Source organism: Dromiciops gliroides, chromosome 2 (genome assembly GCF_019393635.1).
Source record: "Dromiciops gliroides isolate mDroGli1 chromosome 2, mDroGli1.pri, whole genome shotgun sequence".
Lineage (NCBI taxonomy): Eukaryota > Metazoa > Chordata > Mammalia > Microbiotheria > Microbiotheriidae > Dromiciops > Dromiciops gliroides.
This window is the reverse complement of record NC_057862.1, coordinates 477,331,639-477,475,817: the sequence shown is the minus strand read 5'-3', so window position 1 is coordinate 477,475,817 and position 144,179 is coordinate 477,331,639. Positions and strand designations below refer to the sequence as shown.

The 144,179-nt window shown below is 39.0% G+C and overlaps 1 protein-coding gene and 2 long non-coding RNA genes across 3 annotated transcripts; all 3 read left to right on the top strand.

The window, feature by feature from the left end:
* The first annotated feature begins 10,395 nt into the window (after nt 1-10,395).
* Nucleotides 10,396-15,419, top strand: LOC122742491. The gene is made up of 2 exons (XR_006354922.1): nt 10,396-10,455; nt 15,227-15,419. It is a non-coding gene; the product is annotated as an uncharacterized LOC122742491 (long non-coding RNA).
* Nucleotides 15,420-59,239: 43,820 nt separating this feature from the next.
* SRD5A2 (steroid 5 alpha-reductase 2) lies at nt 59,240-132,694 on the top strand. The gene is made up of 5 exons (XM_043987822.1): nt 59,240-59,540; nt 116,040-116,203; nt 119,245-119,346; nt 127,179-127,329; nt 130,723-132,694. The coding sequence occupies exons 1-5, from the start codon at nt 59,257-59,259 to the stop codon at nt 130,787-130,789; spliced, it is 768 nt and encodes a 255-aa protein (XP_043843757.1). The 5' UTR covers nt 59,240-59,256; the 3' UTR covers nt 130,790-132,694.
* Nucleotides 64,203-107,800, top strand: LOC122743100. Its single transcript, XR_006354971.1, has 3 exons — nt 64,203-64,362; nt 100,912-100,959; nt 106,975-107,800. It is a non-coding gene; the product is annotated as an uncharacterized LOC122743100 (long non-coding RNA).
* Nucleotides 132,695-144,179: the final 11,485 nt, after the last annotated feature.

Below are 144,179 nucleotides of genomic sequence, written 5' to 3'. Positions count from 1 at the left end.
AAATGGTAAACAGGCTAGCCATCTGGACCAGGCTTGGGCTTCTTAACTGGCAAAATGGGAGTATTGCACAGGGAATAAGGGCATGGGACAATTATGCCTTGGTTTGTCAAAGCCTCAGTTAAAGAAGAAATTCCCTCAATGGCTTCTCTAGATAAAGGATATTGTGGAATGGATGGTGCTGGGCTATCTATGGTCTTAATGATAACAGGCACAGCAGATTTAAGGAGACTTACATCACTAGAGGAGGAAGCCCACAGGGACTCAGGAATATTAGAAGAGATTTCCAATGTATCCCCCGCTGTTTCTTGAGTGTCTGAGGTCAATGTTGGCAGTAAGTGAACAGTATCCTCTGGAAATTCCAGGGAAATGCCACCATCTGGAGAACAAGATATGGTTGCTCTAAGTTTACAAAGGAGGTCATAACCTAATAGATTTGCAGGAGAGTCGGGCCTAAGTAGAAATGAATGTTCTACTGTTAATGGTGGTTAATGCGAGGGGTTAATTTTGCAACTGTTTGAGTTTTCCCTGAAACTCCAGCTACATTTAGAGATCCAATAGATGTACATTCAGGGTCAGGTTTTCTCACTAGGACTGATCTTGAGGCTCCTGTATCTAATAAATAATTGTAATAAGTGTGAGAATTGGAATACCACCCTCTGCTGGAGAGACACTATATGGAAGCCCCACCATGACGAGAAGCCTGGTGAGAACAAGTCAGGTGGTCTTTGGTGTCCGGAATCTGGCCAGCTTGCATTTGTAGAGCCGCCTGTTAGTTCTGTCAATCAGGGCTGCCATCAAATTAGCTTGGGGCTGTGTGTGTGGATGGCCCTGTTTCATTTGGGAGAGGGGGCTTCTGGGAGAGAGAAGGGAGGAGAGGTCTCACTCTGGTGCACTGGAGAGAGGGACAGAGATGCTGGTGTGATGGTGAGTTTGTCTATCCCCTTTTTCATTATCCCTAGCTCTATTAACTTCACTTGTGTTGTCGATTTTGTTAATCTTCTTTCTTACCTCAATATTATGGCAAGCTGCCCAATTATCTCTCCCCATAATAAATTTGCCCCTTACCTAAGTATCTCCAACCCTGAGGGTTACATGGGGTTCATTACTTTGGGGAGGTGAATGGACTGGCACCAGAGGGCTAAAAACTCAGGGTCTGGAAAGGTAAAGTCTTCAGATTCCATTGTCCTTCCCCACCCTCCCTACACCATCAATCCTCTATATCTCTCTGATCTGTACCCCTTTGAGATGGCCTGTAACTGTTTTCATTCTGCTCACCTATATCTCTCTGAAAGGATCTGTTTTGCCTCTGTCTGTCTGTACCCCCCTGAAAAGATATATTTCTATTTTGATTCTTTCACTCTGCACTCCTCTGAGAGAAATTATATCTATTTTGATTCTGCCTCTCTGTACTCTTCTGAGAGAAACTATATCTGTTTTGGTTCTGTTCCCTTTGCATAGTCCTACAGCACTGCATTGTGTGCCCTAGTCTATTGTATTAGTAGCAAAATCTAGGGGGTTGATAGTGATATTGGGGTTGATAGTGATTCTCAGCTGCCCAGCCTCATTGCCTCATTGTTTCCTGTACTGGAGCTAAAATGCCCAGTCTGTTCCTTTCTTCTCTCTCATTTCCTTCATAAATATATGTTGGTATTTCTTTATGTCTGTTAGAACTCAAGGTATTCCAACCTGGACACTGCCTTTCAAAATATTTCCATATTTCTGGTAAGGACTGCTGTATAAAATGAGAACAGATAACATAGGCATCTCTAGCATCTAATGGGTCTAGTCTAGCATATTGCCTGACATTCTTACAGTCTGTCATAGAATCTCTTAGTTCTTTCATTAGGTTCCTGAACTGTATCTATAAATTTTTGCCAGTTATCAATTTTTTTAGCACAGGATTCCATTGCCTTCAATAATGTTTCTCTTGCTTCCTTCAACATATCAAAATGCTCAGGGGTATTTGGGTCCCATTCAGGGTCTTCTAAAGGCCATCCAATAGCAACTTTTCCTGATGTTTCTAAGGAGTTTGCTGTGGCTATTATATCAATTCTTTCCCCTGGGGATAATATAGTTTCCATGAGATCAGTGACATCATTCCAAGTGGGCTGATGTCCTCTGAAAATTGCCCCAAACTGGTTGATAACTGCTGTGTGATCCCCATCAAATTTAGGAATTTCTTGTTTTCATAAACTTAAATATTTGGGGCCAAAAGTTATATAGTATTTGAGCTTTACTACAGTTACCCTTTTTGTCTTGGGTGGGGATCTTTTGAAGGGGATGAATTTTTATCTTCTCTCTCTCCTCTACAGGTGAATTTTTTCTTTTTTTCTTTATTTTCTTGGTTGGCATTTCAGCCTGAGAGACAGGTTTGCCTTCAAGCTTGGGCTTGGATTCTCCTTCTTTTGTCCCCCTTTTGGTTAAATTCATTACTTGCTATATTCCAGAAGTTCCAATAAGTTAAATCTTTGGAGGAATTAAAATGCAGTATCATTTGTAGAGTTTTCAATGTTAAGTAGTCAAAAGATCCATTCTCTAACTATTGGTTCTCTAGTAAACTAATATTTTTTTATGCCTCATAAAACACAGTTTGATAAACCTTGCTTTTTCATGCCTGGCTGAATTGGTAGCTTATGAGAGTTCCATGCTGTGATTATTTTCTCTAGGGGAGACCCCTGTATTATATAGTATGTTCTGGTACTTATAGTCCTCTTGGTATTTTTAATTTCTATGGTACTATTTGTCCCCTTTTTGTAATTCAAAAATTTCCTCACAAAAAGTAAGAATAAAAATAAACAAGGAATCGAATATTTGAATTCATAAGGACCAAGCATTCTATGAATAGATGTAACTTCTGGATGCTAGTCACATGCTTTCTCCTCAGGGTGGTGCTGCCCTGGTTCTCACAAAGTCTTTCTCAGCAGGGGGTGGCACCCTGATTTTCACATTTCCTTTATCCTTCCAGTGATTCAGGTTCTCAAATTTGGAGTCATCCTTGACTCTTCACTAATCCCTGCCTCCATATGTAATAGGCTGAAAATCTCATCAATTCCACCTTCACAGCCTCTATTGTAATGTATCCAGGTCACCAGGTGATGTAGTGGATAGACCACTGAGCCTGGAGTCAGGAAGACCTGTGTTCAAATTCAGCCAAATTCTGTGGTCTGTTCTTATTTCTTGGTTATTGAATTACTATCTTGTTTAGTAGGGTTGGTGGGGACCTTAGTCATTTAGTCCAACCTGTACCTGAACAAGAACCATAAATGATCATTTTATTTTTTTCTTGAAGATCTCAGGTGTGAGAGAGCCTATTGCCTCCTGAGAAAGTTCATGCCATTTTTGTAAGCTTAGACTTGATATAATGAATTAATAATTTATACCAAGCTAAAAATTATCTTTGCTACTCTGCCACTTACTACCTGTGTGATACTGGGCAAGTCACTTAACCTTGTTTGCTTCAGTTTCCTCATCCATAAAGTAAGCTGGAAAGAAATGGCAAACTACTCTAGTATCTTTGCTGAGAAAACCAAGTGGAGTTGAACATCGCTGAAATGACTAAACAACAACACTCCAAGTTCCCAAAAGTCCATGGATATTTCTTGATCCTGAAGGAGCCTACATTTTTCAATTACCATTTATCCTTTTTATGAAATGTTGCATAGTAAGGAATAAAGTTCTAAGATCCTGATATTCTAAACTTCTTATCGATTAAACATCATCGATTAAAAGTAAACTGGAGGGGGCAGCTAGATGGTGCAGTGGATAAAGCACTGGCCCTGGATTCAGGAGGAACTAAGTTCAAATCTGGCCTCAGACACTTGATACTTAACTAGCTGTGTGACCCTGGGAAAGTCATTTAACCTTCATTGTCCCACGAAAAAGAGTAAACTGGAAAACTGCTTTTTGGAAAAGCATTTCCCAATGTCCATGGTTTTTTAATCTTTCTTCAACCAGCTAACTAGCAAGATAACTCTGGCAGAGGTAAGGGTGAACAAATAGGTTTTGTTGCTGTGAAAGAGACAGCCTCTGAATAACTTGGTTCATGCCAGAGGATCATAATTTCCTGGAAAAAATTACTTTGGGATTCCTCAGTGTCTGTATGCTACTTACTTATTTAAGACGCATCATAGCATAGAAGCTGGAGGGCTAGCTTCAGTGTCAGGGAGATTTGAGTTCAAATCTTGTCTCTGTCATAGATTAGTCATCTGACTGAGCAAGTTATTTAACCTCTGGACATTCCAGACAACTTTTCAAGAATATAAGTTGCAGGGTAGGTACCTACTCCCATTGGTAGAGCTTCTTAAAAACAATTAGGCATTTGATAAGATTATGGACCTTTGTTAGAAGGGTCCACAAATTCCTCTGATTGTTTCTGGGGGTTGGGCTATATCTGGTTGACTGGATGAAGTGATCTTGAGAAGATGGGCTCTTACAGAGAGCAGCTCCTCCTTTGGGGTCTTTAAGAACAAGGAGTCAAACAACTTGCTTTTTAAAAACTTTTTTGCATACTTTATCTCCCTTGGACTTCCAGATAGGAGTGGGGAAGGCAGAGGAGAGGAGAGGAACATAAAATGGCAGCTTGTTGAAGAAATACATAGTGAGAGGCCTCTACTTGCTCAAGTAAGGATGAGAGAGGAGTTCTTAGATTTCCTAGACCTACTTGTTTAATTCTGCCTTTCTTTTTCTTCTTTGTTTTTTTGGGCAGTGCATTGAAGGTTAAGTGACTTGCCTAGGGTCACACAGCTAGTAAGTGGCAAATGTCTGAGGCTGGACCTGAATTCAGGTCCTCCTGAATCCAGGGATGGTGCTCTATCTACCTCACCACCTACCTGCCCCCTGCCTTTCTTTTTCTTTATCTGAGCATGAGTCAGAGGTTAGTGGTTCTGAGAATATATGTTTCTAGTCTTGGGATCTTACCTCATGGGCAATCATGAGTTCAAAAATCAGGTGCTGGCTTCCCTACTCCCAGAGAGAGATTTACTTAGCACACTTATTGGAGGTTGAGTGGGTTGCCAATGGAAGGATCATGCAGCTGAAAGACTGAAGAAATTCCATGAAATGCCAGTAGATCTGGGCCTTGCCAACCCTACATGACACTGCTGTGAGTTGCTCAGATGGTACAGGTCACAGGTGACTGGGAAATATTTGTTCAGTAGGCTTACAAAGGGTCTCTACCTTTCAGGAGAGTATAATTATTTTATTTTATTTTTTTTTTAGTAAGGCAATTGGGGTTAAGTGACTTGCCCAGGGTCACACAGCTAGTAAGTGTTAAGTGTCTGAGGCCGGATTTGAACTCAAGTCCTCCTGACTCCAGGGCCAGTGCTCTATCCACTGTGCCATCTAGCTGCCCTGAGAGTATAATTATTGCAATGGCTATTTGTGCTTCCTATTCATGAGTATTTGTGAGTCCTTTGCATCTTGGGTATTCTGTTTGGTGGGTGAAATAAAGATTATCCCATACTTAATATTCAATAATTCAATAAGTGAATAATTGCCTATGTGGGAGTGAGGGAGCTTATTATCCACTTTGGGAGAAAACTTACTATTGACATGGTACATGGACCTTTTTTCATTGAGTTTTTCCAAGAGAAATCCAAGTTAGGGCATAAGTCAAGAGAGAAATTGGTTCCTCAGAGGTCAGGGCCCAAAGGTTGAACCCAGTCCACATAAATGTAGAGTCCTTGTGGGCTCATGGACCATAGGTAATGATTATGATGATAATAACAATACCAATAATAATTCCTATCCAAACAGTCTTTGAGTGAGTTGGATGCGTGACCTTTTGTATAGCAAATTGGAAAATAATCTTCTGATGATTTGGCTTTAATTGAATGAAGCAATCTTACAGATGTGGTACAGGAACATTTCTAAAACAGCATGATCTTAGGCTTTCTCAGCGTACCATCATCATGATGAATGAGAACAGGCTTTCAAGTTTGTGCTAGGAAACTTTGATGAGCTGGAACCAGGGCTGGGTGGGGCTGAGGTCTTTGAGGTTTGTTGGTTTCACATTTGTCCCTTGATCTGGGGGGTTTAGAACTCTTCCCCTTTGTGGCTGCCAGAATTTTCCTTTTTACTGAATATTTGTTTGAAATTTTACAAATGAAATACATTAACACTGAGTTTTATTTACTGAAGTCCAGAAGACAATAGGGAAACTTCAGAGGTGGGAGAAAGTGGTAAAAAAATAAAGTCAGAATTAGCCATGTGAAAATTGTGAGTTCCCAGCAAGAAGGAAGGCAAGTGAATCAGAATAGTGGTCATGTGATCTATTAAGGAAATAATTGAAATATTATGGTACTCACCAAAGGAAATAAGCACTGAATTCTGGTGGATTTCCAGAGAGACAGCTCAAGGCAGGCTTTGTGGTGGTAAAAACCTCTTTAATGCAGTGGCCAACTTCATTATGTGGGGAGCCTCAGAAATGTTTCAATGTCAGAGACACTTCATAAAGATGATGATGATGATAACTTTTACATAATGCTTACTATATGCCAGGAACTGTGCTAAGTGCTTTACAATTTTTATCTCATTTAATCCTCATAACAACTCTGGGAAGTAGCTTCTCTTATTATTTCCATTTTAGAGATGAGGAAACTGAGGCAAACAGAGGTTAAATGACTTGCCCAGGGTTATATAGCTAGCAAGTGTCCGGGGGAGGATTCCAACTTGAACATTCCTGACTCCAGGTCCTCTGTTACCTAGTTATCTGTGCTGTCTTTGGAGATGAGGGCATAGGGTTGGAGAGACCCTCTCTTGATGCAGAATTTACCATTTTATCTCATTTTATCAGCCTGGAAAGACTGAGTATGACTTGCCTTTGCCCTATGACTTCCCAGGGGGTTACTGGGTAGCTTAGCATGGAACCTTGGACCTTGGACCCTGAGTTCTCTACATATCACTAAGTTCATTTTTTTACCCAGGGAAGACAGGACCAGTGGACCATTGGATTATTGGATTTGGACATAGAAGGCAACCTCAGGGATTATCTTATTCTAGGATCTTGGGAAAGTTAGTTTACCTCTGGGTAATCTGACCAAATTTCCTCTTTTTGTCTCCTGGGTGGTTCTCTTTTATCTACTCCCATAAGGAACCCAATGTCCTTGTGTCATCTTTTCCTTCCTCCTATCAAGATATGCTTGGAGAAAATGTCCTGCATGGGGTTTAATCTTTAATACCAAGAAAGCAGAGGTTCTCTACAAGCCATAACTGCACCATCCATATATGGAACAATTGGTTACAACAAATGGAAAATGTTTTAAAAAAATAATATTTTATTTTTCTCGATTACATTTAAAGACAATTTTTAACATTCATTAAAATTTTTTTGAGTTCCAAATTTTCTCTCCCTTCTCCATCTCCCCCTGAGGTGATAAGCAATTTGATATAAATTATACATGTGTAATCATGCAAAACATATTTCCATGTTAGTAATATTGTGGAAGAAGACACAGATGAAAAGGAAAAAAAAAACCCATGAAAAAAGAGTTAAAAATAGTATGCTTTGATTTGCATTCAGCTACCTTCAGTTCTTTCTCTGGAAGTGGATAACATGTTTCATCATGAGTACTTTGGGATTGCCTTGGATCATTGTATTGCCAAGAATAGCTAAGCTGATAATTGTACAATATTGCTGACACTGCGTTCAATGTTCTTCTGGTTCTTGTATCACTTTGCGTCAGTTCATACAAGTCTTCCTAGGTTTTTCTGAAATCCCCCTGCTTGTCATTTCTTATAGCACAATAGTATTCCATTACAATAATATAACACAACTTGTCTGGTCATTCCCCAACTGATGGGAATTCCCTTAAATTCTAATTTTTTGCCACCACAAGAAACTGCTATAAATATTTTTGTACAAATTTATCCCCTTGTATTTTACCCTTCTTTGGGTTACAGACCTAGTAGTAGTATTGATGGATTAAAGGGTATGCACAGTTATATAGCACTTTGGGCATAGTTCCAAATTGTTCTCCAGAATGATGGGATCAGTTCACAACTCCACCAATAGTGCATTAGTGTCCCCATTTTCCCACATCCCCTCCAATGTTTATCATTTTCCATTTCTGTCATATTAGCTAATCTGACAGGTGTGAGGTGATATCTCAGATTTGTTTTAATTTGTATTTCTCTAATCAATAGTGATTTAGATAATTTTTTCATATGACTATAGATAGCTTTGATTTCTTCACTTGTTTGTTCATATCCTTTGACCATTTATTAATGGGGGAATGACTTAAAACTTGACTCACTTCTCTATATATTTGAGAAATAAGATCTTTATCAGTTACTATAAAAATTGTCTCCCAGCTTTCTGCTTTCCTTTTAGTCTTGATTGCATTGTTCTTGTTTGTTCAAACCATTTAAAATTTAATATATCAAGACTCTCTATCTCTTGTTTGGTCATAAATTCTTCACTTCTCTGACAGGTAAATTTTTTCTTGCTCTCAAATGGAGAAATTTTGGATTCTGTGGATGCTTGGCAGTGTTTTCCAGGGATGTTCACATAGATAAGGTTAACCCATGTATTGCCAGAGCTAGCTAAATGTTTGGGGGGCTTTGAAAGAGTTTATGGGAGAAAAGAGGTATTAGACTGCCTACCAAACTTAAGTTATATGGAGTCATTGTGTTGACCTCATTGTTGTATGCCTGTGAAATCTGGACCATATACCAGCACCATGCCAGGAAAGGGAATCACTTCCATTTGAATTGTCTTAGGAAGATTCTGAAGGTCACCTGGCAGAATAAGATACCTGACACAGAGGTTGTTCTCTTTTAAGCTAACTGACAATCACTCAAACTCTACTGCAGAGAGCAAAACTCCAATAGGCTGCCCACATTGTTAAAATGCCAAACATATGTTCGTGTAAAAGACTATTTTGTGGAGAACTTGACCAAGGCAAGTGCTCAAATGGAGGTCAGAAGAATCAATACAAGAACACTCTAAAGATCTCTCTGAAGAACTTTGGAGTAGATTGTGAGACGTGAGAGACCCTAGCACAGGACTGCTTGGCATATAGTGTCCACATCAAAGAAGGCACTGTGTTCCATGAGCAAAACAGAATTGCAGTGGCTCAAAAGAAACATGAGATGTGCAAATTTGGAGACATCTCTGTTCCAAAAGTTTATATGAACTATTTGTGCCTGACCTGTGTGCCTTTGAAGCTCATATTGGTGTGATCAACCACAGTCAGACACTATGTTTATCCCAATATGGTGATGTCATTTTGGTTCTCTTTGAGCATGAAGGACAACAACCAAACAATAGGGAAAGTAGAAGGGCCATACAATTTGCAGGGCGGGGGGGGGCAGAGAATGAGTTTGCTTTTGGACATGTTGAATTTAAGATATCTACTGGATATTCAGTTCAAGATGTTTGAAAGGCAGTTGGAGATGTGAGATTGTAGGTGAGTAGAGGGACTAAGGCAGAATAGGTAAAGCTGATAATCATTAGCACAGAGATGGTAATATAAGGTCACCAAATGAGTAGTACAGAAGGAGAAGAGAAAAGGGCCTAGAACTCTGTGGGACACTTATGGTTAGAGCACATTACCTAGATGAAGATACATGAAAGGAAACAGAGAAGAAGCAGTCAGATAGGGGGAGAACCAGGAGAGAATGGTGTCCTGAAAACCTAGAGAGAAGAGAGTTTCAAGGAAGAGAGAGTGACAAACAGTGCCAACCAACAGAGAGGTTAAGAAGAATGAGGACTGGGAAAAGGCAATTGGATTTGGCAACTGAGATCATTGGTAACTTTGGAGAGAGCAGTCTTGGTGGAAGCGTGAGGACAGCAACTGTATTGTAAGGGATTAAGAAGAGAGGAGAGGATGGAAGCACCTATTGTAGAAAGTCTTCCTTGAGGACTTTAGCCACAAAGGGCACATGAGACATAGGATTATAATTAGCAGGGATGGAAGGATCAAGTGAGAGTTTTTTGAGGAAGGGGGAGACATTGGCATGTTTATAGATAGTAGGGAAGGTGCCAATAGACAGGGAGATATTAAAGATAAATTATAAATTGGGGATGACAGCATAAAATTTGTTTGAGTAGACAGGATGGAATGGGAATACTTGAAGGAGAATAGCTACTTCATCATGTGAGACAGGGGTGAAGGAAGAGAGAGTGGTAGAATGTATCTGAGGAACATAATAATAGCTACCATTTTAATGTACCAGGTACTGTGATGAGTGCTTTACCAATATTACCTCAATTGATCCTCACGACAACCCTGGGATAAAGATATTATTATTATTATATTTGTTTTACAGATGAAGAAACAGAGAGAGACAGAGATTAAGTGATTTGCCCAAGGTCACACAGCTTATAAGTATCTGAGACTGGATTTGAACTCAGGTTTTCTTGACTCCAGACTTGGAACCCTATTCACCATGCCACTCAAGGAAGAAGAGAGAGCTCATAGTGAATGTCTTCATTTTTTTCCTGTAAAATATGAGGTAAGGTTCTCAGCTGAAAGGTTGGGTGAGGTGGAATAACGGGAGGTTTGAGGAGGGATGAAAAGGTTTAGAAGATCCACTGTGGAGAGTGGGAGAGTGCATTGATGAGGGATGTAGAGTAGGATTGCCCGGAAGCAGTCAGGGCCCAGTTGAGGCTGAGTAATGTAAATTTGTAGTGGATCCAATCAGAATGGTTGTGTGATTTTTTTCCCCCCCTACCTTCAACATGTGTAGGAGAGAAGGTGATAGATGGTGAGAGTGATCCAAGGCTAAACCTTGGCAGAGGGCAATTGGTAATATGGCTAGGGTGTCAGGGACCCAATAAAAGAGCACAGTATAGGCTTGAATTCATCTACCCAGAGGTCAGTGTGGGGAAAAGAGAGAGTATCTAGTGCAAGAGTGGTGGCCTAGGAGAGAATTGAAGGATTGAAGTAGTAGAAGTCATGGTGTGGATTAAGAATAGGGTGTGTTAAGGCAAGGCAGGTGGAAAGGTGGAAAATCAATAGATTATGGTCAGATAAGGAATTTCAGAATTCTTCAACATAGAAATGGCATATTTGTGTATAAGATTTGACACAGACTGATTTGTCTGCATTCCAAATCATTGGTATGTTAACTCATTTTTTGTCATTTTCTTTAATGAAATTATCTATTATTTCTATGATTTGTTCTTTTACAAACCAATTCTTTAGGATTAAACTATTTAGTCTCTTTAATTTTTAATCCTTTCCTCAAGTGTCTTTTATTAAATATAATTTTATTTCAATGTGGTTAACAAAGGATGTATTTAATACATCTAATTTTCTGCATTTGGTTGGGAGGTTTTATTTCCCTTAATACTTTCTCAGGCTATTACCCTATTCTGACTTAGCTTTCTTCCCTTTCCAACCTCAACCCAATAGTTAGCAATTTCAACTCTACACTGTTCTCAGCTTTTGAATCTCTTGTCCTCTTTCCCTATTGCCATTCTTTTCTTGCCAAATTTCAGCCTTAGATTACTCTTGATATCCTCCTTTTTCTCTCCTACTCACAAGCTATTGAACAAAGTTGAGCTTCTTGTAACCATGATAACTAGGTACATTAGTACATTACACACACACACACACACACACACACACACACACACACACACACACACACACACACACACACACTATCCAACCTAAACTGAATTCTCAGTTTATTCTTCTATACTTCCCTAATTGATTTCTCTTTTCATGTATAACAGAAAGTGTTCTAAACCTTCTTTTCACTCTTCAAGTCTCCCACACTGTTCTCTTACCCCTTTCTCAGAAAAGGAACTTGTTTCTTTTATGGAAAAAAAAAACAAAGCTATTTGATGTCATTTTCTCTTTTTTTCTCCATTTTCTTTATCTCAAAACTCTTTGACCTAATCACCCACTTTCTTCCACTTTCCTTCAGTCTTGAAAACAGAGGGGGCCTTTTTCTTGTCAACCATCTCCTCCTCCACCCCAGTGTGTTCTTGGTTATGTCCTCTCTCATCTTTGTCATCAGATTTCATCCTCGGTGATTTCTCTCTAGAATCTTCAATCTCTTTCTGATAACTGGGTACTACCCTGCTGCCTTCAAACATGTCCAAATATCCCGTATCCCTAAAAAACTCCAAACTTTCGCTTGACCCTTTCATCCCCTCAAACTATCTTCCTATCTCTTTCTCCCCTTCCTCAACCAAACTCCTTGAAAAAGTAGTTTACACTTAATACCTCTAGTTCCTTTTCTTTCACTTGTCAATCTTTTACCATCTTCTTCCAACCTTTCAACTGAAACACCTCTTTCCAAAGCTACCAATGACCTCTTAATTGTGAAATCTGATGCTCTTTTATCATTTCTAATCCTTCTTGACCTCTATTTGTATTTGACATTGTTGACTACACTTTCTTTCTGGACATTTTCTATACTCTGGGTTTTTATTACATTATATTCTCTTGGTTTACTTCTTACCTGTCTGACTGATCCTTACACTGACTGATCCTTTCCTTTGCTTGCTCATCTTCTACATCATGCCCCCTAACTCTGAGTGTTACCCAAGGTTCTATTTTGGGTTTTCTTCTCTTTCACCTCTATTCTTTCTCTGTTGGCAATCTTATCAATTTGCATGGGTCTAACTATGATCTTTGTGCAGGTGGTTCTGAGATCTATATATTCAGCTCTGGTCTTTTCCCTGAACTTCATTTCTGCATTTCTAGTTGCCTATTGGACATTTCAAACTGGATGCCCCAAAGAGAAATCAACATGTGCAATACTGAACTCATTATCTTTCTCCCATGTCCTCCTCTCCTTTGTAACGATTGGAATGACGCCACCTGCTGGAGACTTACTGTAGAAGAGTTCTGCCCATGAAGTGAAGGTCTTTGAGGGCAAGACCAGGAGTCTTTTCTTTGGTGTCAGGAAGTGACGCGGACTAGTGGGAGGAGGAAGGAAGAGACTGGCACTCGGTCTCGCTCTCTTTCCTGAGGACGCTGGTGGAGAGGGGAGCTAGAAATGTGCTCTCCCTTTAATAGATAGGAATCTAGGCCTTTTCTTCTCTCTTTACCAAACTCTTATTCTCCTTAATAAATGCTTAAAAGTCTAACTCTTGCTAAAGCTTATAATTTATTGGCGACCACTCATTAGATATTTTAGACAGTTTAGCTAGAATTTTAGCCCTTAACACCTTCAAACTCCCCTTTTTCTATTTAAGGCAACATCCTTCCAGCGTCTCAGGTTTTTAAGCTCAACAATTTCCCAAAATCTTTACTCTCTTCCCATATAGAATCAGTTACCAAATCTTGCCTTTTCTACCTTCACAACCTTTCTTGCATCTTATACCTTTCTCCCACTCACCAAATACCACTTTGGTTTGGGCCCTTATCACCTCTTGCCTAGATTACAGCTTCCCAAATAGCCTCAAGTCTTTCAGCACTGTATTTCATCATACACATTTTTGTCAGTTATTTTCCTTAAGTGCTTATCTGACCATGTGATTCCATATTACCTGTAGGATAAAATAGAAACTCATCTGTTTAGCTTTTAAAGCCATATACAGTCTGACCCCAACTATCTTTTCAGCCTTAGACATAATTACTCCCCATTCTGCATTCTGAATTCCAGCCAAATTAACATTCTCTCCATTTCTCACACACAACACACTAGCTCCCTTCTCCATCTCTTATGCCTAGAATTCACTCCCTCTTTACTTCTGCCTCCTTTAAGATGCATTTCAGGGAACCTCTTACACATGAAACTCTTCCTGATCTCCCCAGTTACTAGTACCCTCTCTTCCAAACAACCTTTAATATATTTGCATTTATTAACTTTATATCTCTGCCACATATACTTTTATATATACTTGTATATTAGAATATAAACTCATTGGAAAGAGAGTTTAATTTTGTTTGTGTTTGTATACCCAGCACCTACTACACTGCTTGGAACATACTATACCCTTAATAAATACTGAGTAATTGGTACTCTTAGGACTTTCAAGTACCTCCATGTAATTTAAACATTTGGGAACTGAAGTACTTTGTCAAGTGAGACTTTGTATTGTGTATGTCTATTACAGCTCTTGTTAATTTACATTTGCTTTCAACAGAACTGTGGGACAATTACCAAGGATGTTGGCATAATCACCCTTGTTATTTTAATGTTTCAGTGTTGATTTTGATGCTTGTGCTATATAGATTTGAATTATAACCTACCTGACTTGTGCAAGGGATTATAAAGTTTCTAGCCTTGGAGAGAAACATAACCCTGGTTTCCTGGGCACATGGCTGAATGGTACAGCTGTGGGGATGAGAGACTCAAGTAAATGCTATGCCAGAGTTTACCTGCTGGTTATATTTTTGGAGCTTGGATTTTTGGGACTGTGGTTTTTTTTTTTTTTTTTGAGAAATTGGAGGAGCAGATAGGTAACACAGTGGATAAAGCACTGGGCCTGAAGTCAGGAAGACTCATTTTCCTGAGTTCAAATCTGGTCTTAGACACTTATTAGCTGTGTCACCCTGGACAAGTCACTTAACCCTATTTGCCTTAGTTTCCTCATTTGTAAAATGAGCTGTAGAAGCAAATGGCAAGCCACTGCAGTATCTTTGCCAAGAAAACCCAGATGTAGTCACAAGGAGTTCAACAATACTGAAAAATGACTAAACATGACCCTGGGCAAGACACATAATCCTGTTTGCCTCAGATCCTCATCTCTAAAGTGATCAGGAGAAGGAAATGGCAAACCACTCCAGTATCTTTGCCAAGAAAAACCCAATTGGGTCACTAAGAGTTGGATATGACGCAGCAGCAGCAGCAGCAGCAGCAGCAGCAGCAGCAAGTAATTGGAATGAATAGCCATTCAGGTTCCTCATACCTCATGGAAGGAAGCACAACAAAGTTTGAGTGGGTACTGGTTTTTGTGACCCTTCCTCTGTGATCTGATAAGCTCCAGGTGCATATGATGGAAGTCAAAAACTTAGGAGCAACCTTTTTCTCTGCTAACCTTCCCTCCCTCCAGAACTTATGGTATTGCCACTGTAGAACAGCTGAAGTGGACTTTGCTTTCTCTCTCACTTGTCTGTAAAAGAAGAATTAGCTAAGTTCTTGCCTTGTTTAAGTTGGTGGATGATTTCTTCTCCCTTGGGAGGGTTAAGTTCAGAAGAAGGAGCTGCTCTGATTCCTTCTTAGCATCTCGGGCAGTTGTTTCCTTATTAATTATTTGATCTTCAATTGTATATCATTATTGTTCTTACTAATGAATATATTTCTCTTTGTTGACATAAAGGAAAATCCAAGGATCACTACCTCTTTGTGACTAATGATAGCAGCTAATAAAGAGTGAAGAAGAGGTTTTGGATATTTGAAGATTGCAATGATTCCTACCAACCCCTCACCCCTGCATTTGGTCATTGTTCTAGGTTTATAAATTTGTTTGTGTAGAAAGTTTCAGTTTAATAAAATCAAAGTTATGTATTTTATCTTTTGTAATTACCTCTATGCTTTGTTTGGTTAAGGATACATCTCTAATCTACAGTCTGCCTCTCATCTAGTTCTTAAAAATATTTTGATCTTTAATAGTAATTTCATATAACCATTTAAAACATAATGTGGAATCCAACATAAGATTTTGGTTAACATCTGATTTCTGCATTGTGCTTTACAGTTTTTCTAGCAGTTTTAATTAAACTGAGAGTTTTTTCTAAGTAATATATGTTTTCCAATTTATTGAACACCAGGTTATTAATTCCATTTTTTTCTGATTCTCCCTTGTCACCTCCATTCTTTTTTTTCACTCTTTAATTTTTTTTATTGAATAGAATTTTATTTTCCAAAATATATGTAAAAACAAATTTTAACATCAATTAAAAAAAATTGTGTTCCAACTTCTCTTCCTCCTCCCTTCTCACCCCCACCCACTAGAACTCAAGCATTTTAAAATAAGTTATACATGAGTAGTCATGGAAAACATTCCCACATTAGCTAGATTGTGAGAGAAAACAGTCAAAAAACTCCCAAAATTTCAGACTGAGGAATTGTCAAAGAGAAAAAATTTTTTTTTTAAAAAATGTGTTTCCAGGGGCAGCCAGGTGGTGCAGTGGACAGAGCACCAGCCCTGGAACCAGGAGCACCGGAGCCCAAATCCGGCCCCAGGCACCCAACACCCACCAGCCGTGTGACCCTGGGCAAGGCACCCAACCCTAATTGCCTCACCAAAAAAAAAAAAAAAAAAGAAAAGAAAAAAATGTGTTTCCATCTATTTTCAGATACTATCACTTCTTTCTCTGTAGATGGGTTGCCATTTTCATAAGTCCTTCAGGGTTATATTGGACCATTGCCTTGCTGAAAATAACCACATGCTTCCTAGCAGATCATCTTACACTATTGCTGTTATTTTTGTATACAGTACATTTCACTCTGCTTCAGTTCATGTAGGTATTTCCAGGTTTTTCTGATAATATCCTGTTCATCATAACCTAAATAAAGTACCTTAAACTTGACAAAGAATTTTCTTCATATTAGCCCAGCAAAGTAGGTACCATATGTTTTGCCATTACATTCAATCATCATAACTATTTCCCTCCATCCTATTCCCTTCCCATGATATTTACTCTATTTTCTATCTTCTTTTAAACTATTCCTCCTCAAAAGTGTTTTACTTCTGACTGTCCCCTCCCCTACTCTGCACTCCCCCTTTTTTTTCACCCTTCCTTCCTTATCCTCTTCCCCTCATACTTTCCTGTAGGGTTAAATAGATTACTCCTCCCAAGTGGGTGTGAATGTTATTCCCTCCATGAGCCAACTCTGATGAGTTTAAGGTCTTTGAGCTAATTCTATGTTCCAAATTTTCTTCCTCCCTCTCTCCTCAACCCTCTCTATTAAATCCAGAAATTCAATATGTCATACTTATCCACTGCACCACCTAGCTGCCCCCAGGAATCCAGATTATGACCCTGTAAACTTCAAAAGGTTGAAAGAACCATGTAGGCTATGTTTCAGCAACTAGTTGCTCTTCAGGGCTGGATGCTCACTGGTCTTTGCTACTGCAGCTAACAGCCCCAGTTATTGAAGGGGACTCTCTTCTAACCTTTCAAATATGGTTCACTATATTGCTAATCTCCATTCTAATCTTTTCCTAAGATCAGGAAAGAAGAAACATAACAGAGACAGAAGAAGCAATAGTGCCATGTATTTGTGGCTGCATGCATCATAGGTAGGCTCCTATCCAGAGGCTTAACTACTTCTTCCTTCTTACTAGAAAGCTACCAAGGAGACACTACTTTTGGTCTGTTTGTGCCTTGTATGTATATTACTTTCTGGCTTAGCAGATATTGAATTAAAAGTCTTTCTATCATTACAAGGTAAGTTATTAGGAAATAGTCAAAGGATAACTATATTTGCCCTAAATCAGGGCAGGGCTCCTTAATTATGAATTATCTGGACACAGGGTCACTGAGCATCCACTTAAATTGCCAGCAGGCAGAGCATACTATGTATAGTCCAAGGATTGGGACCTGTTGACCAATTCCCCTATATATATATTTTTTTTCATGGATTACCATTTCTCTCCCCTTCTTCCTGTTGCTTTTACCATGCTTCCCTCTCCTCACCTCTTCAAAGTTCATATGTAAAAGTTTCATCAGAATATTGACAATTCCCTTGAACTAATCAAGAGCAAGGGAGGAGAGTCCAATTCTGGATGATGGACCAGAATTCTGAAGTGCTATCTGCTGGTTTTTCTTTAGGGGACACATGACTACTTATTCAGGCAGAACTCTATTGTTGGGGCCAATCCTTATCATAATAAAGCTTAATCTATCCTAATGACCTGGTAGCCTTGATCAAAAATAAAATCACCAAATGTTAGAATTAGGAGGAACCTTAGATATCATTTATCTCAACCCTCTCATTCTACAGACGAGGAATCTTTTCCCCTTCTCCAGAGAATACAAGATCCTTGAGGAAAGAGAATGTTTTGTTTTTATCTTTGTATTACCAGCACCTAGCACAGTACCTGACACAATAGGTCCTTAATAAATTCTTATGGATAAGTTGATTGATTAACAGTGATTTATCTATGATGGCACAATGAATATCCATGCCTTTAGCTCTCCTCCAAAAGGGGGAGAGTAATAATAATAATAATAATAATACTTAACAATAATAACATATGTAAGGTTTATAAAGGGCTTTGTTTATTACACAATAGCCCCAGAAGGGGGTTGCCATAGACATTATCATCCCTATTTTGAAGACACAGAAAATATGCTCAGAAAATGAGACTCGTCCCTGGTCACATAACTTGTGAGTGCAGAGCTTTCAAAATCTTGTTCTCTTTTCATTCAACCATGCTGTTAAGATAGAAGATATGGCAAGCTTTCCCCTTTGTGTCACACTTGGGAAAAGTATCGGTTTCCTAGAATTTCAGTCCTTACAACTTCTGCATAGTGATTTACCCTTATTTCTTTACTTAAGAACTTTTAAGGTTTTTACTATGACATCATGGTAGATCCCTGAGACACTGAGATTCTGTCCTAGGGGATTTCTTAGACCTTTAGGATAGCAATAACCTACATTTCCATGGTGCTTTCAGGTTTACAACTTGCTTTCTTCACAACAGTGGTGTGAGACTGGTCATGCCAGTGTTGCTATTTCCATTTCACAGTTGAGAAAACTGAGGCTCCCAGAAAGGAAGTGATTTGTACATTGTTGCCTGACTAAGAAGTACTGGAGAAAAGCTATAAACCCAGTAAAAGGAAAAACAAAGAAAACCAGGGCATTATCCAGCTGTGAACTCTAAGTTTACCAATGTCTCCTTTATTCCGTTCTCTCCTTAAGGATATAAACGTGATCTCAGCTGTGTTTGGCTTGGGGGGGGTACGGTTGGTTGGGTTATGGGCCACTTGGTTTTGCAGTCAGTTGCCTGTGCCCAGGTAACTGTGTGCCCCTTTATTTGTTGGACTGGGACTGGCTGAGAAGCAATAGCCTGTGGATTTGTTTTGGGTGACTTTGAAATTACCTGCTAATAGTATTAAATACAATTTTTTCGATACTCTACATTTTCCTTTCTCTGTTTTTCCTTGCTTAACCATACCCTGGTTTCAGTGTTAGAGGAAAGAAAAAAAAGAAGTAATTTTGATGAGGAGGCAAAGGGGCAGTGGTATGTTGGAATCAAATCATACTTGTTTGGGAGAAACAGTTGGTAAATTTTCAGTGTGAGCATTTACACCTTGGAAACAGTCAAATGCTATAAATTGGGGCTTGACTTATTGTTTTGTTGATTATCCAGACTTAAAAAAATTATGGAGAATATATTAATAATGCAGATTAATCTTAAAAGTGTGTTGTGGTCTCCCTCCCTTATCGTGGCCAAATTGAAAGAGGTAGGGCACGTTCGAACTCCCCCCCTCCAATAATTTTGTGACATCCTTCCCTCCCCCCACTTTATCTTCTCCTCTCTGTGGCCTCATTTTTTGTTGAACCCTATGGGTGACCCTTTCTGTCCCTTCACTGAAGGAGACTTGCTTTTTTTTCTGAGGTGTCCTCATCGGAGACCTTACTGTTGGGTGAATTGCTTGTCTCAATGTCCCTGTTTCCAGGACACTTGTCTGTTAGAGACATCTACTCACTGTACCTCTGAGAGAAGAGTTTGAGAGAACTTTCACCTGGAGGGCTCTCCTAAGAATTGAGACTTCTCTGTAAGTCCTTGCCTTTCTCCCAGAGATTGTGTCTTAATAGCAACTCTACTATTTCCTGAGCTATGAGCTTCATTCCTTCCTAAGGATCACATGGTTTTCCTTAGTTAAGGAACCCAAGTTCCCTTGGGAACTAGTTAGCTCTAGAATAATACATTTTAGTTCATTCTCTCAATTTTAGCTTAGCTCTATACCATCTTTTTGTATTACATAGATTTCTCATGTTGGATTGTATTTAAAAAAAAATTCCATTACCCCTTTTCTTTATTTAGGGTGGGGAAAGAGTTGAATCCAGTTTTATAAGATATTATATTGTTTAAAATATAGAAAGGACTTGAATTACTGGATTAAATAGCTCTCTGGGAATAATGCTCTCCTTAATGCCATGTCAAATGCAGGCAGAAGTATATATATATATATATATATATATATATATATAATTGCATTGGACCAAGCTTAAAATCAGGCAGTTGAAATAGTTTCCAATGCATGGGTCATATTGGGGAAATTGAGTCAGGAGAATCCTGGACTTCTCTAATGGGTTGATGGTTTGGAGACCCTCTCTGAGATACCTATCCCCTCAAACAGGAGAAAGGCAAAAGCTTTTATAGAGGACAGATGGTGGAGGGACAAATCGGATGATCATCTGACTGTGGAAAGTTGGGGTAGGGGGAGCTGGAATGAGGGGAGGTGGTCCTGACTTCTGGAGTTATCTGTCCCCTTGGTGCCACTCAGGCAGAAGCCACATCTAATGAGCTTATCTCTTTTGTTTTTCAAGGTGCATTTGTCCTTCAGTTTAGCTGGCCAGTTTAAACTTTAATCCTAACCCCATAACACCTATCTGGTCATTTTCCTTATTTGCCTTTGAGAGACCTTTATCCCCTTCTCTAGGAACACTTTTTTATAGACCTACCAATAATAGGAGAGCCTTCACCCCAAAGTCATCTCTCTCGGACCCTTGACTGGAAAAATGCTTTCAATATGCAGCACCAGGGATAATTTAACATCCCTGAATTAGGGGGTTACACTAGAGGAAATCTAAGGTCATTTCTGATTTTAAATCCTGTGTCATTCAGCACTTAATCATTATTTCATAAATCTAGAGCCTAAAGGGACCTCAGATGCCATCTAGTTCAATTCCTTCATTTACAAATGAGAAAACTGAGATCCAGAGATGTTAAGTAATTTGCCTAAAGTCATATAAGTAGTAAGCATCAAAGGTAGAATTTGAACCCAGATTCTGAGAGCCAGTATCAGTATATCACTATAGTCATACTGGTCACATGACATGATTATAGAATTTTGCCATAAAACCAATGCATTATGCTGCCTTCGTTTTAACCAATACAACTTCAAAGTAATTCTTGTTTAAAGAACAAAAAGTGATTCTTTATTCAAGTTGGGGGAAAAAAAGGAAGCTCAAAGGGGGAGAGAATAATTGCTTGGAGTGGATAAGATGATGATACTGGAAGATGGAGAGAAGGTTTAATTTATTCAACTTTTTATTTTAATAATAAATGGACAGATTTTCTGGCATGGGGATGTCCAGACTTTCCCCATATATTTTCTGTAATTCCCAGAGAGAGAGCGCCTTAAATCTCAGATGTTGTTTCCATTGACTGGGGCCTGCTGCCTTCTAAAGAATGAAACTCAAATAGAATTTTCAGGGTCTCAGGAAAGCTTTCCCTTCAGTTAATAAACATAAAATAAAATAAAAATCTAATCATAGTAGGTTTTGACATAATTGTTATTAATGTTAAATTATTGCAAATAAAGTGTAATATACCTTTTAAAATCACATAAAAAATCTTTTCCTTAAACATACTCACAATTTTTTTACAAAATATTTTTAACATAAATACTTTTTGCCTAAAAGGGTATTGACTTCTTAAAACAGCTTAAACTTTATCCTGATGTTTAAAGGAATAACTAGTAAACTTTCATGAAGTAAATTAGTTGGAAACTAGAATTATTGATGTCTCTTAATTTAACCTCAAAGCAAAAATAAATCTGTAAAACTAGAATTTTTTTCCCCAGGGGCAATGAGGATTTAAGTGACTTGCCCAGGGTCACACAGCCAGTAAATGTCAAGTATCTGAGGCCCGATTTGAACTCAGGTCCTCCTGAATCCAGGGCCAGTGCTCTATCCACTGTGCCACCTAGCTGCCCCCAAACTCAAATTTGTCAAGATTAAGTTGGTGTAAATTATCTTTAACCTAAATAGATCCTAAAAGTATTATAACAAAATAAATTCTTAGTTACCATCCCCTTTTCATCAAAAGGTGTTTGCAATGGGGAGGAATTCGATTTCTTCCAAAGTAAGAGGAAAATACCCAATTAAACTATTACTTTAAAATTTTTTGCTGAGGCTACTGGTCCCCTGGGCCTACAATGAAAACCCCACTTTTGGGTGCCAAAATATAAACTGAGGCAAACCTTTTTTAAATGGGATTTAGATCTCTCATTCTCCAAAGGGGAAGACCAGAGAATGTAAAGCCTGGCTCTCCACAGAAGGCAAAGTCCAGTTCTTGAGATTTAAATCCCCTTCTTCCTAAAAGAGAAGGAAAACCAGGGAATGACAATGCCTGTAAAAATGAAAAGAAAGGATTTATTAAGCAGGGAAGAAAATTTACCTGGTCATAGGTGCTATTCAGCCTATTGCTAAATGGAACACCAATGTAGGTTTGAAAGGTTTTTATACTGTTTAAACACAGTCAGGCAAGAAATCTAGAGGAAAGGTCGGTTTAGAAAGACCTACTCCCAAAGGGAGGGGAAATGTATGAGAAATTCCAGGGGTGCAGGATGTGGTCTTTGACATATCATCAGAGGTGATAGGCAGTTCGATTCAAGGTTTGATGATACAGATTTCTTCAAAAAAGACAAGGGTTCTTCCAAAGTTAGAGAATAGCTGAAGATAGGGCCCATATCCATAGTCACATATCCTGCAGTCATATAAATCTTTGACGCATATCCTGAAGTCAGACAAATCTTTGATTGGTTTCAGGGTTACTGATTATAGTCCGGCTGGGTTTACTCTGGGTCACACAAAGGCAAAGGATTGTTAGTTCTGGTTACCTGGATAATTGGTGGGGGGGGTGGGGGCGGAGCTCAAGCAAATTGAGGTATCCATTTTCCCAGAATATTACTTGACTTTGCTAGTTCTTGGAAATGTCCTTTCCTTGTTCCCTTTTCTGTAGCCAACAATCAATTCCATCTGTTTTACAATATTTCTAGTCATATTGCTTTCTGAGCATTTTTCATTCATCTATGTTTGCTTTCTGCCAACTGTTCTGTTAATTTTGTTTTAGTGGGGGCAGCTAGGTGGCACATTCAGGAGGACCTGAGTTTAAATTTGGCCTCAGACACTTGACACTTATTAGCTGTGTGACCCTGGGCAAGTCACTTAATCCTCATTGCCCTGAAAAAGAAAATAAAAAAATTTGTTTTAGTTACATCACAGATTTTAAACTAGAAGACACTTTTGAGGCCATCATGTCCACTTCCTAACTTTACAGGTGGGGAAACAGGGGCACAGAAAGGTTAAATAACTTGCTTACACTCATAGTAAGCATCCAGGGCAGCATTTGAACACAGGGTTTTTTTTTTTGTGAGGCAATTTGGGGCTAAGTGACCTGCCCAGGGTCAAACAGCTAGTAAGTCAAGTGTCTGAGGCTGGATTTGAACTCAGGTTCTCCCGAATCCAGGGCTAGTGCTCTATCCACTGCACCACCTAGCTGCTCCAACACAAGTTTTCTTGACTCCAATTCTAGTGCCCTAGCCACTACATGATGCTGTATATCAATTCACTGATATGTTCAAATTCCTTTTGGGGGTAGATATAGGGTCTGGATTGTGATTTCATTAATATAGGGAACTCTGGATGAGAAATCCACTTCTACCAATGCAAGTCAGTACTTTCTCTGAAACATAGAGCCTTAAAAATTGCCCTCCCCCCAAAAAATTGCCCAGAGCATTGAGAGGTTAATTACCCAGTGTCACACAGCCAGCATGTGTAAAGAAAAGACCTGAACATGGATCTTCTTGGTTTCAAGACTAGGTCTCTACCCATTTACTATACTATATGTTTTTCCAATCTATTGAGTTTTATCATTATATTATCTTGAGATTTTAGAAGTTGCATTCATTTCTTTCTGGTATTTTTCCTGATAGAATATAAGCTCTTTGAAGGCAAGAACTCTCATTTTTTCCTTTGTATGTCTAGGGACTAGCAGAGTGTGTGGCACATAGTAGATGTTTAATCAATACTTGTTCTTGATTTATTTCATTTCTTTAATTCCTTGAGTGTTAAAGAAATGAAATAAATCAGCCAACAAGTAGTCTGATATTCTTTTGTTTCTTTTGTTTGTTTGTTTTTGGTGGGGGCAATGAGGGTTAAGTGACTTCCCCAGGGTCACACAGCTAGTAAGTGTTAAGTATCTGAGGCCGGATTTGAACTCAGGTACTCCTGAATCCAGGGCTGGTGTTTTATCCACTGCACCATCTAGCTGCCCCAGTCTTATATTCTTTTATTTTACCTCAGGGTTTCTTCTGATTTCTGGTACTATTTCTATATTGTCTTGGTATACCTTTCTTTTAGAGTTATTTCTACTTTTCCTCTTATTCCATAATACATACATATATATGTATATATGCATAGGTATACATACATCTGTGTATTGCAATGAATCAGAACCCTTCACTTTGCTAATGATTTAAAAATACTAATTCCTAATTTAATACCTCATCATAGCATGGAGGTAATCCTGGGATTTCCAAGGATGTGACTGAAGAGTATATGTTCTGACAGGTGATCTCCCAACATGGGAAGGATTTGAGTATGGGCCTGGTGCCCATTGATTGAAGATCAAACTAGCAAAGTTTGGAGAGACTCATCATCAGGCTGATCTCATTGTGATCCATTCTTTAGTCTCCACAAAGCGCAAAGACCATCTCCTAAATAAGAGAAGTGTTATGATCTGGGTTCATTGAGGGTATACTCACAACAATGACATTACAGATCCCTAAAGTTTGCATTTTGTCTCCTCAATTAGGCTGTAAGCTCCTTGAGGGCAGGGACTGTCTTTGCCCCCTGCCTTTTTTGTAACCCTAAGGCTTTTGCATAGTGACTTGCCCATAGTAGGGTCTTAATGAATGTTGATTGATTGATTGACCCCCATGAGGAGGTCTGACTTGACTTGGTTTTTTATGAAGCCATGCTGGCTTTTCATGATTACTGTTTCTGTAACTGCTCACAAACAACCCCTTTAATGTTGTATTCTAGAATTTTGCCAGGAATTGATATCAATATCACTGACTTGTAGTTTGCAGACTCTTCTCTCATTTTCTGAAAATTGGGACACGATTTGCTCTTCTGTAATCTTGATGTTTCAGTTTTGTTTATCTTTCTGTGTTTTCTTATTATCTTGAAAGTGACCATGAAGTCCACCATCATCCTAGAAGCATCCTGAGGAAGATCAGCTCTTAGGATAGATTGTAGACTGGTGACATGGAGACAAGTTAGGATGCTATTGCAGTAGTCCAGGTGAGAGGTGATTAAGGCTTGAACTATGATGGTGTCAGTGGCAATAGGAAGAGATGCATATGAGATGGATGAAATGGTAAAATTGAAGGAGTCAGACATATACAGACAAACTCATGAGGAAATTCAAAGGGAGTTATGGCATAGAGATAGGAGGTGAAGTGGACACCTAGAGAGAGGCCTGTGTATCCAAAGGGCCTACATAGAGAGCTAGATATACCAAGGAACTGGCAGCAGATAGAAATGCAAAAGAAGGGACAGAGTTTCCGTGAGAGAGGAAATGGATTTGGACCCTCTATAGGAGTAGGTGGGGGAGTAAATAGAGATGTCCAGTCTCACTGGAACCTAGAGAGAGGTCAGTAAGCCACATCCTATTCATGGAACCAGAGGAAAAATGGAATAAAGCCCATCAGGGATCCATATAGCTTGGGACTAATTCTTCTCTGAGTAGTTTGGACCATGCAGGTCCAAAAGAAGTCCCTATCAGACACAAATGTTGCTTGATGCCCTTTGGAATGGTGAATAGAACTTTCTTGACTTAGCAAGGGGCTTGGTAAAAAGTCATTTTGCATTTTGGGTATTGTCCATTTTTTTGATGATCTAAACACTGATTATCCTATAGTCAATATTTGTTAGCTTGGATGTTTGCCAAGTAGATGAGAGGCTTTAGATAAACAGAAGCATGATTGTGTTTCCTGGAGAAAGCTGCACCATTCAGATAATTATTGTCAGAGAGTCCCCCAAGTTAAATTTGCTCAGTTGTATAAATTCAAAGTTGTGTAAGAACCAAATGACATATGAGTTAAATGAGTAACGTGCTTTGTAAACCTAAGTGTCAGGTCTTCTTATTAGTAACAATTATTAACAATAATGTACTCCTAAGTGAGTCTTGCTCAATGCCATTAATAGAAGTCAGTGAACAACTGGGTATGTTACAAATTTATGTTATAGTATTTCAAGAGGACTCTCCCCATTGTGTGGTAATCTATTTCCTCTTTTCTGATGGATTACCCATTATACTTTGCTGAAGAAGTTTTGATGGCTCCCTATTTCCTCTACTATAAATCTTCTATTTGGCATTTAATGCTCTTCATACCCCAATCCTGCCTATTTAAGATGGTTGCTCATTACTTCTCCTCATTTGCTTTACATATCTGCTCAACTAACCCACTTGATATTCTTTATTTTGTATAACATTCTATCTCTCACTTCTATGATTTTGCACAGTCAGTATGCTATGCCTGGAAGGGTCTCCCTCCTCACCTCTGTCTCCTGGAACCCTTAGCTCCCTTCAAGAGTCAGATGAAGTACAATATTCTCCAAGAGACTTCTCCTGATTTCCCCAGTCCTTTGTATCCCCTTGACCAAAATTTACTTCTTATTCATTTTGTATACTTTTCTGGGTAGATGTGTCACCCTAGTAGAAGGTAAACTCCCTGAAGGCAGGAATAATTTCATTTTCATTTTTTTTCTTTCTAACACCATAGTGCTTGGCACATAGATACTGAACTAATCCTTGATGAAGTGAATTCAATTGAATTGGAAGTTACTAAAAAATTCTCTTTCCTCTCCCTGAAAACAACTCAGGGAATTAGGTAATGAAAATATTATTATCCCTGTTAGAATTATGAAAATTCTGAGCCTTTGAAAAATTAGGTGGTAGTGAGCATGATACAATGGAAAAAAAAGCAATGGCTTTTCAGTCAGAAGACCTGGGATCCAATTATATCTGTGAAGCTTGCTACTTGCATGACCTGGGGAATGCCATAAAATCTCCCTGGAACTCACTTTCTCATCTGTAAAATGAGGGGGTTGGACTATATGGCCTCAGAAATTCTTTAAAGCTCCAAATCTACGATTCTATGATCATATTCTGTGTAGTCACAGGACCAGTGAAGTGTTGGAGCCGGGACTAAACACAAGGTCTTTAACCTCTTTACATCACACCATATAGATCATTGTATTCATCCAAATGGACTTAGGCTGTACTAAGGCAGCCAAGAGCAAAACTGTTCTGCCTGTCCTAGTCTACCTCTATCACTAAGAACATTGGAAGTCCGAGATAGGGCATTCTTTCCTTTGATATCAGATCAAGTTGATTTCATCAGCATCCATTGGCTTAACCATAACCTCTATACAAATGACTTACATATCTATCTATCTATCTATCTGTCTGTCTGTCTATTTATCATCTCCTGAAAATGTTCATTAGGGGTGTCTCTGTGTGATCTGGGGACTTTCAAGTTTACTACCAGGGACCCATTTCCACAAACAATTTGGAAAACGTATTTATTATGAATGTTAACTATGCAAGACTATTGTGTAATTTAAAATTCTAAATGTGGGTTCTAATCTATCCCCCCAGTTTTGGGGGGAAACTGGCTAAAATGAGTTTAGGTTTTTAAGGGTTTATTAAAAGATATAAAATAGTAAAGAAAGAGAAAGATCAAGAATAGATTTCTTATAGCATGGAAATCCTAGCCTTCCTAAACCTCCCACTTCTGGAGTCCTCTGCCACCATGCTGATGTCTCACACCAAAAGAGAGAGAACTCTTCTGACAGTGTTCACTTCCTCCTTCATGTTCTCCTCCCAGAAATGGGAGGTTCTTCAAGCTGATTGGCTACTGTCGTTCAAATTCATTGGTTCACTGGACCTGAAGGTGGTCTCGATGTAAAGTAGAAAAGTTTTTAGCTTCTGAGAACAATACCCTCTTAAGTACCAGCCAGATGTGCTTACCAAGTCAGCAGTCAGTCACTCTCACCCAATTCAATCAGTTTAGATAAATCTCCAGGTGGGACCCTGAGTATCTGCTAAATCCCCTCATCTACCATATTCCATTATTATTTTTTTTTTTTGCAGGGCAATGAGGGTTAAGTGACTTGCCCAGGGTCACACAGCCAGTAAGTGTCAAGTGTCTGAGGTCAGATTTGAACTTAGATCCTCCTGAATCTAGGGCTGGTGCTTTCTCTACTGAGCCATCTAGCTGCCCCCTATATTCCATTATCTTGACACACTATACAGTAGGTACTGGAAATGAAAAGATGAAAAAATGATATAAACCCTGTCCTCAGGAAGTTAACTGTCTACTAGTGGGACTGTTCCTTTTTCTGCCTCTTATATGACTGAGCACTAGGTCAGACTCAGAGGTTACATATTCCTATTTCAGGAGTCATTCTTCTCTGTAGAACAGGAAGTTGCATGTCTGATTTTCAGATGGCGAATTCTGATACTCTGTCCAGGGATACCTCATTTTTGGATCTGTACTTCTTAGGACATGTCCTAGGTGCAAGCTGTTCTGAACTCAGAGCAACACTTAGAGGTAATATTTTACATTTCTATAGCACCTGGTACGCTTCAAAGCACTTGTACTTCCATACTTACTGATGTCCTCATATCATTTTCCCCCAACAATCCCAAGGGTTGGGTGAGGGGCAGATACAATTCTCATTTTATGGGAAAGCAAATAAATGTAGAACTTTGCCCAATGTTAATATCAAGTCTTAACCAGAGCTGAGGTCTCAGGAATCCTTTTTTTTTTTTTTTTTTTTTTGGTGGGGCAATGGGGGTTGTTACTTGCCCAGGGTCACACAGCTAGTAAGTGTCAAGTATCTGAGGCCGGATTTGAACTCAGGTACTCCTGAATCCAGGGCCAGTGCTTTATCCACTGCGCCACCTAGCTGCCCCCAGGAATCCTTTTTAAAAGCCCTTTCTAATTGTACCACATCTAATGTCCTTTCTCAGTCTCTGTCTCTGTCTGTCTGTCATATATCACATTGGGAAATTGGAACTAACATATTAAAGCCACAAAAGGAATTTTGTCTCTGAGCCTGTTGTGTAGTACTTCTTTAGCAGGTAGCTATTTAAAGGTGGCGCTGTCTTTTAAAAAATTAGTATTTTATTTTATTTTTTTCCAGTTTACATATAAAGATAGTTTTCAACATTGATTTTTGTAAATTTTTGAGTTCCAAATTTTTCTCCCTCCTTCCTTTCCCTGCCCCCTCCTCAAGACAACAAGCAATCAGATATAGGTTATACAGTAAAATCATGTTGAAAATATTTCCACATTAGTCGTGTTGTGAAAGAAAAATCAGAACAAAAGGGAAAAACCACAAGAAGAAGAAACAACCAAAAATCCCCAACACCAAAAAGGTGAAATTTGTATGCTTCAATCTGCATTCATACTCCATAGTTAATGTTTTTTGGCTGTGCAGAGCATTTTCCATCCTGAGTCTTTTGGAATTGTCTTGGATTATTGTATTGCTGAAAAGAGCTAAGTCTATCACAGTTGATTATCACACAATGTTACTGTTATGTACAATGATCTGGTTCTGCTCACTTCACTCAACATAAGTTAATGTAATTACAGGTTTTTCTGAAATCTGCCTGCTCATCATTTTTTACAGCACAATAGTATACCATTTCATTCATATACCACAACTTTTTTGGCCACTCCCCAATTGATGAGCATCCCCTCAGTTTCCAATTATTTGCCACAACAAAAAGAGCAGCTATAAATATTTTTGTATATGTGGGTCCTTTTCCATTTTTAATGATATCTTTGGGATATGGACCTAGTAGTGGTATTGCTGGGTCAAAAGGTATGTACAGTTTTATAACCCTTTGGGCAATATTCCAAATTGCTCTCCAGAAAGATTGGATCAATTCACAACTCCACCAACAATGCATGTGTTCTAACTTTCCCACATCTTCTCCAATATTTATCATTTTACTTTTTTGTTATATTAACCAATATTATAGGTGTGAGTAGTTTAGTTTGCATTTCTCTAATCAATAGTGAGGGAGAACATTTTTCTATGTGACTATAAATAGCTTTAATTTCTTCATCTGAAAACTGCCTATTCATATCCTTTGACCATTTTTCAGTTGGAGAATGACTTGAATTCTTATAAATTTGATTCGGTTATCTATATAACTGAGAAATGAGGCCTTTGTCAGAAACATTGTCTATAAAATTTTTTCCCATCTTTCTACTTTTTTTCTAATATTGGTGGCATTGATTTTGTTTGTGTAAACTCTTTTTAATCCATTTTCCATTTCATCTTTGGTCATATATTCTTCCCCTTGTGAGAATCAGGGTGCCATCCTCTGCAGAGAAAGACATTGTGAGAACCAGGGCAGCTCCGCCCTGAGGAGAAAGCATATGACTAGGCATCCAGAAATTATGTCTATAGAATTGCCTGTAGTCATGTCAATCACAGCTACCAGTCAATTAGCTTGGAGCTGTGTGTGTAGATGGCTCTGTTTCCTGTTTCACATAGGGCTTCTGGGAGAAGCCATTGAGGATCTGCCTCTTTTTGTCCAGGACTTTGGTTTGGTGGTGGACAGAGAAAAGGTGAGGTTTTCTCTCTGTCGATCCTGTATAGATCTAAGTTAGGGTTTTCCATTCTATAAGAGATCTATTCTCACCCTCTCTCTCTTCACTAATTTCTAATACACCTTAATAAATACTTAAAAGCCTAAACTCTTGCTGAATTTATCACTAATCTTAGCCAGTTTCCCCCCCAGAATGAGGGGTTGGGGTGGCGGGCAGGTAACAACACACATTAGATTTTAAACAGCACATTAGATTTCAAACATCACAGTTTGTTGACCACGAAGAGGAAAACTGAACCCTGATCTTATGATCTTCTGGTTGGATAATAAATTTCCCCCTAGACTATCCCTTTAAATTCCAAAGTACTGCTAAGTACCAGCTATTTTCCCTTTAGATTTTCAAATGGATTTTTTAAAACTTCCTAAGTACCCCTTTTCTAACTTTAGCTTGGCTAATCAGACAAGCAGGGGGAAAGATCATGTTGACCTTTGGTCAGTTTGAATTTAATGAATATTTTTTTATTCCTATTCTTAGTTTTGCCAGGCTTTGTTATGTGGTATGGAAAGTTTGGAAGGTCATGGAGGAGATTAGAATGAGTGATATTTCCCAGGAATCCCCATTAGGAAAGCTACTCATGGATTGGGATAAGGGAAAACTTATAGCATAAACAACCATGACCAGGGAAAAGCCTACAGAACTGTGCTTTATGTGGCATAAAGTATTCCAGGAAGAATGGAATGAACATGGGTCATTTAATACCCAAACATTGAAGCATTTGAGAAGAATCCTATGCCACTGGCCACCTGAACATTCACTTTATTGGAAAATCTGGTTAAGAGTTAGCAGGGATGGGGCAGCTAGGTGGCACAGTGGATAGAGCACTGGCCCTGGAGTCAGGAGTACCTGAGTTCAAATCCGGCCTCAGACATTTGACACTTACTAGCTGTGTGACCTTGGGCAAATCACTTCTCCTCTCTCAACTTACTTATTTTTGTCAATGGTATCATCATTCATCCAGCCTCTGGTGCTCAAAATCTGCTGGGAATAAGTGACAGAACCCACCTGCTCTACTTCAGATACAGTGTTCTCTCTCTTGTTCTAATCTCTACTCTCCTTTTCCTGACACCTTGGGTTCAAGCCTTCATTACCTCATGCCCAAATTATTATGACACTTTCATTTGTCTCGTTCAGTCCATCCCCTACACTGACACTTGAATGATCTTCCTTAAACCCTATTTTCATTAATTGGATATGTTGTACACAAACTATATTATTCAGAATAGCCTTCAAGGCTTTTTTAGATGGCACAGTAAATAGATTGATGAGTCTGGAGTCAAGAAGACCTGAATTCAAATCCAACCTCAGACACTTAATAGTTGTGCAGCCCTGGGCAAGTCACTCTGTGACTCAGTTTCCTCAACTGAAAACAGCACCTATCTCAGGATTGTTGAGAGAACCAAATAAGATACTTGTAAGGCACTTAGCACAGTGCCTGGCACATAGTAGTGTAAGGGGCCTAAAATTCTAGCTATGATGTCTAAAATCTAATGAGTGGTCACTTTAAATTAGAAGCTTTAGTAAGAGTTTAGACTTTTAAGTATTTATTAAAGTGCATCAGAAGTTAGTGAGGAGAGAGAGAGAGATAAAAGGCAAACTTCCTCTAACTATCTAATAGAACTCAGCATCCAACCTGCCAAGCCAAGGTCAGGAACCCAAAAGCCTGTCCTCAGGGGCTTCTCCCAGAATCCCCTTTGTGAAACTGGAAACAGGGCCGTACACACACACACACACACACACACACACACACACACACACACATCCGAGCTAATTGGTTGGTAGCTCTGATTGACAGGTCCCACAGGTGGTTGTATAGATGTAAGTTCCGGATTCCAGGTAACTTCCTAATGCTAAAGTCACATGATTTCCAAGTCACATGCTTTCTCCTCATGGCGGAGCTTCCCTGCAATATCTCTCCCAGGAGGGGGTGTCATTCCAATTCTCACAGTAGGCACCTAATAAATGCTTCCTTTCCTCCTTTCCCTTTCTCTCCCTCTCTTTCATTTGATATCTCATGACTTCTCTAATTGGGCAGCTAGTTGGTACAGTGTATAGAGTTCTGGGCCTATAGTCAGGAAGTTTCATCTTCTTGATTTCAAATCTGGCCTCAAACACTTACTAGCTCTGGGACCCTGGACAAGTCACTTAACTCTGTTTGCCTCACTTTTCTCATCTATAAAATGAACTGGAGAAGGAAATGGCATCTTTTCCAAGAAAACTCCGAATGGCATCACAAAGAATTGGACACAATGGAAAGATGACTGAACAGCAAATTTCTGAAAATTACTGATCTTCAAAATATACTTATAATTAATTTGTATACATGGGTGTTGGAAAGAAACAAGCATGGAAAAAAGCATTTATTAAGTACCTACTATGTGCCAGGCACTATGCTATAGAGTTTACAGATTTTATCTCATTTGATCTTCACAGCAATCATGGGAAGTAGGTGCTATTATTAACCTAATTTTAGAGTTGAGGGAAAGGGTGCCCAGGGCCACACAGCTAGTAAGTGTCTGAGGCTAGATCTGAACTCAGGTTTTCTTGACTCCAGACACAACACTCTATCCACTGTACCAATTAGTTGCCTTTTTAAATCTATTAAAAGCACAAAGACTTTTGGGATACCCTTTATTTCATATTTACTTCCTTGTGTTTAGGTGGCTACCTACCCCTTATCAGTACAATGTAAGCTTCTTAAGAACAGAGACTATTTATGTCTTTGTAACCCCAGTACCCAGCACAGAGCAGGGACTTAATAACTTCTTATGGAATTAAAAGATGACAGTAGGGAAAGTATTGAATTTAGAGACAAGGCATCATGGGTCATAAATTTGGAGCTGGAAAAGACCTTATCTAGTCTCAGTCCTTCATTTTACCAACAAGAGAGACTAAGTGATTTTTCCAAGGTCATGATCAATAAAGGCAGGAGTGGGATTTGAAACATGATCCTCTTTCCATTGTTCCACATTTCCTCTCCTGGTCCTGAATCTCCATTCTGTTAATTGCTAGTTCCATGGTTTAACCTCTCTTTGGGATTCAGTTTACTCATCTGTAAAATGAGGGATTAGAATAGATGACTGGGGGCAGCTAGATGGCGCAGTGGATAGAGCACCGGCCCTGGAGTCAGGAGTACCTGAGTTCAAATCTGGCCTCAGACACTTAACACACACTTCCTAGCTGTGTGACTCTGGGCAAGTCACTTAACCCCAGTTGCCTCACTAAAAAAAAAAAAAAAAAAAAAAAAGAATTAGAATAGATGACTGGTTCCTTCTAGCTATAAACCTATGATCCATGATCCCATAAATGAAAGAGGGAAGGTGCAATTACAAGTAGTAATCTCAGAAGTTAAGAGAAAAATATTGATGGAACTCCTCACTCTTCAGGTCAGGGTTAGGCCAGGGTAGGAGCCAAGCATAGAACTGAGTAAAGAATCAAATGTGGAGGAACAAAGTCAGGGGAGTTGATATGCTTCATACAGGTTAGATTTGCTAAGGGTAGAGGAAGGAGATAATTATTTGTACACAAGTAAGAGTCAAACACAACTGAAAAACAACAGCAACAAACTAGTTAACTTCTGATCTTGGTTAATGGATGTAAAGGTAGGAGTCAAGAATTTTTATATCTTCAACAATTTGAGGACTTCACACTGCACCTCTCCCAAGGGAAAAGTCACAGAATTGTCCTCCTTATGATGGTTGATTCATAATTGATTGAGTTGAGAGTTAAAAGGAAACAAGTTGGACTCATTTCTACTTCTACCTATACATATGAGGAAAAGTCAAGAACTGGGATATGATATATGACAGCCAAAAGTGGCCAGCTACATTCTTGCTCCCAGCATGACTATAATGACTCCCAAATCTATATCTCACTACTGTTCTATCACTTGAGCTCACCTGTACTTCTGTCTACTGGGAATTTCCACATTCACTTTCTTTCACCAGGTGTACCTTCTTGGTAAGGATTATATATGATTTTAAGATGATAGATTCAAAACTAGAAGTGGCCTTAGAAGCCACCTAATCTAAACCTCACATCTTATAGTAAGGAAACTGAAACCTCGGTTTCCTGAGGTTAAAATGACTTGTCCATAGCTGCACAGGTCACAGAGTAGCTAGCACTGTGGGATAGTTGATTCTTAATAAATGATTGTCAATTGAATTGAAAGAACTCCACAGTTAGCTGACATTAATTAAAATCTCATTTATTTAGAACCCCCAGGAAATGAGTTTTCAGTGGCAGCTGGGTAGTGAGGTCGATAGAGCACTGGACCTTGAATTAGGAAGAGTTCAACTCTGACCTCAGACACTCATTATCTGTGTGACCCTGAGCAAATTACTTTAACCTTTGTCTCCTTTAGTTTCCTCAACTGTATTATGGGAATAGTAATAGCACCTACCTTCAAGAGTTGTTGTAAGGATAAAATGAGGTAATATTTGTAAGTGTTTAGTATAGTGCTTGGTACATAGTAGGCACTTAGTAAATGCTTGTCATTCCTGCCCCTAAATAGATGAATGTTTAATGCCTTAAGCATCCGCACCTTTTGAAATTTTAACCATTTGGGATGGAAATTTAAAAATATATAATATAACTTCCTTGCTTTCATTGTTTTACCTTCTCTTGAATACTCAGAGTTAAAGCAGTGACTACAACATCACAAGGTGACTAGGGTTTTGTTCCAGATTGATGACATCTGGGGGGCAGTAACACTTTTTCCCCTTTGGCAGCACTGTCCTTGTGCCTTACCTTATGGTCTTCAAATAATTGTTAATATGTTGTCATCCTCAGAGACCTATCAGCTTCTTTTTAGTGCCCAAGCTTCTTCTCAATCCCTGATAGACATTGAGGTCCAGATTAAGAGGCTTCCCATTTCCTTGGCATGACTGCACTCATGGTCAGACTGTTCTCTAAGCTACCTCCTCTTCTCTTTGGTAATTGTTTAATAGTGATATTTCTGGGTCAAAGAGTATCTACATTTAGTAACTTATATAGTATTGTTATAGTTTTTCCCTAATTGTTGTACCAATTCACAGCTCTACCGACAGTGCTTTAGTGTGCCTATCTTCTCAGAGCCCCTCTACCATTTCCATCTTATGTCATCTTTGTCAATATGATGAGCATGATGTAATGCCTAAGAGTTGTTTCAATGTGCATTTCTTAAAAATGATTTATAGCAATTTTTATACAATTGTTGATCATTTATATTTCTTCCTTTGAGCATCTACTGTTAATATTCCTTGGTCATCTACTGGGAAATAGCATTTGTTCTTAGGAATTTGGTCAATTCCTTATATATTTGTAATATCCAGAATTTCATCAGAGAGATTTGCTACAAAAATATTCTTTTGAAATTCAACCTCTCTCATTGTGCTGTATTGATTTTGTTCAAGCCAAACACTTTTAAAAATTTTATGCAATCAAAACTTAGTTATCTTTTATAATTGTCTCTGGCATTTGATTGTTAAAAAGAATTTCCCCCATAGGTGTGTTTATACAAATCCTTTCATCCTCCAAATTTTTAAATTCTGTGATCTTTTTCTATTTGCATAGCATATACCATTCGGAGCTTATTGTGGTACACAGTGTGAGTCCAAAGGCAAATTTCTGTTGAACTTCATCCTAATTTTCCAGTATTTTGGTTATAGTGCCATTCAAAAAGTAAAGGATTACATGAAGGGACTATGATTTCATCAGAATGGGGAGCTGGTATGGAATTTCCTCTATCAACACAGTTCTGTGACTCAGTAGATAAAACTTAAGAGATGCCTGATATCCAGATAAGTTAATTGATTTGCCCAAGGTCACTCAACTAGTAAGAGAAGACCTGGGTTCAAATTCTTTCTCTGTCTCTTACTACTTTTGTGAGTTTTGGCAAAGGACTTGATCTTTCTGAAATTTACTTTCCTCATTTGTAAAATGAGGGTTGAACTACATTACCTCTCATCTCCCCTCTAGCTCTCAATCTCTGATCTTAAAGTATCAAAGGTAGAACGTGAATCTGTGTCTTCCTTAGTATAAGCTCAGGACTCTGTCTACTATGTCCTTCATACAGTGGATGCCTAATAAAAGTTTGCCAAATCATTGAATCAAAGTACTTTGTAATGTATATTTTGGCTATTCAAATACCTTCTTTGCTTAGGTTTTGGGTTGCTGCTGTGATCTGCATAGGTGAGCTTGCCAGATGGCTTAGTTTTGTCTAGGTTAACTCTTACTACACTGGGAAACAAGGAATTTTACTAGTTGGCACAAACATAGTTGCCATTTTATTTGTCTTTCATAGTGAACATCTCGCATCTCATGGCTTCATCAGGTTGGAAGAAAGCCTAGCTTCCTCTTTCTTATCCTAGGCTTTGTTTTTGAGTTGTTTCAGGCATGTCCAACTCTTTATGACCCCATTTAGGGTTTTCTTGGCAGAGATACTGGAGTGGTTTACCATTTTGTTCTCCGGCTCATTTTATAGATGAAGAAACTGAGGAAAACAAGGTTAAGTGACTTGCCTAGGGTCACACAGTTGGATTTGAACTCAGGTCCTCCTGACTTCAGGGTCAGAGCTCTATCCACTGTACCACCAAGCTGCCTCCAATTTTATACTTCTTATTTTCATTGGCATAAAACCAATGACATTACATAATTATAACTTTTTTTTTTGTAGGACAATGAAGATTAAGTGACTTGCCCAAAGTCATAACTACTAAGTGTCAAGTGTCTGAGGCCAGATTTGAACTCAGGTCCTCCTGAATCCAGGGCTGATGCTTTATCCACTGTGCCACTAGCTACTCCTTATAATTAGAACTTCTAATAGTGCTATTAGATACATGAGACCGCTTCATGGAAACCTAGCTGTACATTATATATAGTCATTGTCTATCAGATCAAGTATTTTGGCTGGTTTTAATTTTATTTGCTTTAGTTTTGGCTTTCCAACATAATTTGAAGCGCTTTAAGAGCAGAGACTATCTTTTACTTCATATAACTCCTAGCATCATGCTGAGCTCTTATAGAATGACTCACTAAAAATGTCTGGACTTTTTTTTTTTCCATTACCATCAAATGCTTACTATATTGATTTCAGCTTAATGGCTGTTCTGGGCTGAGCATGACTCACTCCAGACCCCTAGTAGTTTATGTTCAAAATTGTAACAAAATGAGACACTTGTAGGTCCACTCAATCATTAACAAAAGCAGATTTACTTAGCCATGAGCAGGAGATTGATATTCAACAAGGATAGGCATTGAGGATACCTCGAATTGATTCATTTGCAGAAAAATTCCCTTGCCTGAGGTTTCTTTTATGGTCTACACTAAGCATCAAAGACCTCTTGTAGCTCCTTATGACAGCTTGATACTCTGGTGATCAAGAAGTGGTAACAGCCTGAGCCTATAATGCCTTGGGTCAACCAAGTCTTGAGGATGCTCTTAATACCTTTTAAGGAAAAACTAGCTTAATTTCCATGGGGGTGGGGATTAAGATACTACATAACCCAGCATGATCCTGAGATATATCCTGGACGTTGGTCATAGGGTATTTGAGACTCTGCCTGATAAAAATGATTGGTTGGTAATAATTGACTCTTGGCTATCTTGGGACAGAGATTTAAGGAGAAGTCTAACTATAACATATGCTGATACTTCACATTTATCCTGGGTACTTCTGATCATGTTGGCTTTTTAATACAATACAGGCATGGCTCTCTTTAGCAATCCTGGCAGTAGATGTACTTCTGAAAAATCAAACCCATTCTTGGTAACTTATTAGTATTCCTATTGCCTTACCTAACAATTATGAATCATGCAACTTGCATTAGCTTATAATTTCAGGGATGTTCTATCTGATCTTTACCAAGAATGTGTTAGTGGGCCTATCTTCCCACAATCCCTCCAACATTGACAGTTGCCATCTTCTGTCATTTTTGCCAATTTTTAGCACGTAACGTAAAATCTCAGAGCTATTTTGATTTGCATTTCTCTTATTATTGGTCATTTGGAGAATTTTTTTTCATGTGGTTGTGAATCTCTGAACTTCTTTTGAGGATTCTCTGTTTATATGATCAAAGTTATCCAATTTATCTTTTGTAGTTACTTGTGTCTCTTTGGTTAAAAATACATCTCTTATCCATAGCTGTTTTTCTTCTAATTTTTAATAGGATGATCATTAATATTAAGGTCACATATCCATTTATATATATATATATATATATATATATATATATATATATATATATATATATATATATATATATATATATATATATATATATATAGTGGAAAGTGGCATAAGATGTTGGTCTAAACCCAGTTTCTTCCAGATTGATTTCTTCTTTTCCCAGCAGTTTTTATCACATAGGGAGTTTTTCCTTATGTAATTTATGTTTCTACTTTATCAAACACTGGTTTATTGAGTTCTATTGTTTCTGAATCTCCCTTGTCTAGTTTGTTCCATTAATCTAGCTCTATAGTTTTTTATCAAATACTAGATGGTTTTGATGACTGCTGCTTTATAATATAGTTTGAAGTCTGAAAATACTTTCCCCCCTTCATTCCTTCATTTTTTTTTCATTTCCCTTGATGTTCTAGATCTTTTGCTTTTCTAAATGAATTTTGTTATTTTATCAAGTTTTGTAAAATATCCTCTTGGTAATTTGATTGGTATAGCATAAAGGTATAAATTAATTTTGGTAGTATTGTCATTTTTATTATATTGAGGCTCAAGATACATTAGACAGCCAGTCAAAATTCACACTAGAGATACAATTTCGTCTTTACCATTAGATAAAAATTATGTGATTTTTGGCTAATATGGATTGAGAACTACAAAATTTACTGAGAACTGATTCCCCACCCAGTCCCCTCTTTCCCAGACAAATGAATTGCCTGGGGCTGCCTGTCTTTGTCATTTCCAGACTCTTGATGGACTTATGGACCTTCCCCCCAAGCAACTTGTCCTCTCCCAATGCTCCCCACCTTACTCCCTGGACTTTATGTTATTATGTAAAAAGAGTCCACCTACATTAGGTAGTTTCTATTCAGAGTCAGTACCACCTATACTTAACTTAGGAGCAGTTCTATTATTTCTTTTGTCAAAGGTTCATTTACATTAACTAGCTATATGTCACTCTGGAGCAATCTTTTGGTTCCCTTTTTGTTCTGTTACCCCATTAAAAACCCTGTCCTCTGTTCCCATCTTTGGGTATTCCTAGCTTCTGAAGCTTTGTGATACCAGGAGCTATAGTTCCTCTGCCCAGATTAAAGACCTTATTTCTCCTATATTGATTGTTTCCTTAATTTCCAGGTTAACAGGATAAATGCTTGTTAAATTGTCATTTTGAGGGAAGATCTATTAAGAGGTCTGGAAAGACCTTAGTAATCATCTGATCCAACTAATTCATTAAAATATTTTTATTAGTATCTTTAGTTTTTATATCACCTTCATTTTGAATATACCCCTCTCTTCCTTGCCCTAGCTAGTGCACCATCCCTTTTAACAAAGAATAAAAATGAAAGAGAAAAACAATGCAGTTCAGCAAAATCAATTGATGCATCAGTAGTATCTGACACATGCAATATTCTACAACTTTTGTCTTTTGTTTCTGCAAAGAAGGGAGGGAGATGCATTTTTTCCATTCTACTATTCTAAAGTTGATCATAATTATTACACAGTGTTCAATTTTCTTCTTTTACCATCAACCCCACCCCCTACTCTGCTGCGCCCCAAGCAATTTCTTTTACAGATGAGGGAACAGAGGTCAAGAAAGATGAAATGACTTGCCTTGGAATACTTAGTGGCAGTTAGGACTAAAAATCTTGGTCTAGTTTAGTGCTCTTTCAATTTTAGCATCATAATTGTCATTAAACATTTATTAAGCACATGAAAAATTCTGCACTGGGAATAGAAAGAAGTCTAAGGCACAGGCCCCTATTTCTAGTTGCTTTCAATCTAAGTATAGAGCATATCCATAAAAAATAACAATAGAGGTAATATGTGACAAGTGCCAAATTTGTGATTTTGATAATTAATGCTATAGAAATTCAAAGGAAAAGGACATTTATGAGTTCCAGGGGTTGACTCCTTGCAGGTTTTGAACTTTGACCTTAAAGAGAAGGCAGGACTTTTAAATGGAGAGGAAAGAGAACTCCTTACTTCCAGGGTAACCCACTTGCTATTTCCCAAATTCTCCTTTTCAGACCACATAAGAATGTTGTATTTACTTCTGGGTATCAACTCTGCAGAAGGGCATTGATAGATTTGGAAAGGTCTAAATGTCTCTAAACATGAGATATCATTCTGACTCATATGGGTCCCTGACCTGGGGGCTAAAAGTTCTATTAGAGATCCATGGAGGTGGTACTGAAATCATCTTCTAACCAAGAAGAGCTTGGAAGGTTAGAAGGATGGAGCTGCTGTGCTGAGAAAAGAATGGAGCCCAACCCCACAGTCACCCTGACACAGATCCAGTCCCAGGAAGGCCTCACCAGAGATGGAGACCCCCAGAGCCTCTGAATCAGCTGAAGCACCAGTGTTGTCTGGAACTAAGCTCACAGTCTGGTGAGAGGGCTGAGCCCTTGGCAGAGGGGAGACTATAGGGGGTCTATGCTAGTGCTGAGGCCAAACTTGGGTTTTTCATACCTGCTAGGAACCAGGAGGTAGGCTTGAGTAGCAGTGGCCCAGGTCAGGGAGGGGCACAGGCTCATCGAAGCTGATAATTAGCAAGTTGGTCTGGGGTCATCTACAGGCCAGGGGATAGGCCAGGTGAGTGAAGAACCTGATTCTCCTTAAATCATACCACCTGGGACTTCTGAAGCTTGGGATACTCCAGCCTGGAGATCCACAGAGGGGATCTTGGAGTTCTGGGTAGAAGAATGAAAGTACTGGGAACTGAAAAATGATTGAAATGCCAGATAACTGGGAGAGAGAAGAAGGTGGAGCTCAAATGCTATTGGGAAAGGCTGGAGAGTCAACTGGGAAAGTGTAAATAGATGGGAACGAAGCAAGGAGGGCAGTGTTGAAATTGGATAATATAAATTTGTAATGGGACCAGTCAGCATTATTAAGTGACTTCTTTCACTAGCATTCAGTAGCACTCTCTAGCTTCCATTTGTTCAATACTAATTCTTAGGCAATTATTTTCTTGAGAGAACTTTTCTATTTCTTTTCCCATTTGGCTTTTCAAACTGTTGACTTTTTTTCTCATGACTTTCCTCCATCTCTCTAAATCTTCCTTCTATCTCTCTTACTTTCTCTTCAAAGTCCCTTTTGAGTGCTTCCATGGTCTGAGACCAATTCATATTTTTCTTGGAAGCTTTTAATGTTGGAGCTTTGACCCTGTTATTATCTTCTTCTTCTGAGGGTGTATTGTGGTCTACCTTTCCCCCAAAGAAGTTTTCGATGGTTTGTTGCTTTCTCTGCTTACTCCTCTTGGCCAGCTATTTCTTGGCTTTTAACTCCTTCTTAAAGTGTAGCACTGCTTCCAGGACACACTGTTCAAGCTACAGCTTGGCCCAGGGGGTGATTGAGATTCTTCTCAGCCTGCGGGGCCTGTGTGTAACAATGGCCACTTTCTCTTTGACGCAGAAGCAGAAGTCTGAACTTTGATTCTCTATGGTTGGAAGTTTGGTGTGTCTGTGCCCCATCCCCACTGGGCCACCACCACTCGATTTAGCCTACTGGTTCAGAACCAGGGTGCTTTGCCCCAACTCCAGCAGAGACTGCCTCCACTTCACCCCGGCCTATCACTGAACCCCTTCACCAGTCCGTGATCAGAGCCTCAGAAGCTGCTGGCGCTGAAGACTCTGATGGACGTTAGAAGCACTGTCTGTTCCTGACTGGGTCTGGACTTCGTGCTGAGCTGTTCAGCCTGGTCCGTAGATGATCACAATTGCCCTCTTTTGCTGAAAAATAGTCTCACTCTGTTCTTATGTGCATTAGGCTGCTCTAGGTTTTGTTTTTTTTTACCACATTATTTGGGAGTGGGTGGACAGGTTTATCTGGAGCTTGTGGGAGTCACAGCCTCTCCTCTGCCATCTTGGCTCCACCCGCACCCCCCAGTAGCATGAAGGACCCTTTTAGATTTAACCTCCCCTCTGAACAGCCCTTTTTAGATATTTCTCCCAGGCCAATAAGAAAGGAGCCTCTAAGCTTTAGTTCACAAAAGGATCAGATTTTATTACTTGGGAATTAATTAAACAACAAAGGTGAAACTAATAAAAATCAAAGATAAGGAAATAGGAAAATAGAAATACAGAGAAATACTCTTAACTGTAAACTTAGCTTAAGCTGGTTCAAAGGAATTTAGGGTTTTCAGTAAGTAACTCACCAACCTGAACAGCCTGCCAGTCTAAGTGCTTGCGTGCCACCAGGACCTCAGTCACCAGCCAGAGAGAGCGAACTCGAGTTCCAGAAGTCACTCTAGAGTTGGCATTCTGCAAGTGCCTCAAGAGCTTAGCATTCTTGAAGTGCCCTTTAACCTCCCTTCAGGGAGCATTCAATCTTTTCTCCCCCAAAAGGGGAGGTCCTTCAAAAGCTGCCAATCCCACAAATAATTTTTACCACATTCGAACTCAGGTCTTCCTGACTCTAGCCTAGGTGATCTATCCATTGTGCCACCAGTTGTTCAGATTCAGCTTAGGGGTCTCATTTGCAATCACAATCTCTATAGACAAGTTTGCTTTTCAGATGGCTCACCCTAGAAATATCAAGATTTGACTCATGTATGTCTAAAGACATTCAGCAAATATTTTGGGTAACAAAACATTGACCATAGGGCAGGTTTCATTTAGAAAATAAAAATCTCAGATAATATGACAAAAACCAGAATGATTTTTTAAAACCTGAGTCCATCACTATTTAGGAAAACTCTATTCCCCCTTCCAGAGAGCACTCCTATTTTGATGGGTCTTATCTTCTCTTTGGGCCTACAGAGTCCCAATAATGGCTCCTTAATGCACATGGTTCCTTGCTGGGCTAATCATTCTTCCCCTTTGTGACCACAAAGATGATGCTAATGTAGACTTCTCTCCAGGTCCAAGTGATGCTGGGCATCTCTATCTCTTCTCTTGCTTTCCCTTATGGAGACTGTGAATTCCTTTCCTCTGACTAATTGAACCTTGTCTCTCCTGCATCTCACTCTGGTGCCAGCTGCTCAAAACACTCGGCTCCCTAACCAGGCCTTGTGGATGCTTGGACATTTCTCCAGATCTCCATTAGGGAACTTGAGTCAGTGAGACCAAGTTAGGAGAATAATGGGCACCCAAGGCAAGGTGAATTCACATGCACATTGTCCAAGAATCTTAACTGATCCTAGGTAAGCATGGGCATGCCTATTGTGGAGCCTCATAACAAACCTGTTTAGGGGTCACTTTGGTATTATTACCCTTAGTTTTACAGATGAGTAAACTGAGACAAGGAGAGATTAAATGACTTCCCTGTGTTCATAGAACTAATTCATATCAAAGGTAGAATTTGAATCCAGAACTCTCCTGACCCCAAGTCTCACATTTGATTAAATGTTTTTTTTCTTTTTCCAATGATTGTTCCATAAACACCCACTGTCCACCAGCCAATATTCTAGGCTATTAGAGAGATACAAAGATTAGTAAGGCATGGTCTCTGCCCTTAAGGAATTTATAGTCTAGTATGGGAGATTAAGGAGGTATAAAAATAACTATTTTATGGCAGTATCTGATAATTATGTTGAAGAAATGAGAGATCTTTTTACTTTTTAACTGGATAATCAGGCAAGGCTTTCTCCCTTCTTTCCTCCCTTCTCTGCCCTGATCTAACTTCCCCAACTCAGGGAGGAATGGAGGAAAGAAGGAAGGAAGAAAGGGAAGAAAGAAAGAAAGGAAGGAAGGGAGAGAGGAGCAGAACCTTTTCCCTCTCCTTTCCTTCCCTCTTTTTTCCTCTCCTCCTTCCCTCTACCTCTCTCCTTCCCTCCTTCCTTCCTTCCCTCCCTCCCTCCCTCCCTCCTTCCTTCCTTCCTTCCTTCCTTCCTCCCTTCCTTCCTTCCTTCCTTCTCCTCCCTTCTTCCCTGTCCTCATTTCCTCCCTTCCAATACCCTGGCTGCCAAACCTGAAGACTTATAGATGGGAATTCAGTCTTATATTAAATGCCATAAATGCCAGCCTGGCATAGATACCACTAATCCAGGCCTCCAGTGGTTATGTCCTCTCAGAGATAATATATTATATCTTAAGTTACTCCTGTCTCCTGCCTGCCTCCTCTCCTACTCCAGCACAAGGCTGTCCAAGGAGAGAGGACAGCAGTAAATAAAAATTCAAGGCAGTTTACAAGGGCAATGCCAGTATTTTTCCATCCCAGCCTCTTGAAGGTATAAAACCTCTCTGAACCAGGGAAGGATTGGTCCCAAATATGTTCTGCTACTTGACTCCACTTGAGCTATCTATCCCAACTCCTTACCCCTCCTGGAAGAAATACCTCCTTCTCATAAGTGAAAGTGATTGTTATGAGATTGCTGACTAGGGCTTCTTCCTTCAGAAAATTCGTGTACTACTGTGTGCATCCTTGCAATATATCAATGCTTCTGCTGTGAGTGGGCCACACCTTTCCCTTCCTGAGAACCCTTGAGCTCACTGAAGCATTCAAGCAATACTAAATACTATTCATTATAAGAATGGGTCTTTTCACAGGACTTTTTGGAGATACTTGATTCTCATATTCTATCATCACCCCTTGAAATTTCATTCATGCTCTCAGGCAAGATTTTTTTTCAGGGAGCACAATTATAAACACTGGAAAATATCACCTTCCTTCTTTTGGGTGACTGGGGATTCTATGGTGGATCAGGGGTAGGGACAGGGGCAGAGGGAAATGCATTCTAATAGCGAAGAAGATGTTGAAAATTATGTAAGAGACCAAAAGAATATAAAATAAGAAGAAAGGAAGAAGAATGGGATATCCCCCATTTATACTCAGTCATTGGCTATGGTTTTTGGCACTATGCTTGCTCTCTTGCCCCACCCCTAATCTCTACTTAGTATTGTGGCCTGTGCATAGGACTGAAATAGTGTGGAGTGATGGATAGTTTTAAGTAAGTCTCTGTACAGGGACATACTATGTTTGCTTTTGTCTCTAAGCCCTTAGTCACAAAGTTAAGCATTCTGGGTACACAATCACACCAAAATAAAAACATTAGCCCAGTCTCCTCAGACCTTTTCTCCCTTTCTCCTTCTCCTGCACTATCTCTCTCCTAAAGCCTGTTCCATCAACTCTGGCACTCATTGTTTTCTCTCTCTGAACTCCCACAGGTACCTTTTAATCTGGCTCACAGAACACTGTAAAACACTCAGTGTGCACATGCCTCCAGTCTGCCTTCCTGTGGAGTTTTAGCAAAAGAAAATAAAAAGCAATAACAATAACAACAACAACAAACCTTCCCACATTCTAATTGAGCACTTGTTCCTTCTGATACTGCCCACTATCTGTACCACTCATTTTGCTCAGTACTTAATCACCTACTTATCATCTTGTATTGTTAACTGTTTCATGTGTGTTGGTTTGGATTTTCTGGAAGAACAGCCACCTCTTTAGAGAAGGACAAGCGCTATTCTTTATACTATATGTATATATATATATATATATATATATATATATATATATATATATATATATATCTTTTTTTTGTGTGAGGCAATTGGGGTTAAGTGACTTGCCCAGGGTCACACAGCTAGTAAATGTTAAGTGTCTGAGGCTGGATTTGAACTCAGGTACTCCTGACTCCAGGGCCAGTGCTCTATCCACTGTGCCACCTAGCTGCCCCATATATATATATGTATACATATATATATATCTTATATATATATATATATATAATACATGTATATGTGTATGTGTGCACATATATTTACTCCCCAAGTGTGTAGTGCCACATTGGACATCTACCAGGTGCTTGATGAATTGTTGGAGAAAGAGAAGGTGAAGGGAAGGGAATCAGCATTTGTTTAATGATTAGCACCAAACAATTTACAAATATTGTCTTGAAATTCAGAGAAAAGGGGGCAGCTAGGTGGCACAGTGAATTAAGCACTGGCCCTGGATTCAGGAAGACCTGAGTTCAAATCCTGCCTCAGACACTTGACACTGAGTAGCTGTGTGACCCTGGGCAAGTCACTTAACCCTCATTACCCTGCCAAAAAAAAAAAAAAAGAAATTCAGAGAAAAACAAGGAAAGAGGGGAAAAGAAGGAAGAAGAAGAGATATAGAAATAGGAGGGACAAGAGAAGAGAAGATGGGTAAATAAATATCTGTCCCAATTTTAAAATAGTTATTCGGTTTCAAACACATTAAGTACCTCTTCTGCACAAGGCACTGTGCTAGGCACAGGGGACATAGAGTCAAAAACTAATAGTCATTTCCTTTGTGAAGCTTACAGTTTATTGCAAAGAAACAGTGTATGCCCATGGTGAATAAAAGTGAAGCTTGTAGAAAGTTATAGAATTTCTTTTTTTAATAAAATTTTATTTTTAATGTATTTTTGGTTATATTTTAAGTTTGAACTATTTCCTTCCCTCCCTTCCCACTAGAGAATACCATTTAACACAGATACCTATATATATATATATGTATACACACATACATACATATATACATACATATACATATATGTATATGTAAAACCATCCTATGCTTACTTCTATTTATCAGTTCTTTCTCTGGACATATACAGCACCTTCCTTCATAGATCCTTTGTAGTTGATTTAAGTCTTTCTAATACTCAAAATGATTTAGTCATTCAAAGTTGTTCTTAGGGCAATATTGCTCTTATTGTATCCAACATTTTCTTGATTCTGCTCATTTCATTCTTTCTTATTTTATGCATCTTCCCAGATTTTTTTTAAATCAACCTGCTCATCATTTCTTACAGCACAGTAGCATTTCATCACAATCATATGCCACAACTTGTTTAGCTATTCCCCAATTGATAGGCATCCCCTTGATTTCCAGTTCTCCCTTTTTTTAAATCATAAAAGTATTTTCATTATTTTCCAGTTACATGTAAAGATAGTTTTCAACATTTGTTTTTATAAGATTTTGAGTTCCAAATCTTTCTCCTTCTCTCCCTTCCCAAGACAACAAACACTCAAAAAAGTTATATCAAGCAATTTAGAGGGAGAGAGAGCACTTGGAAAGATCTTATGTAGAAGGTGGCACCTGAGCTGTGCTTTAAAAGAAGCTAGGGATCCAGAGAAGGAGGGGTGATGAGGGAGAACATTCTAGACATTAGAGAACCATTGTGCAAAAGGCCTAGGTGGTATCCTACAGGAAACAGCTAGCACACTGGTTTTCTAGGAAAAGAAAATAAGTAAAAGTGAGTAATATGCAATGTCTGGAGAGATAGGCAGGAATCAGACTGTGGCTTTAAATGCCAGGCTGAGAAGTTTGTCTTTTGTCCTTGAGATATCACAGAATCACCAAAGGTTTCTGAGTAGGGTGTTGACAAAGTTAGGTCTGTTCTTTAGGAATGTCACCACGGCAAACATTCAGAGGATGCTGGGGGCAGCTAGGTGGCGCAGTGGATAAAGCACCGGCCCTGGATTCAGGAGGACCTGAGTTCAAATCCAGCCTCAGACACTTGACACTTACTAGCTGTGTGACCTTGGGCAAGTCACTTAACCCCCATTTCCCAGCAAAACAAAAAACAAAAAAACCCCCAAACATTCAGAGGATGCACTGGAGATCAGACTGGGAAGAAGGAGACTAATTAGGAGGCTAGCAGTAGTCCAGATGAGAGGAAGTGACAACATGGACTTGGGTAGAGACTGTATAAGTGGAGAGAAGGGGATAACTTCACAAGATAATGTGGAGACAGAATTGTCAAGACTTGAGAACTGGTGACATTATGGAGATGAGGGAAAGATAAGAGTCAGGCATGATTTCGGGGTTTTTAGGCACCAGTGGTGCCTAGTACAGTTCTCTGCACATAGGTGGGCACTCAATAAAATGTTTGGAGTTCTTCCAGTTGCTTCTTTTTTAAAAAAAAGTAATAAACATTTTTATTTATAGTTTTGAGTTCCAATTTTTATCCCTCCTTCCCTTCTTCCCTTCCCCCCTCCCCCCTCCCTGAGGTGGCAAGCAATCAGATATGGGTTATACATCCATAATTATGTAAAACATTACCATATTTATCATTTTGTACAAGAAAACTTGATTAAAAGAAAAAACAAGAAAATGAAAATAGCATGCTTTGTTCTTTCTTTGGAGGTGGTTAGTATGTTCCTTTTTTATATACTTTAAATGCCATAGCATCTAAATTAAAAATTAAAAATTTTTAAATTAAAAAAATTTAGATGGATAGTATATTTCGTCGATAGTCTTTTGGGATTGTCTTGGATCATTGTATTGTTGAGAATAGTCAAATCATTCACAGTTCTTCATCAAACAATATTACTGTCTCTGTGCACAATGTTCTCTTGGTTCTGCTCATTTCACTATACGTCAGTCTATACCTGTTGTAGGCGTTAAAATTAGCTTCAGGCTCCCCTAGCAGGGCTGCCCCTCCTGCTCTGTTTCAGCTGTGGAGGCCTCTGAGCTGGGCTAAGCCGCACCTGAAAAGCTGGAGAGAGCCAGGGTTTGTTTTGCCCAGCCCCCATCAGCACAGGGCTCGGCCGGCCCTGGGGCAGCCAGCCCTGCGTTTCACCTGAGAGAGGAGGTGAATAAAAAGAGATGCTGGGGGCTCGCAAAGGGATGGAGAAAGCAAGAGAGGTTGACAGAGAGGGGATGGAGTAAGAGCTAGCAAGGAGGTAGAGAGATGCCAGAGGACTGAGGATGCTAAGGGGCTTTTCAGGGGGGTCAACAAAGTGAAGGGGGCTTGGAGTTAGAAGAGAGGAGCAGAGCAGTGAAAGTGAGACAGGAGAGCTGGAGTGAAAGAAGTTAAAGAGTGAAAGGGAGAAGACTGAGGCAGTTGGAGAGGACTGAAGGCAAACCAGTCAGAGTGAGGCATGTCTCCAGGCCGCAGTGGCATCGGCCAGCACACCCATAAGCGAGAGGTGGCAGAAAGTTTAATAAGCTGACAGGTCGTATTTTAATTTTGTTATCCTTGTTTCTACATTTAACTCTAAGTTTATTCACCTAAATAAACCCCATGTTTGCTTTAATTAAAAGAGGCATTTTAATCCTTTTTTCTTAACAGTCTGAGAGGCAGTGGGGGAAGGAAAAAGCCCTTACAGACTGGCTTAGGAAATTAATAGCAGTCAGATAGCCAGCCAGTCAAAAGTCAACAGATTAGGCCCAAGTTAGTTAAAATATCTTTACATTTGACTTGCGACCGTAGCAGGACTTACGGCCCAATTATAATTTTTCTAAAGTTATAATTTTTCATATAGCCCACAGTTATAAAATTTACAGATTAGGAGAAGCTAATTTTTTTTTTTACATATTTAATGGTGAGCCAGGTAGGAGTTACTAAACTGGTAAAAAATTTTTTATAAAAATTTTTTTTCCACCCACTGCCTCCCTTAATTTTTTTTTGAAAGCCTCTAGCAGGGAAAAGCCTTAGCATTTATACTGAACCATAACTGAATGTTTTTTTTTTTTTTATCTTTTGCCTTTTTTCATTGGGTTGTTCTGGGACTGCATAATGTCTGCTTTACCTGCTGAGCCCCTGCTTAATATTACTAGGAGCATTTTATCAGAATTTGGGCCCCACTGTGGTAGCATAATAATATTCTCTTTTTTTGGGGGGGGGCAATGAGGGTTAAGTGACTTGCCCAGGGTCACACAGCTAGTAAGTGTCAAGTGTCTGAGGCTGGATTTGAACTCAGGTCCTCCTGAATCCAAGGCCTGTGCTTTATCCACCACACTACCTAGCTGCCCCCGGTAGCATAATAATAGTTCTAGCAATTGTAATTTTTTTTCTCTCCATTACTAATATTACAGCATGGTATTTTCTTATAAAACTCTGGAGAGAGAGAAAGAATTGTACCCATAGTGAGCCATGTGTTCAGAGGGATGACAGAGCTCCCTCAGCTAAAAATGACCTCAGTTCAAAAAAGGATTTTGACCAGTCTTTAAAGGCAGGTCAGCAGAAGCCCCCCATGCACGATGCTGTGAAATATACTTGCAGAAGCATTCTAGCACCTGCACTTTTAGCTCAAACATTTAAAAATCATTACAGAACCCCTAAAGTATGTCAATATTGTGGAAAGCAAGGACACATGTTGAGAGAATGTAGAACTAGAAAGTATGAACTGAAACAGGTAATGACTGAAAGCCTTAAAGACTTTTTTTAAAAGGGAAATAGAAATAATCAGGGAAATTTTTACCATAGAGGAAACAACCAAGGCAATTACAGGCCTTATTATAAGCTAAATCAGAATAATCATATACCCTATCAGGAAGGTACAGAAGGACACAATCAGGGCAATTATGGGTCTTATTACAAGCAGAATCAAAATAGACATAGATATTTTCAGGGAGATACATAGAGACAGAGTCAAAACAGTTATAGGCCTTTTCAGAGAGATATAAAGGAACAAAATGAGAACAGTCACAGACCCTCCCAAAGGGATATAGATCAGAGAGATATAGAGAAGTGATGGTGTACAGGGGAGGAGAGAACAATAAACATTGAAAATTTTATTTTTCTAGATCCTGAATATGTTGATCCTCTTATATCAATCCATTCTCCTCCCCAGAGTAACAAACCCCATGTGACCCTTAAAGTTGGGGACACATATTATGATTGCTTATTAAAAGTCCAAAGAGTGGCAGAATTAATTAAGAAGCAGCTAAGGGCCATTCTGGGAGCAGCTGGGTATGGCAGGCAATGGATACCCTGTTTTGGTGAAATTGCTAAGCCACTTGTGGCTTTAACAAAAAATTCTGTCCAAGTATCTTTACAGGTGGATTCCCAGCATCTTTCAGCTGTAGCAGAATTTAACTGGCTTGCTGGTGTTGCTGTTCCTGTTCCTGCTTGGCTCCAGTTTGTTTCTCACCATCTCATTCCACCTGCACCATTTGTAGGCGAAGAGCTTCTTCACCAAGAGCATATGGCTCTAACTTCTAGAAAGGGTTATTGAACCCTATTATTTAATTTGTAAGACAATTAATGGACATATTAAGTCTTGCTGATGTTTTAGTTCTTTTGATAACTTGTTTATCACTTTCAAGTATGCTGATGTTTAAGCTTTTTTTTGATAAATTGTTTATCACTTTAAGTATGTTATTGTCATTGTACTAGATAGAGAATTTATGGACAAAATGATGTGGCTTAATGAAGATTTTGTAATAATGTTAATATTACCAGTCATTTATATTCATTTATCATTAATATGTCATTGTGACTATATTTAGCTTTTATTATCCTTAATGAAAGAGTAGTAATTTTGTTGTATTGGTTATTATACCACTTTCCCAATTGACTCTGGATATGGTTTGAATTTATTGTATATATTACAAGTGTGTCCTAAGTTATGCAGCATAACATGCATTTTCACCATCATATTGTCTTTGGTGAAATTAATATGAAACTTATGAATTATGGAAACTTATCATTTCAGAGACTAGTTGCTCTTACACTGAGCTTGATGGAGATGGTTCAACTCCATGATGCAGGCCTTGGAGAAAATATATGTACAACAGGAGGAGAGACAGGTACATGTAAGATGCCCTGATGGAGGCTGAGAGAACAGCTATTCAGCAAAACCTGGAGGCAGAATTCCCTTAGTCTAAATACATTCAGTAAGTTCATAGTTTGCTGATAATAGCAGCTATGTAGGGCACATCTCTCACTCCAAAAATATTAGTCTGGTGTCATGGAAGCTCCAGTCCATGCACCTGGTTTAACTTAATTTGGCTTTTTCATTCAGTCTGGTAGCATGATTAGAATCCATCCACCTGAGGCCTAGCATAATTACTGGATGTCTATGCACCATGAGATGTAGTATGATAAACTTTCCATAACATTTTCAAGTGTCATCACGGACACATTACTAAATTTGGCCTTGATTCAGACATAACTGTCTCAATTTTGTATTGTGTATAGATATAAATATCCTCCAAAAGGGGGGACTCCAATATGTTGTATCAAGCTTAAATTTGTTTTGTATATTTTGAAGAACTTTCACTGTTTTTTGAAGAACTTTCATTATTTAATTTGAACAATTTGGACAATGCTATACTAAAAATTAGTGAAAATCCAGCAGTATCCAGAAACAACCAGAAACCAGAATCCAGACCAAAGTCCAGTTCCCCTGATGACTTCTCAACCCTCCTTTGAAGACAAGATTTCAAAGACTTTAAATGGACATTTTTGTTTCTTCCTATGTACACCATCTGTAATGTGTATTTTCTGCAGAGGCCTTGCCTCTGTGGACATTGTTAAAGCATGAGTCCATGAGAGAGAGCCCCTCTGGACAAAATTTTCTTTTCCAGTGTTGTTATCAGCATATTGTTAGCATAGCTTATGGTATTTTGTTGTGTTACTGTTTCATCAAGGAAACACACTGTGTTTCTTGTTGAAGCAAAGGGGAGACTGTAGGCATTAAAATTAGCCTCAGGCTCCCCTAGCAGGGCTGCCCCATCCCCTCCATTTCAGCTGTGGGGGCCTCTGAGCTGGGCTAAGCTGTGTACATGAAAAGCTGGAGAGATGTCGGGGTTTGCTTTGCCCAGCCCCCAGCTCTGGGTGGACACTGGGGGTTCGCAAGGGGATAGAGAAAGTGAGAGAGGCTGACAGAGAGGGGATGGAGTAAGAGCTAGAGAGGAGGTAGAGAGAGATGCCAGAGGATTAAGGATGCTAAGGGGCTTTTCAGGGGGGTCGACAAAGTGAAGGGGGCTTGGAGTTAGAAAAGAGGAGCAGAGCAGTGAAAGTGAGATAGGAGAGCTGGAGTGAAAGAAGTTAAAGAGTGAAAGGGAGAAGACTGAGGAAGTTGGAGAGGACTGAAGGCAAACCAATCTGAGTGAGGCATGGCTCCAGGCCGCAGTAGCATCAGCCAGCACACCCATAGGCAAGAGGTGGCAGAAAGTTTAAAAAGCTGACAGGTCGTATTTTAATTTTGTTATCTTTGTTTCTACATTTAACTCTAAGTTTATTTATAGTGTCTTTCCAGGCCTTTGTAAAGTCATCTTGCTTGCCATTTCTTATAGCACAATAAATAATATTCCATCACGATCATATACCACAGTTTGTTTAGCCATTCCCCAATTGATGGACTTTCCTTTGATTTCCAATTCTTAGCCACCACAAAAAAACTGCTGTAAACACTTTTGTACAAATAAGTTACTTCTTAATCACTTCCGGCCAGTCTATTTCTTTGTTGGATAGTTCATATGGCTAGAAGATTCTTCATTATATTGAGTTAGAAATCTATTTCCCTGTACTTTTTCCACATCACAACTCCCACTGCAGCACCCTTTTCTGCATCTACATATACTAAACTCATCCCTCTATGATATGACAACCCTTCAAAAATGACTTGATCTTCTTTTCTCCAAAATGTTGGCTCAAGAAGAATCAAATATCTAGACTAGCTGATTGGGCAAAATGTCCTAAGCTATAGGAAGAGGTAAAGGAAAAAGAGGTGGAGAAAAACAATCAAAATGAATGATAGAGGATAATGGTGGGAATAGTATAATTAAATAAAGATTGTTGTACTTGAATCAGAAGAGCCTTGGCTTTGAATACTACCTCCAAAACTGAATTACTTTGCTGGTATTTTACATTTTAAGTCTGATGTTTAATCGTAGACTATGGAAGGAGCATTAGATTTAAAGTCAAAGGACCTTTCTAAGAAATTCTGATTTTGACTTTGGGCACATCAGTTAAATTCTCTGACCTTAGTTTTATCAGTTGTGGATTATATGAAAGCTAGGTGATGCAGTGGATAAAGCACTGGTCCTGGAGTCAGGAGGACCTGAGTTAAAATCTGACCTCAGACATTTACTAGCTAAGTGAGGTTAGTGATCTTGCACAGCCTTTCCTCACTAAAATCTGAAGTCATGACATCACCTTGATGTCATGGCCCTTTTTGAGAATGAAGGACAAATAACAACAACAACAACAATAATAACAATGAACCTTGAATCAGAGCAGGCAGGGAAAACTCTGGCCAGTAGGGGATCAATCACTCAAAAGTGAAGTGAAAGAGAGCATGATATAATAGAAATGAGTTCAAATCCTGCCACTTAATTTCTGAGCTTCAACATCCTCATCTGTATTGTTCAGTTGTTTTTCAGTCATATCTGACTCTTTGTGAGCAACTCTATTTAGAGTTTTCTTGGAAAAGATACTGGAATGGTTTTCCATATCCTTTTCCAGCTCATTTTACAGATGAGGAAATTGAGGAAAACAGGGTTAAGTGACTTGCCCAGGGTTAGACAGCTAGTAAGTGTCTGATACTGGATTTGAACTCAGGAAAATGAGTCTTTCTGACTCCAGACCCATCACTCTATTCACTGTACCACTTAGGTATGGTAACAAGTACTAAAATGTTATTAACTTCTTCAAGATCAGGTTTAGGTCTGAAAGACTGTGGGCAACACATTTGTCTGTGGTAATGCTGTGGCTCTAGTAGAATTTGTTGATTTCACAAAATATTTTAGGTCTAAATTTATAGTATGGGGATTTGTTGTCTGTCAGTCTTTTTGATTCCATCTTGGATCTTAGCCATGACATAGACTTCATCTCCTGGTAAATAGGATATCTGTGACAAGAACCCATTTGCACAGGAGCTAGGCACTTCCATGTATGAAGAAGATACCACTGAGGACAGGTGACAATGGTGATGGCAAAAGATTGTGAGCTTCTGGGGTACATAACTCTTGCCAATAGGTCATAACTTGCTAGGCATTTGGTAGGTGCTAATTTTTTACAGCCTACAGTAATGTGTTGCATGGTCTCCTTGCTCCATCTACATTGATCATTAAGTGTGGCTCATTAAATATAACCCTTCCTGTCATTTCTGGTCATAATGTCTTGGTCCTGAATTACCATCCTAAACCATTCCATTTCCTTAAGCAAGTCTACATGCTGAATCATTTGTATGACACTTATTTGTTGACTGATCTCATTTAGTTGTTACCCATGGAGGGCTTTTGATTTTTATCTTAGCTACATCATAGACTCCATCCTGAGGGAAACCATTTTTAGTTATATTTGACAAATCTAACAGTGCATACTTGTTGTCAGTCTTGACTATTGATGGGTGAGGTGATCTCTGCCTGTTCCAAATGGTTTTTGGGCTTATGTGCTCTAAGAATGTCTATCAATCTTCTTCCTTCTTTTTTGTGAGGAAGTATAAGCTACCTTAAAAAGGTACTTAAGCTACCTTAGAGAGATGGACTCCATATTCTGTTAATAGTGTATGGCTATTATTATTATCACAGCAGAAAAAATGAAAACTATATGGGAATAAGTTGAGGTACATGAGGTACTTGTCTTCCTGTATGCTACTAGAGTTCTCTCAAAAAGGATCTTATCTCCTCTCAGTTAATTTTTATAATTAATAATTAAATGAATATTATTAGGGTATAAGTTTATCTTCACCAAAATAGCTTGACCTGAGTTTATTGATTATTGGTTGTGTGTGTGTGTGTGTGTTTTGTTGTAGGGCAATGAGAGTTAAGTGACTTGCTCAGAGTCACACAGCTAGTAAGTGTCAAGTGTCTGAGGCCAGATTTGAACTCAGGTCCTCCTGAATCCAGGGCTGGGCTGGTGCTCTATCCACTGTGCCACCTAGCTGCCCCCTATTCTTTATTGTAGACAAGATTTCAGCCTTGTCAAAATAGAAACTGTAACTAGAGCAGGACTTACAGGTCTGAAGGAGCAGGGAAATTCTATTCTGGTACCTAAAGCCCCTGAGGGGCCACTGTCAGGAGCCTGTTGGTCTCCCATACTGGGGACAGGTTGTTCTATTCCTTCCACCCAATGAGCTTTTGTAGGAAAACACTGTTCATTGCCATAGTCATTCATTTTTGCCTCCTTTTGATCCATTTAATGACTTGTCAGGTCCAATAGCTACAGCCAACTGGAGGAGAGGTGGAGAGAAGGTAAATAGGAAAACAGATGAGGTGGTCCAAGGGTATCATGACAAGGAAAGGATGAAGAGTCTAGCTTACTAATCTTCATTTTGTAATGGACAACACTTTGTTCCCCAGGTTACCTTATGGTTTTCTCCCCAGGTAGATTTTTATAATAATATTACTTACCTCCCAGGGTTGTTGTGAGGACTGAATGAAATATGTCAAATGCTTTGCAAAGTGCTATATATATATATGGTAACTACCAAAGAAAGATGAGTCACACAGAGTGAGAAAGCTGTGTCCTACCAGCTAGCTGCCAGTACCTAGCACACACATGAGGGTAAGAAGCAGTGGCTAGTGAGGATGCCAAGTGCTACCGACTAGGGCTTCTTTCACTACCCCTGAGAGAGCTGCTGAGTGCCTTATGTCCTGTGGATGCTTGCAATAAAACTGCCTTTCTACTAACTGTAACTTGTCTGTGTGTCTTCTTCATTGGGAAACCTCCAACTCTGCCTCAGCTCCTACAGCTAGTTTGAGAGTTAAGGCAGCGGTTGGCAGTGATTTTCTTGTGTATAGCTCATGAAAGGGGGAAGAAGCATTGCAAGTTGGAGTGAGAGGTAGAGAGAACAGGAGGGGCTGAGGAAAAAGGGAAGAAAGAAATAAGGTATATTGGGCTTAAAGAGGGAGCTAAAGGCAAAAACAGTGAAAAAAGAAATGGTGAGAATCTGAGATTTTTGAGGGTGAAGAGAGAGCAGGCAGGGATGGACTTTGGTCCTGCCTCTGCCACTAGACAGCTGTGTGACAACTGGTTGACTAGGATCAAAAACTTAAGACTGGAAGGGAAACACCTCTTGACCTCAGCTTTCTCATTTATAAAATGAAGGAATTCACTTAGATCATCTCCATAGTGGATTCACATCCTAGGATTCTATGATTTTGATTTAATTTTGTTGAGGGATTTGGGGCAGAGGGACAAGAGTGAAGAAATCTAGAGTGAAAAAAGAAAGTGGAAAGAAGGGGTGAGAGAGGTCTTGTTAAGCAGGATTAAGAGACTGAAAAGCTGGAGAGGAAAAGAAAAGGGAAAAAAGGCAAGCAACAAGGAGGAAGAGAACAGGAAAAGCAAAGAATATTGGGGTAAGCATCTCGATTGGGCTAAGGACTATAGGGATGGGAATAGAAACAATTTTTATCTGTTTGTGAAAGATGAGAAAGAAGGCAGTGGAGAGCAACTTCATTAGCAAAGTCACCTGTCCCATGTGTGAAGTGCAGCCTGTTGAATTGTGCATTATGTCTTACAGAGAGATCCTTCAGACTTAACATTTCAGACCCAGGGCTAACTATGCAAATTCCATGGTAACTTATTGGAAGACAGCAGAAGTATGAAAGGCCAGGAGTGGACAGTTGCCCTCTTCTGGGACCTGTGAACTGTCTGTCTTCCATTTCTTTGTATCTCCCAAGGGTCTAGGACAACATTCTGTCTGCTGAACAACTAAGTTTTTTGGAGGGCTGTGGGGGACTGGGGTTTTGAGGAAGGAGGGGTAGAGGAGAACAAGAAATGGGGAGGGGAAAGACTAAAGGGTTTAGGGCAGAAGGAAACAATGAAGAATGGGAGTCTAGTAGAGGAGAGCAGGGAAACAATCTGCAGCTGGGATAGAAATAAAATGAAAAGGCTAACAATATGAGTGAAGTAGGAATGGAGGGAAGGGAGATGGGTGAAGAGGGGTGGTCAGAAACACAGGAATGAGTGGGAGAGGTTGAGAAGTAGGGTTAGGGAGAGTAGGGAGAGAAGGGGGAAACAGAGAAGAGAGAGAGAGAGAGAGAGAGAGAGAGAGAGAGAGAGAGAGAGAGAGAGAGAGAGAGAGAGAAAGACTGCAGGATGGAGAGGAGGAATGTCGGAGTAGTGATAATATGATTGTAAATTAAGAGCTTTAGAGGCTTAGTCGAATCCCTTTATTTTATAGATGAGGAATGTGAGTCCCAGAGGCATTAAATAACTTGCCCCAAATCACACAGGTAGTAAGTGACAGAGGCCGGATACGAACCCAGGTGCTCAGACTCAAAGCCAGTGGTCATTCCAGTGTGCCACGCCGCCTTCGGTGGTACCTCTCTAAGAAAAGACGCCAGTGGAAGAAAGGGTGTGTATGGTAAGGTAGGGCAGAAGGACTAGGGACAGGAGCGTCCCTCGGGAGTTCTAGTAAGTGGTGGTGGTTGTAGTGGGATGTAAACCAGACTTCACGTTCAGCATCACCACCCACGCATTTTCCATCCCAGTCGGAGTCAGGTTATAAGGAACAGGAACAGTCTTTAAAAAGCAAAGAAAACGCTAAAGGGCAACCGGGGTGGGGGTGAGGGGACGCAGTCTTCTCTCTTTGTAGTGGCGGGGGCAGACCCTGATGCATTGGAGCCTCAGGGCTTAAAAAAATCTCCAGGAGCGGATCCACTTCCTTCTCCCGCCTGAGGCTGCCTCCCACAGTTTCTGCTTAGCCGAACCAGTAGCCTGGAGAGTGGGTAACGTCCTGGCCAGGGCTATCTCTCTATTTGCCATCCCTTCCAGACTCCTCTGACTGGGGGCGGGAGGGAGGGTGTGTGTGTGGGTACGATGGAGGGGCGGGGTACCTGGCAGAAGGGGCGGACACGGGGAGGTGTCTCTGTCCCCATAAAGGGACCTTTGGGGGCTGCGCTCTTCACACCCGGGGTGGTAGTGAGAGGCGCACCGTCATGATGCCCACGGTGTGCCAACTGAGCCCGGTGCTGGTGGGCAATGTGCTGTTGGTCATCTCCGGGCTGTCTGGGCTGCTGGCGTCCAGCCCCACCGAGTACGGCAAACAGGCTGAACGCCTGTTGCCCTTAGCCACCCGGTTGCCAGCCCGCGCAGCCTGGTTCCTCCAGGAGCTCCCCTCTTTCGTTGTGCCCGCTGGGCTGCTTGCTTGGCAGCCCCACCCGCTCTTCCGCCAGCCGGGGACCTTACTGCTTGGCCTCTTCTGCGGACATTACTTTCACAGGTACCTGCCGCCCGCCCCTAGCTTTTCCATCTCCTTCCTCACCTTCGCTCAAGCAGTTCCAGTGTCTTGGGCTGCGTCTTCGCATCGGGGATTCCCGGGTTTTTGATGGCAAGTAGCCAAAGAGGGACGGAGGAACTCAAGGAGAGGTCCTTTTCTATTTCCCGAGACTTGCGCGCCATCAGTCGGTCTGTGGGCTCAACCATCCCAGGACAGAATGGAGCCGCCCGGACCAGGCTGGCGAGAGTTCAGTGGCTCCGCCCTCTCACACCTGGCTTCTCTGAAGGAGATAGGCGCAGGAGCCGGGAGTCCTCTTCCTAGGACTTTTTCTCTCTTGGAAACTCAGCGGGAGGCAAAGCTTGAAGGAAGGCTGTTTGGCTAGAGGATGGGGGGTTAGGGGATTGGGAGGGCAAGAAGGGGAGTGGGGGGGGGGAGAGACAGAGAGAGAGAGAGACAGAGAGAGAGAGAGAGACAGAGAGACAGAGAGACAGAGAGAGAGACAGACAGAGACAGACAGACAGACAGACAGACAGACAGACACACACACAGACAGGGAGAGGGTTTGGATAAAACTTTAATAGAAATGAAAACTGCCTGATGATGGCTCAGAGTAGACCCGAGGCATTCTTCCCATTCTTAGCCTTTCTCACTCATCTTTTATAGAGTTTGGGTGGATAGGTAGGGGAGAATCTTGGATCTGCCTGCCTAAGAGTTTGTGAGCTGGAGGTCTACCAAAAGGCACTTCGAATTGATGGGACATAACTCGAGAAAAGACAGGCAGACAAGAGAGATTAAGGCTGGATCAGGACAGGATTTCAGTGGTGGAGAGGAATTGCTGACGGTAGCCGCTTTGGACTTATTTATCAGAGTCCACCGGGAAATAGTGAGCTATCCTGACTTTTCTCCTCAACTCTGTCCATCCGCTTTCAAATTCCCCCGAATGGGGGTGGGGAGAGAGCAGTTATTGAAGAAGATAGGGTGAGTTTTTTCCACAGAAAAGGGAATACCTTGAATGATAAACTCCAGTTGTCTTCGGAAAGGATATTTTCCCTTGGAAAGGAGCTCTGCTTCCTAAGTTTAGTACTCACAGTCAATAGAAAGGGAGAAAAGAAGTCAGTAGGATGGAGGATTCAGAGAATTAGTACAGAATTAGAATAAGGATTCTAGACTTTTCACTTGGAAGGGTCTTTTGAGTCCATCTGTTCCCATCATCCTTTGGTGCTGGAAAAGAATGGGAGGGGGTATAAAAAGGTTAGATGAGTCAGAGGATACCAAAACCAAATATTGACCAGCGGAGACGGAAACCCTAATTTGCTCACAGTCACTGGCATCAAAAGACCAGAGAGGTTTAGTTTAAATCTTAAAGGACAATACTATTTTAGAATGGAGAGAAGGGCCAGTGGGAACAGAAGGAACGCTTGAATATCTGAGAACCAAATGAGATCCTCTGGTTGACTGATTTATTGTGTTATTGCCAAAGGTAGGGTTTTCACTGGGACAACTGGGGAAGTAGGAAGTGGGGAGAGGCCAACAATGCAGAGGTCAAGGTGATCCTGAGTTCAGTGGACAGTCTAACTATAGATGAAGTTACACTGGGAGAAGGGGCAATTTATCCCTTGAACCTGCATAGGATTGAGTAGGAAGGCAAGAGTAAAATTTGAACAAGACTCAGTTATGACTTTAGTGGTACTGGCCCAGGATGATTGTTCTCTGTGGAATGGCAGAAGACCAGGAGGAGAGGAAGTTGGGGGTGGGTGGAAACGCAATAGGACAGTGAATGTAGTACATCTATTGGGGAGAAAGTATCCCCTCCTCTGGGACAGAGCCCCATTTACCTTGTGTTAGTTGTGTGTGGACAAGATTGTGGGAGGCTTGTGGAGAGTCTGCTGCTCAAGAATCGGCTCTGGTGAGGAGGATGTTGTATGTTCACAGGAGTAAGTATCATCTTGAAATGATTCTGTCATCAGCAGAATAGCTCTTTCAATGACAAATTTAATTTGATCAACTTTTACACCTGTATTTAGAACATTGTACCCTTTCCCTAATCTACTATCTAGGACTTCCAGGGATTGAAGACAACATTCATACAATTTAAAGAAACTTTGATTTTTCTTAAGTGATGAAGCAACAGTAACAAAATAACCAAGAACCAAATTTTCAAAAGTTTGGAAACATTTTAGAAAGGCTTTACAATTTTTAAAAATTTGTAGAGAAAGAGGGATTTAATAGGATCATCTCTTTCCTTTCCAATTGTCATTTAACACAACCAGCTGCCAAATCATTTTCCTATTCCTCAGGTCCCATTTTGTCCCTGCCCTACCTATAAACCTTCCATGGATCTCAATTGTCTTTAGCATAAAACATCAACCCCTTAGCCTAGTACTTAAGGATTTTCACAGTCTGGCTCTACCCTAAGTTTCCAGCCTTATTTCCATCATTTTCCTTCATGCATTCTACATTCTGGCCAAATTGGAATACTAGCTGTTCCTCCAATGTGATATGCTGTCTCCTGTCTCTGAGAATTTGGACAGGCTGTTCCCCAGGCCTGGAATTCACTTCCTCTTCTTTTCTGCCTTTTGGAATCTTTCTCTTCATTTAAGGTTCAGCTTAAGTACTTCCTCTCCCCTTTCTCCTAGTCCATGAAGTCTTCCTTGATTCCCCTAGCTAAAAGGGTTCTTTCTCCCCAGATTCTCTTAGAGCACTTGATTTTCTTCTTTACCTCCCTTATGTGCTACCTTATATCATACTTGTGTATGTAATACTTCCTCCTGGGACAACCCTCCCAACTCATACTTGCATTTGCATTCATGGGGTGAGTTTCTTGGAGGGACTATGGCTACCTCAAGTTCAAAGGTGGGTCTGCACTCCAAAAATTAGAACCTCCTGAGCCACATTGCTGGCATGTTCATTTGTGTCACTTAGTAGACCTAATTAGCTCAAAGCAAAAGTATTAAGATGGCATAAGGGGCAGCTAGGTGGCACAGTGGATAAAGCACTGGCCCCTGGATTCAGGAGGACCTGAGTTCAAATATGACCCCAGACACTTGACACTTACTAACTGTGTGACCTTGGGCAAGTCACTTAACCCTCATTACCCCGTAAAAAAACCTAAATAAATAAAAATATCTGGGGTTATCTCTAGTTGTCCTAATGTATATCTTGCCAGTGGACCCAGATGGCTCTGGAGGAGAGAATGAGGCTGGTAAACATGCACAGCCCTCCCTCACTTACATCCAATTCAGTGCAAGTCATGCCATCATCTGGATGTCACGGTCCCCTTCAAGAATGAAGGACAAGAAGGGCAGCTAGGTGGCACAATGGATAGAGCACTGGCCCTGGATTCAGGAGGACCTGAGTTCAAATCTGGCCTCAGACACTTAACACTTACTAGCTGTGTGACCCTGGGCAAGTCTCTTAACTCCAATTGCCTCACCCAAAAAAAAAAGAAAAGAGAAGAAAAGAAAAGAAAAAAAGAATAAAGGACAAGGGGGCAGCTAGGTGGCACAGTGGACAAAGCACTGGCCCTGGATTCAGGAGGACCTGAGTTCAAATCCAGCCTCAGACACTTGACACTTACTAGCTGTGTGACCCTGGGCAAGTCACTTAACCCTTATTGCCCTGAAAAAAAAAATGAAGGACAAATGGGGGCGGCTAGGTGGTGTAGTAGATAAAGCACTGGCCCTGGATTCAGGAGGACCTGAATTCAAATTTGACCTCAGACATTTGACACTTACTAGTTTGTGACCCTGAGCAAGTCCCTTAACTCTCATTGCCCTGACAAAAGAAAAAGAAAAAGAAGAAAAAAAAAGAATGAATGACAAACAACAACAATCTTGTTGCTTCCACTGAATATAGCATCTTTCATGACTGGCTCACTCAGTTTGGCTCCCTGGACTTGCTTTTCTCTGTAGTTCAGTTCTCAAATGCCAGGGTTAATAACTCTCTTGAATTCACAGTTGGTTTCCTTCTCTACAGCCAGGGGTCATATTCCTTGAAGCTGCTTCTTGACCTGACTCTCTTTTTCTCTCTCCCTGTCCCCAATTAAAGAGCTGGATGGAGTATCTATTATTGGGAGAGTATTTGTGTTTAAGATTCTATGACTGGGGCAGCTAGGTGGCGCAGTGGATAGAGCACAGGCCCTGGAGTCGGGAGGATGTGAGTCCAAATCCGGCCTCAGACACTTAACACTTACTAGCTGTGTGACCCTGGGCAAGTCGCTTAACCCCAATTGCCTCACTAAAAAAAAAAAAAAAGATTCTATGACTAATCTGGGGGGAAGAAAAGAGAGAAACCCCTCCCCCCCACCAACTCCTCATTCCCCATCACTTAGTAGAGGCACAGGGGTTACAAACACTCCATAAAGCTGTTTCTTGCCTTGAATGCCCATCAGGTCTAGACAACTTACTTTTTTATTTATTTATTCTTTTGGGGGGGGGTGTTAATCAATGAGGGTTAAGTGACTTGCCCAGGGTCACACAGCTAGTAAGTGTCAAATGTATGAGGCCAGATTTGAACTCAGGTCCTCCTGAATCCAGGGCTGGTGCTTTATCCACTGTACCACCCAGCTACCCCTGACTACTTACTTTTTTGTTTGTTTTTGTTTTTGCAGGGCAACGGGGATTATGTGGCTTGCCCAGGGCCACACAGCTCGTAAGTGTTAAGTGTCTGAAGCCAGATTTGGACTCACATCCTCCCGACTCCAGGGCCAGTGCTCTATCCACTGCACCACCTAGCTGCCCTGACAACTTACTTTTAAAGGGCCACCTTGATGGGAGGTAGCTGAGATCTTGTTCAACCAAGATTGGAGGCCCTGATCTCACCTAAGGTGAAATTCCATAGTGTCAAGTTAAATTTCCTAGAGAGTCAAGTTGGCAATTAGCACATATTGAGGCACTAGCTCCTCTATAGATGAATAATTTCATATTCCTTAAATTTAATCTTTGTGTAATCTCTGTTGTCAACGACCTACTGTCATTAACCTTTCCAATTCTATAAACATATCTGCATGACTCAGAGGTTTACTGAACACTTCTAAGTCAACATATTGTTGGTTGAATTCATGTGAACGTCAGAATGGAAAAGCCTTTTGTTTCCACTCTCATATCTTAGGCATTTCATAGGCTCCATCTGGAAATAAACCACTTTCTGTTATAGTCAACAAATCTAAGAGCATAGAACTGTTTCCAGTTTTACTCTTGCTTTGTGGAGTGAGATCTGTTTGTTCCCAAAGTAGCTCTATAAACTTTTAACCTGTTTATCACGTCCTCTGAAAACATCTATCATTTCACTTTTCTCCTTATGGAAGGGGGGCATTCAGCTTTCTAAAACCACCTTGGGGTAATGGGTTCTCTATTCTGTTAGTATTTTATGGATTTTTGTTTAGATAATTTCTAGAGCTGTGCTAAAAGTACAATAGCTGAGTGGCAAGATGACACAGTGAGCGGAGTGCTGGACTTGAAGTCAGAAAGAGCTGAGTTCAAATCATGCCTCAGAAACTTACTAGCTATGGGACCCCTTCCCATCCCATCCTTATCCCCAGCAAGTTATTTAACCCACCTCATTTTCCTCATCTGTAAAATGGGATTAGTAATAGCAGCTACCTTCCCAGGTTCTAATGAGGATCAAATAAGGTAACAAACATAAAGTGCTTTGAAAGCCTTAAAGCTCTCTGTAAGCTCTAGTTATTGTTGTTAGAATTATTATATCAAGACTGGTATTACATAGGTATTAATTGTTCTAAATGTTTTCTTCTAGGAGCATGTCATTTAGTCTCTTAAAACAGGACTTCTTGTTTGTTTGTTTGTTTGTTTTTTTAGTGAGGCAATTGGGGTTAAGTGACTTGCCCAGGGTCACACAGCTAGTAAGTGTTAAGTGTCTGAGGCCGGATTTGAACTCAGGTCCTCCTGAATCCAGGGCCGGTGCTCTATCCACTGCGCCACCTAGCTGCCCCAAAACAGAACTTCTTAAACTTTTTCCACTCAACCCCTTTTCACCAGAGAAGATTTTACGCAACCCCAGGTGTATAGGTATATAAAATAGGTATACATAACCTTTTACTGTTGCCAGATTTTTCACAACCCTCATATTTTTACTTGACCCCATATATGGTCATGAGCCACAGTTAAGAAGCTGGGGCTTAAAATATACAACCTTATATTTCTCCATGATAGTCAGTCTTATGCTCAATTGGTCTTTCCTGAAGAAGACTGATATATTTGTATTGTCTTTGTCCTTTAGTTCAATTTGATCCCTGGATTTAAGCCCAAAGACCTTAATCTTTATTCTTCCTTGGTACACATTAGTAATCTTAACTTTATCAAATTCAGATAGCTTATATCAGTGGAGAAAGTTTTTATGTGATGAAGGATCTGCTTTAATATGATTTGGTTAATGTTATTATTACTACTATTATTTACATAGTAGTAGCATGTGTTTTCTTATTAACATTCTTTCTTAACTCTATAATACTTCTTGTAAGTTTTCCCATATTTTATTTTTCTTCATAGTAATCACTTTGTATGGTATAATATTATTCAATCATGTTCCTGTGACACAGTTGTCAAAGTTTTGTACAGTCATTGGACATATGGCTTGTTTTTCCTATTGTGAATAATGGTACTAGAAATATTTTTGTATTGATAGATAATGTATTTTCTTTACTGTTAATGCCAAAATATTTATAAGGAGATTATTCCTTTTAAAGTAAATAAACATCAATATTGGGAGAGCAGTTTTCATTTTTATCTTTACAACACCAAGGCTGACATATAGTAGGTGGTTAATAAATGCTTCTTGAATTAATTTGATAATAGTGTAACTCCAGGTCACTGGTTTGACTTTTTTAAGGAGGAGGAAATTAACTTGCCAAAGAAATATTGTCAAATTTTCCAAAAACCTAAGAAAATGATCCATAAAGATTATTAAATGAGCTAATTGAATTGACACTTATTAGGTTCCTACAATGTATAGCACTGTGTTGTTTTTGTTCTTGAAGAGGACCAATGACATCAGGAGGGTGAAATCTTGACTTGCAAGTGAATTGAATTAGAGTTAGAGTCAGAAAGATGGCCTTTGGGTCAAGAAGACTTGTGACCCAGGGTAGGTCATTGATCTCATCAGGTCTCCTGGCAGCTCTCTAAGATACTGCAAGGGGCTTGCCTCTCTGCCAGATGGAGGGAGATTGTTTAAAGGGAGTCCCCCCATGGATGAATTCATAGGCCTGGAACAATACCAATAACAAAATGTGTGAGAGGTTTGATCAGGGAAAAAAAATGGATGCTCAGAAAAGTATGTGTACAATAAATACCAGGTAATTATGGGGATGGGATGGGGGTGGTAGTGGTGTGTATATGACCAGAGGCCAGGATGGTCAGTAAGACCTCAGCTTTTGAGGCCTAAAAAGGAGGCAGCTTTTGAACTTTAAAGGTAGTCTTTGAAGGACAGTAGAAGGTCTAAGAGGTGAGAAGAGAGTGAATTACAGGCATTGTTGGAGGTTGGTGGTGGGGCAGGAATCTACAACTTGTCCATAGTTCCAGAACTGGGAGTGAGCCTCACAAAGGGAAAGACATTCAACCTCTTACCACCTTGGCAGGGTTATTTCACAATAAGCCAATAAGCCACTTCATTTCCTCAGGTCTGATTCTTTATCTCAGGTTTTTTTTTTGGCAGGGCAATGAGGGTTAAGTGACTTGCCCAGGGTCACACAGCCAATTAATGTCTGAGGCTGGCTTTGAACTCAGGTCCTCCTGAATCCATGGCTGGTGTTTTATTCACTGCGCCACCTAGCTGCCCCTCTTTCTCTCAGTTTGGAGGCCCTCTCCTATGCTGGAAATCAATTCTAGCTCCTGAGTGGTCCAGCAGAAGGAGCCCCAGATAGGGCTTTCAGAGGGACTTGGTTGTAATTCTCCCTCCTTCCTTGTGTGACCTCAGGCAAGTCACTGAATCTATTAGTATGTAAACCCCATGGGATTGGGGATTATCTCACATTTGTCTCTGTATACCAGTACTCTGCTTAGTTCCTTGCACAGCTGGACCTCTGATTTCATAAACTTACATTCTTAGAGAGTTATTCTAGAGCCTAGCTTCTTAAACCGTGGGTCATGATCCCCTATCACATGCACAGCTGAGTGTGGGGGTTGAGAAAAATTTGGCAACAGTAAAAGGTGATTGTATACCTATTTTATATACCTATATACCTGGGGTCATGTAAAAATTTCTCAGGTGAAAAGGGGTCGAGTGGAAAAAGGTTAAGAAGCCCTGATCTAGAGCAATGTTGTCAAACTCAAATGGAAACAAGGGCCACCAAACTGTATATAAGGATCCCTGAGGGTAGCATTTTGACTTTGTTTTGTTTTGTTTTTGCAGGGCAGTGAGGGTTAAGTGACTTGCCCAGGGTCACACAGCTAGTAAGTGTCAAGTGTCTGAGATCAGATTTGAACTCAGGTCCTCCTGAATCCAGGGCTGATGCTTTTTCCACTGCACCACTTAGCTGCCCCGATTTTTTTTTTGGCAACTTAGTTTTAAAATGTAATCTATTATCTATGTTTTATTGTATTTTTATTTATTTTGTTAAATATTTCCCAATTAAAATTAAAAAATGTATTATTTCTTTATTTTAACAGTCTTTTATTTTGAAATTTGTTTCAAATTTTCTCCCTCCTTTCCTCCCACTCCTCCCCGACCCACTGAGAAGGCAAGCAAAATGACTTATATATGTGAAATGAAGCAAAATATATTTCCACATTAGCCATATCACAAAAAAGTAAGAAAAATTTAAAAAGCAATAAAATTATACTTCAATTTGTATTCAGAGTTCATTAGTTCTCTCTCTCGAGATGGATAGCATTTTTTTTCTTTAAGATCATGAATTCTTTGGAATTGTCTTGGATTGTATTGCTCAGAGTAACCAAGTCTTTCACAGCTGATCATCATCACAATATTGTTGTTACTGTGTACAATGATCTCCTGGTTCTTCTTACTTCACTTTATATCAGTTCATTTAGTTCTTGCCATGTTGTTCTGAAACCACCCCCTCATCATTTCTTGCAGCACAATAGTACTTCACAATCATATGTCACAACTTGTTTAGCCATTCCCTAATTGATGAGCCAGCACAAAAATAGCTGCTATTATTATTATTTTTTACATATGGGTCCTTTTCCTTTGATCTCTTTCGGGTTACAGACCTAGTAGTGGTATTGCTGGGTGAAAGGGAACACACAGTTTTATAGCTCTTTGGGCATAGTTCCAAATTGTTCTTCAGAATGAATAGACCAGTTCACAACTTCTCCAACAGTTTACTAATCTACCTATTTCTAAACCCTCATCCCCTCTGGTATTTTTCATTTCATATAGACATGAAGTAGTAGCTCAGAGTTCTTTTTATCTGCATTTCTCTAATCAATAGTTATTTGGAGCATTTTCCGTATGATTGTAGATGGCTCTGATTTCTTTGTCTGAAAACTGCCTGTTCATATTTTTGACCACTTATCAATTGGGGATTGGCTCTTATTTTTATAAATTTGACTCAGTTTTCTAGATATTTGAGAAATGAGGCCTTTATCAGAGAAATTTTCCCTTAAATTTTTGATATTACTTCAATGTCTATGGTACTTATAAACAAAATGTAGTTTACCTGCTTATCTCCTTTCATTAGGGCTATTTTTGCTTTTATTTTGTCTGAGATCATTATTGTTACCCATGCCTTTTTTACTTCAGATGAAGCAAAACAGATTTTGTTCTAGCCCTTTATTTTAATTCTGTAGGTGTCTTTCTGTTTCAAAGATGTTTCTTGGGGGCAGCCAGGTGGCACAATGGATAGAGCACTGGCCCTGGATTCAGGAGGACTTGAGTTCAAATCTGGCCTCAGACACTTAACACTTACTAGCTGTGTGACCCTGGGGAAGTCACTTAACCCCAATTGCCTCACCCCTCCCCCCCAAAAAAAGATGTTTCTTGTAAACAACATATCATTAGATTCTGGTTTTCAACTCATTCTGCTATCCACTATCTTTTTATGGGCGAGCTCATCCTATTTACATTCACAGTTCTGTGTATTTCCCTCTATCCTGTTTTCTTTTGTTTCTTTGTTCTGTCTTTTTATCCTGTCTCTCTTCAAGTCTTTTGTGCTTCTAACCATTGCCTCCCTTAATCTGTTGTCCCTTTTATCACCCTTTCCTTCCTTTCTTTTATCCCCTTCTCTTCTTATTTCCCTACTCGGTAAATGAGTAGGTATATACAATCTTTGAACCAATTCCAATAAGAGTAATGTTAAACATTGCCTGCCATCTCCTCATTTCCCTCTCCACTATGAAAGGTTCTTCTTTGTGCACCTCTTTTATGTGAGAACATTTCCCCTATTCTACCTCTCCCTTCCCTCTTCACCTTGTATATTCCTCTTTCTTGCCCCTTCATTTTTTTTTTGAGATTATCCCAACATAATTGACTCATGCCTGCGCCCTCTCCTTCCCATACAGGAATGTAAATAGTTTAGCTTTAATGATACCCTTATGATTACTCTTTCATGTTTACCTTTTTATGCTTCTCTTGAGTCTTATGTCAAGTGTTCTATTCAGCTATGGTCTTTTCATCAGGGATGCTTGCGAGTCCTCTATTTCATTAAATATCCATTCCCCCCTCTCCCCCTCCCTAGGATTATTCTCAGTTTTTCTGGGTAGGTTTTTTTGGTTATAATCCTAGCTCTTTTGCCTTACAGAATATCATATTTCAAATTCTTTAATGTGGAAGTTCAGCAAGATGCATCTAGGTGGTGCAGTAGATAGAAGAACTAAGTCTGGAATCAGGAAGACCTGAGTTCAAATCTGGCCTCTGACACTTCCTAGCTATATGACTCTGGGCAAGTCATTAACCTCTATTAGCCTCAGTTTTATCAGCTATAAAATGGTGATATCAATAGATCCAGTTTAATAGTAGTTTAATAATAATAATAATTTCCACAGTTGTTCTGAGGATCAAATGAGATAATATTTCTAAAAAGGGCTTGGCACAGTGACTGGCACATGATAGCCGCTATATAAATGCTTTCCCCTTCCCTTTCCCTTGTGTCTTGCATATAGCAAATATTTATCAAATATTTTATTTGAATTGAGTTAAAGTGAGGTTATGATATCAAGTGGGGCTTAAGAAATGCTTGTTTGATTGATGGATCTGTAGAACCCACCCATTTAATAGATGGGGAAACTGAGGTTCCAGGTCTCACAGGTAGTACATAGCAGAAACGGAATCTACAGGTAGTTCCTCTGACTCCAAATCCAATGCTCTTTCTACCCCACTGGAGAGAAGAATCTTAATCAAGAGTCCTCTGGGGACAAGACTAATCTTTGCAATTAATTTGGCTTGGACCACCTTGTGGTAGTTTGTGTGTGCTGTTGTTGTCACTGTATATATTATCTTCCTGCTTCTGCTTCTTTAAGTTGTTATCCAATTATAGCAGAGGAAAAAAGAGAGGGAGAAGGGAGAGAGAGACAGAGATAGAGACACAGAGAGAGAAAGAGACAGAGAGAGGAACAGAGAGAGAGATGCAGCAATTTGGACAAGACTTGTGAAGTTACTGGGGCAGCTATGGGGTGCAGTAGATAGAGTGCTGGGCCTGGAGTCAGGAAGACTCACCTGAGTTCAAATCTGGCCTCAGACACTTACTTAGCTGTGTGACCCAGGCCAGGTCACTTAACCTTGATTCCTTCAGTTTCCTCATCTGTAAAGTGAACTAGAGAAGGAAATGGATAACTACTTCAGTCTCTTTGCCAAGAAAACCCCAAATGAGGGGACAATGACACTACTGAAAACAACTGAATAACAACAACAACTGTGAAATTACTAAGCTGAAGATCCAATATTTGAGACAAGGTCTCTGGGCACCCTGAGCATAGACCAACCAAGGCAGGGCTGGCATTTTTCAAAATGAACTTTGTGGAACAGCCACTGGCAATTTTTCACATTAGTATATCATCTTTAACATGCCAGTCCACCTCCCCAGTCCATTTTATCTATTTTGTTCCTTTTAAATAAAGCATACCTTTCTTTCTTTTCTTTTCTTTTCTTTTTTTTTGGTGAGGCAATTGGGGTGAAGTGACTTGCCCAAAGTCACACAGCTAGTAAGTGTTAAGTGTCTGAGGCCAGATTTGAACTCAGGTACTCCTGAATCCAGGGCTGGTGCTTTATCCACTGTGCCATCTAGCTTCCCCAAAGCATACCTTTCTAAAGACATATTTAAATCCTAGATCTCAATTAACCAAATTTCAATGACATCTATGAGGTCAAATTTGTTTACTTGCAATCAGTACTTCTTATCCTCCTTGACTACTACTCATACCTTGTGTATTTGTTTATAGATGCCTGATGTTATAGGTTTTATTGCTGGTCCCTTTCTTGGCTTTTGTTTTCTGTTAGTTGTTCTGTGTTTCTACTGCTATTTTTCTTTTTTGTGTCTTGACTATCATCTATGACATTTAGCTTAGTAGAGATCTGTGGGCAGTTTTCTCTCTTCTTCTTCTTCTTCCATTTAGCTTCAAGCTATTTTGATTACATTTGTAAGACTCCAGTCAAATACTAACTTTTAAAACATCCTTGCTAGGTGTAATCCTTTCCTATTTAAGTGTCCATCATTCTTGTATTCCAAGTAAAGGTCCTCATAGCAAAATCCCAAACCTATGGTCAGATGACACTGTAATCCCTTTAGTTCCTGTAGCTTCCTCAGTCTGCCCTAGATTGATAGCACAGATAAAAACAATAACTCTGCTCAGATGCCTCTAGTTTGTTTGCATATTTTATTTTGGCACATTGGATATTTCTCAACAAATAACCAAACAACCCCAATGAAAAGGAGCTATATGTCCTTTAATTTGATGAAATAGTACTAACATTGACCTTTATATTTGAATAGACTTTTATTGCCTTTCAATGTTAATTTTATTTACATTGTTTTAGACAATGTAGTTATGTAGTTCTGGTTTTTCTTTGTATCACATCACATAAACCTTCCTATGTTTTTCTGAATTCTTTATATTTATTATTCCTTTTAGCACATATTCCATTATATTCATGTATCATAGTTGTTTAGACATTCACCAACTGTTGGGTCCCTATTTTGTTCTCTGAACTTCTATTGGAAATAATGCTGTTATGGAACAACAAATAAATATGCAATGACTTCAACAATAGCAAAAAATAACTATAAAGAAACTGTTCTAAGTGAAAACTCTAGGGAACAGATAATGAAACCTGGCTTCCTTTTCTTGACAGAAAGGCAGGGACTATTAAGACAAATTAATGCATACATTGTCAGGCAAGGTCAGTGTATCAGGTAACTATTATGCTTTTTTGTATAGAAGCATTCAGATTTGGGGGGGGAAGGTAGTAGAAAGGCAAAGGAATTTTCAGAAAAGACTGTGATGTATGTGTATATGCATATATATATATATATATATATATATACACACACTTATATGACAGATGATTTTGTTATAAACAACTTTATGCATGTAGATTTTATTTTTTAACACTGTAATATAACTTTTTTGGGGTTATAGACTCAATAATGGATTCTGAGCCAAAGGGTATGAATGATTTAGTAACTTTTCTTGTAAAGGGTGGGCCCAAAGTCACAAAGTCACACATGAGTTTCAATATTTAATAATTACTTTATTTTTGTTTTTTAATTTACAATACTATAGCATCATATATAATATATATAGGAAATACACACAAAGATGTATGGGGAATAAAGAAAAAATAATATTCAAAAAGTTATTCAAACATCAGACCCCTTTGTGACTTTTGGCCCACCCTGTATAATTCCAAATTGTTTTCTGGGATAGTTGAACTCTACTGACTCATAATTCTACTAGTCATAAATTAACCTCCCTTTCTCTTCATAAGCCCTCCAGCATTGAACATTTTTGTGTTTTGACACTACCAATCTTATGGGTGTAGGGGAAATTTAGAATTGTTTTAATCTGCATTTCTCTTATTATTTGGGATATTTAGTTTTTCATAATTTGAATGTTTTCTTTTGAAAATCTACTGTTCATTGCCTTTGACCATTTATCTATAGTATTAGATGACTCTTTTCTTTTTATATCTGTATCCATTACCTAGATATCTTGTAGATCAGACCTTTATCAGAGGTATTAATTGCAGAGATTTCCCCCCAACTTGTAGCTTTTCTTATTCTAGCTGCATTGATTTTGTAGATACTCTTGAAAAAATTTGTATATACTTGAGCTTGTCTATTTTTTCTTTTTATTCTCTTAAGCAAGGCGTATTTAGGACTTCTTCCCTCATTAACAATTATGATATTTGATTTCTTGTTTGGGACTTTGTAGTACTTACCACTATTTAAAAATATTTCTTCTGGCAATATCAGTATCTCCATGTGAATAATAAGCAGTTGGTATTAGTCATCAGACAATCATTATCACCCCCACATAAACGCCATTGTTCCTCCAGTTGGAATATAGGCAGCTATGTCTTCCTTAAAGGGTACAGATCCCTATTCTTTAGGAGGAGTCACATTTGCATTTCATATTTCCAAGAGTTTCAAAGGTCCTTCTTTTCCCCTTTCTGAATTGTGTTGCATTCTGCCAACAAACCAGCAGTTCTCATGAGATTACATCATGGGATGTATGGTTCTGTTTTGAAAAAGCATTGAATTTGGAGTGGAAGGGCCTGTGTCCAAATTCCAGCCTTGCCACTTATTACTTTGGTGAACCTGGATAACCTCTCAGTATCTCACTTTCTTCATCTATGTGATGAAAGGGGTGGAGTACCTCTAAGATCCCTACTAGTGCAAAAGTCATGTTTCTATGCTCCACCCTTTTCTCCTACGCTCGTTCAGAGCCCCTTTCTTCTTTGCTTTTTTTTTTTCCTTAGAAGAGAAACCAAACAAACACCTATTCCATGGCTGCTATCATTTTGTCCTCCCTATATAACAGTGGTTATATTTCTCTTTTATCTTTTCAAAGGATGGTCATGAAACCTTTGCTTTTTTATATCTCCTTGTAGGATAGTGTTTTTCACTGAAGGCACAGGGAGTCAGCTGATGAGATCACCAAGTGAAATGGTATAGAGAGAGAAGAGAAGAGGGTCCAGGGCAGGGGATTAGGGGACACCCAAGGTTAATGGATATGACCTAGAAGCAAAGCCAGAGAAGGAGAGTGAAAAGGAGCAGTCAGACAGGTATTCATTCCCATCCAATTCCTCCTTTGCATCTGTGAGAAGAATCATCATTCACCTTTCCTACCAATGGAGAACCAATAACCCCAAAGTGGACATTGTGCTGCTTTAACTGGACTCCTCCCTGTCTGCCTCCAAGTACCCCAGACTCACTTTACTAATGCCATTCTGCTGCTGAGATTGATACTTCTCAGTAGCTGATGAGGTCCATCCTGCCGCACCTCAGCTTTATAGCTTCCAGGCATCTTTTCTATCCCTTCATTTGTATCCCTCCTTAACGTCTTTGTATCCTGGATGCCCTGCTTTGCTCTCTGACTCATGGAAGCTACTACATCTGACTGACGGATGGGAGGACAGAATCAGAAATTGATATGCCCTGGCCCTAATCCAGCCTTGGGTCTGGTGCTAGTGAAACACAAGAATGGAAGGAAAAATGGTCCCTATTCAAAGGCAGGGAGGTTACAGTGTTGCTGGGGAAACAACTTATATAGGGTAGCTGCACAATAATAGAAGTCATCATTTAGCAAAACAAAACCCCCCAAACAACAACAGCAACAATCAGGAGAGAGCAGTATCCCCAAAACCTAGAAGATAGCATTAAGAACAAGGTGACTGATAGTGTTAAAGGCTAAAAAGGCCAAGAAGGATAAGGATTGTGAAAAAGCCATTAGATTTGGTAATTAAGAAGATGCTGGTAAATTTGGAGGGAGAAATTTGAAAGATGAGGTCAGAAGCCAGACCACAGATAGTTAAGAAGAGAATGAAAGGAAAGAAAATGGAAACACCAATTATAGATAGCTTTCTCAAGATGTTTAGAAACAAAAAGTCTTCTCAAAAGCCACTGAAGATGCCATGTCTGTTAGTTTTTTTCCAATGTACTGGGGTGTAGTTTGATGAACTTGGTGCCTGGAATGATTTAAATCCATTTTAGTGTTTTCTTACCATTTCTTGACTCTTCTGGAATTTCAGCTCCCTACTAGCCATTTTTGTTCTATCCTTTCCTGGCCAAAGGTAACTCTTTGGGGAAGAGAAAACAGAAGGAAAATAAGATTGAAAAATTCTGTTTTCTCTCCATTGGTGCTAGCAGACTTATAATAAGGGATCTTTTATCAGAAGTCCTGAACCTAAGGGAGCTAGAAGCACAAGTGTGTTATGAATATATCCCTCTGGACCTCAGAGACCTGATTATTAAATATTTACCAGCATCTCTCTTGCATAGGACCTTTGTTTGGATTAAATGGGATGATGATGACTTAAAAAGACAGAAAATAGATCTGTTCTATTCCTATTTCAATTATTTCCTCTGCAAAAGAGAACAACTTTAACTGTAGAAATGACAGAACAAAGATGACTAACAGGAAGTCCATACCCAAGAAGAGTAAGGAAATACATAGTAAGCACCTAGCAGTGTTCAGTCATTTTAGTCATGTCTGACTCTTTGTGACCCCATTTGGGGTTTTCTTAGCAGATGCTGGAGTGGTTTGCTATTTCCTTCTCCAGCACTTTTTGCAAAATGAGCTGGAGAAGGAAATGGTAAACCACTCCAGTATCTCTGCTAAGAAAACCCCAAATGGGGTTACAAAGAGTTGGACATGATTGAAAGTATTGCACTTGGGTATTAAAAATAAATGTCATAGTTCTAAGATGGAGAAGGCACGGTTAGACAGATGTTTCTGCAAAAAAGTTCCAGGAGTTGTAGTGGACTATAAATTCAATATTAATCAATAGGGTAATATAGGATCAAAAAAGACTGATGTCATCTTGGGCTGATTAAGAGAACCATAACTTCCATGAATAGAGAGGTGATACTATCACTCTACTCTGTCCTCCTTAGAGATTATCTAGAGTATTGCATTCAGTTTTGTGTTTAAGAAGGAAGTTGGCAAACTGTAGAGTACCCAAAGGAGAGCCATTAGGATGGTAGAGGGCGGGCAGCTAGATGGCGCAGTGGATAGAGCACTAGCCCTGGAGTCAGGAGGACCTGAGTTCAAATCTGGCCTCAGACACTTAACACTTACTAGCTGTGTGACCCTGGGCAAGTCTCTTAACCCCAATTGCCTCACCCAAAAAAAAGAAAAGAGAAGAAAAGAAAAGAATAAAGGACAAGGGGGCAGCTAGGTGGCACAGTGGACAAAGCACTGGCCCTGGATTCAGGAGGACCTGAGTTCAAATCCAGCCTCAGACACTTGACACTTACTAGCTGTGTGACCCTGGGCAAGTCACTTAACCCCAATTGCCTCAAAAAAAAAAAAAGGATGGTAGAGGGCCTGGAGTCCAAGTCATAGGAGGATTGGTTGAAGAAATGGGTCATGTTTAGCCCAGAGCAGAAAAAAACTAAGGGGCACTAAGGGTGTGGGGCACTTTATAGTTGTCTTCAAGTATCTGAAGGACTGTCATATGTAAAAGGAATTAGATTTGTATTGTTTGGGTCCAGAGGGCAGAATTATTGTGAGCAGGGTATAGAAATTGTAAAGGAGCTAATCTAAGCTTGATGTTAGGAAAACTTCCCAGCAATCAGTTATTCAGGAGAAGCATGGTCTTCCCAGGTAAGTTTTGGGTTTCCCTTCCTTGGAATTCTTTAAGAAGAGGCTGAATGACTTTTTATTGGGTATATTATTGTGGGAATTATTTTCATTCATGGGCTGGATAGGCCATTGTTAAGTTTCCTCATAACTCTCCAGTTCTGTGATTTCTTTTAATAGGGAGCCAATGGAGGAAGTCACTTGAGCATGCTGATTGGACACACTCACATTTGTCATCTCATCTTAGCTGTGTCCTCAAAGTTGGAAGGAATCCTTGTATTTTTCCTTAATTGATTCTCTATTGTTTGGTTTTTGTTTTTGTTTGTGAGGCAATTGGGGTTAAGTAACTTGCCCAGGGTCACACAGCTAGTAAGTGTTAAGTGTCTGAGGCCGGATTTGAACTCAAGTACTCCTGACTCCAGGTCCGGTGATCTATCCACTGCGCCACCTAGCTGCCCCCGATTCTCTATTTCACTATACCCACAGAAGCTATTCCAAAGCTTTTCTCCTTAAATCTATCATACCTTCTTCCTTTTCCTACCTTCTCATGTCTCTTTACTGAGAAAATTGAAGACATTTGCCATAAGTTCCTTCTTCCTTTCATTTTAGAAAGCTTTTGTGACATCATCCCTCATCCTCTTTTCTGATTAATAATGAAGTGACCCTTTTTTCCTCTATATTGATTCTCATCTTCTCCAGTCTTCTTTACCAATTTTTACTTTATAGAATAAAACAAGCATTTCCATAACATAGTATGATAAAAAGATGATTGCACATGAAACTGCAAATCTAGTTTGTATAACTTGCTATTCTTTTTAATTAGATAATAGAATTATCATGTAAACTTTTTATTTCTTCTCCCCCACTCTAGAGATGGCTACAATTAGACCCAAATATGTATCTATATGTTTATATATATATATATATATATATATATAATCATTCTATTCCTACTTCTATTTATGAGTTCTTTCTCTAGATATAGATCGCATCTTCCTTCATATATCCTTTGTAGTTAATTTGGGTATTTATAGTAGTCAAAATTGCTTATTTGCTCAAAGTTGTTCTTAAGACAATATTGCTGATATTGTATACAACGTCAATGGAATTTATTGAGCAAAGTAGTAACAATCATATCTGTGCTATACAAAATCAGTATGGTTGATTACAATGACTGGAAAGGTGTGCTTTCAAAAGAGTTAGGGATGTTCAGAAAAGGGACAAGTTTTGGGGGAAAGATCACAAGTTCTATTTAGTACATACTGAGTTTGAGGCTTCTCTGGTTTCCTTCAAGTCTCAGCTAAAATCTCATCTTTTAAAAAAAATAATAAACATTTTTATTTATAGTTTTGGGTTCCAATTTTTATCCCTCTTTCCCTCCCTCCCCTCTCCCCTCCCTGAGGCAGCAAACAATTAGATACAGGTTATACATGTATGATTATGTAAAACATAAGCACATTTGTCATTTTGTACAAGAAAACTTGATTAAAAGAAAAAAAATGAAAGAAAGTGAAAAATAGCATGCTTCAGTCTATGTTCCATCAATATCAGTTCTTTATTTGGAGTTGTATAGTATGTTGCATCAATAGTCCTTTCGGATTGTCTTGGATCACTGTATTGTTGAGAATAGTCAAGTCATTCACAGTTCCTCATCAAACAATATTGCTGTCTCTGTGTACAATGTTCTCTTGGTTCTGCTCACTTCACTATACATCATTTCATACATGTCTTTCTAGGTCTTTCTAAAGTCATCCTGCTTGCCATTTCTTGTAGCACAATAATATTCCATCACCATTATATACCACAGTTTATTTAGCCATTCTGCAGTTGACAGGCATTCCTTTGATTTCCAATTCTTAGCCACTACAAAAAGAGCTGCTATAAATATAAAATCTCACCTTCTATAGGGAGCATTTCCCTATTCCATGAGAGAGAATGTATAGAGAAAAGAGAAGATGACCCAGGACAGATGTTTGGGGGACACCTTTCATTAGGAGGCATTCTATGGATGATGAAGATCAGTCAGAAGGGTAGGAGAAGAAAGAGTAGACAGCTGATTGGTGTAGTCAGTTGAATGCTGAGCCTGGAGTTAGGAAGACCTGTGGTCAAATACAACCTCAAACACTGACTGGCTCTGTACCTCTGCCTGCCTCATTTTCTCCATCTGTAAAATAAGAATAATCACAGCTCTTACCTCCCTGAGTTGTGAAGATAACACTTTGTAAGCTTTATAATAAAAGACTATATATTATGGCATATAATTCTGTGTAATATGTAATGCTAGATAACATAGTACTATATAATATATATGCTATATACACTGTTATATAGATGCTAGATATTATTAGTATTAGTCATCAAAACCCAGAGAGAAAATATCTGGAAGGAGAGGGTGGTCAGCAGTGTCAAGTGCAGCAGAGAAGTCAAGAAGGATGAGGACTGGGGGGTGGGGAGCTGTCACTGATTTGGCTATTAAGACTTCAGTGGTGACTTTGGAAAGGGCAGTTTCATTTGAGTTAAGATGATAGAAGTCAGATGGTAGAACATTTTGTAGAGAGAGAAGAGAAAGTAAAAGTAATGAGTGTAAAAGCCTTTTCTTAGAGTTTGGCTGGGAAAGGAAAGAAAAATAAAGTATATTTTTCATAAATGTTAGGGTCTAGTGAGTTTTTTCAGGATTGGGGAGATGTGAGAGTGGTTATAGAAAGCAGAGAAGAAATCAGTTGAGCAAATGATGTATTTTTAGTTATTTTATGGATCTCTTTCATTAGATGTTACAAAGTATATTATTTCTAGGATGATCAGAGATTCTTGTAATAATATTTATTTATGCTTTTATATCCTAATAAATACTTAAGGGAAAGATGGTAAAAGTAATTCCTTGCAAATATAATTAAAAATTAAACTATGGTACAAAATAAGGCAATCAAAAAGTATTTATTAAATGCCTACTATGTGCCAGGCACTGTTCTGGATTCAGGTGAAACAAATGCAGTCAATGAAAATCTCTCTTCATAATGAGCTTACATTCTAATGTAGGTGACAAAAAAGAAAACTATATATGCCATAAATACGAAGTTAATAAATACAAATACATACATAGTATTTAAATATGAGTTTGTTTGGGAGGACACTAGCAATTGGGTAGCTCAGTAAAGCCTTCATGCAAAAGCCAGTGATTGAGAGGCTTCTTAAAGGAGGGACTTTATGAAGTAGAGGTAAGGAGGGAATGCAGTCCAGGCATGGCAAGTGGACAGTTCAAAGGCATGGAAATTGTCAATCCCTCAAGGGTAAAAATTGTGCTATTTTTCATATGAGTGAGAAAAAGAGAAGAGGCTAGTTTGGTTGGATCACAGAGCACAGAAGGGGAGTAATGTCCAGTGAGTCTGTAAAGATAGACTGTGGCCAGATTGTGAAAGGCTAAAGCTAAACAGGACTTTGTATTTTATCCTAGAAGCAATAGGGAACCACTAGAATTGGTTGAGTAGGAGAGTGACAGAGTCACATCAGCAGGCTAATGAAAATCGCTTTGGCATCAATGTGTAGGATGGAATGGAGAGAGACTTGAGGCAGGGAGGTCATTTAGGAGGCTATTGCAACAATCTAAGAGGTGATGAGGTCTTGAACTTAGCTGGTGGCTGCGTGAATGGAGAGAAGGAGGAGGATTTAAGAGATGTAAAGATAGAATTATCATAATTTGTCAGCTGATTGTATATGTGAGACGACAAAGAGGAAAAAAATCCCTCCTTGAAACAAACCGTATTCATGTAATTAATTCCATAATGCTGTCATGAACCTTCCTTTCAAACCCTTTATTTCTCTTCTTTCCCTCTCTCTTGCTTCTACTTATTGCAGTTGTGGAAGATGGGATGAGTCTCTTCCTCTCTATTTTTTGTTAATGCCCTCTGGCTAGCAAGGTGGGCATGGAGGTGGGGAGGAAATCAATCTCAAAAGAAATCAAAAGCCAAGCCTTCAACAGTGAGCAAAGTTATGGCCACATCGATCACATGCAGGCATTTCTATCTCCCTTAGTGTGGGCAGCTGCTGTTTATTTCTCAGTGACTTCAGGAGTCCAAGGGAACACAAACTACTCTGAGGCCCAACAGCTGGAATATGTAAATCATGTCTGTGGTTTTCTCACTTTCTTTTCTCACAAAGAATGAGAAATAAAGAGGTTCAAATAGCAACCTTAATAGTCTTGGGATTGGAGGAATGCAACCACCTCATTCTCACTCCCTAAGGACTCTGGGACTTGTGGCACTTAATAAGAAGGATGGACTGGAGTTTTATTCTTTATAGAACTAGAAGAGGAAGAAGATGGAAGAACAGCTCCAAGAAAGCAAAGTGAGACTCCATCTATTGGAGAAGACTTGAATAAATTGTGTTATATGAATGGAACAATATTATTGGACTGTAAAAAATGATTAGTTTGAGGAAATCAGAGAACTTAGAACTATAGACAGCATGGTACAGTGGGCATAGTGATGTACTAGAATTCAGGAAGACCCGAGTTTGAGTCTTACCTCAGACAGTTACAATCTGTATTACTAGGTAAGTCACTTAACCAGTTTAGGCTTATTTCCCCATCTGTAAAATGTAGAGTTAGACTCTGTGATTCTAAGTTCTTTTCCAGCTATGATTCTATGATCACATCATTTACAGTATGAAAAGAACACTAAAAAAAAAGTTAATGTTGTAGTTATAATGATCAGTTTTCATCTGGGGGTGGGGGGGGAGGGAAGAAATGAGGAAATACATTCCTTTGTTTTTCGAGGAGAAGTTGGGAACCATGTATACAGAATTCAAATACATGTGACCCCTTTAGGGAGTACATTAGACCACTTGAGGTGGTTCATTATTTGTACTATTCCTAACCTAGCTGTATATATTTATTTCCCCTGATGTGTGGCTTGGTGGGAAAAGTAGTAGGGTGCCTGGAGGGGGAAAAGAGAGATCAGTGTACCATTGTCTGGGTACCTTGTTTGCTTTAGGGCAGAGGGAAAATCCCTTGAAATTACAGTTCTTGAGAGATATTCTTTAGATAGACATAGCCACATTTCGTTTTCTACTAGAAAACAAGATGCATGAAAAAAAGGATGGGGGGAGAATGATTAGCATCATTGTGCTAGGCAATGTTTAATTTGCTTTTTGACTTTATTTTGGATCCTGTAAGCAGGGTTCAATCGTATTAGAGAGGGAAGCTGAATGACCATAAATAGTTCCAGGCTCAAACATTTCATAAGAGGTTGCATTTATGGGGGAGAAATTTGTCTTGTTATAGGGAAATAATTTCCATTGCTTTCTACTGAGGGTTTGCAGTAGGATCTTTTGAAGGGAGTCAGAGAATCCAATTAGAAAATATAAAGATAGGGAAAAAATGGAACATGATGGCTTCCTCTTAAAGTATTAGAAACCACATTTTTAAGGGGGATGGGGCAGCACAATAAGGGTTAAGTGACTGGCCCAGGGTTACACATCTAGTAAGTGTCAAGTGTCTGAGGCTGGATTTGAACTCAGGATCACCTGAAACCAGGGCTGGCGCTTTACCCACTGTGCTGCCTACCTGCCCCTGGAAACCACATTTTAATAATAATAGGAAGAATAATTACAATAGTAGCTAGCATTTATATAATACCTACTATGTGCCAGGTACTGTGCTAAGCACTTTAAAAATATTTCATCTGATCCTTACAATAACCCTGAGAGGTAGATACTACTATTATCCCCATTTTACAATGGAAGAAACTGAAGAAGACAGAGTTTATAATTTGCCCAAGGTTACATAGCTAATGAGTGTCCAAGGCTGGATTTGTACTCAGATTTTCCTGACTCCAGGCCCAACCCTCTATCCACTGTACCATCTAATTGCCTTCTTCTATGTTTCAGAGTACCATTTGACAAAAAGCAAACCAAAATCAAAAAAACTATGCTAGATGGTCAAACTGTGGGTTTCAATTCAATTCAATTCAATTCAGTCAGCATTTATCAGGAATTGTGGTAGGCCTTGGGAATAAAAAAACCCAAAACATTCCTCCCTTACCAGGAGATTGCAGTCTGGGATTGTTGATAGAGCTGGAAGGGTCCATCTAGCCCCAGCCCCATTAGTTTACAGTTGAGAAAACTGAGTGCCAGAGGAGCTGAGAAGCCTAATGGTCATATAGACAATAAGCTTCAAGACAGAATTTCAACTCAGTTCCTCTGACTCCAGGACCAGTGAATGTTCTTTCCACTATGTCATATTATTTCCATACTTTCCATTTTAGGAAACAGATCTCACTTATCTTGAGAACTCAATATAGGCCTCTGAGCAAAAACAGCATGGATAAACAAGGACAGTAACTCCAAGGATCAAGGCTCAAGGAGGTGCCCACTGTCTGGAAAAGACATTGTTGGATATTTAACTTTATTTCTAAGATGGTTGGTTAATGATAACTATGTATTTGTAGTTTTAGAGGCTCATGACTTACTTCCATAGAAACTGATCAGGATATCCCAATGATTCTGTAAATAGTATTCATATATTGCTGTGGTTGGAAAGAAATAGTCACATTGTGGGAAGTCTTCTGGTGGTGAATCTCTGCAGATTTAGGTAGGCTGGTTCTAAGATGATAGCCCATCACAGAACTGCATGTGAGGCTTTCTGCCTTTGTAGGATCTGAAGAACTGTAGCCAGCTAGGTGGCACAGTGGATAAAGTAGTGGTCCTGGAGTCATGAAGACTCATCTTCCTGAGTACAAATCTGGTCTTAGACTGTGACCCTGGGCAATGCTGCTTGCCTCAGTTTTCTCTTCTGTAAAATGAGCTGGAGAAGGAAATGGCAAATCACTCCAGTATCTTTGCCAAGAAAACTCCAAATGGGGTTACAAAGATCTGAACATGATTGAACAACAATAGTGCTTGGTAGGTGCTTAATAAATAATTATTGATTGTTTGGTTAACCTTCAAGAACCTATAGTTGGTTGGGTAAACATGGATGGATTGTGAACCACATCATGGGATGGAACTTCTGAATTGGAAAGATTAAAACTCCATTGATTATCTGAAATATGATTTTACAGGAGCCACAGTCAAAAGAAATGTGATAGGTAAAAATGGGGCAGTGTGGTATATTTAGAAGGTATATCATTATGAAGGAATGAGAAAGGTGAACTGAAGTAAAACCAAAAGTGATATTGTCATCATTAGAGTGTAATGCAGACCACTTGGACAGGAGGAAACAGATAACGAGTTTGGGAATTACATCATAAGGCTGGTACAGAGGCATGATAGCTCAGTAAAGGGAGCTTTAGTTACCCAGATTGCTTCTGCAGCTACCCCTCTGTCAAAAGCAAGACTTGAATAATTTCTTGATTTGGCTTCATGATCATGTTATTTAGATGGGACAATGAAGAGAATAACCAAATGTGGGTCTGATTGTCACCAATAAGGAAGAACTAGCTGTTCAAGTGAAAATAATGGGGAATTTGTAGGAGAGTGATCATTCCATTTTAGAATTTGCAATAATAAGAAAGCTGGGCATAGTATGAAATGTATTCTACCTATTGGGAGAGCAGAGGTCAAAAGACTCCACTAAGGAGAATAATCTTTAGATTGGCAAGAACAGAACAAAAAGTGTTAATTGGGAATTGGAACATGAGATAAATGGTGCCTAGGACTACAGATTTAGATTTGAAAGCATCCTTACAGGTCATCTAATTCAACTCTTTCATTTCATAGATAAGGAAACTGAATTCCAGGGATGACATGTTTAAAGTCACATATATTGAAATTAGCAGAGCCAGGATTCTAGGCAAGGTCCTCTGATTCAGAATCCGGCATTCTTTTCTCTGGATGACATTGCCTTGATGTCATCAAGACTCTTGGCCCAGGTGAATTATATCCAAAAGCATTGAAAAGAGTTGTGGATGTGATTGCTGAGCTGTTATCAATGACCTTTGAAGGATTATGGAGAATGGAAGAAGCTACATGACTGGAGAAGAGCAAATGGAACCCAAATTTTCAAGAAGAAGGAGAGAAGAGAATGTGTGCTATTGGCCAATGATCCTAATTTGGGCTTCTGGAAAAGTTCTCTAATATGCTACTGAGGCGATCATCAGTGAGGGTCTAGGAAAGAAAATAGTTGACTTCAGCAAGAATAGGTCATGACAATTCTTGCCATAACAATTGACCTAATTTTCTTTTTTTTTGATAGGGTTACTAAATGCTATACCAGGAAAAGGCTCTAGATTTAGTTCACTTAGATTTAAGTAAAGCATTGGACAAAATATTTCATGCCATCTTTGTGGACGAGAGGGTTGACAGTTAGATGACAATATAGGTAGGTGGATTCAAAACTGGTCAAATGGCCAGAACCTAAGTGTTGTCATTAGTGGTTTGATGTCTAATTCGAAGGAGATTTCCAGATATTATAGATCTATACTTACTTTTCCCTTAACAGTTTTATCAATGTCTTGGATAAAATTGTAGATGACATGCTTATCAGAATTGCAGATGTTAGGTATCAAAGAGAGAATTGTTGTTGTTCAGTTGTTCAGTCATGTCTCACTCTTTGTCACCCTATGGACCATAGTACACTAGGCCTGTGATCTCCTAAAGTCTGTACAAGCTCATTCTTGTTGCTTTTATGATACTATCTATCCATTTCATCTTCCACTGTCCCTTTTCCTTTTGCCTTCAATCTTTCTCAACACCAGAGTCTTCCAGTGAGTCCTGTCTTCTCATTATGTGGCCAAAATAGTTAAGTTTCAGCTTCAGTATTTGACTTTCCAATGAATAGTCTGACTTAATTTCTTTAAGTGTTGACTGGTTTGATCTCCTTGTTGTCCAAGAGACTCTCCAATGTCTTCTTCAGCGTAGCAATTCAAAAGCACTGATTTTGTGGTGCTCAACTTTCCTTATAGTCCAACTCTCACAGCCATACATTTCTACTGGAAAAATCATAGCTTTGACTATATGGACCTTTGTCAGCAAGGTGATGTCTCCTCTATTTAGTATCCTATTCAGATTTGCCATAGCTTTCCTTCCAAGGAACAAGCATCTTTTAATTTATAATTGTAGTTGCTGTTAGCAGTTATCTTTGAACTAAACAATATAAAATCCGACATTGCTTCAATTTCTTCTCCCTGTGTTTGCCAGGAAGTGATGGGACCAGTTGCCATGATCTTAGTCTTTTTTTAATGTTAAGCTTCAAGCTAGGATTTACACTCCTCTCTCTCTCTCTCTCTCTCTCTCTCTCTCTCTCTCTCTCTCTCTCTCTCTCTCTTTCTCCCTCTCTCTCTCTGCAGGGCAATGAGGGTTAAGTGACTTGCCCAGGGTCACACAGCTAGTAAGTGTCAAGTGTCTGAGGCTGGATTTGAACTCTAGTTCTCCTGAATTCAGGGCTGGTGTTTTATCCACTGCACCACCTAGCTGCCCCCTATATTATTTTCTCTTACCTTCATCAAGAGGCTTCTTAATTCTTTTTCACTTTCTGCCATCAGAGTAGAATTATGTGCATATCTGTGATTGTTAATATTTCTCCTGGCAAGCTTAATTCGATTCATCCAGCCTTGCATTTTGAATGATCTACTATGCATATAAGTTAAATAAATGAGGTGTCAGTATACAACCTTGTCATATTCCTTTTCCAGTCTTAAAGTACTAAGTTGTTTCATGTTTGATTCTAACTGTTGCTTTTTGGCCTGCATATAGGTTCCTCAGGAGACAAGTAAGATGATCTGGTACTCCCATTTCTTTGAAGACTTACCAAACGTTGTTGTGGTCCACACAGTCAAAGGCTACACTAATGTGTAGTCAATAAAATAGAAGTAGATGTTTTTATGGAACCTCCCTTTCTGTATAATCCAGGGAATGTTGGCAGTTTGGTCTCCAGTTCTTCTGCCTCTTCAAAAACAGTCAGCTTTGGGGGCAGCTAGGTGGCACAGTAGATAGAGAACCAGCCGTGGATTCAGGAGGACCTGAGTTCAAATCTGACATCAGACACATGACACTTACTAGCTGTGTGACCCTGGGCAAGTCACTTAACCCTCATTGCCCTGCAAAAAACCCTCCAAAAACCCCCAAACAAACAAAACCCCAGTCAGCTTTTCTGGTAATTCTTGGTTCACATATTGCAGAAGCCTAGCTTAAAGAATTTTAAGTGTTACCTAGCTGGTGTGTGAAGGGAATGTAGTTGTTCATTAATTTGAACATTATTTGACATTTCCCTTCTTTAGGATTGGGATGTAAACTGATCTTTTTCAATCCAGTGGCCACTGTTGAGTTTTTCAAATTTGCTGACATATGGAGTGCAACACTTTAACAGTGTCATCCTTTAGGATTTTTAGCAGCTCAGCTAAAATTCTATCACCTCTCCTATCCTTATTGTTAGCAATGCTTCCCAAGATCCACTTGACTGCATTCTCCAGGATGTTTGGCTCTAGATCAGTTAACCACACCACTTTGGTTATTAGTAATGTTAAGGTCTTTCTTGTATAGTTCTTCTGTATATTCTTGCATCTTCTTAATGTCTTCTGCTTCTGTTAAGGCTCTACGATTTTAATCTTTTATCATGCCCATTTTTGCATGAAATGTTCCCTTGATATCTTTAATTTTCTATCTAGGGGAGATAGCTAACATATTAGATAACATTTGGGATTCAAAACAGAAGCTAGAATGTTGAGCTAAATCTAATGAGATGAAATTTAGAAGAGACAAATGTAAAGTTTTATACTTTGACTCAAAGATGAACTTCCCAATTAGAAAAGTGGAGAATTTTAAGGAAATTTAATAGCTGGAGAGTGACTAGAGGAGGATAACCAAGATGGTAAAGGTCCTTAACATTATGTATATGAGGGTCAGTTGAATGAACTGGATGGTTTAGCCTGGAGAATTCTTTAAGGGGCCATGAGAATTGTCATTAGATACATTCCGTTTGGCCCCAGAGGGCAGAACTAGGAGTAATGGATGGCTGTTGTAAAAGGTAAAATTTAGTCTTGATGCAAGGAAAAACTCTCTAGTTTCTAGAATTATCCCACATTAGATGAACTCTGGCAAGTTTTGAGAACCCAACCTCATTGGGGGCTATTCAGGTGGATGATCATTTGACAGACATGAATTGGAATAGATGGTCTTTGTGGTTCCTTTTAACTCTGTACTTGCTCATTTTGCAGATGAGAAAATAGAGGCACAGAGAGTGGAAAGTAACTTGGTCTTGGTCATAAAGGTAGCATGGAAAATAGCCATAATTTGAACTTGCAAATCCAGTGTTCTGTCCACTACATGGTAGGATAAATGAAAAATGAACAGTATGTTTTTAACTTTTGGAGAAATAGCATGATGAAATGAAAAAAAATGAAATTGGAGTAATGAAACCTACTCTGACACTTTCTGGTTGTGTGACTCTGGGCAATTCACTTAACCCCCATAACCCTGTGAATGAAGATAATAAGGTTTTCACTACCTACATTTCTGCAAGTTGTTTTGGGGATTTTTTTTTAATAAACTTTAAAACATTTATTTACTTAAAATTTTTTTTTTAGTGAGGCAATTGGGGTTAAGTGACTTGCCCAGGGTCACATAGCTAATAAGTGTTAAGTGTCTCAGGCTAGATTTGAACTCAGGTACTCCTGACTCCAGGGCCGGTGCTCTATCCACTGTGCTACCTAGCATGAATTAATTTTACAATGAAATATTAGGTACAATAATTAACAGTGAACAACAGCAATGAATGCAAAAGGACAAACAAATTTTCATCCTGCCCTGTCAGGCAATAAATATTTTGTTCTAGTTTGTTTGATTCTCCAATTTCTAGAGCTCTCCTTAGATTTCAAATTTCAACCCTTACACTGGCTTCCTCTGTGGCTTTACTTAACCTACACAGTACCATATCTACCCCTACTTCCAATTTTCTTTTCCATTTTTCCTGACTTATCCTTTTCTCTCATATACTTAGGTATAATGTTTTTTTCATCCTTTCTTGATTTCCCTTACCATGAGTAAACTGGCCAATAGGAAAATATTATCTAACTTTATTGAAAATTTGTTTTGTTCTATATGAATATGTCTTAACCTATTCAAAGGCAGAAAAAGGAAAGGCTCTCTTGAAAAAAACAAACTCTGACTTTGAACACTCAATCCTATCTCCTTTAATATCACCCAACATACTCAATACCTTCTGCAATGATATAAAAAACTGGATCAGTCATTTCTCTTCTCAGGCATCATTCTCAGAGATTTCACCATCCATGATGATGATGCCATGCTCTCAATTGTTTCTTGAATTTCTAAACTCTAAGGTTGCCTTGTAACTTCTGTATATATCTCATATGTATTTTGTATTAAGTACATATTGTTTCCTTCATTAGAACATAAGGTTCTTGAGGGCAAAGACTCTTTTTCCCCCGCTTTTTATCCCTAGCACTTACCACCATGCATGTGTGAGAAAATAATGGGTTTTGGACCCCCAAAGGCCCCAGTTGAGGGGATTGATTGGATTAAGATCGATTGGATTGACTGACTTGGCTGATTAACTCACTTAAAGTTAATTCAATTAAAACCACACGTGCCTGGCTTTCAAGAGCTGTGTTCTTAGAAGGTGTGAACTCTGACCTCAACACAGGACCACCCTCAAGTTCAGTGAACCAATGGATTTGGGCAATGTTAGCCAATTAGCTTGAAGCAGGGTGTAAGGACTGCCTCTCCTCTAGACTCAGAAGAAGCTTTGACTCTCAGCTTGGTGCTCAGACAGGCTCGTGGTAGAGGACTTGGAGGAAGAAGCAGGCCAGGCTGGAGCTCTAGGCTAGATAGGCCTTTTCTTAACTTTCTGAGCAAGGTATTCTCTTTTTACTAATACTTGGTATGCTTTAATAAATGCTTAATGCCCCAAACTGGTGCTAAAGCTTCTAATTTATAAGTATCAAATATATTAGAAACCCCAGCTAATTTTCCCCAAACTTGGGAAAGAAATAAAGCAACCACACATTTAATTTTATATGTCACGCATGGTACATAGTAAACACTCAACAGCTGCTTGCTGATTGATTGGAAAAGATAGCTAGTGAGCAACAAAACCAGATAGGCCTAAGGAATGGGAATGTGACCATGGCTAAGACATCATAGAACACCAAACAAGGTGTACAAACTAGGGTACAAATGTGAACTTGGTCATAGTATTAACAAGGCAAAAATCTAGTGATTGGAATAACAGTATTAGAATAAGATGTCAGGCTGGCAGGTAGCAGGTTTGACTTGGTATTATCAGTTAAATTACTGATTTAGGGACTCATTCCTGGGGGCATGATTGGTCCCAGAATCTAGTGTAGAACTTATAAAAGGGTTCTTAATAGTCCTAGTTGGGCTATAAGGGCAGAGATAAACTCAGTATTATAGAAAAGGAGAGAAAGCCAAATTTCTTCTTTTGAAAAGGGACCAATAGGAACTCCAGAGCTAATTAGTAGCACTGAAGAGGCAGAATGGTTCCCTTTCTCTGATAAAGCACAAAAAGAAAGCTAAAGGTTTTTGACAACAAACCTGACCTGAAACTGTAATATTAAAGACAATGAGAAAAAATTAAGAATTTGCTATTGTGAGATTAAAATTGGATATTAGATCATAAATCTCCCCTACTTAACCTTTCCCTTAATTTATCTCCCAGACTAGTAAATGGAAGAAGCTTCTGGTTTTCTAGATAGAGCCTTTATTGTATGGTAGTCACAAGGTGATGTTGATTAGAAGGATAGGAAAGTAGAAATACAATACAAATCATCTTAAGTCTAGGCTTAGTCTATATTCTGTATAAAACTCACCAAAACCCAAGGCCACTTTTGGGGAGAGAGACCGAGTCAAGTGCGTGCTGTTAACGGAGAGCCGGGCCAAGTCAAACTCCAATCCGCGTCTGTCTGTGCAGCGCAGCCAGGAGACCAGCGGAGCAGGAAAAAAAAAGCTCTCACTTCCGTTCTCTCCTTGCCTTTTAAGCTCGCACCCCAGAAGTCAGAAGTTGAGTGCTCAGCAGGCAATGCTGTTGGTCTCCTCCCCAAAAGGGTGGTCCTAAAAAACCCCCCAAACTGGCGTCTCTCCATTATCTAACCGACTGTTAAAACTTTTTACCACACTATATAAGAATAAGGAAAAGCAGAGTTATACAGGAATTAGCAAATACTGAAGTTTAATGTGAAAAGGCACCGCACTGTACTTAGGTATTTGAATTACTCTGAACCTAACTTATGTATCACTGAGGCTGTAATTACTAGTGATTAGTTGCATATGCATATTTTAATGAATAGAGGGTTGTCTCCATCTCCACCCCTTCGTCCCCCCAGGTAGATGGCTAGGTCTCTCTTCTTTGAATGACCATTTAGAAGCTTCAGTAGTGTTCCAGGGCTCAGTGGAGTCAGTATATCCCTGGCGAATGGGAGCACCTATAGAATTTGTCCTTCAGACAGGATCATACATGACTGGAAAAGGAGGGAGACCTCTGTGCAAGTGATGGATAGACAGGTGGACAGCCAGAGTGTCAATCCACAAAATATTAAAAGAGCCCTGGAAAAGGCCTCTGTCTTGAGTGGATCTTCTCTGGAGGATTTGCAGAAAGACCTGGGCAAGAATCTTATGAAATAAGGGGATCTCAGGTTCATTGTGTTCCACACTGGAAGAGGGAATACTCTCCCTGAAGAGATCACAGATCCATTGAAATGAGTTTGAAGTGAGATTCCAATAGTTATAGGATTATAGAAATTATTTTAGATCACATGATAATTTATGCTCTATGCAACCTTTACCTGGGGAAAGTATAGCTGGTGGCTATGATCCCATTTACTGGCACAATACATATAAAGAAATAATATGCTTTTATAGATATGGTCTTCAACACCCAAATAGAGTGATGGCAAACTGGAACTGGAGTAGAGCTGTTTGCAGCAGAAAGGATTTTATGAGAAACTATCTAGGGACATGGGTATCTTTATCTTAGTATGTCACTCCTGTACTCCTTCCTACCTTAACAGTTATTCCAAAATTATCTGAAAGCTATAAAAAGTAATGGGAAAATCAATTTGCTTTTCCCCAAAGAATGAGTTGGAAAAGCTCTTGCCAAAGAATCTTTTGCTATCAATATCTATCCTTTTTGCTTCTTGAAACTTCCTATCCTCTCCCTCTCCCATAAGAGATAAGTTGCCAGTAGAAATCTAATCATCTAGGAGATTCAAGCAAAACATTGACTCCCAAATCACCCACAGAATCAGTAGCTATTCCACCAGAATTTTCACAGGTGCTTCTTGGCATGTATGACATTCCAACTTTTTGCTGCTTTTCAGATAGGTGAGAAAGGCAGATTACAGGCAAATTTATTTCATAGGAATGGCAACCTGGGTGAAGTCCACCATTCCTATGCCAGAGTTCTTAGTACTGGAATTAACAGCTGCTCTACTACAGCACAATTGGCTAATTCACCCACTTCACAGACCAGAATTTGGCATCATGGAATTAAAAGTCTTGGTAGTTGAATTGGTCAGGTCCCTTTGCTTACTTTGCTTGTACTGAAGAGACAGTAAGAAACATTTGCTGGAATGAACAAAAGCAACTGACTTTTCTCCTACTTTCATCAAAATTGCAAACCCATATCAAACCCTGATTTGAAGACTAGGTCTGGATTGGGGTGAGAGAGTGAGAAGCGAGGGCCTGGTCCAGAGTAGTAACAGAAAGTCTGACCTTCTCTGGCCCATTTTCTATTCAGAGAACCCAAGGATTCTGGACCAATTTTAACAAGATAAGGACATTTCCCACTAGAATGCAAGCTCTTTAGAGAGGATTCTGGGAAGATGGCAGAGTAGGTCAGAAAACTTTCAGCTCTCCAAACTTCCTCTGCAAAAAAAGACAGAACATCATGCCAGAGCAGCAGGAATGAACACGTAGTAAAGCAGATTTCCTCTTAAGACAATTCCTTGAAAACTGGAATTTGGCTAGGGGAAGATAATGTCATTCTAAGGCAAGAAATCATAAAACAAAACCAAAAGAATAAAAAGAAGAGTAAGTGAAACATTTCATCAGAAAAGGAACTGATATGGAAAACAGATTGAGGAGAAATAATATAAGAATAATTGAACTACCTGAAAATTATGATTAAAAAGTATCTTGATACAATATTATAAGAAATTATCAAGGAAAATTGCCTAGAAGTTTGAGAACAAAAAGACAAAGCAGAGATAGAAAAAAAATCCCACTAATCATCACCTGAGAGAGATCTCAGAAGAAAAACATACAGGTATATCATAGCCAAGTTTCAAAGCTCTCAGGGTAAGAAGAGTGTATTGGAAGCAACAATAACAACAAAAATTAAATATCATGGAGCTACAATAAGGATTACACAAGAACTAGAAGCTACTATGTTGAAAGACTGTAGTTCTTGAAATACTATATTCTGTACAGCAAAAGATCTGGGATAATGATAAAGAGTAACTTACTCAGCAAAGTTAGGTATAATCCTGAATGAAAAAAAAATGGGCATTTAACAACCTGATAGATTTTCAGGTTTTTGTGACAAAAAACCCCAGAACTTAAAGAAAAATTCAACATATAACATCCAGGGGAAATATAAGGTAAACATGAAAGATAACTATAAGGAATTCAATAAAGACAAAGTGTTTACTTTTTTTTTTTTTTTGGTGAGGCAATTGGGGTTAAGTGACTTGCCCAGGGTCACACAGCTAGTAAGTATGTAAAGTGTCTGAGACCTGATTTGAACTCAGGTCCTCCTGAATCCAGGGCCAGTGCTCTATCCACTGCGCCACCAAGCTGCCCCCAAAGTGTTTACTTTTTATAAGTGAAAATATTAGCAGTACTCATGACCGTCATTATTATTTGAGTAGTTTGAAAGAAAGGCTTGGGCTGAGCTTAGTATGATGGGGTGATTCTAAAAAATTGAAACTGTACAGAGAGATAAAAAGGAGTAATTATCTCATAAAAATGAGGCATAAAAGGAAAAATTGATACAGAAATTAGTAGGGGGAGGACAGGTAGTTACGGAACCTTGTTTTCATTGGGAATGGGTTAAAAGGGGACAGGGATGGGGGGAGGATAAGGGAGGGACTCTTACAGGGGTGGGTAGGGTAAAAAATAGAAGGGCAAGATAAAGTAAAAGGTAGGAGTAGAATTTATTGTGTAAAAAAAAGGAGGGATAGTGATCATGATCTCTAAATTAAAATGGATTTAATTAAGAGGAAAACAGAGAAACTACATTATGTCAACAATAGTATTCAATATTGTTTTAGACCATTTAAAATAACTAGACAATATAAAATACCTGAGCATATACCTGACAAGGCAGATACAGAAACTTTGAATATCAACAAACATAAAACACCTTTTATATGAATAAACTCAGATGCAAATAATTGAAGTAATATTTATTGTTCATCAAAATAATTTTTAAAATGACAATTCTACCTAACTAATCTACTGATTCAATGTCATCCCAATTAAGTTACTAAAAATATTTTACTGAGTTAGAAAAAATAATAAAGTTCATTTGGAAGAATAAAATGTCAGGAACTTCAAAGAAACCAGAAAAAAAAAAAGATGTAAAGGAAGTAGATTCAGCAGTATCAGACCTTAGAATATAAGGTGAGAGCATCATTGAAATGTAAAGTGGACAATTTAAATTATTTTAAATTAACATTTTCTTGTGTAAACAAAACCTATCTAAAAATGGAAGGCATGCAGAAAAAACTTTCATAGACAATCTCTTAGATAGGATGTGATTGCATTGAAATATTTTTGTGGTATAGGAAATGATGAGCTGGTTGACTTGGAAAAACATGGAAAGGCTTGGACTTTTGAAGGAAGGTGCAATATATCCACCTTCAGAGAAACAGATGATAAGTGGAAATAAGCATAGTGGAAATCTTACACATGTGTGTATGTTTCTAGATATCTATGTATATGTGAACATATCCATACTTAATTGCAACCTTCTTTGGTGTGTGTGGGGTAGGTAGGGGAAAAAATAAAGTAAAATGTATACAGCAGAGAACAAAAGAAAATCAACAAGGAAGCAAAGAAAAGCGGGGCAGATTTAAAAACAATGTGTAGCATTTATTATATAGTTTTATTGAAATGGAAATTTATTGTTTAATGTTGAATCCTTTCCTATATTCTGCTGTGTAAATGGGAATGTTTTTTTCTTTTCTCACTTTGTATTTAAGTCTAAAATAAATTTAAAAATTACAAAAACATTTAAGAAAAGAATGCAAGCTCTTTGTACTTATATCATCAACACCTGGCATTGTGGCTTGTTGATGAATTGAGATTTTGGTTTCCTTTAGGTAGTTTTGGTTACCAAGACTGAACTTTCATCAGCTTCAGAACCAAAGCCATGTCCCCAGAGTTCTTCTGCTCTCTAGACGAGAGATAAGTAGGGACTAGGTGGCACATGTTGGCACAAGGATTGTCATGAATAGCATCAAATCCTGGAATGAGGAAATGAGCTGGTGGTAAGGATGGAGGGATGATGGGGAGGCAAAGAGTGACTTTGACTCAATAATCTCTACTTTTGTGTTAGAATTCAGTTTGTATGCTTTCTAAGGGCTTGATTTGCTTTATATTCAAGGACCTCCTTGTTCTGGTTGCTTAAACCCGCTGCTTTACCCAAGTGTGAGTGTTAATGACACGGTAGACCTATCACAGATTAGTTTCAGCTTGGATGGGGGCCTCCTCTGAGTTAGTTCTAGAGGCCATTGAAGTACATCCAACTTACAGTGGCTCAAGGCCTGCCATTTTTACTTCTGGCTGATCTGGGCTTTCAGCTCCAGTGAACTAATTTTAAGCCTTATGTTCTCCCTTGGCACCCATCACAAGCAAGATACATGCCGCTGATACTGCTCGCCCATAGTTTAGTACAGTATTATAATATAGTATTTATTATAGTATTATAGTATAGTATTTATTATTGTATTTTAGTAAAGAGACCAGATTTGAACCTTTTTTTGATTTAAGGACAGTGCCTTGCCCACTTCTCAAAGCTTCACGAAGTTCACTTTCAAATTTGGTTTAGACAATGGATGAATCACAGCAGCTCTCTTTTGGGTGACTTTCAGACATTCTGCATCAAACAGGTGCTCAGGACTTTACTATTTACCACATGGCTTCTGGAAAATCCTGGCTTAGATTCTGACTCCTAGACTTCTATGGTTTTGCACATATATGAATGACATGAAAGTCACAACATTTTTTTTTTTGCATTGCAAGAAGCTCTTCAAGGACATAAATTTCTAGGAGCTGAAATCATTGAAGAAAGTTTGTACCCCCACAAATGTATTTCCACACATGTGTAGGAAGATATTTTCAGGAAGAGATTTTTTTACTTATTTTGATTGGCACTGAAATTTTAGAATTAATATTGCTTGAACTTTCCAGGCTCGATAACACTTAGCAACAGCATTTATATTTGCAAAGGGTTAGTTTAATATTAGTTGGTCTATATAAAATTTGTAGATTGAAGTTTTCTCCCTTAATTTTAATTTGGATTGCCAATTTCCATTTATCCCTTCTAATATGACTGCTCAAATTGATATTTGTTTAGCACTGATATAATACTGTATATTTAGAGACTTCTTAATGATATCTAAGTTAGCTTGGGCTTGAGACAAAGGAATTCTGGATCAGGAGTAGGGGATGGCTTAAATGGCGTGTATTCTTAAAGCCCTGAAACCTCAGAATATGTCAGGCTTCTGGTAGAGGAATTACTGGGCTGAATAAGAAAAGCTTTTATGAGACGTTTGTCTCTCTCTTTTCTCAGACTTTCCAACTTTATTTTGTTCTTCCTATTCACCCTTTGGTTACTCATTGTATTTATCACTTATGTTGAGTGGTTACCAATTATCCAATACGACAATAGCAAGTCATACTTAGGAGAATTTATTCTACACTTCCTCCTCATCTACAGTCCCTGCCATCCCTCCCTACAAAAACTATTAAAGTTTCCTCTGTATCAGATAATGGTTCATCACCTCACAGTCTATGTGAGGTGAAACTTTTGCCTTAAGCTTGTTTTGATGTTTCCTTAGCACACATAGGGACAAGGTTTAAGGGAAGTGAATCCCATCTCCATGCACCCCTCTCCTCCTTCCTCTTTCTATTCCATCTTACGTCTTCTTAGAGTCATACCCCTTTCAGCTACTCCTTCCTGGGTTCAACCTCTCCTGACTCCATGAAAAGGAGAAAAAAATTCATTTAGAAGCTCAGAATCCATGGGGCCTGAGTTCTAGGGCCCATGATTTTAAAAGTATGTTGATAATTTGGAGACTATCCAGAGGAGGGTAACTAGAATGGGAAAAGCTTTCAGTCCATGTCATGAGAGGATGCCTTGAAGGAATGTGGCATATTTAACCTGGAGAAGAGAAGATTCAGAGGAACCATGATAACTATCTTCAGGAATCTGAAGGACTTTTGTTGTGTAGACTTGTTTTGTTTGGCCCTGGAGGGAAGAACCAGGAATGTGGGTTGGAGCTGAAAAGAAGCCAATTTGGGTTTGAGATGAGGAAAAATTTCTTAGAATTTGAGCTGTCTAAAATTGGAACGTGTTCCCACAAGAGGAGGTGGGTTCCCCCTCCTTGTTGGTCTTCAAGCAGAAGCTGGGTGACTTCATTTGTATATCTTCCTTTTATATACAGTTGCACAAGATGGCAATGGAGATCTCTTCCAGCTGTCAGATTCTGTGATTTCTGTGATCTAGTCCAAGCTATACCTGAGCCTCTAGAATAATAACTGTAGCACCAGAGAAATGGTCATCTAGTCTCTGATTGGAGACCTCCACTGAGGAGCACCACCTCTTGAAACAGCCCATTCCTCTTTGGGAGACCTCTCATGGCTACTGAGTTTTCCCTGACATCAAACTTTGCACCTTCCCCTCAGTGATCTTTGTTCTGTCCCTGAGGCTAAGCTGAAGGATTCTTCTTCCCCGGGGACAAAATCCTTCCAAGACTTGAAGCTATCTATGCTATCCTACTGAAGTCTTCTTCAGACTCAAGATCCTCAGTTTCTTCAACCAGTCCTAATAGGATCTGCCTAGTGGCAGCTAAGTGGCACTCTGGATGGATCATGGGACATAGAGTCAGGAAGACTCAAGTTCAAATCCTGCCCCAGACACTTTGTAGGTGTATGACCCTGAGTAAGTCACTTAATCTCTGTCTGTCTCAGTTTTCTCAGCTATAAAATAATAATATCAGCAGCCTACCTTACAGGGTTATTGTGAAGATTCAATGAGTGAACATATGTATAGAACTTTGAAAACCTTAAAGTTCTATATAAATGTTAGCTATTATATGGTGTGAATTTGAAGCTCTTCTCTATGATCTCATCAGCTCATTCATGTTAAAGTATTAGAGATTCAATTTTCATTATCCTTTTCAGGAGTATTTACATTTTAAATAAAGCCTGGCTAGAGAGGGCAATTATTTACACAAAGATACTCATCTCAAATGGCAGAATTTCAGGCACTGTTAATGCCTAGGCAAAGGATAGGCAGTGGACTTTTCTGGCCTTCAGTTCCCAGAGGAGACCACTGACTTATGACTCGGCTGGTCAGCCTTGTGTATGGGTCTGCACACAGGAGAGGGGGTGAACAGAGGTGATTTGGATTCTAAGTGCAAGCTAATAAAGTAATCAGTTTAAGATATGACAAATTACGGATACCAAAATTCACATCCCTGAGGGCCTCAGGAAACTGACATCACTGTCTCAAAGCTATAAAAGTAAAATCTTTTATTGCAGAAAAGAAGCAAGGCCTTGTTACTCAATAACTTGCCAGGAGAATGGATGGAGAAAGAGAGAGAGTTTAACTGTGGGATAAATCTAGTCATCCTCACCATTCCCATGGGGGCATTGCACATCCAAGGAAGGGGAAGAAGGATGGCATGCCTTGCTTGGCCAGGGAAAAGCCTTGCTGCTGATCCTTACAGTAACCTTGCTGTTCATCTCTCTTCAAAGCAGTCATATCAGTTAAGGACATTGTTTTCTAGGGCAGAACTTGTGAGCAGCAGCAGCAGAGGTGGTGAAGATGGTGGTGATAATAGGAATAGGGGGACGAAGAGGGTACCAAATCCCATTGGGACCATTTAATACTAACTATGTGGCTAAGAGACCCTGGGCAAATCATATCATCTTTCTAGCATTCTGTTTTCTTATCTATTTCTGTTTCATCCCCTTTAGTTCTAAACCTATGATCCTCTGAGTATCCTCAGATCATCACAAGTCAGGAGCAGGACTTGAATCCAGGTCTTCCTGATTCTAAAACTGGCTCTCTACCCACTATGGCATGTTACCTCTCAATGACTATGATGAAGAAGAATGATTAGAATTGTGACAATAAGGAAAATAGTAACAACAACTTCTTAAATTTACAGGACACTTTGCTTTCACATCCATTGTCTAATTCAAGCCTAGTTCAAGAGAAATCTCAGTTGGTCAGGGGAGAGTCTATTAACCATGTTTTTTTGTTTTTTGTTTTTTTAAGTGAGGCAATTGGGGTTAAGTGACTTGCCCAGGGTCACACAGCTAGTGAGTGTTAAGTGTCTGAGGCCAGATTTGAACTCAGGTACTCCTAACTCCAGGGCTGGTGCTCTATCCACTGCACCATCTAGCTGCCCCTTAACCATGTTTTGAAGAAAGGGAACCTCAAGCTGGACAAAATTGTGACTTGCTCAAAGTCAAAAATTAGTAAATGACAGTCATATCTCAAACTTTCAAGACAGAAAAAACCCCTATTTTTCTTCCTCTTTATTGGGTTGCCTCATAAGTCACTTTTTATGAATTCTCTCTACAGATTTTTCTCCTCCCTAGCCCTTTTCTTGAGACTGGCTATATTTATCAATCAATCAATCATCAATCAACAAGCATTTATTAAATTCCTACCATTTTTGAGGTACTATGCTAGGTGCTAGAAATATAAAAACAAAAGTGAAATGGACCCTACCCTCAAAGAGATCATATCTCATCAGAGGAGATAACATGTATGTGTATAAATATATCTATAATATATTAAAAATAAATACAAGATTGTTTTGGGAGGAGTCATTATTTTCTGGAGGAGGGGATGAGGAAAGGCTTTATGTAAAAGATGGTGCTTGAGTTGAGTATGGAAGGAAGGAATTTTAATCAATCACTCAATCAACAAGCACTTATTAAGCACCTACTATGTGACTGGCACTATACTAAGCACCAGGAATACAAGATAAAAATAAAATTGTCCCTTCCTTCAAGGAGCTTACAGTCTAAGTGGAAGATAATACTTACATGTAGAGGTATATATAATGTACATACAAAACAGATACAAGGAAGTCTTGGATGAAGAGGCATTAATAGCTAGTAGAATCAGGATATTCTACAGAAAGTGGTGCTTGAGCAGAATCTTGGAGGAAACCAGAGCCTACAAGATGAGAAGGGAGAACATTCTAGGCATGGGCTAATCCAAAGGCACAGAGATGAGAAATAGAAAGTCAGGTGTGAAGAATAATAAGAAAGCTAGTTTCACTAGACTATCTATTGCAGGAAAGGGAGTAATAATATTAATTAATAATAATAATATGTAACAACACCAATAATGAGAATAATAAAAGTGATAACTACTTAAATTTGTATGGTACTTTGCTTTTACATCCATCATGTAATTTGAGCTTATTGATCTTGTTTTACAGATGAAGAAACTGAGGCTCAATGAAAAAATCAGGCTGGAACAGTATATTGTGAGTAGGGTTTTGAAAGGTTTTAAATGCTAAACAGAAGACTTTATATTTGATGGTAGAGGTAATTTGGAATAATTAGAGTGTATTGAATACACATATGACATGGTCAGATTTGGCCCTAAGTAAAATCGACTTTGTCACATGAAGGATATATTAGAGTGGGAACGGACTCAAGGAAGGGAAGCTGATTAGGGGGTTATTACAGTAATATAGGTGAAAGGTGATGAGGACCTGCACTAAGGTGGTGACAGTGTGTGAAATAAGAAAGGGTCATATATGAGATAGGTACAGGTAGAAATGATGAGATTTGTCAACTGATTAGATATGTAGGTGAGAGAGAGTGAGGAATTGAGGATAATGTTGAAGTTGTGAATCTGGAAGACTGGAAAAATGGTGGTGTCCTTGACAGAAATATGGAAGTTCAAAGGAAGGATAGATTTGGGGGTGGAAGACAGTGAATTCTCATGTGAATTTGTTGAATTTGAGCTATGCATGGGTCATCCAGTTAAAAATATCCAACAGGAAATTGATGATTTGTGACTAGAGTACAAGAAAAATCTGAGTTTATAGATCTTGGAGTCATCAGAATAGATAACATAAACCAATGGCAGCTGACAAGGTCATGACGTTAAAAGAGTACATAGAGAAAAGAGGAGCCAGTACAGAGTGTTGAGGTATACTCACAAGTGGTACAATATGGATCATGAGCCTGCAAAGGAGACTGAGAAGGCAAGATCGGACAGGAAGAAGGAAAACCAAGAGGGAAAAGTGTCACAAAAACCTATAGGAGAGAGAGTAGTGAGAAGGAGGAGTGGATGACAGTGTCAAACATTGTAGAGAATTGGGGAAGGATGAGAATTGACCCTCAGATTTATCAATTAAGAAGACATTGGTAACTTTGGAGAAATTATAATGAAAAAATGAAAAATTCAGTCCACAAACTAATTATCACATCTATACTAGTTTGGTTTATTTTGTTCAAATGAATGGGTATTGTCTTGGGCCAAGACGAGAATATGTTCTGTTCTGACACTATAAAACCCTTAGGGTCTAACTGTACAATTAAACTTTTACTGCATGTAAAGTGTTGTAAATCAACATAGTCAGAGAGAGTGGAGGTGGCCCTCATGGCTCCAGAGGCTCCATTAGGCCTGAGCAGCCTTCTTGCAGCAAGAAATCTAATCTTCAGAGGAGCCCCTTCTATTGAGAGGCCACCCACCTGAGGGCCTGCTCCTGCACCAAAGGCAATTCATCTAGAGCAGCAGTTCTCAAAGGGTGGTCCAAGAACCCCTAAATGCCCTGAGACCCTTCCAGAAAGTCTGCAAAACCAAAACTATTTTCATAATATTATTAAGACATTATTTGTCTATTAAAATGCTCCTCCCTTTTTCAATTACATATCAGGGTTTGGCCAGATTTTCTTTATATAGCTGAACCAAAACAACAAATCCCAACAGATTGAATGCAGAAGCAAATAGGAGAATCCAGCTGTCTTCTATTAAACCAGACATCAAAGACACTTGAAAAGATATGAAATAATGCCACTTCTATATTTTGAAAATATAGTTATTTTTCATTTATGTTAGTGTGTAATGGGCTTATTATTTTAAATGATTAATAAATACCTATTTAGAAATTCATCCATTTTAATGTATAATGTGGCAAATATTGATATTTGTAAAACACACAAACAAAAGCTCTTTGCGGGGGAGTCCTCAATAATTTGTAAAAGTGTAAAGGGCATCTCAGACCAAAAAGCTTGAGAGCTAACTGTGAATCTAGAGGGAAATACCTCATCCTGTGCAGTTTTTATTTAGTTTGTTACTCTCAGTACCCTGGATCTACTAATGAAACCCATTTTCAGGAATACTTAGTTTATACTTCTGTAAATTCACTCAAATTATAGGCTATAGCCCGATTTAAAAATTAGCGGGGTGTTCTTTGCAAAAGAATGCCCTTATTCATCAAAAGGGCAACTGTATCTCTGTGGGAGGGGGTGGACCTAAATTTTTCTTGGTTTAAGTAGAACTATTGAGTAGCCAGCATTTTGTAAAGTGAAATAGAAGCCTAGAGGGGTGGCTTGCCTTTGTATCCCTAGAGCTTTGTACAATGTGTTGTACAAGGGGTGTTTAATAAATGTGTGTTGAATAAACAGACAAAGGAATGGTGCAATAATGCAGTTATTCTCATAAAGAAAAGAAGCTTTGTGAAATAGTGGATAGATAGCTGGCCTTGGAGTCCAGAAGACTTGGATCAGTCATACCTCTAACATATACATCTGTGTGAGCCTGGGTCAGTCACTGAACTTCTCATACTTCAGTCACCTCTTGAAAGACACTGAATTACAGAGCAGGTATTGACCTGCATTGATAGAAAGTTTCCTCACTGGTGGTTCCCAATAAAATTGAAACCACGGGGCCAGGCCAAAAAATTGTGGAGAAATAAAACAAATATTGTGAAAGGTCCTTCTTCCACATGTACAAAGGAGTCTAGGTCACAGTCAGAGTGGGAGTGGCTCAAGCTGTAGTAGCAAGGAGATAACCCATGAAATGAAAGCTGAAAAGAAGAGCTAGAGAGGTTGTATGGAGGTAAAGATAATGAACATGTTATTTTATTCATGGAGAAAAGATGTAACAGAATCCTTTATTACAAGTAACAACAAAATACAAGAATTAAAAGGAGTAGGTGACCAATGAGTGGAGTGTAGCATTCCCTCTGGACTACCTTCCCAGATCATTAGTCATAGGTTTGCCCATTGATTCCATGGCAGGCAGCTACTCACAGGTTCAAGGCTCTCTGTGGGACCACACTTTATAATTTACTACAATTTAAACCATGATTTACAAGTCCCTACCACTGAGCTTACCTTTAACAGTCAGCCAATAGATACAATTAGCTCAAAGCAAAGACATTTACTGATATAGCGTAATAAAACAGTATCTACAAAACACTCTTCCCATAAATCTGTGGCAAATGCTACTATAAATATACACAGACTTGGGGTGATACATTAGGGAACATATGTGACCAAGAAAACTGGTGCTGCAGGGCCCTCTTTTCAGGGTGGTCTAATGATGCTGCTCTGAGAATAGTCTCTTTGCTGCAGGGGTCACTCATCTGGACTCTCCAGCTTTGTTCTTCAATGTAGCTCAACCGCTGATTGCCAGAACGCTTTCCTTCTTTAATGGCTCTCTGTTGCCATGGATCACACTCCTAATTCTACTATCTCTTACTCTAGAGTTGGCAAATTAGCTCTAAAAAAATTGAAAGGCCACCAAAAGGCATGGTCTATCGTGTGCCATGAGGGAAGCTTCTTCACATCTCATAAAGGGATAAAATGGCATAGCTCAATCTTCACACTTTATTTCACACATTAACATCTCATTATTTCTATTCTTTTTGTGATTTTATCAACTAGGGCTGGTGGACTGGAGGAAGGGGAAGAGAATAACTTTTCTCTTCTAATCTGAATTATATATTTGAATATTAAAAAAAAACATAAGCCACTAATGCCTTTTTTGGGGGGGACAGGGTAGTGAGGGTTAAGTGACTTGCCCAGGGTCATGCAGCTAGTAAGTGGCAAGTGTCTGAGGCCAGATTTGAACTCAGGCCCTCCTGAATCCAGGGCTGGTGCTTTATCCACTGTACCACCTAGCTTCCCCCAACTAATGCCTTTTTTAAATAATAAAAGAATTTTATTATTTTCCAGTTACATGTGGAGATAGTTTTCAACATTTGTTTTTATAAGATTTTGAGTTTCAATTTTTCCTCCCTTCTTCCTTTCTCTCCCCCCCTCCCCAAGAAAGAAATCAATCTAAATAGGTTATATAAGTACAATCACATTAAACATATTTCTGCATTAGTCATGCTGTGAAAGAAGAATCAGAACAAAAGGGAAAAAGCTCAAAAAAGAAAAAAAAACAAAACCCCCCCTCAAAAAAGTAGAAACAGTATGGTTCAATCTGCATTGAGAATCCACAGTTATTTTTTCTGGATGTGGAGAGCATTTTCCACCATGAGTTCTTTGGAATTGTCTTGGATCATTGTATTGTGGAGAAGAGTTAAGTCTATCACAGTTGATCATCCCACAAGGCTTCTATTACTGTGTACAATGTTCTCTTGCTTCTGCTCACTTTACTCAGCATCAGTTCATTTGAGTCTTTCCAGGTTTTTCTGAAATCTGTTTGCTCATCATGTCTTATATAGCAGAATAGTATTCCATTACATTCATACACCACAACTTGTTCAGCCATTCCCCAATTGATGGGCATTCCCTCAATTTCCAATTCCTTGCCACCACAAAGAGAGCTGCTACAAATATTTTTGTACATGTGGGTCCTTTTCCCTTTTTTACAATCTCTTTGGAATACAGACCTAGTCCATTAATGCCTTCTGCAAGAAAGTTGAGTGGGTATGTACAAATCCAAATAACCTGAACTGGCTTGATTCTTTATCATGTAGTAAGGCTACACTTCCTCCTCTCCTGGCTGCTTTCTGTGTGCACAAGAGGAAGGTAAAATGCTGCTGGAGAAGAAGAGGAAGTGGGAAATGCTGGGACCAACCCAGGAGTGCAGCCTTACAAGGAGAAAGTTTCACCTTTTTGTGTGTCCTTAAGTTTGGATGGAGAACCAGATCTCTCCAAGATAATTCAGCTGTCTAGAGGCAGAGGGTAGTAAATAAGCCATCTCCTGCATCATCCCTACACTCTCTTTTCCTTATTCCCCGCCCTGCCCACCCCAGCTCAGAGGTTAGGACTTCTCTCTGTATTTTGCCCAGCACAGCATTCATCTTTGGTGCTCAAGAGATGTCTGGTATCAATAGAGATGCTTTTCATTCATCTTGGTATGCAGCAGTGTTTTGAGGTCTTTGGAGTCCCTTGTTAAAAAGGCCATCTGTTAATATGGAAAGAGAGATTGCACTTGCTCATCTTTTTCATTTACTCTATTAAGAGTGGAGTTCTGCTCTTCAGACAATGGATTCTTAGTGATTATTATTTTGCTTCTTCCAAAATGAATGAAAAAACATACCTGGATCTTTTCTCATACTTCATATTTGTGATAGAGGATTGCAGATTAAAAGGGAGAAAGGAATTTGGTCCATTCTACTAATTTTAAAGATGAAAAATCAGTGACCTGGAAAACTTAAATGACTTGCCCCAGGGTTTATAGTCAGTCATTAGACCCTAGATTATCCAGCTCCAAAGTTAGCCCTCTTTTAACTTTCTAATGGCATCCTTGAGGTCTAGCAATGGTTCATTTTTATCTTTGTATCCTCATCACCGGACACATAGTTGTCACTTGGTACATGCCTGTTGATTGATCCACCCTGAGTAGGACCTTACTTTGAAAATAGTAAATGGGTTTGCCAAACAGGTAAGTATGTTTTATGGGACAACTTTTCAGATTTAAGACATGTTGTTTCTGTATGCAAAAATTGAAGCAAATGTCTAAATCATTCAGATTTCCCTCCCAGTTTTCCCCCTTGAAATGGCCATATAATGTAAACATATCTCTATTCATCCCTTGGATTTCTTTCATAGAAATAAATGCCTAAACTCTTTTTACTTTGTATGAATAGACACAGTGGAGGAGCCAAGGTCTGTCAGTGTTTTTCTTTATAAGGAGTTTTTTACAGGCAGTTTTGAAATTGCATAAGATGTAAAAGGGCCTTCTTGGCATTGGGTCTTGGGAATACTGTGTGAGGTTGCCCTCTGTTAGCTCTGCTTCTCTCCTTGTGTTATGAGAAACCAGTGGGAAATGATACTTCAGGGTTCTGTGTTATCTGAATCAAGATTCACAATATTCCCAGAAGCAGCTGAATATTCTTGGAAAGATAGGTTCCCATTGTCTCAGTATTCCCATGTCCTGAAATATGAAAAATAACAGATCCAATACTATGATAATATTTGTTGGGAGTCACTAGTTACAGGCACCATTAAGCCGAAGGGAGAAAAAGCTGTCTCATTATGATGAGTTATCTGTATTTTGTTTTTTTCAATCTTATTTCATTTTCTAGATTCCTTGAATCTTCTTCAGCCACTCAAGTGTTTAAAATACGGCTGTGGGGGCAGCTAGGTGGCACAGTGGATAGAGCACCGGCCCTGGAGTCAGGAGTACCTGAGTTCAAATCCGGCCTCAGACAATTAACACTTACTAGCTGTGTGACTCTGGGCAAGTCACTTAACCCCAATTGCCTCACTAAAAAAAAAAAAATAAAATAAAAAAATAAAAAAATAAAAATAAAAATAAAAATAAAATACGGCTGTGTGCAAGCATGAGTCCTGAAGTTTCTCATTCTGGAAAAAAGCTTTGTGTCTCTTCTATGTAGACTGAGTTGTTGTGTTCTCTTTCTGATAATACACACAAATTATATGGGTAGGACTTACAGGTTAATTCAAATAAACTTTCTTTTTCTCTAGGGTTGTGTTGAGATGACTGAAAAACAACAATGTACCAACCCAAAATAGCACAGCCTAGGAGATGTGGCATTTTAGTTTTCTTACAAATTGGGTGAGATTGCTTCCTGATTGATCTAATCAGTCATTCAGATCAATAGGGTTGGATAATCTGGCTTGACAATTTGCCATGAGGCCAGGTTAGCAGATAGAATTTTCCTGTATAGCAGCCCGGGTGATCAAATTGGTGATGCCATGAGAGTGATTTCTTCAGACTCATTAGGCCTTAAATATCCTCATGTTTTATTTGGTTGAGCTAGCTGCCACTAGGGATGTTCATGTTGAGTCTAGTTGTGTTGGAACAACCCAGTCCACTTTTTTCTCAGAAGCTTGGGTTTGTGATTGAGGCATATCCACCCCACAACAAGTCAGAGCTTACTGAGGTTAGGCAACCTTGTCTTTGGCCATATCGATACTTCAGAAAGATACATTATCATAATCATGACCATAGTCATTATTATTATTTTTTAAAAATCAATATGAGCACTCCTATAGTCTTTATAAGGACCAGAGTCCTTATCCCAAATCCCATTTGCACTGTCAAATTGGGTCCCTAGAGAACAAAGCTGGCTACATTTCCCCTTCAGAGAGTCTCAGGGTTTCCCCTGAAGGATGGGTGTGTTTTTCTCATGTTATTAGCTTGAATTCCCATTCAGGTGTGTTCTCTTCAATATACATTGCCATTTTTTTCTCTTCAATATCATCTAATTGATGCCAGTTAATATATCCTTATTATCCTTGATACCATTGATTAGTACCCTGATATCATTTCATCAATTAACATCAATTGGCTTTAACAAAGGGATTTTTCCTGAGAAGATGTAGCAGGACATAAATTCAAACACATTCCCCTGAACCTGGGGTCATACTCTTCCTTATATTACTTTGGCTTCTGGGGAGAGTGGGCTCAATGTTAAAGCATTTGCTACAAAATTTTATTCCAAATGGCACAGTGCCAGAGATGAACAGCTCCCTTGTCTGAAGGATACCATGTATTTCTGTCATTTTTATTCAATGCTAAGCTGGATCCCACAGATCACTTCTTGGGACTGTTACATCTGAAAATGAGAGACAATAATCTGAGCATGATCAATTTATTAGTTAGACTAGCAATGACTGATAAATCGGGTTAATGACTTCTCTCAATGACCACAAGCCCTCAGGTAGGACTCACTAGTCTTCATATAGTTATGGAGAGTATCTGAGAACAAAGAACAGAATTGGGTAGTGGGGAACATAATGCAATTGGCTACAGGGTTGGGAGTGAGGACAACCTGCACCCACATTAGTAACCAACCCTTTCTGTCATAAAAGAATGGTTGCTTGATTTATGGCACCCAGCAGACTCAGTGACTCCTAGGAGGGAGAGGGACCCTCCTCAATTGTATAAGGACAGATAATATATCTCTTAGGGCTACCTTCAAGACGGAAAAATAACACCAGATGTCTTGGTATTTTCCTAGGAACTGAAGGTAGGGTAGATAACAGTTTCTCTCATTGATTTTAACTGTAAATGAACTCAGAGGGATGCCAAACTCCAGTGATTAAGATATGTTCATTGTGTGGCTCCACCTGCAAGGTTAGGGATAGTGGACAAGGACTATAGCTCTGCATAGGCCTTGACTTGTATGGACTCCTATCACTGACCCTCTGCTTCTTTGGCTTTTTGAAACTTACAAGGTCATTCTCTCGAATAATCCATCACCTAAGAACAGGGAAGAACACATAAAGAGCCAGATATGCCTCTGGAGCCTCATTTAGGTGAGGGGTTTCCCCCCTGAAGGCTTAGAGCCTTTTGTGTTCTTAATTTGAATACAACTAGGAAATGGAGGGCCCACTGTCTTTTCCTGTGATATATCTCTCTATGATTTCCACTAAGCAGCTTCTCCCAACCAGATCTTTGTGAGTGGGATGTTTCAGTCAACCTGTGCCACCCTTCCCCATCTGCCTCTCCATTGGCTATTGGGTGACCTGTAACTTTAATTGTAATAGAAATCTCAATTAAACTTGAAGACATAAAAGCTCAGTTTGCAACAAGAATCACAAAGAAAATAGGAATTTCTCTCTCTCTCTCTCTCTCTCTCTCTGCAACTGGGCAATTCTCTTATTTCTCCAGATTTCCCTCATTTTACCAACAGTTTTAAAACTCTGTTATTATCTCACTATGGATTTATAATTTCCTTTGAAACATCCTCACTTACTGCTCAGCTGATGATCATGACTTCGGACTCTATCTAAGGCTGTGAGTGGCTACCCATCTCTATTGGGAGGACATGTGGTGGTGGGAAGAGTCCTGGACTTGGAATCAGAAAACATGGGTTTGAATTCTGGCTCAAAAAGCCCTCAACCCTTTACTGAGTGCTCTTCAACAAATCACTTACTAATAATAGCTGGCATTTATTTATATGGGCAGTTAGGTGGTGCAGTGGGTAAGAGCATTGGGCCAGTCGACAGAAAGTCCACCTCAGACACTTACTAGCTATGTGACTCTGGGCAAATCGCTTAACCCCTACCTGCATAAAATCGAGGAAAGAAATGGTAAACCACTTCAATATCCTTGCCAGGAAAACCTCATGGGGTCACCAAGAGTCAGAATTGATTGAACAAAACCAATTTATGTATATAGCGTTTCTCATTCTCTGTCACCCCACCTATCCAAGTAGTTGCTAAGTCTTGATAATTTTACCTTTTTGAAGCCTTTCACATCCACCACCTTCTCTCTTCTCCCAGAGTTACTATCCCACTCCAGGCCCTCAGGACCCCTCTGGACAACTGCCATTATTGCCTAATTTCTCTCTCTCTCTCTCTCACTATTTTCCACACAGTTGCTAGAGTGATTTTCCTAAAACACTGATCTGACTGTGCCACAGGATCACAGATATAGGGTTGGAAGGGACCTTAAGGATATTATAGTCCAATCTTCACATTTTACAGATGAGGAAACTGAGGCCTAGAGTGATAAAGAGATAAAATGACTTGCTAAAGGTCAAGCTTATGCAGTAAGGGGCAGACATAGGCCTGATCTCAGGTACTCTGACTAAGTTCAGCATTCTTTCTAGTATACTACATGGTCTCCAGTGTCTCTAGGATCATACACAAATGTATTTATTTGACATTCAAAGCCTTTCACAATCTGGTTGCAAACTACCAAACAGGCTGCTTACACATGACAATCCATCTCCTGTCTCCTTGCCTTTGAGCAGGCTGTCCCCCCTGCCTAGAGTACACCTCCTCACCTTTGCTTAGAAGAATTCCTGGTTTCCTTCCAAGCTCAATTGAAGTTCTATCTTGGAATGCCATCCATGAGGTCCTTGATATCTCCCTATACCAACCCACCTGCTAGTGCTTCCCCAATGACTTGGTATTTATTTTATATTATGTTGTATCTACCCTAGTAAAATGTAAGTTCAGGGACTATTTCATTTTTATCTTTATATGTCCAGTGCCTAGCACATAGTAAGTGCTTAATAAATACTTGTTAATGAATAATGTTATTTGATCCTCATGACAAACTTGTGAGGTTAAATACTCTTGTTCTCCTGATTTTATTGATAAGGAAACTGAGACTTAGAAAAGTTAAGTGACTTTCCTAGGGTCTCACATCTAATGAATGTCTGAGGTAGGATTCAAACCCAAGACTTCATAACTCAAATCCAATACTTTATCTGCTATGCCATGTCAATTCCTCCCTTACCTTTCTAGGCTTCATTTTCCTCATGTGTGAAATGAAGGAATTGAACTATGTGAACTCTTAGATGCCTTTCACTTGTAACACCTGAACTTTTCCTGTTTTGGATAAAACATGCTCTATCATGCTTTATACTTTTTTGGGGCATCAGTGGTTCATAGCCCCCAAACTTCCTAGTAGAATGTAAGCTCCTTGAGGGCAGGATCTGCATCTTTTTTATCTATATAACCCTTTGTGCATAACAAGTACTTTTTGTACATATAGTAGTGAATATTGTTGAGTATACAAGATGGATCTTGGTCCTAATTCATTCTTTAAAAACCTTTTGCAAAAAAACCCACAAAAAATAAAAAACAAAACAAAACAAAAACACCCCTTTTGTCCTTAGACTTAATTCTGTGGCTACATATGCTACCTGGACACCAAAGCTTTTTTTTTAGCCTTTAAAGATATATCTTACTCCATTGAATTAAATGACTTTTTTTTGTAATCAACAAACAATAAAACCATTGGGATCTTATATCTTCTGTCCCTTATAGTCAGTAACTATGAACATGTGATTTGCTTTAGAGAACCTTTTGCAGAAGTCTCTTTCTTCCCTTCCCACATTTTCATTAAGTATATCCTTTATATGTATATACCACCATTCTTTTTTTTTTTTTTTTTTTTTAGTGAGGCAATTGGGGTTAAGTGACTTGCCCAGGGCCACACAGCTAGTAAGTGTTAAGTGTCTGAGGCTGGATTTGAACTCAGGTACTCCTGACTCCAGGGTCAGTACTCTATCAACTGCGCCACCTAGCTGCCCCTATACCACCATTCTTTACATATAAGGTATTTTATTTTTTCCGTTACATGTAAAGATAGTTCTCAACTTTTGTTTATACAAGCTTTACAATTTCAGATTTTTCTCCCTCCCTCCCCTCCCTCCCCCCTCCCCTAGACAGCAGATAATCTGATATAGGTTATATCTATATATCTATATACATATACATATATATACACACACATATATATATATATATACATAATATTAATCCTATTTCTGCATTAATCCTGTTACAAGAGAAAAAATCAGAGCAGTGATGCAAAACCTCAAAATAGAAAAAAAAAAACAACAGCACCCAAAACAAAAGAAATAGTATGGTTCAATCAGCATCTATACTCCACAGTTCTTTTATTTTTTTTTCTTGGATTTGGAGATCCTCTTCTATCATGAGTTCCCTTGAACTCTTCTGTGCCATTGCATTGGTGAGAAGAATATAGTCCATCACAGTAGATCAGCACTCAATGTTGATGATACTGTGTACAATGTTCTTCTGGTTCTACTCATCTCACTCATCATCAGCTCATGTAAGACCCTCCAGGTTTCTCTGAACTCCTGCTCATCATTTCTTACAGCGCAATAGTATTCCATTGTATTCATATACCACAACTTGTCCAGCCATTCCCCAGTTGATGGGCACCCCCTCAGCTTCCAATTCCTTGCTACCACGTAAAGAGCAGCTATAAATATTTTTGTACATGTGGGTCCCTTTCCCCCTTCCATGATTTCTTTGGGAAAAAGACCTAAAAGTGGAATTGCTGGGTCAAAGAGTATGCACAGCTTTATCACCCTTTGACACCAAAGCTTTTTAACTTAAAACCTGAATGAGTCGTCAAACTAACTTAAATGTGTCAAAGTGACATTAACACAATCCAGGTTTTTTTTTTTCCTTGCTTCATCATAAAGAAATGATGGAGAAATTTACTTATTCTTGTTCTCCTTGAGTCTTTCCTCCTGCAGCTATAACAACTTGTTTAGCAAGTTGTATTGCTGATATCCCCCAGGGCAGGGGCTGGGGTGAGATCAGACACAGATCATTGCCTGGGCAGGATAATTGGTATGGGTTAAACCCTTATTTGTCTTGGTGTAACCCATAGAAGCCCTGAGGATCTGTTTCTTATCCTCCATTCTCCAGACTAGTTCCAGAATAGGGCTATTTCTCCCCATTAGGATTCTAGGGGTACCCCTGAGAAGTTAGAGATAACTTTCTAATGCCATCAGTCTCTGCCACTATTCTTCCCCAAAAGATTAATAGTTTAGTCAGATAACCTTAACTTAGCTTTTAGAAAGGAATATTTACTAAGATAGGGGCAGCTAGGTGGTGCAGTGAAGAGAGCACTGGGCTTGGAATCAGGAAGACTCATCTTTCTGAGTTCAGATCTAGCTTCAGACACTTAGTAGCTGTGTGGGGAAATCGTTTAACCCTGTTTGCCTCAGTTTCCTCATTTGTAAAATGAGCTGGAGCAGGAAATGCAAACCACTCCAGTATCTTTGCCAAGAAAACCTCCCAAAAGGGGCTCATGAAGAGACAGAAATGACTGGACAGCAGCAATACAAATTTACTAAAGTGTTATAGTAAGAATAGTCAATATAAAATGGGTTGGCAAACTCTGGCCCATGGGCCAGATTTAGCCCATTTCCTGTTTTTGTAAGAATGGTTAAGCCATTATTATTTTGAGGGCCACAAAAAAAACAGTCAATGGGCTGGATTTGGCCTTTGGTCTATAGATTCCCAGTTCCTGGTAGAAAATATCCTCCCAAAAGTCTGTTATACACTCTCAAAAATTCATAAAGAGTCCTAAAGAAAGTGGGCTTGTGCTTAGAGATCACAAGTGTTAAGGAGGGTAACATAGCTCCTGGTCACTTTAAGACTTTCCATCCCATTTGTGGAGTATTCAGGAAGTTCTCCATAAGCATGGTGAAGATGCCCAGTCTGTCCACTGCCTGTAGCTATTGTTATTTTAGGAGAATGATGATAGGAAGTCAATGAAAAAATGGGAAATTCAACACCCTCAGGACCCAATAAAGCTTGAGGGTCTTCCTCTGGCCAAAGGGGTGGGTGCATAATGATATCAGTGCTGGGGTTGGAGTCAAGACCTCTTTTCTTTTCCTCAAAGCAGTTCTTAAGGATCCCCAAGGTATCCTCAGAAGTTTACTGAAACATTGTTCTCCTGCTAGTTTTGAACTACTTGCTAGACCTCCCTGATTCCAGATGTCTTTTTCTTTTCATATAGGATCCAGAGGGTGTGAGAAAATCTCTCAGTCAATTAGGACAGATTTCCTGTCTGGCTTTCATCCATTGGTCTTCAAAGTTTCCCTACTTATTCCTGAGTCTACCTTTGGGATTGAGATAATTTCACCTGAAAAATTTTAGGAAATTACATTCTCTCATTACATACTTTGTCTCACAAAAGTACTTTGTAAGATCTGTAAAACACCACATCAATAGACAGTTTTGAAACTGTGTGAGATCTAGAAGAGTACATTTGTGAGTCTGTTATTTTTATACATTTTGTAAAAAATATTATTTGTATCTTTATCTTGATCATTTTACTGATATTTATTTGCACCACTTTCATTTCTGAATATATCCTTCTCCTCTGCCTCTTCCACTGAAGGAGCCATCTTTTGTAGCAAAGAATAAAAAAGAAAGATTATTAAAAAATGTTTAGCAAAACTAATCAACACATCCACCAATCTATGCTGTGTTCCACATCCATTATCGCTCATTTCTTTAAAGAAGGGAAAGAATTGGGGGCAGCTAGGTGGCATAGTGAATAAAGCACTGGTCTTGGATTCAGGAGGACCTGAGTTCAAATCTTGCCTCAGACACTCGACACTTACTAGCTGTGTGACCTTGGGTAAGTCACTTAACCCTCATTGCCTTGGAGAGGGGGAGAGAGGGAGAGAGAGAGAGAGAGAGAGAGAGAGAGAGAGAGAGAGAGAGAGAGAGAGAGAGAGAGAAAGGGAAGGAACATTCTCATATGTCTTCTCTGCAGCCAAGCTTGGTCATTAAGTACCTGAGTTTCTTTTTTGGTTGTTTTTGTTCTTTCCATTTGTATTGTTGTAGTTGTTGTGTTGATTGTTTTCCTAGTTCTGTTTACTTCACTTTGTGTTAGTTCATACAAGAATTTCCAGGCTTCTATATTCATTCCTATCCATTGTTTCTTATAATAAGTAATAATATTCTATTATGTTCATATACCATCCTTTGTTTAGCTATTCCCTCAATCAGTGGGCACCTATTTTATTTCTAGCTCTCTGTTACTACAAGCAGTGTCGCTACAGATATTTTGGTAGACAAAGATCTTTCTTTTAATCTTTGAACTCATTGGGGCTTATGCCTAGTCATGGGATCTCTGGGTCAAAAGGTACGGATGTTGTAGTTATCTTTTTAGAATAATCCCAAATTTTTTTCCAGAAAGATTGGACTTATTCATAGCTCCAAGTGCAGAGTGCTAGCGTGCCTATCAAGGAAAAACTCTTTGTAAGAGGAAAGTGATATAATTGAGTTACAATCTATAAATATTTAAAAGCACTTATTATGTGTAATATGGTATGTTAGTCTCTGGAGAAGATACAAAGATAAATTTCTCTCAAGTAGTTTATAATCTAGGAGACCTATACACAGATCTTCATACTATAAGTCACAATATAATAAATGTATGAGGACCATAAAATGTTGAGAGAGCAGATAATGATAGCTAACATTTATATAGCACTTTAGGACTTGAAAGGGTGCAGCTAGGTCAAATCCAGCCTCAGATTCTTGCTAGCTGTGTGACCATGAGCATATCATCGAATTCTTTTTGCCTCAGTTTCCTCATTTACAATATGAGCTGGAGAAAGAAATGGTAAACTACTCCAGTATCTTTGCCAAGAAAACCCCAAATGGGGTCACCGAAGTGTTGGAAACGACTAAAATGACTCAACAATAATAAATCAGGGCTTTGAAAACCTTCTTGTATACTATCTTGTTTGATGGAGAGATTTCTTCTGTATCAGGGAAGGTGTCATGCAGAAAGTGACATTGGAAACTTTATCTGGTTGCTTTGACTTTTTTTTTATGTTGTTTTTACAACTTGTCTTTGCTTTTCTTTTCAAATTTTCCCCAGGACATTCATTTATGCCCTCCTCACCAGAGGAAGGCCCTATCCACTTGAATTACTTTTTCGTGCCCTTGTCTTCTGTACCTTGAATGGCTTACTTCAAGGATACTATCTAATTTACTGTGCTGAATACCCTGATGAATGGTACACTGATGTCCGATTTACTTCAGGTAATAACCAACTTTACTCCAATTCCCCTTTGTAATTCATTGTTTGTCACATACTTCTTCCTGCTCATGGGCACCATGCACCAAAAATCCACTGCCTTTTGGGTTCCCCTGCTTTTTAATTCTTCAGAGACTATAGTGATCCATGACTTGCAATCATAGAACTCCAGAGGAATTGGGCTGTTAAAAACATGGGCCTTTGTTTTGGGAGAAGCTAGAGGTTGGACAAATATTTTTGCCTTTTCCCAAAATAAATTCAGCTGCTCTCCTTCTTCTATTCAATTATGGGCCCAAGCTATGGCTCATTTGCAGTGTCTGTCCAAAATATCTATCTAACCCATCTATCTAGATACATGATAGCTTCAGATAGGAAGGTGCCTATCTATAGATATAGATACTGATATTTGTATAATAGATATCTACACTTATATTATAGAAATAGCTATCTCTATGTCATGGATATATTGTATAGAAATATAGATACAAAGATAGTTATCTATATCTATTATAGATATCACTATCTCCAGAGATATCGTTATCTAGATTATAAATCTCCATATCTATAGAGATACTGTTATTTTTTAAGATATTGCCATCTTTAGGTAGCTATCTCTATAGCTATATAAGGATATAGCTATAGAGATAGGTCTAGATATATTATCTCTTTATTATATATTATGTACATACATACACACAAATATATATACACATATACATATGTGTACACAATACATGTATATATACACATATACATGCATATGAATACATATACACACACACATATATATGTAAGAAGTACTCTGGCCTTACTCTCTGTGAGCCATGGTTGGCTAGTGTCTTTTGAAAACACCTCTAGTTCCCTCTAAGTAGCCAGTTAAGAAGGCCTCTCTTCATCACTTAGTAAGCAGATTGGCACCAGTTACGAAATACCTACATGTGCTCCAAATTCTTGCCAACGTACTTTTATCACACATCATTATATGTAGCCAGAAATAGGTGCCCCAAACTCTTCTATGTAGAAAATTATATCAGCTGCACTCTTTGCATGCTCATAAGGACTGGACTCATTGTCCATGTTCTCTCTCTCTCCCTCTCTCTCTCTCTCTCTCCTTCCTTTTTTGTTTCCCTCTTTTGTTCCTCCCTCCTTTCTTCCCTCCCTCCCTCTTTTCTTTCTTTTTCTCTTTCTCTTTTCTTCCTTCCTTCTTTTCTTTTTTCTCTTTTCTCTTTCTTTTTCCATTTCTTTCTTTCTCTTTTCCTTCCCTCTTTTGTTCCTCTCTCCTTCCCTTACTTCCTTCCCTTCCTTTCTTCCCTCCCTCCTTCTTTCCTCCCTTCCTCTTTCTTTTTCTTTCTTTCTCTCTATGTACCTATCTATCCACATACCCACACATATACATAAACCAAGTAGATATGGAACACCTATTGCCCAAATTATAGTTTGCAGTTGGATAGACAACCTATAGAACTCATCTATCAGTATATACACATATGCATACAAGCTAGAGCCCAAATGTACACATATATGTATGTATGTATGTATATATACTAATGGATGTATTCTATAGGTTTGCCCATTGAACTCATTTCATAGATACAGATGATTGGCCACAATAATGACCTGATTCCTAGCCCAGTGTAACTCAGGATCATGGAGTTCAATATTTAGAGATGGAATGGGCCTTCTAGTTCATTTAGTTCACCCTCATAATTTTACAGATGAGGAAATTGAGGTCCAGAGTGGGAGATCAACTTGCCCAAGGTCATGCAGGTGAGATCTGAACCCAGGTCTTCTGACATTACTTGTGGCAAAGACTGCGAGGAAAATGGAAGGAAATGCAGATATTTCCTTACCTTCCCAAATCTCTTCCCTTCCTTCTATTTGTTGACATGCAGTGGAGTACCAGTGTGTGGATATATGTGTGTATAGTTGTTTTTGTTAAACTGTCTTTTTTATAGCCTGATAAAACTTGTCCTTTTATCAGCAGAATGAATGTTATTGGGAAAGGTGAAGTTGAAGATGTTTGTGGTTTGCATTGTTTGCTTAAGGAGGCTCACCCCTCCTTTGACATTTACCAAATTAACCTGTCCCCCAAAATATTTTTAGCTTTCCTTGAAATAGATGGTGCTCATATAGGGGATATTGTGATATGGGTTTGTTTCGTTTTGTTATTTTCTTGATTCAGAGCTATGATTTCATCATTGTGAGGAACTACCAATACAGAAACTTCCTTCACGAAAGGAAATCACCACTTTATTTGCAGTTTATGATCTTAGAAAGCCATCTAGAACATAAAATTAGGTGATTTGCTGAGGGTCACACAACCAGTAGGTGTTAGAATCAGGATTTGAATTCAGGTCTTCTTGGCTCCAAGGCTGACTCTCTACTCAAATACCATATTTCTTCTTGACATTGAATTCCTTTGGGATGAAAGGGGAGTCAAAGAAAATATTGGAACAAAATAGATGAGATTGAATTCTCTTTTGTTCTGAAAAATTGCCATGCATAATATCTTTTTAGACATGCATACTTTCATATTTAATATCTGGAAGTGAAAAATATTGGAGAACAAAAGCAGCATTTAGAAGTGCTGGTCTTCTATTCAGGAAGACCTGGGTTAGAATCCAGCCTCAGACTTTTTACTCACTCTGTAATCTTGGACAAGTCACTTAAGGTCTTTATTTGTGTTTCCTTATCTATAGACTGGGGCTAATTATACCTGTAGTACTTGTCTCTCCAGGTTGGTCAGGAGGCTCAAATGAGATAATGTGTTTAAGGTGTTTTGCCAATTTTAAAGTGAGACATAAAAGCACTGATTGGTTAACTGCTGTTTTCTTGAATCACTCTTCTCACCTGACCATTGCAGCAATGTAGGACATTTTAAAATACAGGGCCTGGGACAACAGCCCTGATTTGGGATTGGCTCTGGTCATAGAATCTAAGTGGAATTTAGAACCTTTTCTGTAATTATTTAACTAATGGACACAAATAAATAAGAACAGAACAGCTTTAATTCTCCACCTATCTATTATTTACTTTCTTTTCCTAGGTATCCTTATATTTTTCTTGGGAATGGCAATCAATATTCACAGTGATTATTTACTGCGCCAGCTGAGAAAGCCTGGAGAAATCTCCTATAAGATACCACAAGGTAAAAAGGATAATTTCTTTCCTGTCCTTATTCCAGAGGCTTTTGAGAGGTACATATTAATTAATTAGTTAATTCATTATCAACCAGTCAGTTATTCATTAAACATCTATTAAATGTCTTCCATGTGCAAAGCATTATCCTTGGTATTAGAGTAGTTAGAAAGGTAAAGCAGACATATCTTCTTTCAAGGAGCTGATATTCCAGTGTAGTTTTGAGTAGATTAAATCCATTATAATTTAGAATGTGAAATGCACCTAAGGGTAATTAAAGGGCTGTGATCTTAGATAAGCAAGGATTTACTGCTAGGTCAGGGAATTGAGAAAGACTTTGTGAAGAAGGAAGCTCTTGAGCTGGTGCTTCCAAAGGGTGACTTTAGCAGGTAGAGATGAGGAAGATAGTTGAGCAGAACAGGTTCAGGCATTTTAGGGATCAGTGTGAGCAAAGATAGGGAAGCAGAAAGTTGGGGTGTGTTTGGAGAGTATGGTGAGTAAGACAATTTGGCCAGAGTTTAGAAGCCACAAGAGGGAACAGTGTGAAGTGAATCTAGAAAAGCAGGCCAGAAGCAGGCCTCATTGGGACTTTTTTGATGCCCTGTGCAAGGGGAATATCAGCTCTTCATAACTGTGCCTTTTTCATATACCACATTCTCTATTCCCAGACTCAGAGAGTATTGAGTCACTATCCAGTTTTTCAGGGCAGTGGACTGGCCCCTGTTGGAGTTTGACTTTGGCAACTTTCCTTTCTTTTCTTTAACAGCATAGACATCATGATATATTAATAGGCAGAGAGTCAGATTTTCAAGTCAGGGAGCCCTGGGAGGCATCTGGTGGTGCAATGGGTAGAGCACTGGGCCTGGAGTTAGGAAGACCTGAGTTTAGATCTGGCTTTAGACACTTATTAGCTGTGTGACTCTGGGCAAGTCACTTGATTTCTATTTGCCTCAGTTTCCTCAACTATAAAATGGGGATAATAAAAGGGTCTACCATTCAGGGTGGTTGCAAAGATCAAATGATATAATACTTATAAAAGCACTTAGCACAGTGCCTGGCACATGACAGGTACTATATAAATGCTTTTTCTCTTCCCTTCCCTACCCCCAGCATCCTGCCTCTAGTACTGATTATCTGAATTACCCAGGGTAGGTCAGCTAGGTGGTGAAGTAGATAGAACACTGGGCTTAGAATCAGGAAGACTCATCTTGCTGAGGTCAGATCTTTCCTCAGACACTTGCTAGCTGTGTGACCCTGGGCAAGTCATTTAATTCTATTTGCCTTAGTTCATTAGTAAAATGAGTCAGATATGGAAGTGGCAATCATCCCAGTATCTCTGCCAAGAAAACCCTAAAATGGGGTCACAAAGAGTCAGACAGGACTGAAAAATGACTGAACAATGAAGTCACTTACCTTTCTGAGCCTCAGTTTCCTTATCTGTAAAATGGAGATAATACCCTCTTTTTCATTAGGATGTTATAAGAACTGAATGAAATATTGTATTAAAGTGTTTTGGAATAATGAATCAATAAGCATGTATCAAGTGACTACAATGTATTAGGTGCCAGGTATGTAAAGACAAAAAAAAAATTAAACAATCCTTGCTCTAAGGAGCTTATGTTATATTGGGGGAAGACAATATATACATATATAAGGAGAAGGACCAGACCTGGGATTTGACTGGTAAAGGTACTCTTAGATGAGGAAATTCACCCTACCTATGCAGGTTGGCATCTTTTCTCCCTCTTAAAATTTTAGACATTTGCTTAGGTCATTAAGAGGATTTTCTCAGCATTACACGGCCAGCATGTGACAAAGGTAGGCCCTGAACTCAGATCTTCCTGGTTCTAAGGCTAGCTCTCTACCCACTGAAACAAAGCTTCTTAAACTGTGAGTTGCGACCCCTTATGTGGTCACATAACTGAATGTGGGGATCGCAAAATAAAAATTCACAACAGTAAAAGGTTATGTATACCTATTTTATTTACCCAGTGTTGGGTAAAAATTTCTTGGGCAAAAAGGAGTTGTGAGGAGAAAAAGATTAAGAAGCCCTGCTTTCATATCAGTTATTGTGATTATACCCAGAGATCCCATAATACATTAAAATTGGATTATAGGAAGAGAGAATCCAATTTATTCAGTACTAATTCTCCCAATCTTACCCTGCTCCTCCACCTTAATCCCTTATTTCATCAAATCTAATAGATTCTCCTATAACTTATTTTCTTATTATATTCTAACTTATTTTATATTTATTTGTATATGTTTCTCCCATGAGACTTTTGATATCCTTGAGGGCAGGGACTGTCTTACTCATCTTTGTCTTTTTACCCCTTGTACAAAATCTGTGGAAAACTTGCTGGTTAAAACAAAACAAACAAACAAAAAAAACAACCAACCAACAAAATTTTCAAATATCTGTGATAAAGGTCTAATATACCAGATGTGTAGGGAACAAACAGATGCATTCAAGATCCAGAGTCATTTCCCAATTTATAAATGGCCAAAGGATTTAAACAAATGATTCTTTTATTTTTTATTATTTTTACTTTTTTTGCGGGGCAATGAGGGTTAAGCGACTTGCCCAGGGTCACACAGCTAGTAAGTGTCAAGTGTCTTGGGCTGGATTTGAACTCAGATCCTCCTGAATCCAGGGCCAGTGCTTTATCCACTGTGTCACCTAGCTGCCCTAAACAAATGATTCTTAAAAGAAAAATGACAGATGGCTAACAACTGTATGAAAGATTGTTCCAAATCACTAATAAATAATGATAGATTCAAACCAAAACAAATCTGAGATATTACCTCACTCCCAGGTCAATATTGTAAGGGTTATAGAAAGACAGACACACTAATATAATATTGGTGGAGTTGGGGATTAGTCTAATGATTCTAGAAAGAATTTGGAATTGTGCTAAAAAAGTGACTAAAATATCCCTACCCTTTTACCCAGAGATCCAACTGCTAGGCATGTGTGTGTGTGTGTATATATATATATGTGTGTGTGTGTGTGTGTGTATTTATACACATATACATATATATGTATACCAAAAAGGCCAAAGATAGGAAAAAGGTCTGTTCCAAGGAATTGTTTGCTTAGTATGGGATAAGGGAAGAATATAATAAGTGACAGTGATGTAAAAATAAAATATATTTATTAAATTAATTCTCCCCCCCCACCAACCCCAGAAGATAGTAAGCTGTTTGAGGGAAGGAACTGTTCTTATTCTTTTATCCCCAGGGTCTACACTGTGTCCAGGACATTCTTTTTCCTAGACCAGTGATTTCCTTGGTGTGGAGCTCTCCCAGTGAGGTAACTCTGTCTAACTAAAATAGACTGTCAGAGTCTTAGAAAGGAGGACCTGAGCTCAAATCTGGCTTTAGACACCTTGGAAGCCATGGAGTACAACCCCTCATTTTACAAAGGCAGAATAGAATGGAAACAGGAAGACCTGGTAGCAGGTACAAGTTGTTTCATTCATTGTGTTTGGTCCTGAGCAACTGACACAGTTCCTGGAACATTGTATGTATTTAGATAGGTAGGTGGATAAAGCACTGGGCTTGGAATCAAGAGGACTTATCTTCCTGAGTCCAAATCCAGCCACAGATGCTTTTTGGCTTTGTGGTCCTGGGCAAGTCAGAGATGGAATCAACAAGACTGGTTGGATATGAAATTTGAGAGATGGTACATTGTTCCAACCTTGCCTCTCAGTCACAGGCATTTCTGCAGTCTTTGTGTTTCTGAATAACTGAAGGATAAGCATAATGTTCTATGAATATTGGCCCAGTAAGTTAAAGACAAGAAAAAAACAACCTGAAAACCTGAAACAAACAAAACAAACCAGAAAAACCTATAAATGGCCAGATTCTAAAAGGTTGTATTGTTGGAGAGCATTTGAATACAAAAGTGTCCCTTATCATGATTCTAGTGTGATGTTTAAAATCTAATGTGGGTCCTTATCTACCCCCCCCCCCCGTTTTTTTGGTAAAACTAGTTAAGATTTACTGGTACATTCAGCAAGAGTTTAGGCTTTTAAGTATTTATTAAAGTGTATTAGAAGTTAGTGAAGAGAGAGAGGGTGAGAACAGATCTCTTATAGAATAGAAAATCCTAGCTTAGATCTATGCGGGATAGGCAGAGAGAAAACCTTGGCTTTACCTAGCACCCCACACTTCCAAAAAGAATGCATGAAGTTCTGCCACCACAAGCCAGTTCTTGAACGAAAAGAGACCGATCTAGCGAGCCACCCTCACCTTCCTATTTCCTGTCTCCCTCCCTGAAAGGGGAACTCCTTCAAGCTGATTGGTTGAGGGTGGTTTCCTGTTGATGTTATAGTCCACATCCTCTGAGAACAACACCCCACTCAGGGCTGGTCAGGCATGGTCTCAATTTTATCAGCCTTAAGTAGGTTCTCTGTTAATTTCTCAGTCTCACCCAATTCAATCAATTCCAAATCAATTTTCAGGTGGGGCCCCTGGGCATCTGCCAAATCCCATTATTTTATTACACTAGAAAGAAAGGCCTTGTGCTAGGTGTAGCTTTCTAAGTTTTGGACCTGGAAGAGAACTTGTGTGTAGACCACTTTAAGTTTAAACTGTGTTGATTTTTAGTCACAGCTGGAATTCAAGCATATTTCCACATTATACAATGATAACAAGAATATAGTCAGTCTTCTTCCAAGAGAAAACCAAACATTCAGAATCAATAGAAGCATAATTCCTGTAGAGGAAGGGTAAACTCATCTTTTTCACATTAAGCTTGCATAGATCAAATTTTCTTCCAGCAGGGGACTGCAAATGTCAAAATATCACCTAATGATGTCTTATCTTTTCATGTCAAAAATTTATTTTCATAACTTGAATGTCATGTATTTTTAAAACCATATGACTCTCCGGGCTGCTATTTTGTAATGCACTCCTTCGCCGTTTTTGAGTCTGTAGGGTAGAGGTAGGGAGGGGGGAGGAGGTCTGACAGAATTTTGTAGGACAGTAGTGGGTGGAATCACAGAATGGTCTTAGAATCAGAAGACCTGGGTCTGAGACTGACCTCAGGCCAGCTCTGTGACTTCAGTCAGGTTATCTCACCAGCCTGAACCCTAGTTTCCTATAAAATGGGGATAATAATGCTTCTATCCTATACTTCTCTGGGTTGTGAGGAAATACTGTGTGAAATACTATGCACACTCTTCTTCACCTTAGCATTATTATACTTATAGGTCAGGCTCCCAAAGAGACATTTCCTCACAATCCTAAAGAAAATTAATGGCAGAGAGAGAAATTAAAGCAGGGTTGGCTAAACTCAACAAAAGAGGCAGGCAAGTTCTCATAATGCCAGGCAATTAGGCAAAATTTCCAAGGCTAGCAAGCTGACACTGCTTCTTTCTCTCTTATGTCCCTCAAAGGAAAAATTACTCCATTGAAAATCTCTCTCTCTCTCTCTCTCTCTCTCTCTCTCTCTCCCCCTATGTCTATACCTATAGTTAACTCTATCTTGGTCTCTATCTAGAACCATCTATATTTATTTTCTGATTAAAACACATGTACATTTGTATGTATAAATGTTTGCACATCATATATGCATTTATTTGTATAGATAAGCATATGTATAGTTGCACATGTTTTATTGATGCTCTTTTGGAAGACCTACTGTCACTTCCCAATAATAGCCCCATCCTCTTAGAACCCTTCCTTGTGGCAAAGTATTTAAGCAAACCAAACCAAAACACTGATCATGTCTAGCAGTGCATGCCTTGTTCTACACCTGTAGTCCATCACTTCTCTGAGGAGAGGAGGAAAGCATATTTCATTATGAGGGACCTGGAGTTAAGATGGATTTTCCCATTGACCAGAGTTCTGATGTCTTTCATTGTTTTTTATTTATTTATATTACAGTAGTCATTGTGGTAATTGTTATCTCGGTTCCTGCAAATATTCCCATTTTTCCTGAATAATAATAATACTAGCTAGCATTTATATGGCTCTTTAAGGTTTGCAAAACACTTTATATACATTATCTTAATTGAGATCATGAATACTTCACATTTGTTACTTCTTTTGGTGCAGTTATATTCAAATACATTCATTCAACTGGACACAATTTGTCCAGTTAATTATCCAAATGATAACATTTTACTTTGAGTATTTTTGATTATATGGATATTTTCCTTTTAACACTCTGTGTGTGTGTGTGTGTGTGTGTGTGTGTGTGTGTATGTGCTTCCCTGGGAAATATTCAGTTGTCCTCTGGAATAGGATCATTTTAAATAAAGTCCAGACCAACTTTTATGGACTCTAATCTTTGCAAGGGAAAACATAGCTTCTGTTCATGATTAATAAAAATCACAAAACTTGTTGCAGGTTGAAGGAGTGGATAGAAGAAACAGAAACATCAATATGTCAAGGATCTGAAATTTCATAGGTTTGTTAGACCTTTAGACAGAAGCTCAATGAGATTAATTAACTAGTCCATTTTCATACAGGTAATAAGTGTTAGAGGCAAGATTTTTTTAGAGGCTTTTTACTTTTTTTAAATCATAAAAGTATTTTATTATTTTAGAATTACATGTAAAGATAGTATTTGACATTTGTTTTCATAAGACTTTTTTTCCAAATTATTCTCCCTTCCTTCCTTCCCTCCCCAGACAGAAAGCAATCTGGTATAGGTTATATATGTACAATCACAATATTTCTGCATTAGTCATGTTGTGAAAGAAGAATCAGAACGAAAGGGAAAAACCTCAAAAAAGAAAAAAAAAACCCAAATGTTGAAACAGTATGGTTCAATCTGCATTCAGAATCTACAGGGTTTTTGGTTTTTTTTTTTCTGGATGTGGAGAACATTTTTCATCATGAGTTCTTTGGAGTTGTCTTGGATCATCGTGTTGCTGAGAAGAGTTAAGTATCACAGCTGATTATCACACAATGTTTCTGTTACTGTGTACAATGTTCTCCTGATTCTGCTCATTTCACTCAGCATCAGTCCACTTAAGTCTTTCCAGGTTTTTCTGAAATCTGCCTGTTCATCATTTCTTATAGCAAAATAGTATTCCATTACATTCATATACCACAACTTTTTCAGCCAAAGAGGCAAGATTTTAACCCAGGTTTAACTGATTACAGGTTCAGAATATTCTCTGGCCTACTGCCTCTTTCTCAGAGAGAAAAAGGAGAGAAATAATAAAAATTTTGGTGAATAAGAGTAAACAAGTTACAACTCTTGTTCTGCTTTTAGAAAGACTCAGAGGTAGGTTGGTGGCTTGGTGATTGCTGGGCCCTGAGTCAGGATGACTTAAGTTCACATCTGGCCTTAGACACTTATGGGGTGACAGTGGGCAAGTCACTTAAGCTCTGTTTGCCTTAGTTTTCTCAAATGTAAAATGGGAATAAAAACTGCATCTACCTCTCAGGGTTTTTATGAGGATCAAATGAGATTAATATTAGTAAAGCACCTGGAATTAGTTAGTACTAAGTGCTTATTTCCTTCCTTTTGGGAGGTGACTGATGGTTTGAAATAGACTATCTTTAGTCAGAGCTAGGCCCTAGAACACTTAAAGGCAGGATTTCTTTCCAGTGAAAGAACATGATCTCTGGTGATAAAATAAGCCTGGTCTCTGCTAGATTTCAGGTTAACAAGAACACCTTAGAGACAAGAGCTCTGTGGAGAGATCTAGACCTCTAAGAGAAGGGTACTAGCCAAACATGACTGCATGGATTTCTATATGCAAGCCATCTTAAATGTATGTCAAACACTTGAGTGTCTATTTGAAAAGGGGGGAAGGAAGAAGGGCTATCATTCTGGTGGTAACTCATCCCGACTTCAATGTTTGGATCTTTCAAATGCAGGAGGATTGTTTACTTACATATCTGGAGCCAATTACTTCGGCGAGATTGTGGAATGGATTGGCTATGCTGTGGCAACTTGGTCATTCTCGGGCTTGGCCTTTGCCTTTTTCACATCATGTTTTCTTGGAAAACGAGCCTATCACCATCACAGGTAAACCATGATTAGAATCAGCATGAGAAAGCTTTATCTTTTTGAGAAAAGGTTAAACACACACGTGCAGCTGGATGGCGTGGTAGATGGAGCACCAGACCCGGAGTCAGAAAGAGCAGAGTATATCCTGCCTCAGCCACTTGCCAGCTCTGTTAGACTAGACAAGTCACTTAACTCTATTTGTCTCAGTTTCCTCATCTGTAAAATGGGATGTAAAAGGAAATGGCAAACCACTCCAGTACCTTCACCAAGAAAAACTCCAAATGGGGTCATGAAGAGTTGGACACAACTCAACAACAAGAAGAACAAAATAAACCCACATGCATATGGTTTGTATCAAGCTTCCCTTGATCAAATGTTTCTTCAAAGTGCTACTAGGTGTGGTTGAGAGGTGAAAATCTCACTGGATTCCAGAACACGTATTGATTGATATAGTCAGTACTAAGTGTCACAACTTAGGAAAGCTGTTGAGAAGTTGGAGAGTACCCAGGATGGTAAAGGGGCTTGAGTTCATGACATCTGAGGACTGGCTGAAGGAAATGGAAATGTTAAGTCTAGAAAAGACTTATGTGGGCCATCATCTCTGTCTTCAAGTATTTGAAGGGCATCATGGAAAAATGAATAGGGTTATTTTATTTGGTCCTAGAGGAAGAATAAAGACCAGTGGGTGGAGGGGTTAGGTATGGGTTGGACTAGATTCTTTTTTTCAGATATAAATGGGGCTAGATGACCTTTGAGGACCTTTCAGCTCTGAGATGGTGTAGTTCTGTTCTGTTGCACTTGTGCGTGATTTGAATGAATGGAAAAAACACATTTGTGCCGTATGGCTAATAAAATCATTTCAGTCTTATAGAGTAATAAGATATTAAAACTAGATTAGATTTTTGGTATAAACTCTTCATTTTCTACATGAGAAAACTGCAGCTCTGAAGGGCTAAGTAATTTGTTCAGGTAGTGAGCAGTGCTGGGATTCAAACCTTTATTTGTTTTTATTTCCAAATCTAATCCTTTTCAATGCCTAACAATTGTTACTGGAGTAGAGGTTACAGAATCCAGTTATACTGTAAAAAGAGCAGTGTGCTTAAAAAAGGCAGAGAAAAAAAATCCGCTGTTGAATATAATGGGACAATTACCTTTATTTTCTAGATACAGTTCATCAGTTCTTCCACTAGTCTTCCTCACAGGTCCCCTTGTAGGTTGGAGATGACATTGGGCTCTCAAAAAAGCTATGGAAATGAAGAATTAAGTGGGGCAGGTCCCACTAAGCTGGAGGCTCTTTAAAAATGGGTCCAATGATAAACTGTATGACTTTTATCTGAAGCTCAATTTCATTAATTTCAGAAAGGTTCAGCACCAGAAGACTGACCACCAAATTTTTTGTTTGTTTGTTTTTGAGGGGCAGTGAGAGTTAAGTAACTTTCCCAGGGTCACACAGCTAGTAAGTGTCAAGTGTCTGAGGCTAGATTTGAACTCAGGTCCTCCTGAATTCAGGGTTGGTGCTTTATCCACTGTGCCACCTAGATGCCCCCACCAAATTTTTTTTGACCACAGCAACTAATGATAAATGTCTACTAGGAGAAGGGTCTGTGGTCTGAATGGAGGGAGGGAATAGGCACAATGAGGAAATCATATATCCTTGAAATAAAATCTATGAAAGGAAGCCTATTTCTTTTAACATCTCTTAAGCTAGTCCTAGTTTTCTTGGTATTTATGTGAAACGATTGGCTTAGATTGAGTTTGCAATCAGATAAAAGTACCAGGTTTATTTCTCATGACCTGCTGCCAAATAAGTACTCACCATTGTGCAATTAAATTTTTAAACTTATGTATAGGACTATTAAAGGTCATCTTTCTATTGATTTTAGTCAGTGAGATCTTTGGGGATCTTGTGTTATATGGTGTATTAGTTCTATTCACTGGGTTTATTCCATTAATAAAACTGATAAGTGTGCCTCCATCAAGTCCCTCATAAAAATGTTGACTAGAATTGAGGCAAAGATAGGCTGACAGAGAACATTCTCAAGGCTGATATTAATCTTTTTGTTCAATTGTTTACCTGCTGGCAACCCACCTAACTCTGCTACCAGCCAGCTTTATCTTGTCCTCATTTATTTATTCTCCATTCAGAATCCTTCTTATCTCTTCCTTATACAAATCAGCAGGCACGTGTAGAACTTGTAAGTTCTCATGAATCATCAATTAGACCTTATTTGGAATTTTCATGTAGATAACTAGAATTAACCATTTCCCTCTTCTTTCACCAGCTCATTGAAGCAAGAGAACTTGCCTGGAAAAAGAGATGGTTTAGATCAGGGCATTTCCAGAAGTTTTGAATGGCCCCTGGTGGGCAATGCATTCCTAAGCCTAGATTTTAAGGACTTTGTTTGTCTGAATGTCAGTGAATCACAGCAGTATGATAAAGACTAGAAGGCTTTCTTGACTCAGAAATGATATATTATCAAAGATGAATTGGGATTTCACGGGGAAGTTTCGGCTAAAGTCAGGGTTGATCTTATGTGTAAATTAAGTACATAGCCAACCACATGGTGTGATTTCAGGATTCCTAAAAAGCCTCTCACTGCCAGTTCCCCAAAAATGTCCCCATCTCCTAATCACTGTTAAGGTTTTATTGCTTTTGTTGAAAACCTTGACCCCTGTTTAGATCCAAATATCCACACTTTAAGTTGTTATTGGTTATTTGGTTATCTGTTAGTTTTCAGAGATATGGGAAGGAAAAAACATAAAGACTTTGGTGCATGAGAAAAATAGGGAGGGAGCACAAGAGCAGAATAAAGAGGCTGAAGGCATCCAAGTTTAATTTTCACATACTTTACAAGAGTGTCTATGATTATCTGAGTCTCTATTGCCTGTTTGACCTTGATCAAGCTGATAATTTTACATGGCGATCAACTCTTTTCCTTGCTTTGACTTGGTCTGTAAGAAGTAGCCAAATGGCCATGAGTCAAGGTGTGGGTCAATGAAGCAGAAGAGAAGGGCCTAAATAATCCTAGGAGAAGCTAGGATTTTAGAGCTGGGGGAGCTACCTAGTTTAATCCATCCCCCTCATTTTACAGATGAGAAGACTCAAATTTAGAGATGTAAAATGATTCGTCCAGAGACATATAGTCAGTGGAAATGGCAGAACCTAGATTCAAATCCGGGTGTTCTGATTACAAATCCAGTGTTCCCTCCATAAAACAACATCCACCCATTTCATATCATTTTGTGGCAGTCATTTGTGGATTAGCTCTTAAATAAAAGAGAGTGGGCTAAAATACATTAGTTCTGTCATTTACACTCCTTTTGCATGAGGTAGCAGAATATCAGCATGCTTCATTCGTCTCTTGTCCATCACTTGCCAAAGTATTAATTATGTTTCTTCTTTTCATTTAGGTTCTATCTCAAGAAGTTTCAAGACTACCCTAAGTCTCGGAAAGCCTTGATTCCTTTCATATTTTAAAATCACAGATGATAGAAAAGAATGGAAAACCTTCAAGCTGCTGAACTTGACAACCTCTAAGTTCCAATGTAAATAATGTTAATAATAACCTTTATATAGTGCTTTACGATTTGCAAAGTGCTTTACAAGTATTATCTCATTGGATCCTCATAACAACCCTGTAAGTTAGATGCTGTTATTATTATTACTAGTTTGTAGATGAGTTAACTGGGTTTGAGAGAGGTTAAGTAATATTTTTGCAAGTGTCTTAGGAAGGCGTTATGACTCAGATCTTCCTAACTCCATGTGTAGAACTCTAATCACTGTGCCATAGCTGATAGAGCTGATGGCTTGAACTCACCAAGCTAAGCCTCTTAGTTTAATGACTAGAGTCCTGATTACATCTGAATGGTCTATCTTTCTATCTTAATGGCCACACTCAACATCTCTCTCCAGTGATGAACCTCTCTGTATTTACATAAACTCATAGATTATTCCTTGGAGAATAGACATGGCACTTGTCATTGACATTAGCTCTGGGAAGTTGCAGAATAAAGATATTGGCAGAAGTGAAAAATGAAGAAACATTAATGTCAAGATATTGATAGTCTTTGAATTTGCTCCTTCCCTAGTCCTCTTGCCAAAACAGACATTTTCCTCAAGGAAAGTTTTAAAGAAGCTTTTGGTGGATCATTTCATTGGGAATGAGGCAGAAAGATTTATAACTATAAAAGGATGCAGTGGGTGTTGTAGGGATAACCAAAGGTGTTTGGCATCCATTTTATGTCAAGAAATCTATGAGAAGAATATAGACAGCTTGGGTGTATCCTTTGTGAAAACTTAATAGAAGGGGCAGCTAGGTGGCACAGTGGATAAAGCTCTGGCCCTGGATTCAGGAGGATCTGAGTTCAAATCCCACCTCAGACACTTGACACTTACTAGCTGTGTGACCCTGGGCAAGTCACTTAACCTTCATTGCCCTGCAAAATCAATCAATCAATCAATCAATCAATTAATTAAAAAAAACCCCAAAAACTTAATAGAAGAATGTGAACAAGGGTTGTGGCATAATATAAGAAGGTATTGGTGGGTACCCCATAGATGATATCACTGATCTATTTTAAGATGATAATGAATACTGCCCTTTTTACTTACAAGTACTTTAAAATGTTTACTTAAATTTAATGAAAAGATTAATGTATAATTTAATATCTTTATTATTACCTTTATTTCTGAACATATCCACCTCTTCCATCTAATGCTAACTCATGTCTTATAGCAAAGAATAAAATAACAAAAGCAGTTAGGCAAAACCAACCAACGTAACAATGATAAACAGTATATGCAGCATTCTAAACCCATAGCTTCCCATGTCTGCAAAGAAGGGTAGGAGGTCTTGCTTTACCCTTATTAACTGTAAATTAGATATCTTTCAGCAGAAAGAAACTTGCATTCATACATGAATATAATGGAGCATTTATCCAATTTCATGCCAAATCAGGATTCCTGCCATGGCCTGGGAATCCCTATGAATCTTCACAATTCTTGCTGAAGATATCATCACCCCTTCCCATCTCTCACTCTTCCAACACACAGACACACACATGTATACACACATGTACAGCATTATCATGATCTGTAGCTCAGATGTTGATAATCCCCAGAAATGACCCTTGATGGATGGATGGCGAGTACAGGAATGCCAGTCACCTTATCTAGTACAGGTCCTCTTTACCATTTTAGTGAGTACTGCTGGAATGCTGTAAATAGGAGGAAAGTGTACCTTGTGTGAGAAAGAATAGTGGAAGAGGTGTTGGCTCAAGGCTCAGAAGCCACTAATTAATTCTGACTCTGGCCCTTCATTAGTTGCAAGACCTTGGGCAAGTCACTGAATCTCCTTGGTTTTTAGTTCTCTCATGGTGGAAAGAAGAGATAGAAATGGAAAATAGACACAGAGAAATGGAAACAGAGATGGAGAGAAGAAGCAATCAACCAACAAGCACTTATTATGCCACAACTATGTGCTAGACACATATGAGAAGCAGTGTGACATTGTGAATAGAAAGCTAGATTTGGAGATACAAAGACCTGTTTGAGTCCTACATATAATGTATGCTGGCTATGTGCCTAGGGCAAATTACTTAGCCTCTTTGTGACTGAGGCAACTTTCCAATACCATAAGTTGCAGAGCATATACTGACTTGCATTGGTAGAAGGCATTTCCTTGTAGAGAATTCCCTGTATCAGTGAAATCACTCCCTCTTCCTGTGCACTAAATATTGGGGATATGAAGACATCCTACTTGCATTTTATTTTATTTTATTCCTACTTGTATTTTTTTTTTTTGCAGGGCAGTGAAGGTTAAGTGACTTGCCCAGGGTCACACAGCTAGTGAATGTCATGTGTCTGAGGCCAGATTTGAACTCAGGTCCTCCTGAATCCAGGGCTGGTGCTTTATCCACTGCGCCTCCTAGCTGCCCCCACTTGTATTTTATAGGGGGGGATTATATATATACACACATACATACACACACACACATATATATGTATATACACATACACACATATATATGTATATATATACACACATATACATATATATACATATACACACACATATGTGTGTGTGTGTGTGTGTGTGTGTATATATATGAGTATGGCTTATCTGTCCTGCCTATCTCACAGAGTTGAGAGGATCGAATGAACTGATATATGTTATATGACTGTGCATTGCAAACCACACTACTTATTTTGGGTAACATATGTGGATGATAAAAATAAAGCCAATGGAAAGCACTGAACAGAGAGGCCCTTATGGATTTTACTTGTCCCAGATGACCAGCAGAACCTTTCCAAGGGTGTTGGACATTACAAAACTCTTTGTAGAATCCCAGAATTGGGAAGGTTCTTAGAAGATCATGCCTTCTTAACTTCCTCTAGAATAGGGGTTCTTCACTTTTTTTATGTTACGAACCCCTGTGGCAATCTGGTGATGCCTATGGACTTCTTCTCAGAAGGATGTTTTTAAATGTGTAAAGTAAAATCTGTAGGACTACAAAGAAAACCAGTTTTATTGAACTACAGTTGTCAATATATTTGTTAAAAGTTCACAAATCTCAAGTTAAGAACCCCTAATCTAGGGTACCCTTTTCCAGAGGGGCCTCTGGAAGATTTTTGATATTGGGGAGACTTGAATTTTTACAGAAGGCATTAAGTGTCTATCAGCAGTTTGCAGTGAAATCAGAATTTTAGCAAATTACAGGCATCCTTCTAAATCTCTTTGGAGAAATGAATGTGAATCTGGGGGAATCCAGTGTTCAGAGCAGGAACTCAGTCAACCAACAACACATAGCATTTGGAGGGCCTGGAAAAGGTGTTACTTGCTGGGGAAATGTCCATGCAAACAAGGGTTTTGTTGCATAATAAATGTCTCTCAAAGATATTGCTGTTTCATGGTTTTGTTTGGCATAAATTAAAAAATGCACAGATCTCTAGAGAATATTGCAAGGTTCTTGAGCTAAGATTCCTCCTCCTTCCCTCCCCCCCCCCACCTCTGCCCAAACAAACATACCTGGGATTATTTTAGTGTGGTTTCCTTTCCCTTAACATCTGACTCCCCCTTTTCATGTCTTCTGGGAATAAGGTGTGAATACCTTGTAGCTACTCTGGGTATAGCTCAGAGGCCAAAGGAAAAGCAAAATAAGTCAGCTATCTCATGAAAGAGTTAGACTAGAGAACCAGTATGGTCCCTTCTACCTCCAAATGATCCTATCAGACCTTGGGGTTTCACTTCTTGCTGTTGCAAATATTTATACAATTTTTTGGTAACCAAAAACCTCCAAAAACACCCATCCCAAAAAACAAAATCACTCTCCTTTAAATGACTTCTTTTTTAATGGACCTCATAAAAGGAGGCTGAAAAAAATATTGTACTTGGATACTTTGATGAATTCATGATTTCACTGATGTACTTCTATGGAAGCAGATCTCAACCACTCTAAGTCTCCTGATCCTGTGATATTCTTATCTAGATGTTATTCCTGCCCTATGGTAGAAGGATGGGATAGGGTATTTCCCAAAATGGGACTCTGGGCTTAAAAGGACTTGGATTCAGTATTGGGAAGAGCCTGACCCAAACAAAAAGGATTCAGATCTTTTATCAGACTTTCTGGTTTATTATGCTCCAACTCCAAGATCCTAGGGGAAAATCTTTTAAATGAAATTTAGGTATGGCTCATATCTTGGGTCTACCCACAGGGATTATTAATTGGGTCCTTATTAGAAAATGTATTTAATATCAGGTATTCAGCTATCAGGTAGAGGACAGCTATTTATTTCCTTAGCCACAAAATGATTCTTAAAACAAAAGATTCATAAGGATCCATTCACACATACTTAAAAAATGAAACATTTTGCCAGACTGCTAAACAGATATTCAGCCCATTTATCTTAAATCTATACCACCCAAGCAATTCATGAGGTACTGATCCCCTGGCAGCAACATTTTGTTTTCTCCTTGGAGAAAACAGTTGGACTACAGTTGTAGGAATCACCTTCATTGCCAATTGACACCCCAGGAACTCTGTACCTTTCTGGTTTATAAGATTATTACTGGGGCTGGAATTCCTCTCTAAGAACTGCTGTCCACAAGTTTGGCCAACAGTAAAAACTGTATGTTTCTGTGCCTCAGTTTCCTTGGCATCTGTAAAATGAGTAGGTTAGTTTAGATCAGGAGTTCTTAAGCTGGATTCCAGGAACTTTTAAAAAATAACCTTTATTTTTTCCTAATTATATGTTAAAACAATTTGTAACTTAAAAAAAAAATATGAGCTCCAAATTCTCTCTTTTCCTCCTTTTCCTATTCCCTAAGATGACAAGCAATTTAATATAGGTTATATAAGAACTTGTTTTCAAATATTCCGCTTACTCTGTTTTAATATCGTTTCCTTTATAATTCTTTGTATTTAATTTATGCATTAAAATATTATTCTGAGAAGGGGTTTTACAAATCACCAGACTTCAAAAGAGGACTGTGAAACAAAGTTTAAGAACCTCTCTCTAGATGGTTACTGTGGTCTCTTTCAGTTTCAGATCTTATAGTTGTCCTAAGACAAAGACTAGGTAATTTCCATACAGTTATTTTATTCTGCCACTATTCATCTCTCTGAATTTAAGATGATGAAGGCCTATTTCTTAATTGAACTACTTGGGGAAAAAGAAAACCCAAACCTCATGTTCTTTTTAGATGAGTACAGCATAATGAGCCCTATTCAATCTTTAATCTTTTTTTGATTGTTAAAGAATTTGCAGTGTCTGGGGCCATTATTCTGAACCTCAATTCAAATTATCCAATACATTAACTCTTGCTCTAGCTTTAGATATAGATACTGATGATATAAAAGACTGGGCTAAGTGTCTTCTCATAGCAGGGCATATATCATGACATTTTTCTTTGTATTGAATAAATCCTAGATTTTACTTTAGGATCAGAAACATAGAGCAAAGAGGAGCAATAGATATTATTTTGTTCAATACTATTGGATGACCCATAGACACTTCCAACTTAGGATATCATTCATTATCTTTCTTCCAAAATCTACCCCTTCAAACATACTTCCCTTTTCCTGTTGAGAATACTACCATCCTTATTATGTGGTCAGCCAGGTTCACAACTTTGGAGTAATTTTCAATTTCTCACTCTCCCTCACCCCTCATAGCCAATCAATTGCCCAGTCTTATTGATTCTACCTCCATGATATTTCTTACATTTCACTTCCCCATGGCAACTAGTTGACACAATGGATAGAACAATACACATGGAATTAGGAGGACCTGAGTTCAAACCCTACCTTGTTTTCATTCAGTTGTATCCAACTCTTTGTGACAGAATTTGGGTTTATTTTTTGGCAAAGATACTGGAGTGGTCTGCCATTTTCTTTTCCAGCTCATTTGACAGATGAGGAAACTGAGGCAAAAAGGGCTAAGTGACTTGCCCAGGGTCACATAGCTAGTAAGTTTATGAGGCCAGAATTGAATTCATCAAGATTCACTGACTCCAGGCCTGTGCTCTATCCACTGCACCACCTAGCTGCTCTTACCACAGAAACTTATTATTTCCATGCTTATGGACAAATCATTTAACCTCTCTCCCAACTGCAGCTATCTCATGTACAAAATGGGGATTATTATGCAACCTGCCCCATAGGGTTTTTGTGAGGAACAAAATGAAATTGCATATAAAAAGTGCTTGGCAAACTTTAAAGAGCTATATAAATGCTAGTTATTACAACTGCCCTACCTAGGCTCAGGCCATCCACACCTTTGCATAGATTATTGCCATAGACCCCTAATTGGTTTCTCTGTCTCAATTCTCTCTTCTCTCCTGTAATGTTTGGAATGATGCCACCTACTGGAGACTTGCTGTGGGAAAGCTCCGCCATGAAGAAAATGCCTCAGAGGGCAAGGCCATATGGCTTTTCCTTGGCGTCAGGAAATGACATTTGCTCATGGGTGCTGTCTATCAAGGCTACCAGCCAATCAACTTGAGGAGCCTCTTATTTTCTGGGAGGAGACAGGAAGGAGGAAAGAGAGCCTGCATGGAGAGCTCTTGCTCTTTTGGGTTCCTGACTTGATGGTGGTGGTGGTGGCGGCAGAGGACTTCACAGGAAATTTGAGGAAAGATAGGAATGCCAGACTGTTGGAATTCTGTTCTCAATATTTTTCTTTCTATTTTTCAATAAACCCTTAAAAACCTAAACTTGTTTTATCAGTGATTTTAGTCAGTTTCCCCCAAAACTGGGGGAACAGATTAGAATCCACATTTAGAATCTTAAATTACACACTCCTATCCATCCTCTACCCCAAAGTCAAAATAACATTGTAAAGCATAGGTTTGACATATCATGCTTCTGTTCAATAACCTCCTTCAACTACTTATTACTGTGATGTTTAAAATCTAAATGTGTGGTCGCCTTAAATTAGAAGCTTTAGCACCAGTCTTTGGGTATTAAGCATTTATTAAAGCATACTAGGTATTAGTAAAAAGGAAACCACATGGAGTTCAGAAAGTTAAAAAGCCTATCTAGCCTAGAGTTCCAGCTTGGTCTGGTTCTTCCCCAAGTCCTCCACCATGAACCTGCTTCAACCATGAACTGCCCAGAAAACTGAGTGTGGAAGCTTTTTATAGGTCTGGAGCAGAGGCGATCCTTACACACTGCTTCAAGCTGATTGGTTAGCATCATCCAAATCCTTTGATTCACTGGACTTGAAGGTGGTCTAATGTTGAGTTCAAAGTTTTTAGCTTCTGAGAACAATACCTTCTTAAGGGCTGGCCAGGTGTGATTACAATCTAATTAACTTGAAGAAGGCTAATCAGCAAAGTCAATCACTCTCACTTAATTCTATCAGTTTAGATTAATAACAAGGTGGGCCTTTGAGTATCTGCCAAATCCCATTATTTTCTCACCTTACCATTAAGATCAAATTAAAAAAACCTCTTTTTGTCATTTAAAACCCTTCATGATGTGGTTCCAACATTTCCACACTGATGACATTATTCTCTTTCTTGTATTATAAGGTCTAGCAGAACTGATCTCTCACAATTGGCATTTCCAACCAACTCCCCGCCCCCCCCCAACCCGTGCCTTTGAATGGGCTCTTCCCCATTCCTGAAAGGCCCTCTCTGTTCACCTCTACCACCTGGGGTCCCTAGTTTCATTCAAAAGGCCAGTTTAAGTGCCACAGTCTTTCCTGTAACTGGTAGATATTAGTGTTCTTTTCCTGAAATAACCTTGCATTGATTTTTTTTTTTTGGTGGGGCAATGGGGGTTAAGTGACTTGTCCAAGGTCACACAGCTGATAAATGTCAAGTGTCTGAGGCCAGATTTGAACTCAGGTCCTCCTGAATCCAGGGCCAGTGCTCTATCCACTGTGCCGCCTAGATGCCCCACCTTGTATTGATTTTTGCAAATATTCTCTAGACCTATATGTTGTTTTTCCTATTAGAATAAAAGCTCTTTGAGGGCAGGAATAGTTTTAATAGTGGAGGTTGCATCTCCATTACCTAGCATAATCCAGATGTTTAATAAATGTTTGTTGATTAATTGATTGTAAGGCCTAGAGAAATGACATGACTTACCCAAGGTCATACATGTAGTAAGTAGCAGAGCTTTTATTTGAAACCAAACCAGAAAGTTAGAGCTAGAAGGGACATCAGAGGTCATCAAGTCCATCCCTCTCATTTTACACATGAGGAAACTGAGGCCCAGAGAGTTGAAGTGGCTAGGTCACACAACAAGTTAAGTATCAAAGCTGGGTTTCAAACTCAGGTCCTTTGACTAAGATTTGCCTCTGGATCCTGTTTTTCCCACTCCCTACCCTTGTGTCTTTGGGGAAGTTATTTCCCTTGCCTATGTTTTGGGGGACTTGTGACCTGGATTGGGGGGGGAGGTTAATTCACTCAAAGAATTGGAGGTTCATCACAAATCTTGTAAAATAAAAAGAGGTTTATTAGGAGAGAGGAATATGGCCAGAGTACAGATCACCATGGTGACTATCCAACTTGAGTGAGAAAAGACCTGGACTTTTGTATCTTTACAAACAAAGAAAGGAGAGGGAAGGGCAAGATTACTGTGAAGGGATCTTTGAATTATGGGGTATCAGTAGGATATGCAGCATCCTTCCATATCCCACATATCTTGCAGATCTTGGTATAGCTTATCAGCTTCCCAGAGTCATGCTTAGCCACACCTTATTCCTGAGGTGGAAGACAGAGATGCTTTTCACTTGGCTTTGGGAGTTGGGATCTTTGGGTTTCTTAGGGTCCCAATGCATTCCCACAACACCTAAGCCTTTGTTTCCTTAGCTTAAAAAAAAAGTGGGGGGGGGAGTAAGTTAGCTGAAATGATATTAAAAATCCTTTCCATTTCTAAAACTTCCAATCTACTCCCCCAAAAGCTCCTCGGAATCTTTGCAAGCCACCTGACTGCCCTTTTAACAAAAAGGAATAATAATAAAAAAAAGCATCTTGGCCTCTTCCAAAGGGAGGAGAAAACATTCATGAATACATCTTTTCCTTTCCAGTTTGGCTTTTCTCATCACTCAAATAGCTTATGGGATAGGGTCCCTGAGGGGAAATAAAAAAGATCATTTAAAATGCATAACAAAGTCTTCTGGAGGAGTCTGTCATTGTTTTAGGACTTTTACATTAGCCTATAAAAAAGGAAAAGAGGACTTTTGGCCAAATGGCTGTGGTGCTTATGTGTTTGTGTGTGTCTGTGTGTGTGCTAGTGCTTTATGAGTCCATAGAGCAGACTTAATTTCTAAATAAGCCTATATAGTCATTTTCTCTGCAAGTCAATTGAGTTATGATCAACACTGGTGTTCAACATTGATGCGTATGTGTGTGTCTCATCCCCTCCCATCATTCCTGCTGGGGAATATTTGATAGTGAAATGATTAGTGGAGACTGATTAAATGTACATACCCCCTTCTTTGACTGCCCCTAGTTCTTGCTCTTTTCCTGTCTTGCTCAATGGAATCCCAGCTAAAAGTAGCTTCTATTCTATTACCTTCTCTGTAGCACAGTTATTCAAGAGATTAGAAGAAAGGTAAGGAGAAGGGTGGACTGGAGAGGAAAATGTGTGTGTGTGCATGCTCGATGGAACCAGGGTTGAACTAGCAGACAGAAGACTTGACCTTTGTGACCTTGGGCAAGTTGCTTTGATTTCCCCATCTCCAAAATGGGAATAGTAATACTGTACCTGACTCACCGGGCTACTGAGTTGTTCAAATGAGAGCACAGCCTGCTACCATCTGGCCTGATTAAGTGCAGTTATATTAGGAAGGGAGGTAGACAAAGAGATTGTCCCCCTAGAATTCTGCCTGAGTTTCTATCACCACAGCTTCTGAGAGTAGGGGTATATGAGTCAGGGAGGTTGGGATGGTATTGGGGAATTGTGTTGATGAGGGAAGAGGGGCATCACTGTCATGGGATTTCCAGGAAAGTGTGCAAAAACACTCTTAATACACTGGCTACCTTTTATGTGCTGGGACTGTAATGATTGGAATGATGCTACCTGCTGGAGACTTACTGTAAGAAAGCTCCACCATGAGGAGAAGGCCTCTGAGGGCAAGGCTATGCAGCTTTTCTTTGGTGTCAGGAAGTGACATTTGCTTGTGGGAGGAAGAGGGGGCGAGGCTGGCTCTCTTGCTTTTTTTCCTCAGGACTCAGGTGGAGAAGGGAGCTAGAAATGTGCTCTCCCTTTAAGAGATAGATGAATCTAGGCCTTTCTCTTTCTTTTCACCAAGTTCTTATTCTCCTTAATAAATGCTTAAAAGTCTAACTCTTGCTAAAGCTTATAATTTATTGGTGACCACTCATTAGATATTTTAGACAGACTAGCTAGAATTTTAGCCTCTTACTGGACAAAGCTCAGACTGCCCCTCTCTAGTTACAGCTCTAAATGAATTTAGCCAAGGTCATGTTCATAGATCTAGTAATGTATATGAAAGCAATCTATAACCATGAAGTAGTATGTATGTAAATATGACCTCTTACTATCGAAGAAAAGACTCTGGGGAAATTAACACCAGAGGGCAATATCTCTTGCCGTATGTCTATAGAAAATCAGGTTTTGCTCTGTTTTCTTTCTTCTGGGAGATAGAATCATCCCTCTTCTGAGCTCCTGTTTCATGAGACCAGAAAAAATGAAGAGGCTTGGGGGAGCCCCAGCTTTAAACATAAGCCACATGGCAGTGCTTTGTGATAAATAATTTAATTGCCTTTCTGTCTGCTCACCTCATAAAGATGGTTTTAAGCCATATTGCAAACCAACAGCTGGAGCCAAGATGGAGTTGTGTAATGGGTTCTTAAAAATGGACAACAGAATCCAAGGTTAACTGGAACATACAGGAAGGCAGCTGAACAAACAAGAGTCATTGTCACTGGCCAGTCTGCCTTGTCTTGTCATGATCTCTTCTCTACAGCAGTGACACCCTTCATTTTTAAGAATGGATGGTGACCAAAGGAGTTGCTGAGTAACTCACTTTCCACAAAATCAAACCCATTTTCTCTGCTCCACTATTGAGGTTTCCTTTAAATCTCACTAAAATCCCACCTTCTATAGGAATTCTTCCCTAACCCCTCTTAATTCCAATGCCTTCCTATGTTAATTATTTCCTATTTATCCTGTATATTTTTTTGGCTTCTTTTTGTATCCTTGGTGCTTAGCACAGTACCTTGCCATTCTTGGTATTTTCTTGGCAAAGATATTGGAGCGGTGCGCCATTTCTTTCTCTATCTCATTTTACAGATAAGGAAACTGAGGCAAACAGGGTTAAGTGACTTGTCTGGGGTCACATAACTAATGTATGAAGCCAGATTTGAATTCAGGTCTTCCTGACTCTAGGCCCAGAGCTCTCTCTATCCACTACACCACCTAGCTGCCCCTGGTACATAATAGGTCCTTAATAAATGTTTATTGTGTTAACCTAAAAATTAATGGAAACAATCAATATAATAAAATTAAAGTCTTTAATCAGGGCAGAGGAGTTGCAACTTGTAATACTACCATAGCAAGTGCTAGGAGTACCTGAAGATGGGAACTAGGGACAGGGTTTATATAGCATACCAGAACAGAAAGGGTGACAAGATTGTCTTTGGGAAGAGTAAATTTCTCACATTTTTACCAGACAGGTTCATTTGCATAACAAGCTAAAGATCTGGGAGAAACCTTGGGAATCTCAGGAAGAGGAGAGTTTTGTAGGTTTTTTTTGTTTGTTTATTTATGGTTTATTGTTGGTTCAGCTCCAGGAAATTCACTGGCCTGGAAATGAAACTGGATGAAGTTAAACTAATTCTTAGTCAATTGTGTTTACCAATTGATTGATTGAGCTCCTTATTGATTTTCCTTATAAAACTGTTTTTAAAGGGGTGGAGGAGGTGGGCAGCTAGGTGGTGCAGTGGATAGAGCACCAGCCCTGGATTCAGAGGACCTGAGTTCAAATACAGCCTCAGACACTTAACACTTACTAGCTGTGTGACCCTGGGCAAGTCACTTAGCTTTTCCAGCTCATTTTATAGATGAGGAAACTCACCCAAACAAGGTTACATGACTTGCCCAGGCCAAAATAATAATAATAATAACAAAATAAAGAGGTGGAGGAGGGAACCAATATAAAAGAACAATATTGGGAGTCAAAACCAGGTTGGAATCTTATTGTGTGACCTTGAGCAAGTCACTTCCACTCTCTGAGCCTCTACATCATACCTGTAAAATGAAAGGGTTGGACTAGATGTCCTCTGAAGTCCCTTTCAGCTCTAAATGAATGATCTTATAAAATAAAATCTTTTGGTTACAAAGTATGAAATACTGTGCTTAGTAATTGTGTTATTGTTACAGGCCAGTAGGGTTACTGCTGGAACATTTAAGTAGAAGGTAACTAAAGATTGTAGAGAACTTTGGATCAGAAGAGGTCGTCAACCTGAAAATTAATGAAACAATCAATATAGAAGAAATAAGGTCTTTAATAGTGGCAGAGGAGCTATAACTCAGGGTATCACAAAGCTAGATTGCTAGGAATATACAAAAGTGGGGACTGAGGACAGGGTTTAGATGGGGTAACAGAACAAAGGGAACTATGAGACTGCCCTTGGGTTAAGTATAAAAACTACTTAACTACTTAATGTAAATAAACCTTTAACAAAGAGAGCAATGAGACTGCCCTAGAATTAAGTATAGAAGCTACTTACCTCTAAATAGAAACTACTTAATGTAAATAGATCCTTTTACATAATAACCTAAACTCTGGGGAGTAAACTGGGTAATTTTTGGGAAGGGATAGTTTGTTTGGGGGATATCCATAAAAAAATCAAGAGTCTGGAATTGAGGAAGATTGGTTAGCCCCAGGCAATTCATTGGCTTGGGAATGGGGAATAGGTGAAGACCAGTCAGTTCTCAGTAAATTGTGGTTATCAAGGTGGAGAAAGCACCCCAGTGTAGAATGACTGCAGCCTCTTTGAAAGGCATCCAGCTAGGAGAGGAAACAAATGGCGGAGATCCCAGATTGGAAATGGGGGGACAGAGGAAGGCTGAATGTGTAGATTTGGGAATCATCTGTGTGAGGGAAAAAACAATCCTCTTCTCAATAATTCTCAGGAACGGGGGCAGCTAGGTGGCGCAGTGGATAAAGCACCTGCCCTGGATTCAGGAGAACCTGAGTTCAAATCAGGCCTCAGACACTTGACCCTTACTAGCTGTGTGACCCTGGGCAAGTCATTTAACCCCCATTGCCACCACAAAAATAAATAAATTAAAAAAAAATCAGGAACTCAGCAGCGATGTGACAAAGGCTCTTTTATTTCCTTCTGGTGAGAAGGAGGCACCCTCGTGTGCAGCTAGTGGGTACCCAG

Coding starts and splice junctions, on each gene's coding strand:
- SRD5A2 (XM_043987822.1), top strand. CDS start 59,257: ATGATGCCCACGGTGTGCCAACTGAGCCCGGTGCTGGTGGGCAATGTG. Junction 59,541..116,039: donor TGCGGACATTACTTTCACAG/GTACCTGCCGCC, acceptor AATTTTCCCCAG/GACATTCATTTATGCCCTCC. Junction 116,204..119,244: donor TGATGTCCGATTTACTTCAG/GTAATAACCAAC, acceptor TTCTTTTCCTAG/GTATCCTTATATTTTTCTTG.